General features: G+C 43.6%; 2 protein-coding genes and 1 pseudogene across 4 annotated transcripts; 2 read left to right on the top strand and 1 right to left on the bottom strand.

Moving 5' to 3' along the window:
- Positions 1 to 13,199: 13,199 nt before the first annotated feature.
- On the bottom strand, positions 13,200 to 60,617 carry TTI1 (TELO2 interacting protein 1). Of its 2 annotated transcripts, XM_036245373.1 has the most exons (9): positions 60,587 to 60,610; positions 42,790 to 42,935; positions 40,605 to 40,755; positions 35,700 to 35,906; positions 32,685 to 32,833; positions 28,864 to 29,004; positions 26,694 to 26,898; positions 26,319 to 26,406; positions 13,200 to 14,009 (listed from the first exon to the last, which is right to left on the bottom strand). In XM_036245373.1, the coding sequence occupies exons 2-9, from the start codon at positions 42,904 to 42,906 to the stop codon at positions 13,826 to 13,828; spliced, it is 1,242 nt and encodes a 413-aa protein (XP_036101266.1). In that variant the 5' UTR covers positions 42,907 to 42,935; positions 60,587 to 60,610; the 3' UTR covers positions 13,200 to 13,825. The 2 variants fall into 2 exon arrangements, with proteins under 2 accessions (XP_036101266.1, XP_036101264.1); XM_036245371.1 differs by lacking the exons at positions 13,200 to 14,009; positions 26,319 to 26,406; positions 26,694 to 26,898; positions 28,864 to 29,004 and adding an exon at positions 32,418 to 32,506 and having other exon boundaries at positions 40,605 to 42,935; positions 60,587 to 60,617.
- Positions 44,934 to 45,074, top strand: LOC118619506 (annotated as a pseudogene).
- Positions 60,618 to 60,857: 240 nt separating the features above from the next.
- Positions 60,858 to 113,657, top strand: RPRD1B (regulation of nuclear pre-mRNA domain containing 1B). Of its 2 annotated transcripts, none has more exons than XM_036245140.1 (7): positions 60,858 to 61,274; positions 67,360 to 67,489; positions 76,796 to 76,929; positions 84,451 to 84,563; positions 85,001 to 85,127; positions 91,285 to 91,460; positions 111,163 to 113,657. In XM_036245140.1, exons 1-7 carry the CDS (start codon positions 61,124 to 61,126, stop codon positions 111,310 to 111,312), a joined length of 981 nt encoding a protein of 326 aa, XP_036101033.1. In that variant the 5' UTR covers positions 60,858 to 61,123; the 3' UTR covers positions 111,313 to 113,657. The 2 variants fall into 2 exon arrangements, with proteins under 2 accessions (XP_036101033.1, XP_036101034.1); XM_036245141.1 differs by lacking the exon at positions 111,163 to 113,657 and adding an exon at positions 103,857 to 103,946 and having other exon boundaries at positions 60,978 to 61,274.
- Positions 113,658 to 130,472: the final 16,815 nt, after the last annotated feature.

Genomic DNA, 130,472 nt, shown 5'->3' with positions numbered 1-130,472 from the left:
GAGTAGTGTTTTGTGGTGTGGGTACATCACACTTGATCTGTTCCTCTACTGATGAACATTTGAGTTGTTTCTAGCCTGAGGCCATTGTACGCAGCTGTGCCACGAACATCCATACACACGTCTTTGTGTGGACATGTTTTTCCTCCTCTTGGATACATATCTAAGAGTGGGGTTACTGGGCAGTATGGTAAGTGGCCGTTTAACTTTATGAGAAACTTCCAAGCTGTTTTACAAAGGGGTTGTACCATTTTGCATCCCCATCGGCAGTGAATGCAAACCCTTAGGAGTTCTAGTTGAGGAGCAGGTTGTTTAAAAGCATGAACTCAGTGCCACCTGACTGGAGGTGACCGTAAAAACACTTTAGAATGCACGCCGAGCTGTGAAACGCCAGGAGTGGTAATGAGGGCTCTGTGAGGGCACAGACTCTACGTGTCCATTTGCTCCTGCACCCCCAGCGCCGAGCACAGGTCTTGGCTCATGGCACACACTCAATAAATGAATCGATGAATAAAGATTTGTCTCCGACAAACAGTAACAGCTTCTGAGGGGTGAGTCCAAGTCTGGACCTACTGCATTTTAGTTAACCAAAGAAGTGTTTTGAGTTCTGTTTTCTTCTTTCCTAAATTTCACAAGACCCCTGTTTGAAACTAGTTGGCATTTCTATCCCATTACTGTGAGGTCAACTACCCCTTTCAGCCAGCCTTCTCGTTATAGCCCGAGATGGCCACTACCTCCCAGCCCGGGGTCAGCATTTCAGCCAGCAGGGAGGAGGGGAGGGGAGAAGGGCACACGCTCTCTTTAAGGATGCGTGCTTGAAGCTGATCATTTGTGCTTGTCTGTCATGGGCCAGAACTTAGCCACATGGTCACGTGTAACTGCAAGAGAGACAGGAAAATGTGGCTTTTATTCTAACCATCCGTGTGACTAGATAAATACCACGGTTTGTTTTTTTACTTAGAGGAAGGGGAGGAGAGATATTGGATCACTTCTAGTAGGCCCTACTGTTGGTCTTGGCCTTAAGCTCTAGGCGCTTTGAGCTCAGTATACTATATTATTTGGAAAACATGTTTATTCTCAGCTCCAGGGAGAACCTTTCAATTCACTAATACCAAAAGGCCATTGTCTCCCTCAGCACCACCCAGCTCAGCCACCCCACCAAGTTCCCCTCAAGGTTGTCTGCTCCAGCTCCAGGGGTGAGGAGCAGCTGAAGGAGGGTGCATCTGAAGAAGGGGGAGTTGGTCAAGGGCCCTGCAGACCCCCACACTGCTGACCTCCCTGGGACCGCGGGGCTGCCTCTGGGTGCTCTACCTAGGATAGCTCCAGCGGGCCCGATGGCTAAGCTGGTGCAAAACCTGGGTCCGTTCAGCTGCCCCTCCCGCCACCCATCAGGCTTGGTCTCCAGGGAACTCAGCAGCCTACAGTGGATGGGGCATGTCCCAGAGCTGTGTGTCCCCTACGGTAGCCACTAGCCGCGTGTATCTATTTAGATTTAAGTTAAAGTGAAATTCACTTCCCCATTCATACTAGTCACATTTCAAGTGCTCGGTAGACACCTGTGGCTGGTGGGTACCATGTTGGATAGTGCAGACACAGAACATTTCCACCATTTGAGAAAGTTCTTTTGGATAGCACTGGCCCAGAGGAAAGAGATCTCAGGCAGAGTACCAAGAAAGAGGCGGGTCATGGGGCTGGTTTACACCGTGCCAGGCGGAGCCCAGCTGGGCCACCATGGTGCACGGGTTCTGCACTCTGCAGGGCAAACAAATGCAAGTGGGAAGGGGTTCAGGCAAGGGTAACCAGGGTGCAAAGGAAGCTGGAAACACATCTGTGTCTTGTTTTCATTCTTTTTATTTTTTATTTTTTTTTCTTTTCTTTTTTTTTATCCTCACTTGAGGACATTTTTTCCATTTTTTGTACAGATAGAGTGGGAGGGAGAGAGAGGAAGAGAGAGAGAGGGAAACATCGATGTGAAAGAGACACATCGAGTGGCTGCCACCTGCTCGACCAACCAGGGCCGGGGACAAACTGCAACCGAGGTACGTGCCCTTAGCGGGAACCGAACCTGGGTCTCTCCGGACCGCAGGCGGACGCTCCAACCGCTGAGCCAAACCGGCCAGGGCTGTTTTCATTCTTTTTAAAAAATATATGTATTTTTTATATTTTTCCTCTTTTTTTAAGAGAGAGATAGAAACATTGATGTGAGAGAAAACCATCGATCAGCTGCTTCCTGCACACCCCCTACTGGGGACTGAGCCCGAAACTGGGGAATTGAACCAGGACCTTTCAGTCCATGGGATGGTGCTCAATCCACACCAGCCGGGCTCTCTGTGTCTTGTTTAAAGGATGTTTGAGCATGGGTTCCTCCAGAAGCCGACATCGGGACAAAGATTCACGGGCAAACAGTTTGCTTGGGAGGTGAGCCCAGGAAGAACCGGCAGGGAAGTGGGGAAGTGACACAGGGAAGGCGTCATGGTCAGGCCGGTGAGCACTGTGAACGAGCGAGCGGCTCCAGCCTGTCGAGGAGCCCTGGGCCAGCCCTGGGCCAGCGCAGAGCAGCAGCTCAGCCACCCTGCCGAGGCCTGGGGGAGCTGGGGTTTCATACACCAACACTCATCAGTCATTGGTTGAGGGCTGCTCCCAGGGTGTGAATTTTGCCAGGGATTCCGGACTGTCAAGTAGGAAGACAGAAGGCCTTCTGTGCTTGGAGAAAGTCCTCAGGCAAAGAGATGCAAATATGAGGCAGCTGGAAGTCCTGGGAGCACATGAGGTGGTAAGACCTGAGGGCTATGGGCTGACACTCAGCACTGTCTTCTACAAAAGAGTAAGCCAACATCTCTAACCCCCAGCCTCTCCTCCCCTCCCCTCCCCTCCCCTCCCCTCCCCTCCCCTCCCCTCCCCTCCCCTCCCCTCCCCTCTTCTCTCCCTCCCCTCCCCTCCCCTCCCCTCCCCTCCCCTCTCCTCCCCCTCCCCTCTCCTCCCCCTCCCCTCCCCTCCCCCTCCCCTCCCCTCCCCTCTCCCTCCCCTCCCCTCCCCTCTCCTCCCTCCTCTCTCCTCCCCCTCCCCTCTCCCTCCCCTCCTCTCCCCCTCCCCTCCCTCCTCTCCCCTCCCCTCCTCCCCTCTTCTCTCCCTCCCCCTCCCCTCCTCTCCCTCCCCTCCCCTCCCCTCCCCCTCATCTCCCCTCTCCTCCCCTCCCCTCTCCCTCCCCCTCTCCTCTCCTCTCCCTCCCCTCACCCTCCCCCTCTCCTCTCCTCCCTTCCCCTCCTCTCCCTTCCCTCTCCTGCCCTCCCCTCTCCCTCCCCTCCCCCTCTCCCTCCCCTCCCCTCTTCCTCCCCCCTCCTCTCCTCTCCCTCTCCCTCCCCTCACCCTCCCCCTCTCCTCTCCTCCCTTCCCCTCCTCTCCCTTCCCTCTCCTGCCCTCCCCTCTCCCTCCCCTCCCCTCTCCCTCCCCTCCCCTCTTCCTCCCCCCTCCTCTCCTCTCCTCTCCCTCCCCTCTCCCTCTCCCTCTCTCTCACACACACACATGCTCCTTACATACCTCTTATGCTGGCTTCTCCCTTTCCCTCAGACTCACGCTGCTTCCTCCTCCCACATGATCTTTGCACATACTGTTCTGTGTGTCGGAAACACTCTTTTAGTCTTTCCCACCTCTTTTCTAAATCTAGTTAAGTTCTATTTATTCTTTAGATCTTGGCTCAAATGTCCCTTCTTCTATGTACTCTTCTCTGGGGGACACCATAGCCCCACCCAAGAGCATGATCAAGCCCCCCTGTTTCATGAGGTCCCAGCTCTCTGTCCTACAAGTGTGTCATTATATGTTTGTGAGGTTAGTTAATCAAGAGTTCTCCCCATGAGACTAAGGAGGGACCTTGCTTGTCTTATTCACAGTGACACATAGTAGGTCTTCAAGAAATGCATGTTTAGGTGAATGAATAAACAAATGAATGAATTCCAGTCAGATTGACTAAGACTCCCAGTAGCCAAAGAGAGAATTTACCAGCTAAAGACCCCAGGAGGAGGAGGCTAATTAGCAATTCATTAGGATCCATTTTCACGTCTGTAGTCAATGCTAATCACTTGTTTGTTTAAAACACGAAGTTCTGCACTCATTAAATCCATTAGTAAATGAAAATGTTTCTCGGGGAAGTCTGGCCTCCCACACTGGAGTGTAAATTCAAGGGCTTCACCCCCTCTTTTGTATAGACTTGCCAGAGTCAGCAAAGCCCATGCTCACAAGCTGAAAGTAGCCTGGGCTAGGACCCCAGCCCTCCCTCAAAGCAGGACCTTCGGAACCTGCCTCTTCAGCTCTCTGAGCTCAGTTTCTGTCCCTGTGAAATGGGCACAATATTCAACTTCATGGCTAGTTGTGAAGATAAGAGGGGGCTGTGTACCAGGAGTGTCCGAGCACACCTTGGTATTCTTTCCCAAAGCCCCCGTGGCTCTAACTTGAGAATGTTGCTACCCCGCAGCCCCCCAGTAATCTGACCACTGTCTTGAACTCTACTGGTCTTGTTAACAAGCAGATTCTGCTCTCCTTATAAGCAGCCCATGTTTAGACGATGCTCACAGGCCACACTGTGCTCACCCTGGCCTTGATTAACTCATTGAACCCAAACAGCAAGACCAACGAGGTAGCCATTATTATCTGCGTTTGCAATGTGAACACTGAGGCTTCGAGAGCAGAGGCGCCTGTCCAGGGCCTTTTCTCCTCCCCATGCTGAGCAGCCTCCTCCAGGAGGCCGTCTGACCCTTGAGACAGAAATGGTTGCTCTCCCGGTCTGTGCTCCATCCGGTGGGTCGTACTCATCCTCATGTTCCCAGGGACATGCAAACGTCACCTTTCCCCAGGTGCCAACTTCACACCAGCCTTCGTGCTCAGTGCTTTGTTTTCACGCATTCAACCAGTGAGTCCTCCCAGAAATTCTACGGGGTGAGCTACTGTTATCGTCCCTGTCTTACAGATGAGGAAACCGACGTGTCAAGACCACACAGCTGGTAAGTGTGGTAAAGGACAAAGGCAGCCTGCCTTCAGAGCCCATGTACTTCACCTCTGGAGGACTGTTCTTCCTGACAACAGGCCTCAGGAAAGGTGGAGGGGAGGGCCTGGCAGTGGTAAAGGGGACCTCTGCCCTCCATCCAACCAGAGCCCTGCAGAAAAGCCCCAGAGAGCAACTTCCCCAGGGCAGTGAACCAGCCCGTCCCTCGGGCATCTGTGGAGTGCCGAGAGTAGAGCCCCAGCCCACCTTTGGGGCGTTGAACAGACCAGCCTCTCTCCCCAAAGCCTCACCCTTTTCTACAGTCTCCTTGCCGACTGTGCCCACCTCTCACTGTTGCGGGAGGCTCAGCACGCACTGTTCCTTCTGCCTGGAGGGACCCTTCCCTCTGTGTGCAATGAGCAAATCCTGCAAAGCCAGCTTGGATGACCTCTTCTCCATGAAACCTGTTTCCTTTCTGTTCAACCTCCTCATCTTCATAGTGACGACCAACTCCTACCGAGCATTGCCCAGGAGCCAGGCCCGAAGTCTAGCACTTTATCAGTCTAATCTCACCCTACTCTCGGGGAGAAAATACTTCTGTTCCCATTTCACCAAGTCTCAGAGCATGAAGAGACTCGCCCAAGGCAGCAGGGTCAGGATTCAAAGCAGGCTGCCGTCTCCAGAGGCTGTACTCTTGACTGCTGCTCCCGACCTCCTCCCTACACAGACGTTACTGTGGCCTTCTCAGGACGACTTGTCTTGTTTAGCTCTCCTCTAAGCCCAGCTCCTGGGCCAGGCACATAGAAAGCCTGGGAAAATGCCAGCTGAACTGAGGTTTCCGACCTGCATATTTTGGATCCTGTTGTCCGAGCCCTGAGGTAACTGGTCATGCGACTCATCATGTGAGGTTAGCTGCCCCTTTACCTGATGCCTTTGAGCCCATAATGGATGGCTAGCCCAGTCATCTGAATGAGAGGAAGGTGCCAGCGGCAGCCCTGTCCAAGGTGCTGAAGATGCAGGTATAGATGTGACCCCTCCATGGGGGAAAAGCTGTAAGTCCCAGATGCTGTGGTGGAGGCTGGGACAGAGGGCACTTAGTGAGATCCTTGAATTCTGCCTGGGCAGTCAGGAGAGCCTCAGGCTCAGCCTGCTTCTCTTGGGGTTCTAGGGGTCTCAGATGAGCTGCTCATGAATGGGAGATCATCTTCCTGCATGCACACAGGGGCCACGAGGTGGTCGCTGGCAGAACACACAACCCAGCCCCTGCAGGGCATGCTCTTTGCTTATTTGGATTAAGTAATGCTCCCCTCCCCCAGCCCTGGTTCTCTCTGAGAAATGCAAAGCACAGATGAGGGGACCAGATGATGTTAGGACCCTAACATCAAAATGTGTTTACCATAGAATTTTAGACTCACAAATGCCTTATATTTAATAATAAACAATTTTGTGGGTAAGTTACACATGTATATGGCTAAAAACAATGTATACAGGGTATAATGTGAAAAGATTTCTCATCGCTGGTTCTGTTACCCTTCCTAGAGGCTGTCACTTGGTTGTTCTTTAAGAGAAATTCCACACATAAAGTACCCCTGTTCCCCATAAATAGTAGCATTGTTCTGCTTGCCTTTTAAAAAAGTAATATATATACACAGAGAACTGGCTCTTTCTTTTTAAAGGCTACATGGCACACTACACATTAGTAAGGCACTTAATTAGCCAAGCCTGTTTGGATGGGCCTTTAGGTTGTTTTCAATCTTTTATTAATGCAAACAATGATTTAATGAACATTTTGTGCATCATCTTTGCACATGCACAAGGAAATCCCTAAAAGCAGGACTGCTGAGTCAGAGGGTATGTGCATTTTGAATTCTGGTAGCCATTGCTCTTTTACTCATTTTGTTATAAGGATGTAACATACAGGGTGGGCAAACGTAGGCCTATGGTTGTGAGTACGCAAAACACAGAGTTTATTCTTGTATTATTATTAATTATTGTATTGTTTTCCATTTTGAACCTGCTTTTGCCCAACCCTGTAGTTCATTTAACCCGTCCATCCCTCCTCCCTTCTCCAGCTTTCTTTTTTTTTTTTTTTTTTTTATTTTTTTATCCTCACCCGAGGATATTTTTCCATTTTTTTTGTACAGATAGAGTGGGAGGGAGAGAGAGGAAGGGAGAGAGAGAGAGAAGCATCGACGTGAAAGGGACACATCGAGTGGTTGCCACCCACACGACCGACCAGGGCCGGGGACAAACTGCAACCGAGGTACGTGCCCTTAGCGGGAACCGAACCCGGGTCTCTTCGGACCGCAGGCCGACGCTCTAACCGCTGAGCCAAACTGGCCAGGGCTCCAGCTTTCTTTTTAATTCCTTATTTCCTTTTAGGAAACAATTAACAGGAGCATTCATGACTTCTGATGTCCACTCCTCAGTACAGAATTTCTGTGTTGTGGAGGGGGTTTCTGTGGAGGGTTTCAGTCTCATCTGGATGCATGTTCAAGTCCTACGATGAGGCTATTTCCTATCTTTTGCTTCCAGTCTCTTGAGATATTAATGCAAAGCATTAGGCATAATGACTGGCACATACTGAGCAGTCAATCTTTGTGAGTTTCTGTAAAAAAAAAAAACACGTTGCGCCCTGGCCAGTTTGGCTCAGCAGTTAGAGCGTCGGCCTGCGGTCCAGAGAGACCCGGGTTCGGTTCCCGCTAAGGGCATGTACCTCAGTTGCAGTTTGTCCCCGGCTCTGGTTGGGTCGTGCGGGGGGCAGCCACTCGATGTGTCCCTTTCACATCGATGTTTCTCTCTCTCCCACTCTATCTGAACAAAAAAATGGAAAAAATGTCCTCGGGTGAGGATTAAAACAAACAAACAAACAACAAAAAAACCACGTTGCAGTGAATTGCCTATGTGTGTAATCTTTGTGCACGTGTGAGTATTAAATTCTTAGAGGCAGCCCGGCCAGTGTGGCTCAGTGATTGAGCATCAACCCATGCACCAGGAGGTCACCGGTTTGATTCCTGGTCAGGGCACATGCCCAGGTTGTGGGCCCGATCCCCAGTGGGGGACACGCAGGAGGCTGCCAATCGATGTTCTCTCTCATTGATGTTTTTGTCTCTCTCTCTCTCCTCTCCCTTCCTCTCTCAAAAATAAAAATAAAATAAAATAAAAAATTAATAAATTCTTAGAGGTAGACTTGCTGGTCGAAAGGTGCATGCAGATACTGCCAAATTGACCCCTAAATAACTTGTACAATTTACACACTCATTCCCCACGTACTTGCCAATGCTTTATAATACAATCACAGATGTTTTGTGACTATTTGTTCAAACCCTGACCTAGCAGACAGGGAAACTGAGGGCCCAGGAGAGGGAGCACGTGCTCAAGGTCAACTGTGAGCTGTGGCAGAGCTCGATTCCCGTTCCTGACCTGTCTGGCCTCTTCCAGGGAAACGGGCGGTATCCTGAGTCAAATGTGTGAGCACTGGGTGGGGTCCATAAGGTGACAAAGAATGTGAAGATGGGGTGAAGGGAACATGGGGTGCAGTGAGGTCTGTCTACTCCACACCTCTGCCTTGGGGAATGAAACGTGTTTTATCTCATGAGAAAAAACTTCTGACTCTTCTGCACTACTTCCCCCCGCACCCCCAGCCCCTCCAACATCCCTTCCCTTGGAGACGGCCTCAGAGATTCTGAGAGGTGCTTTCCTTCCGTCTGAGCCCGCCTGCGTGGGAGGAAGCTGAGGACGTGAGGGTACTGATTGAAAGAGCAGGTCTTGAGACCTAGGAGCTGTTGTGCAATAAGAATGGCAAATTACATAAGGAGGGAAGCCAGGATGGGGTGGTGGAGGCAGCAGGGAAGCCAGGCTGGGGAGGTGGAGGCAGCCACCCGTCAGTGCCTTTAACCCTTTCCGGCTGCGAGAGCAGGCAGCCCAGAGGCTGGGAGATGGCTGCAGTGAGAGACATTTTCATAAATGGTTGGAGCTGAGGGCTTTGAAGGGAGGACGGCTCCGCTCCCTCCTTGCCCTTTGCAGACAGGCTTTGTACTCTGGGTAAAACTGTCGGAAAAGGTAGAACAGCTCCTAATCTAGGAGATGATTCCTGTGGGAAATCAGGCTGCTTTTCAAGCGTAATTTGAAAAGCTGCTGCCTCCAAACTTCAGGGGTGGCGGGGCGCGGGGGGGTGCAGAGAGAAGAATGTCATTTATAAAGCAATCAACGCTTCGACAGAGTCAGCCATCACTCAGAATTATTTTCTGAAATTTGGCCTCTATTCCTCACTCTGGAGGAAAGGCAGTGCGGGCACTCTGCTTCCAATCAAGCCCGACACAGGCTGGGGCAAGTCGCACAAAGGGAGAGGGACCCCGCGCTGTTCATCACGGCTGGAGCTGCGGAAAATTATTTCTAGGGCTCCTCAACTCTGCGGAACGAGCCGGAGGAAGCCTCATCAGAGGTTCCATTCATCTCACTTCTTACTTTTAAACTTTAAAGAACATATTTATGTGCCTCAAGTTGCCCATGAACCACGGCATGTCAAACAGTTTGGGGTTGATGGAAGAGGTACATTTTCTCGTCCTGGGACTTTCAGGAACACATTTTCATCGCCAGTCTCTCTCCCTTCCGACTTCTGTGTACTGACTGTCGCAAGATGAATATTCCTAAAACGCTGCTTTCAATGCGTTACTCATCTGTTCAAGAACCTTCCAAGGCCACTCCTTGATCTCTTAAGGCCGGGATCAGATTGGCAGTCAGGCCCTCCGTAAACGTGGCCTCTGCCCTCTGCACACACCCTCCCAGACTGCCGGGCCACCACACCTGTCTCCCCCCACTAATTTGGATGCCTGTCACTGCCCACCCCCACCCCCCCAACTCTGTTCCTAGTGACCAAATGCCGCGCTACCTTTCTGGGGAAAACCACTCCACCCCAGCTTGCTCTCCGTACGGCTTGAGTGAGCTGACCTGCCCTCCTGCCTCCAGGCCTGCCCATGAGAATACTCTAGATCAGGGGTCCCCCAAAACTAAGGCCAAAAATGCCCCCCAACTATTTTGTAAGGCCCTAGGGCTAAGAATAATTTTTTTTTAAAGGTTGTAAAAAAAAAAAAAAATCCAAGAACATGCTAGGCAGATTCTATGGCCTGCAAAGCCTAAAATGTTCACCAGCTGGCTGTTTCCTGAGAAAGTTTGCCTACTGACCTGCACTACGCTGGATCCAGGGAGGCGCAGGGAACCAGCCCCCCGTGGACAGCCAGCCTGGGACCCGAGCCGGAGCTGTCTGACAGGCTGCCCACTCCCTAGGTTTGTTAACGGAAAAAACAGAAGCCTGGAACCATGGGTGGCCACCTCTGACACTGTACAGAGACAGGCTACTGGAGATGGCAGCCAACTCAGGGGAAAGCAGAAGCAGAGGACGAGACAGTGTGGGATCTGCAGCCAGCTGGGCCTTTTGGCTAGGAGGCCAAGACATTTCTTTTTTGCTCATGCCAGTCTGAGTTGGGTCTCTTGTCAGTTGCAACTGAAGCAGTTATGACGAGCAGAGATATTGGCAGGTCTGCCCGGGTGCCTCTGGGCATGTTATTTTTCGTGTCTGGAATGCCCTATATCTTCTCTGCCTGCCAAAGTCTGCTTGTCCTACCACGAGCTTACCGCCTCCTCTGCTGTGGTCCCCCCTGGAGTTCCCAGGTAGTGATACCCATCGACTTCCTGGGCCATACGGGTCTGGAGTATACACTGCATCCCTGACAAAGCCACGAGCAGAGGGATCAGAGCGAGGTGGGAATACCTGATGTCTGAGCCCCAGCACTCTGCCAGACGCTCTATAAACACTGCTGCCTTGCTTCCTCCGAGGCAGCCACTCCAAGACGCAGAGGCAGCAACTCCATTTTGGAGATGGGAAAATGATTAAAGGGAGTTGCCCAGGGTCACACAGTTACTAAGCGGCAGAGTCAGAAGTCAGCGCCAGGTCTGAGGAACTCCAGGCCACCCACCTTCTTCCTGCCATGTGCTGCCTCCTGAGGGCCACGTCTAACCCTTTACAAGGCGCCTGTATCCAGCTCTCCACTTTCCCGAGTCCTCCGGGAGCCTCCCCTGCCTGCGGGTCAGCGCTCGAACATCTCAACCCCGAGTTCCACTTTACAGTATCTACTAATCCCTCACCTATGAACCCTTAGCTCCCGCCAAACCAAGACTCGAAAGCCCTGCGAGAAAGGAGAAGCCCTCACTGTACCAGCGGGTTTTAACGGGTAAACGGTCACTTCGCGATGCCTCCATGAACGAGGACTGCACTGAATCAGCTGGACAGGCTCAAAATGAAAGTTGCCTGAATATAATAACCAAAGAGGCACTCTAATTAGTTTTTTTTTTAATCAAGTGCAACAGTCTGCCTGCAGGAATCCAAATGTAACTGAGGATGTCTTAACTCTCCGAGGAAGGGATGGGTTTCTGGAACACCGTGGCACATCCTCCCACGCAGATTCTCCTGGGGAGCTTCGCCGGAGCCCCTTTCACTGAGGCACAGGCCGCGTGTGCGTGTCCTCTGCTCCCGGTGCACCAGCGCGGCCCACGCCCCGCGCCCTGGGAAGGCCGGATGCTTTCATCTCACTGGAGCTGGTAACGCTCTGCAATCACACCACCTCTGACCTGTCTGCAAATCTGTCAGGATCCAGAGACTGAATTAGCCTATCACTCTGTTCCCGGTAGAATTAGGAACAATGCTGTGAATCCACTTACAATATCCTCAATTAGAGGGCATTCCACCCTCTTCCCAAAGGAAAATCATCCCAGAATTTTACAACTGAAGAGTGATTGTCTCTCTTTCCGAGGTTCTTCGCTGGGGTCTCTGTGAAGTCTCTGCATAGATTTTGTGAGGTGGGCTAAGCTGACCCAGCAGGTGAGGAGATGGTGCGGGATTGCAGTCTTGGGGGGTGTAGTGCCCTCCTGGGAGGGACACAGGACGAGGAGGAATATTTCCGGGGAGTGAGTCTTCAGATTTCATCAGATTCCTGGAGGGGCCCAGAATCCCAAAAGACTAAGAGTTCTCCCTGTGGCTCAATTCCTCTGTACAGGCGGGAGAAGTGAGGTCCAAAGAGAGGGAGGGTACCCAGAGCAGAAGCCAGGCTGCTGCCACCTAGGCCCAGGCTGGACATCCCATTGCCTCTGTAGGGAAGACCCTAAAAGGAAATTAGGGGGCCTCTCTGGAACTGGCTGAGGACCCTTGCTCCACTATTTCCCATGCCAACCACCTGCTGGGGCTTCTGGAGCTCGGGGATTACACAAGTTACAGGAGAAGTTAGCTAGATGGTGCCTCACCATGCACTTGGCCAGGAAGCACTCGTCATTCCTGGGACCCTCCAGCACTTACGTGTGTGCGCACACCTAAAATTTACATAATCTATGTGTTTTAAATCACCCAGCTAGAAAGTCAAGTATTCCCCTGCCCTTTTACACCATCTCCCTCCAGGCTGTGGCATGGTCGACGAAGGGAAGGCTCTTACACAAGCACTCCGGCTACCAGCGAGCCGGCGTGGGGCTAGCGCAGCACGACTTCGCAGTCCCTAAGAACCGAGCACTGCTGACGTCACAAGAGCTCAGGCATTAAATGCCACCTGACAAAGTAACACACTGCTGCAGGAGTGGTGCCCAACAGCAAAAACAAAAAGCCCGCACCTGATCAAGCCCCCATCTGCCTCCCCATCTACAGGAAACGCAGGTGTCGGGAGCAGCCAGGGCAGTGACCCCGTCCTGGGAGGCAGTCGGTAAGTCCAGACCGTGGGGAATGCTGGAGGGCAGAGGGCCTCGTTTCCTCCCCATAAAACTCACAGGGAGAAGAGGGGGTGGGGACCCAGGAATGCAGAGCGATGCACCGAGGGACGGACTGGGAACAGCAGTGCACACACCTCACGTTGGCCCTGATCCCACACGGGATAATGACACACCGAACAAGCTAAAGGGCCACTGCTAACTTTCGTATGTGACAGTGCTATTGTGATCGCATGTTTGAAAACAGGTTTGGAGACAACATCTGGGTTTTGCTGGAAAATAATCCAGGGGTGGGTGGGGTGGGGGATAAACAGGCAGGGGAGCGATGAAGCGAGGCTGCCAAGTGCTGGCAACCGGAGCAGCTGTGTTATGGGTACCTGGGGCTTAAGTACCACCACAACCCGAAGTTAGAATAATTAACCTCCTACTCAGAAGAAATCCAAAAAATTGTCATGAGCGTTTGCTTTTGGGGAGAAAACTCAGATGTCTGGGGAACAGGAGACAACTTTTCACTGTTTCTTTTTCATGCTGCGTGGATCTTTACACCATGGCTCTGGATTATCCATTCCAGAACACACACTCATTTTTTAAAACTCACCCAATTTAAATAAAAAACTTCAGTGAGCTGTTGATCACACTTTTTATCCAAGAAGTGTCTTATTTCATTTTCTTCCAAAGAACAGGGTAGTCCCATCTCAGTATTCGAGGCGTGGGAGGTGTCGTCTGCTCTGGGCTGTGTCCTGAAGACCCCTGGAAGAGCGACGCTTCCCTGTGGTCCCGACACCCAGAGGACACACGATGCCACGAGCAGCACAGGCTTCTGCACCCCGTGTCCTTAAGCTCTGAGGTGTGGGGGTGGGGGGCCTGTGAGATAGTAAGCTAAGGAGTTAAGCCCTTAGGAGCCGCCAGACAATGTCATCTGAAAACACCAGGTATGAAATATAAATAACAGTCAGCTACTTTCCTTCAATCCAATTTCTAAGCAGTTGTGTGATCGATCAATTTATAAATCGATCGGCTGTCTAATCCACCTTCACGGTCTTCTCTCTGCTGCCACCGCCTCCCGCCAGGGCGGGGTCAGCGCCCGTCCGCAGGCAGGGGAGGGGCTCACTGCAGCTCCCGCAGCAGGAGCAGCACGTTGGCCATGTACGGGTTCTGCGGCCCCGCGGCCCCCCGCAGCCGCACGGGGTGCAGGGTAGGGTGGGGGGGTTCGAAGTGCTCGGGGCAGTAAAGTTCGTTCAGGAGGAACCAGGTGGAGTCCGGGTCTACCTTCATCAAGTGGGAGAACACCCTGTGGAGAGAGGGACAGCAGTGAGGGGACGGTGGGGGGCACGGGGTGGGGGGACCTGCTGGTGTTCTACCTAGGAGGCAACTTACTGGGCTATTTGAGAAAAAACTGATAAAACATCAAATCGTTTGACTAGCAGAACAAACCACTTAGTTCATAAGACAGGGCCATTCGGATGGTCCCAGAGCCCAACAGAAACAGTGGTGAAGAGTTTCATATCCCTTGACGTACAGAAGAAAGTTATTAGTCTGAGCAGAACAATATTGACATCAAACAAGATCTTGGCAAAGAAACTGGTCAAGGTCTGGCGTGTAAAGCAGGAGTTTTCAGAAGGAAGACAACTGACAGGCCCACCCTTCACGACAGGCTCACAGGACCAGCCCTGGGGCAGGGCTCCCAGTCCTTCTTGGGGAGCCTGGGCAAGCCCTCAACTTCTGAGTCTGCGGGCCCTCACTGGCCATGCACAGCCATGGACTCTGGGTGGGTTGGATATGCCTGGCTGAGCCCTGTCCCATGAGCCTTGGCAGAGGCAGAGCACTGGTGTCCCACACATGACACAGATGGCGCTGAAGGGCCCGGGCCACCTGTCACCACAGGCCTACCATGGGTGGGGTTATTTTGGCCTGAACTGTGGGGTCACCACCCTTGCCTCCTCCCTGCTCATACCCCATTTATGAGTATCAGTCATCCAAATGTACACCTCGTACACTCAGCTGACTCAGGGATCCAGTCTGGCTTTTCAACCCCAGGAAGGACGAGGCCCTTCCCTAGCTGGGCAGCTCTCTCTTGGCCACCCTGCCCATCTCAGCTCATGTATCCCCAGCTCTGAGAGGTCAGTCTTCCTGGACCACTGTGCCTAGGTGGTTGCCCCTTACTTATTTATTGTTTTTCAGGACACCCTTCTCAACTACTTGTCTGTTGGCCACCTCCCCTCCTCACAGTGGGGGTAGGGACCGTGTCTGTTTGGCTCACTGCTGCATCCGAGGCACCTGGTACGCTCTCCATCAGTCCTGCCTGGACAGGCCTCACAGTGAGTAAGGACTTCCTGGGCTGCACACTGGTGATGGAGATGCATCCCTCTCTGGAACAGGTATATTCTCTTTAAATCTTTTTTTTTTTTTTTTAATCCTCACCCGAGGACATTTTTCCATTTTTTGTTCAGATAGAGTGGGAGGGAGGGAGGGAGGGAGGGAGGGAGGGAGGGAGGGAGGGAGGGAGGGGGAGAGAGAGAGAGAGAGAGAGAGAAACATCGATGTGAAAGGGACACATCGAGTGGCTGCCACCCGCACGACCAACCAGGGCCGGGGACAAACTGCAATCGAGGTACGTGCCCTTAGCAGGAACTGAACCCGGGTCTCTCTGGACCGCAGGCTGACGCTCTAACCGCTGAGCCAAACCGGCCAGGGCGGGAACAGGTATATTCTCTACAAGGATCTAAAGGAGAGGTCAACTGCTCACCACCCAAGAAGGACCAGGGAACGTTACTAACAGGATTCCCATGACCGCAGACACCTCTAAAGTTAAGTGGCTGTGGAAGGTTATTCAACTTGTCTTGGTCTCCGTCTCCTCCTTTCTGAAACTGCAGATGTACTTCCCTCAGGCTTTTACACAGGTTTAAACGAGAAAACCCAGATCCAGCCCCACACACTGCCTCACACGTGTGATCCTATCTACCGACTAACAGAGTGGGCAGGGGCTATCTGATGGACCCCATTTTCTTAACAACCATTCCTAGGAGCCTCTCCTGGACAGCTGGGCATCATATAGGGACTTAGATGCCTGCTAAACAGAGCTAAATCCTGGTTTTTAATTACGTAAATCTGATGCGGGGGGGGGGGGGGCAGGGGGGGTACTTTGAAAATTCTTCTGGCCTGTTTTGTGCCTAAGCAATTTAAGTTTTCTTTACTTAGGATAATCTTGTGTTTGTAACCTTGGCGGTAGATGCTGGAGAAGTGATTAGAATATTCCAATTCATCGTTTCCACTTCACTGCAGAAAGGAGATGGGGCCTGTGTGGGAGTCAATTTTTGTTTAAAAACAAATATCTTTGATAATTAGAGTAGCAAGGGAAATTATGAAAAACACACCAAAAATGGGAAGCAGATTTCTATTTACACGTGACACAGTCGACAGTTCTCCTTGGTGCCAAAGACGGTTAGAATGCAAATTGTTTCATTTGATTTTTTTCCCTTCCAAGAACTGGAACGATTTCTCAAACTACAGCATGGCACACTCTCAGCTTCAAGGAATATTTTGATCTGGGCACCACCCAGCAAAATGGTGCCACGGCTCAGTTCAGTCATAGCTCTGCTCTGACTTACACGGCATGAAAACGCTACAATGTTCATTTTCTGAGTCCTTTTTAACATGTTAAATGCGAGTATGTATTCGTTGACAGAAAAGAAAAAGCCACTCTCTTTGCCCTGTGAGATCTCTAAATAAAATGTTAACAGAGAAGCAAAGCAAAAATGTGTACAAAGTTCACCTTTTAGTAAGCAAGAGCCAAACTCTTCAAAGAATTATTTTGGGTTTCATTTCTTAGCTCTTAAAGGCATAGAGCCCGCAGGACAGACAGCAGTGAAGTTCCTTCTCCCACCCCTGTGGCTGAGAGCAAATTATTTTGCCACCAAACCTGTTTCCTCCTCTTTCTTAAAAGGGAGCCGATCACACCCGCCCCACCCTTCTCACAGGTTTGTTCCGAGGCTCTGAGGAGATGAGGACAGGAAAACACTCCGAAGTGTATAATGAAAACACTGTTCCTTCCAGAGAAGGTGTGTGTGTGTCTCGGGAATAATTACCACTACCAACCCCAGCACATGGCCATGCCATGGAAAATTCCCAGACACTCTGAAAAGGGCAAAACATCTGTCTTTTGTTTTCACTCATAATTTCCTTCACACTGACTCGGTGGGGGTCCATAATCTTGCCCAGTATTTTTAGGAAGAAACGAACGCAATATTCGTTGCCCTTTGCATGCCTGAGGTCGGGAGTAAATACCGTGCCATACACCCAGGCGTAGCTGCGCTCTTGCTTGGCAAACGGTATGCAACCCGCTGAACTCTGAATGACAAATTCTGAACCTGGGAGGTGAGCCTGAGACCCAGGAGATCTTGTCTGACTGCCCAGTGGCCCAGCTTTGCTCCAAACTCTGGTACCACTTGGCACTGGGCCCAGTGCCTGCCCACCCTAGGTCTCCTGGAGAGTGGAGAGCAGAAAGGGGAAGCCCTTCTGCATAATCGAAAGCCAGAAGACAAAGACAGAACCTCTGTTTTGAACTGACTGCAGTAACTGCCCGGAAAATGTTCCTAATACATCTTGAGACACGGCAGAGATGGCTGTTGAACATGCCAAATGGCCAGCTCCATCTTTTTTCAAACCCAAAGAGAAACACTTAAAAAATATATATATGTACACGATTTAACTTCTGAACAAAAATCTCTTTCTCCTTCCCCCAGGCCCAAACCAGTGGCTCCAGGGAGCATAGTTATCAAGAGATTATCTGGTCCCCAGAGTTTGGGGAGGCACTCAGCTGTGCCTCGTGCCTCCCAGTGTCCTGAGGCGAGTGATTATCTCTCAATAACCTGTAGGGCCGTGTAGCTTAAATGATAACTTGACTTTAAAAAATTTAGAACTCGCTGTTAGGCAGTTTCTAAGCAACCTCTGTTTCCATGGCAAAGAAGCCTGGTGTTTATACTGATTTTTCACTTAAAATGCGGTTTTATTGAATTTCACTTCATGCAGGCAGCCATTTCCCTGCATTTCAGCCCTCTCTACAATTGACGGGTATCCGTAAGTACCTAATAAACTCCAGACGCCAAACCAACAGAAGAGGCTCATTCCTTTACGATCGATATCAGGGTGCTCAGGGTGACAACGCTGGGGTGAGGTGGCCTGGGAGGTAGGAAATGTGCTACCAGAATCTGGTTGGCTGAGTTTGGGTCCCGTCTCTTCATGTTTTCCAAATGTTTCTTAGCACTGGGTCTAGACCAGGCACTGTGCCAGGTGTGTGGGATACAAGGATGGATGGATGGACAAAAAGACTCCGGCTTTAGGGCTTCCAGACTAATCACAGATGCAGTGTGGAGGGGGCCATGCTAGAAGTTACATGTGGGGTGGAGCCGGGAAGGAGGGAAGTTTCTTTCTTCTCTGGAAAGAGGGAGAAGCATCAGATGAGTTCTAAGGCCCATTCCAGCTCCAACCATCTACAGAGGTTCACAAGCATGGGTACTGGATCACAGGCCCTTCCCTCTACATGTGGCAAAACCAAAATGAAACCCCTCTGTGGCAGATGCAAATATCATAGTGTGTCCTCGCCGTCTCAGTCTAGACTACATCTGTTCACAGGGAGCTCTAGAAAACCACTGGCCAATCAAGGCCCAGGACAGCTAAGTAAACTGTAACTGAAATTCAGAGCTTCCAGCTCTCCTGGGTGACAGGCTATTCTTTCTCTGTCAATTACTTGCTTGAGGGATCTGCTGCTTCTTGTCTCTTTCTGGATATATAAAACGCTCCCACGAGCTGTCTGGGTAAATGCCAGCGGTAAAGAACTTGTGGCTTTGTGGTCTGTTTATTTATTTATTTATTTGGGGCTTGTAAAGCAGTTCTTCAGGGATGTCTCCTTAGAAACATGGCACAGCCTGTCTCTCCGTGGGTATGACTAAATGCAATCAGAAAATCAACTCACTTGTTGGAAAGCAAGCAGAGTCACAATTTATTTTGGCTTCGCTGTTGTTTCGTCTCCGGCAGAACGACCTCCACGCTCTTCTTTTCTCTGGCCATCTCTTCTTCTGTGACTCCATACATGCTGATGCTACAAATGAGGCTGTGTTTCCTTCTGAACAAATGGATGCTCAGGGTGTCGACGTGCCCTAGCCAGCAAGCAGTAAGCCGATGTTTCTATACGCGGTAATTTACACTAATGGGTCTTGGTTCATTGGTTAACCAGTATTTCAAGCCTGTCCTTTCTTGCTGTTCAATTTAGCTATCTTCCCCTGGACGGAGGCCGTTTTTTGTTTCTAAATGCTGAAAATGGAGGATTATGACTTGAAGCAACGATTTACTCTCTAAATAAATACCACCAATTACCTTTGCAGCTATATGTTCTCGTTAGACTTAACTATATCCTGTTCAAGACCATTCATCTATCGATCTAACTCCAACTCACATATTCATACAGAGACTGATGTTAAAAATATTTAAGTGCAATGGGGACAGGATTTAAAACCATAAACACCAGTAGAAGCTTATGATGCTAATCGTGCCCCTAAAGTACCACAAGACAAAGTATCATAAATGCAGTGGAATGACTCCATCGCTTTGTGCATATTTAAAAAGATACGGCACTGAGAGGACCAATCTGTTACAGGCAATTCAAAAATAAAACAGAAACTAGAAGGGTTGTAAATCCCACTGGGGCAGGATTTAAAAGCAGTCCCTTCCATCTGGCCAGCTCGCCTGCCTCCAGGCATCCCGCAGGCCTAGATTCCACAAGGACGACGACGCTGCTGGGCATAGATTTTTCCAAGTGGCCCTGTGCCAGGCATGGAGGCAGCTGGCTTGGGCCTTGGCCCCACTGGCTGCTCTCTCTGGCCCCATGTAGGGTTTTCTGCTCCCCCCGAGAAGACTTGTGCCCTTGAAGATAAAGATATCTTTGTAGCAGTCTACCTATTTTGTCCCCCTCCCCTGAACTGTTTTCCTGGAACCCACGCTCTGGCACTAAGCCAGCAGCCTCCGCTGATGGATATTGTAAGAAACAGCTCTAGGAAATGTACTGTATTTACTGCAAGAGTGTTAGAGATATTAGTCACAACAATACCCAGTGTTCTTCTAAGATGACCCATGGAGAAATTTTCTTAGGGTTCAGTACCAAGGAAAGCTATGCTTCTTTCTGAAAAACCTTTAAAAAAAAAATTCCAGTAATGACCAGAATTGTAGAACAGATGCATTTCCCTCTTCTCTCTGTCTGTTAGGAAGCCTTGAGCCCACTGAAGGCTCATCTCTAGAAAGGGTACACAGCTCTAAGCCTGTATTTTATATATTAACCTTGACCCTGGTTTTACCTTGCTTTCCTCTTATTTTTCCTTTTAAGATATATGCTCACTTCCTATTTTCTTTAAAAAATATATTTTTATTGATTTTAGAGAGAGAGAGAGGAAGGGAGAGAGAGAGACAGAAACACTGATTGGCTGCCTACTGCATGCCCCCTACTGGGGATTGAGACTGCAACCCAGACCAGGAATCAAATTGGTGACCTCTCGGTGCATGGGATGACGCTCAACCAACTGAGCCACACTGGCTGGGCCACTTCCTATTTTTCTTGTTGCACATATTTAATTTTTAAGATGCCCTAGGTCTTTTTGGGAATAAGGAGGAAGTTTAAGTAATGATTACTACTACTTACTGACTTTTTACTCTGTGCTGATATTTTGTGTTAAAGAATAATCTATATGGCTTTACTGAATCCTTATAATAACTGTATTTGGTGGAAACTAATAGATATGCTTATTCTAGTCTTGTCAATGAGGAAACTGAGACCATGAGAAGTAAATTAACTTGCCCAAGGTTACACTGCCACATGAGACCAACTCGAACTTGATATTCATCTTTGAAATCCTTCAACTCTCAACACAGCCCCTGGCTCACCCCCAAACAATCTTTTAAATAAATACATGTGTAACAGACAATTGAGGCCATTTTCCTGGCTACTGTACTAGGTACTGAGATCATCCCATCCACTCCAGCCTCTCAAGTGTTCAAGACAGACCACAGACCCTGCAGAGTGATGACATGGCTACCTGTGGTCTGCCCAGGATCGTGCTATCTGAAATCCACCTTGTGCAGGTGGTCCAGCTACCAAGAGCACCGAGAACATCCTGGTTCCCGACCCAGCACGGTCCGTACGTGCATACGCACATCCCAGGCCTGCCTTTCCCACTGGGTGGTAAAATGGTTGGCCCTGGCAGACTATCAATCACACGACAACACTGAGGAAGACGGGAAAGGATGAGCAGCATTCGATTTAAGTAGCACAGAGGTCCCTGCCTTCAGATCTGAAGCCCAGCAACCCGCTTTGTTTGTAATCTGCATGGCAGATGTCTCTTATCTTTGACACCAGGAAATCACGCCTATATGTGCACAGTGAACAGCTTCAGATCTGAGTGTATTTTTAGAACAATGAGCTTGGGAAAGAAAAGCAGCAATGCCTGTCAAAAGATGGATAATGGGAAAGCTAACTACTTGGGTCTGGATTTGTCAACTATTCATCAAATGTCGAAAGGAAAAATATTAGGAGTGCCCTCATTTCCATGTTGGGTGCAATCCAAGGGGGAAGCAGCTTGCAGCCCAAGCTCAAACACACTGCCCACACCATTTAAGGGGATGAGCTACTAATTTCAAGCTCAGCTGAACTAACGGATCACCTCTGTGGCTCCTGATCCGTTCAAATATAATAGGCCCAGGTGTGGGTAGAGAGAGGGGATGGGGCTCTGACAGGGATGAAATGAACGAGCCTGTGCCAGTCTGTTCATCCAGGGTTTGAAGGCACCGGCTGGTTCTTTGATGGGCCAGGATCCTACTGCTAGAAAGAAAGTGGGGAAGTCAGTCAGTAAATGAACCTTCAAACCTGGCCCAGACTTCTCAAACAAATGGGCAGTAGGGGGAGGTGGCACAATTAACATGAAAAAGATCATTCTGAGGCAGAAAAACAGTCTCGATTTCAGTCAAGAGGAAGCAACAAAAAATACCAGGCCCAAGTGTATATGTATGTGTATAACCTATAAATAATAAACCACATATTTGGTAAATTTTTTTTTTTTTTTTTTTTTTTTTTTAATCCTCACCCGAGGACATTTTTCCATTTTTTTTTGTTCAGGTAGAGTAGGAGAGAGAGAGAGGAACAGAGAGAGAGAGAGAGAGAGAGAGAGAAACATCGATGTGAAAGGGACACATCAAGTGGCTGCCACCCACAGGACTGACCAGAGCCAGGGACAAACTGCAACCGAGGTACATGCCCTTAGTGGGAACCGAACCCGGGTCTCTCAGGACCGCAGGCCAACGCTCTAACCGCTGAGCCAAACCGGCCAGGGCGGTAAATTTTTATTTATATATATACACACACACACACACACACACATCCCACACAGGTGTGTATTCACACACAAATCTATGTCTGAAACACAAGCGCCACGAGGGCAGAGGCCCCCTCTTTGGATCTCTGCCATTTTCAGTGCCTAGAACAGTGCCTGACACATAGGAGCAACTCAGCTCACCAGGAGAGTGCGTGAACGCTGAGTGGACTCCCTCACATATTAATGCAATTCATCTGCACAGTGACTCTAGCAGGAAGTGTTATCACCACAAGTTTATAGAGGAAGGAAATGAGGGGAAAGACAACTAAGTCATTTGCTTAAGGTCACAGAGCCAGTAAGATCTGCACCTCCAAGCCTGGTGCTCTTTGCCCTCATATACAATGGTGAGGCAGAAGGCACTGGGAGGGCACCCCAACTCCTCTCCCCCAAAGACTGCAGCATCCAGTACCTGCACAACCAGAGGTGACCAGCTGGTTACTACCTGCCAGCACCTGCATCCCCACCTGGATTCTAGGATTGGCAGGTGGAGGTGGGACTGGGGTGCAGAGCAAGTGGCCTAAAAGCACTGTTCCTTCATCATGAGTCTTGCAGGGCACGGACTTCATCTTTTAAAAATAAGTATTACCAGTCGAAAGGGGGTGGGGTGGGCGGGAAGAGATAAACCAAAGAACTTATATGCATATATGCATAACCAATGGACACAGACAATAAAACTGTGAAAGGGGGGTGGGCAGGAGCAGGGAGGAGGGTGTTAATGGGGGGAAAAGGAGAAACATCTAACAAAAATTAATAAACAAGAAAATACATAATAAAAATACACAATAATACATAATAATAATAAAAGTAGGCATTGCCCTGTTTATTCCTTATAGCCCCAGGGTGGAAGATTCATTGGATGATTTAAGACCTCCCTGTGAAAAGACAGGGAGCCTCAGAGGCTGCTCAGATAGGCTCAGGGAATATGGTTTTAACAGGTGAATTGAACCAGGCTGACAGCATGTACTGGCTTGAAGGAACAACACAGAAATTTGGGGTATGTGCTCGCATCTCAAATTCCTTTCGTGTTTGGGAAGGAAAAGCTCCATGGCCAGAAAGGCACAGAACTGTGGAGGACCACTGCATGCTGGGAGATATCTCAGAGGCTTCTGGGGCCACTTGGGAATTTAAATCGGTTGAGATGGGGGAACGGCTCATATGACCTGTTATTCTGGAATCCAATGTTTACCCTCAGGGACACTGCCTTATTTACAGCTTGTGGTATGCTGACCCCTCCTCCCGACCCTGAGTATGATTTTCTCATTTGTTATCCATTGAAGTTATTTAACTAGATGCACTTTTGGGGAGCTGATATTTTTCTTGCATAGCCAGTTAACAGTGACACCTGGTGGTAACAGACAGCAAGGTTATACCGTGCCCTCTACCCCACCCCTCCCCAAGTTGCAAGATTTATGCCCCTCTTTACAAGGCACATTCGCTAGATAAAAGCATTAAACTGGAATGGCATCTCCGTTCTTAGCATTTACAGCCTTGGTTATATCTACCACCCCCTGATCAATTTCCATTTCTAGAGTTTACAGCCTGACGTAAAAGCCTGCCACAAAGGCTATATTTAATATGACAAATTAAAAAAGCAAACACAGGCTTGGTCATTCTTTGGAGCCAGGAAAAGCAAACAGAAGGAAGGAGAAAGCCAAGTGCAATGCACACAAAGAGGAATGTTTATGGAGCTGCCATGTTTGCCTCCATTCCAACTCCAGAGAGGCTGCCCCTCAGAGGTCCCAACAACCCACATGCAGACGTAGAAGCTAGGGCTCACCCCCTCCTTTCAGATCAGCCTCTGGCCCTCACAGGTTTCCTCACCAGCCCTGCCAGACAAAGGGGCCACTTCCAAAGCAAGCAGGTCATGTGCACAGTGTTGGACACTCACCACCTCTGAGAGAGCTGGGGTCTCTGGACAGCTCTGGCTGTAGTGTTCTTCTGAGTATTGAGCTGAGGCTAGTTTTTGCAACCCCTCTGGCTACAGGGCTCCCCCTTGGGCCCTGGCAATGAGCACAACAGCCTTCTCTTCTCCCATGAGTGGGTGGGGGAGTCACTGACTGCTGTGCGGGGAATACTGAGGGGCAGGTGTGGAAGCAGGGGGCCAGCAAGGAGGCTTCTGCAGCCATTCAGGTTACAGAGATGAGGGTGGTCTGGCCTGACCTGGAGGCTGGGAGGTGATGAGAAGCCGGCAGTTTGAGATTTTGTAAGTTCAGTAGACAGGCTTCACTTCTGGAATGGATGTGAGGTGTGAAGGAAAGAGAAGAATTAACGACAAACAACTGGATGGATGGGGCAGCCATTTGCTGACCTTTCCATCAGTCCCGGTAGGTAGGGCTGTTTCAGTGCTAATCGGCCCGCCCATCTCCCTCTCTCCACTCGGTAATGACGCTCACAAAGCGACCAGGTTTCCCATTGTCTCCGGCTTCCTCTCCCATTTAGAGAGCTTATTAATTTTTGAATCAGGCTGCCAAATCAACTCCAGATCAAGGCCAACACCGATGTTTTCTCCCCTGACTACAAAATAAGTGTGCAGATGATGCGTTTGTGAAGCAATCAACCCTGCAATTCCTCCCCGCCCAGCCCGGCCAGAGGGAGGTCATCTGACTCAACCCCGACTGGAATGAATGCCAAGGAGCAAACAAAGGCGCCGCAGTCAAGTTGTCTGGCTGCATTTTTCTCCTCCCAGGCACCTGAACACCAACTCCAGATTCAGCGAGGCCCAATTCTGGGTTTAACTGGCTTTTGTGGCAAGTGAAATAAAATGGAAAGATAATGAATTGTGAGTACTAGCTTGCTTGATGGGTCTCAACTCAAAGAACGAGTATGGATGGGTATAGAAGAAGGAGAATGGGACAGGGACTGTAATGTCAGATCTTCGTAACTCTTGGTTGTAACAGGCACACAAAAGAATTTACTTCAAGATTAACTCATGTTCTTGAATAGTACTTGAAATCATAGCACAGTTAGCTTCCGGGACACTGCCCAGGGGAGGCCATTTTCACCCTAAGTTGGTTCTCTAAGGAACAGAATGCCTGGGGATGAGAAGCTGGTTAGGATGCACCCCTGTGCTGGAGAAACCATGACTGATTCCGGCTCTAAAGGGATGTGATGGGAAAGAGACAGAAAGAAAAAACGAACTGGGGAAATCAAGAGCAATTGCAAAGGACAATAAATCAATTAAAAATATATTTCCATCCCTCCCAGACAGTGCCAGGTTTCTAAGGGAGCAAGTACGCTTTCCTCATTTCGCAGTCTTCAGCCCCTCAGGGAATGAGATTACTCCCACCCCACCAAGGAAGCCCGGCACATGTTTCCAGAAGCCTCAGAAGTGGGACGGACTGTTTCTCTGCTCCAGCACATGGAGCTGCAGGGACACACAGGCCAGCTTTTGCTCCAGCAGCTGACATCCAGGGGATGGTAGTTCAGGGTGCAGCTGGACAAAGGGGGCCAGAGTGCACTGTGGATCTCAAGTCTGGGGAACACTGCTATGCTCAGAGTTTCAGCTTTTGAGAAAAATCCTGTAGGACTCAGGGAACCAGATACAGCTTCTTCCACTAGAGACAGCACAGCTATTCTCAAGTAAGCAAAACTCATGGAAAGGAGAGTCACAAAATTTCAGAGTCAGAAAAGGACCTTTAAGCCATTAACCCAGTGGTTCTGAAGATGTCTTAGTTCACAGACTCCTATTATAATTGGACGAAGGTAAGAACACCGTCCAGAGAAAGGCACATATGTGTCCACTTGCGCACACCAATTTTGCATATAATTTGTGAGGATTCGTGGCACCTGACGCCCATTAAGATGCTCCCTGGAGTCAAGGTATGTAAGATCAGTAACCCAATGCTTTCATTTTGTAGATAGGGAGATGAGACCCAGACAGGTGCCAGGGTCACCTGGTCACCAGACCACCCTCCAGCGGGGGAGTGCTCTGTCCCCTCCAGCACACCATCTTTCTGCTTTCTGCCCCTTGGGCATTGTTGCTGACGTTGCAGCAGAGGTAAAGGTTATTTGCAAAGAGGAATGCATCTAGTAAAAATACCATCTCTAGAGGTGGTGCAGTTAAAGAAATCACCTTGTCTAGCAAGGGAAGAGGAAAGTGCAGAGATGCCTCAACTCTGCCTGCCATTAGCAAATCATATATAATTTAGGACAAACGTAAAGAGATGTGGATGATCAAGCAGACATACCTCCTGGCAGCCTCTTGTAATTTCACGGGCTGTTTGGCGCTGAGGTAAATCAAGCAGGCATCAGCCACTTTATTCAGGTCACCCTCACCTGCAGAGAGGAAAAACAAGCACTGGCCCTCAGACTTCATTTGGGACAAGCAGTAACCAACTGCTGTCTGGTGAAACTGGAAGAGCCAGGCAAGAGGCCCGTGGGCTCTGTACATCATCCCACAAGTCAAAATGCACATCAGCGTAAGTGGATAAATGAGGCCAAACTGAGACTGAAGGCTGCACACCTGAGGGGAAATGAGGGGAGCATGGCCAAGTGGACAGTGCAATGGTGGGTGTGAGACAGAATGCAGTGTGTGTGTCCAGGTGAGACTGGCTGGTACCTACCTAGGTCCAGTCTCTCGCAGAGGGGGCCCAGGCCCTGCAAGACGGCCAGCTGCAACTTGAAGGCCAGCGTGTGGGAGTAAACTGGTCCAGCCCTGGCACTGACGGGAGCCTGGGTGACTAAGGAGCCAGCCAGCTTTGGCAGGACATCTTTGCAGAACCGGCTTCGGAGGAAATCGCCACACTTGACTCCCAGGGTACGCAAAACCTGCAGAAACAGCCCCCCATCCCCACCCCAAGCTGGTGACTGAACATCGCCAAGGCAGCAAGAGAGCTAAAGAGTGCTTGGTAATTCAATTTCATCTAGGTCTTCCCTTAAAAAAGAAAAAAAGAGAATTACTGCTGTTAATTCCTTGCCCATGGTTTGTGATTCTGACAGTTATGAATTTGGAGGACTCTGCTCTCAAGATGTGGCTGCTTCTATTTACAAGTACAGATTACACAGAGAATAATTCAGAGAAATCTTGGGTTGACCGAATATGATTAATTCCTTGATTTTCCCCTTATTTGTTAAAAAAAAAAAGACCTTTAAAGCAGCTCACACAGATCATCTCTTGAATCTTCCTAACATTCCTGAAGATAAGACTTGTGTTTTTAACTCTAGCTGGCTGAACAAACACAGACACTGAGGCCGGGCTGCTGCCGCATGCGGATCGGGAGGGCAGCGGCTGGCGAGTCCTTGGCTGAGTCAGGGCAGGGTCCCCAGTGGTCGGAGCCGAGGCGGAGTTCCTTCTGTTCCACTGCACAATCTCTTATGTACATCACCCTCATTCCATCTCTCACAACAGGCAGTTTCTTTGCATGTCTCGTTTTAAACTTTCTCTAGCAGAACATATTGAAATGTTTTGCCCCGTTGCACAAGACTGAGTATACAGGATAACGGGAATTTCTTTAAAAATTGGTAAGCAAGGCATAACCAGCACAGAGAGCGCTTGCCGACTTCGCAGAGAGTGAGGTGCTTGCGTCGGGTCCCTCAGCTGGACTGCACAAGGCCTTCCGGACCTCGGGGGCCATCAGCATGGCTGGCGGTGGAAGGAAGCCTCAGTTACAGCACACACATCTGTATAGTTTTCATTTTTCTAACTTGCTGTCATTTCAGATAACCTATTAATTTTCATAAAGGAAAGCAGCACATCTGAATAAGATTTAGCAAGACCTCCTTGTGACTTCCCCCTCTCCTTTCTTTCTCTCTTGCTCTCTCTCCACCCACCCCCGCCCCCTACACACATCATTTTGTGTGTTGTTTTTGAAAAAAATACCAACAATTTTATATGTTTTCAATGTAAGCTTGTGTTTTGATCAGGTATATGCTGAAGATCTTACAGAAAACCATATTACCTTCACCAAGTATCTTAGCTGCATTCCTGGCTCATTTTTATATCCCTCTGCATCTTTTTTCCTTGCCTCATCTTGTTCACCTACTTCTAATTTATACCAGCTTGCCACGGTAAATGTATCTCTGTAGGTTGCCTTAAGTGCTTTTTAGAACAAGGAAGAATATAAATAAATCAGCAAAAATGTGTGAGCTAATACAAGCCAAACTAAGTCAGGGAGAATTATACCTTATATATATGTAGGGCTTTTAATTTTTCAAAGCATTTCACCCAACAGTTCCATTTTATCCTTGACAACAACACTATGAGGAAGATGGGACAGGTCTTCCTAAGCCCAACCTGGAATGGGTGGTCCTGGGCTTTGCCCAAAGTCACATGGCTGGCAGAGGATATCCATTACTAGAATCCAGGTCCCTTTACCTTGACTCTTGTGCAGTGCAAAGAACATGAGCATGAACTCCCAGATTTGGGTTCTGTCACTAGCTGTGTGATCTTGAGAAAATTCCTTAGCTTCCCTGAGCTTGTTTCCTTCTCTGTCAAAAACGAAATAATGGTATCCACCTTGCGTGGCTCCTGTAAGGAGATGAGCTCATATATGGGGAAGTGTCACACACACTACCTGGCACCCAGTGGGTGCTCAATAAATATGATGGTCTTTTCATCTACTAGTTCACCTGCTTCCAATTCAGAAGGAAACTGGCTTTTATTTTCTTCTTTGTGCTTTTCTGATTTTTCTATACTTTCTTCAACGTATATTATACTGCAATCAGATAAAAAGCGAACCAATCCCAAAAGACACTGGTGAGCTCTGCGCCAGCAGTGGGCCACCATGGCAGTACCTTGAAGGCTCTGAGCACTGCCAGGGGGTCGTCGTTTGTGAGTCGCTGCACGAGCGGGGGCCAGGCCCGGTGAGCCAAGGGAAGGAGCTGGTCCCTGTGAGACTGCAGAACTACCACACACAGATCCAGCACATCCAAGACCTGAAAGGAAGAGGGCATGGCTTCAGAAGAGAGGACAGGCTTGAAACCAGATTCTTGGTCATTCATTCATTTCATTCATTTTAAGAGAATGAAATTTAGAAACTCATTAACTGGATAAGTATTTACTGAGTCCTAACAACTGGCCAAGTACTGGCCAGGTACTGGGTGTGGACACAGGGGCAATATACACATGCTTCCTTGCCTTTGTGGGACTTATGGTCAGCAGCAGAAAGACCTTAATTAGGTAACACCCAAATAAAGGGGTGATTACCAGTTGCAACTAGTGGGAGGAAGCAATCTTCCAAAGGGTACATAAAAGATGAGTAGGGTTCATCATGAGCACAGAGGGGAAGAACTGGGAATAGTGACAAGGAAGACCGGAGGTGGGGGAGCTTGCGGTGCTTAAAAACTGCAGCAGGTAGTGCGGAGCATGACAGGAGTGGTAAGACGGGGCTGACCACACAGGTACCATGTTAAGAATTACCATGTTAAGGGCAGTGGGGAGCCATCAAAATGTTTTAAGCAGGAAAGTGGCATGATATAATTCATGTTTTTAAAAGGTCATTCTGGCTGCCGGATGGAGAAAGGACTTCAAGCGGGACAGAAGTGAGGAGGCCCTTTTGGAGGCCACGGCACATGTCCACATGAGAGGAAAGTGAGGTGGCCACATGACAGAGGCTGCAAAGTGAAAGGATCTGTTATCTGTTTAGGAGATGAAATGTTTAAATCGCTGGAAGACTCGACATTGGGGAGATGAAGAGAGATGTCAAAAAGAGCTACCTGGGCCCTGGCATGAGTGGCTGTTTGTTGAGCATCGTCCTGTGCACTGAAAGGTCACCAGTTTGATTCCTGGTCAGGGCACAGGCCCAGGTTGCGGGTTTGGTCCCTGGTTCAGTCCCTAGTCAGGGTGCATATGTGAGGCAGCAGATCAATGTTTTTCTCTCTTTCCCTCTCAATAAAAAAAATCAATAAAAACATATTAAAAAAAAATAAAGATCTGTTTGGGTTCAGGCTTAGCAACAAAATAGATGCAGGCACTGCTTAATGAGACAGGAGCAATGGAGGGGTACAGTCAAGAGGTTAGGTGTGCCCTGGCTGGTTTGGCTCAGCAGTTAGAGAGTTGGCCCACAGACTAGAAAGTCCTGGGTTCAGTTCCCGCTAAGGCATGTACTTCGGTTGCAGTTTGTCCCCGGCCCCGGTTGGGGTCGTGTGGGTGGCAACCACTCCATGTGTCTCTCTCACATGGGTGTTTCTCTCTCTCTTCCTACCTTTCTCCCTCCTGCTCTATCTGAAGATAAATGCAAGAATGTCCTCAGGTGAGGATTTTTAAAAAAAGAGGTTAGGTGAGATCAAGCTCTGTTACTCCTAAAGGGAGAGGTCCAGTAGGCGGTTGAGATACAGGCCAATCTCAGAAGGAAGTTTGGGGTAGCCTAGATATAAATTGCATTTTTCACCTTCCTGATCTCTCCTCTCTCCAAGCTCACTGAAAACAGGTCTGCTTCGGTAGCATGGGCAGTGGTCAGCAATGCAGGTTTCTCTCCCACACAGCTGGGCAGGCTTCCCTCCCACACAGCTGGGCAGCTTCCCTCCCACACAGCTGGGCAGGTTTCCCTCCCACACAGCTGGGCAGCTTCCCTCCCACACAGCTGGGCCACCTTCACAGAGCCGGTGAGGGCACGTGTCTGCGTCAGGAAGACAGAGTGGAGTTGGTCAACATTAAGCAGGAAACCTTTATTAAGTGCCTACTATGTGCTGATCACGCTAAGACTAGAAAAGAAACAAAGAACAAAGGAAGCCCTGCCCTTGAGGGGTGAACAGTTAGGCAGGGGAACGGGATAACCTCAGTACACAGTGGAGAGCAGTGACACAGTGGCAAGGGTGTTGGCATCACTGACCGGCTTTGAATTGGAGTTCTGTGATTAACTGGGCAGGTTACGTCATGTCTCACTGATTCAAAGACACGCACTTCCCTCCTCTGCCTGGAATGTTCTCTCTGCCTTTGCCCTTTGCATGGTTGGCTCCTTCTCAAACTTTTAAGTTTAAATATTACCACCTCAGAGAGGCCTTCCGGACAATCTGGTTTAAATCAGAATGTAAGCTCTGTCTTATTCAACAGAGTTTGGTAGAGTAGGTTTTCAATACATGTTTACTACACAGGTGAATTATTGTTTTCTATCACAGAATCTGCTTGTTCCCTTCACGGCATTTCCTCAGCCTGCAAGTGTATGTTTGTGTATTGCCTCTTTCCCCAAAACAGATGGAAAGTTCCATGAAGACAGGGACTACATCTGCTTCTTTCCTTCTGTACACCCTCTACTTAACCTGTAGCAGTCTTTTTTCTTTTTAAAATTTTTTTCTTTATTGATTTAGAGAGAGAGAAACATCGGTGAGAGATAACTTCGATTGGCCGCCTCCTGCATGCCCACCACTGGGGATTTGGCCTACAACCTGGGCATGTGCCCTGACTAGGAATCGAATCAGTGACCTCTTGGTGCATGAGTCGACACTCAACCACTGTGCCACACCAGCTGGGCTACCTGTACCAGTCTTCATTAGGTACTGAGTACATAAATGAACAAATGAATGAGTGTTTTTGCGATACCAGATGCTAACTGTTTTGTATTTCTAATTAATAACCCAGTGAGGTAGGTACCATCATCTCCACTTTACAGATTAAGAATCTGAGGCTCAAACAGGTGAATTAATTACTGAAGGTCACATGGCTAGTAAGAGGCACAGCCAGGATTAGAACTCAGGTCTGTAGGTCTGACTCCAATGTATATACAACTGCTACAAAGTCTCCATGAAGGGGAAGACACTTCTCTAATGTATCAACCAGACAAAGCCTTGCATGGAGCAGGCACTGGAAAAGTGCTTCCTAAATGGAACAACGGGCGCATATTAACAAGTGTCTCTGGGAACACTAATTCCACACAACACAGAGGCTGAGGTTTGAGGGGGTCTGTGGAGCAGGGTTTCCCAGCCCCCACCCTTGAGCAGGGCAATTGCTCTCAACACTAAGAGTAATCCATCGAGGCAGTTCTTTCTCCCTCCTGCTGTGGGTGGGGAGCAGCAGGCCAGGCTGTGTTGTTTCTTTTGGATATTAAGATCTTCCCCCAAATGATTCTGAAAGCCCTGTCCCCAATGCCTATCCCACTGGACCCCACTGTGCTATTGGAATCATAACTGCACAGTTTAAGTCCTTGCTGATGGGACTGCTGCTTGGGAAACTGCCAGCAAAGGAAGATGTAAGATTAAGAACGGTGTTGGTGTTTTTCCTCGGATGAAAATAGACACAGAACAGAGATAAGACTAGCGTCAGGCTTGGAAGAATGACCATTACTTTAAAGTACTAAAACCTACATCTTGCATTAAGTCAGCTCAGAAAATGATAGCCTTTCCAAAGCACATACCTTTCTTTCCCTTGGAAATTCAATGACTCTCCAAAACTTTGTGGATTTTAATTCCACAAAGGGGATTTGGCTCCTTTTGGCAGTTGAACCTATACAAAAAGACCTAAGAATGTCATCCCACAGATAAATTCCTCTTGATGGCTTCTCCTGGCCAGCACGCACGGACCAGGAGATAAGGGCAGCTACTTGCTTATCCTTGCAGTCTCTGCCACCAGACCGAACCCGAGTCCCTCTGCTCTGAATGCAGGGAGAGGGCCGCACACTGACCTTCAAGCGGATTGTCAGACGTTTATCTGACAACAAGTGGATGCAGCGCTCCATCACATCTGAGGCTATCTGGATCTGCAGTGGCAGTGGGGGCTCCACATGGGGGCCAGCGTCATTCTCGTCCACTTTGGGAGGGTCTGACTGCTCCTCTGGAAAAAGAGCATACACGGGGACAGTATTTCATGAGAGACGCTTGACTTCAACTTGATCTTCCAACCTCAGATCCGGAATAGGACTTATGAAGAAAAATGTCTAGAAACTAATCCTAAGGACACTGTGTTAAATTTGGCTCACGATATGAGTCAAGATATTCACCAAAGCACTGTAACAGCTAAAAACTGGGGGGAAACCCTCCATGTCCACTCGGGGGGAATGGTTTTGTAAACTTGGTACAGCCATACAATAACATGTTATGAGGGCCCTAAACTTTGTGTTTACCATGGGCTTTAATGACAAGGGGGAATGCTTATGAAATAATATTGTGTTAAAAAGAGAAAAGGAGGATACAAAACTGCACACAGTGTGAGCACTGTTATAGAAATTTTTTTATAAAGACAGAAGTACAACAAAATATTAACAGAGATGGGTGTTGAGCTACTACATGATTTTTATTTCTTCCCTATACCTTTGGTCTTTTCTAAATTTCCATGAACAAATATTTACAATAAAAACATAAGAGAGCAAGGCTGTAATATGAAGCCTCGAGGATGCACAGTGCCCTGGGTGGCCTTTGGCCCTTTCTGCTTTCCCCTTGGTTCATCCTCTGACTGACAGGGGTACATGGTCCATGTCTGTCTTTGCCACCAGCCTTTAAGATCTTTTGATGGCCAAGATTAAGCCTTACTTATCTTTGTATGAGAGATAACACTGGGGCAGCTTGGTGCAATACACAGGGATGGGGTTTGGCTAGAGGAGCTCGATTCAAGTCTTGCCTGCACAGCCTCTAATCAATCCTCTCATCCCACGTTACCTCATCTGAAAAAAGAAATGAAGCATGCACACCTTCTTTGCTTGTGGAGACTTAAATGAATGAAGTCTCCAGCTATTCTTATTCTTTCACTGCCTAGAGTGCTTTGTTGCATGAAAGAGGTATACGTTTGTAAATTAAAACAATAAGACTTGAGAGTTTCATGAAACCCAGGTCAAAATCCCTACCCTGAAAATTTCCCTCTATTTCCTTATAGCCTTCAGCTTCCCCCTGTACCCCCATTGCCAGCTGTGCTCATTTCCGTTAAGCTGAGCATTGCTCCCTTAACTTTTTCCCATTTCAGTTTCCTCTGTTGGAAAACAGAATCTTACAGTAGAGGCCACACCTGTCTCTAACAGATGCTGAAGAGATAAACAAAAATGCATTTAAACAGTGCTTGGATTTCTTGGAGAAAGGGACCTCAGATAAACAAGGTGCTTTTATTGTGGTTAAAACAAACAAACAAAAATGCATGTCAAGCCAACATCAAGCCAAACATTCTTTATAATGCCAAGTGTGTGGTGTGTGCCTGATAAATGACAATTATAAGAATGATAAGGCTGTGCTTTTCTTCCCAGAGGATTTGTTGTGTGAAATTCACCTATTGCAGAATGTTACTTGAGGGACACGGATTTTTGTTACTGAAAGAAAGGTTTGATTCATTCAGTCTGCTCCTAGTGAACATCAACTAGAACCAGAAGATCCTAATCATGAAAGAATGGATTCACTGACACTGCTAGAATTTCAAACAAGAATGGCAAATCCAGATTGCGAGGGATCAAACTGCCTCCCCTTCTTCAGGTCTGAGTGAGGGGTGCAGTTCAAGAAAAGGATTGGGATGGCTCAAGAAACAAAACAGAAGAAAAAGCCTGATAGATTTCTGATCAGAAAACTCTGTCCTTGGGAAAACCAATGACTCACCTCAGCACAAATCATTATGTGGGCCCTGGGATGCTGCCTTGCTCTTTAGAAGGAATTTGTCGTAGTTAGTTGCATTGAGCTATTATTTCCTGTTATCCTGGAAGTCCTGGCTTCAGTTCATCAGAGTCTCAGAGTAGAAATCACCAAAAAGAGAAAAGAAATCTGCTCGATTCCAACCTAACAAACTAATTTGGGACTCAGTTCAATTTAGGCTAGTTCTGAGACCACCAAGCTCATTATAACTTGGCATTTTATATTTGCAGAGGAGATTCTAATAATTTATTAATCCTTTTGTGACCTGAAGCTCCAGATTGAACTTGTGAATAAAACAACAGGCCAGGGCTTCAGCTAGCCTAAACTCCCTTCTCCTTTATCATATAAATTGGTAAGAAAAACACTGAGCCCTTCTCCCACCAATAAATAAATGAACACAGCATATGAATAGACAATGGCTATAAGTAAAAACATTGTCAGGAAAGAAGCCTAGAGAAAGATGTTCAACCTTTCCATTGATCAGAAAAATGCAAAGTAAAATAACAAGCACCATTTTCATTTAGCAAGAGGTAAAACTGGTGATAGCCAATGTTGGTAAGGTTGTGGCAAAAGAAGTATTCATCCTGCACTGCTGAAGGGAAGGTATAAATGGATACAGCCTTTCTGGAAGGCAATTTGGCAAGCATAAACTAATGTTCATATCCTTGACCCAGAAACCCCCCTTCTGGGATTTATAAAGAAGTATGCAAAAAGAAGGAAAAGGTCACGTGCACAGAATCATCCTCTGCAGCTCTGTTTATTAGAGAGAAAAGCTAGAAGCAACCTAAACTTCCCACAGGGGAATGGATACTTAGCAGCAGCTATTAAAACATTAATTATTAAAACTCTATAGCAACATGGAGAATTCCTTATTATATAACTAACTGCAAAAAGGGCATAATGCATTTAAACTGAGGTCACAACAAAAAAGAATGGGAAAAGATTACACAAAAAGTGAGACCGCCTATGTTAGCATGGTGGGGTTAAGAGAGACTTTTCCTATTTCCAAACTTTCCATGATCATGTTTCATTGTTTTTACAATAATCTGCTTCAGAAAGAAAAAAACAACTAAGCCAAAATAAATTATAGTTACCTTCCTCATCAAAATCTGAGACATTTCCATGTGCTATCTCCTTTTCCTTGAGGTAGTTCAGCAAAAACTGTTCAATGTCTTCAGGTGTGGTAGTATTCTCAAGTCTGTTCTGAAGAGCTGCTGATCTTTGGCTCAAATGACTTCCCTCCTCCCCTACATTTTGCTCTTGGAGTTGCCCAAGATCACCTGGGTCCGAGAACCACTGGGCTGTAAATAAAGTGTGAGAATGATCACCTTGGTCATTGACAATAGGCATTAATACTTTGTAAGTAGAATAAGCTCTTTGCCATGGTCTGCATGGCCCCTACCTTTTTCTCTAACCTCATCTTTTAACCGCTCCCATTTGCCATACCATCTTCCAGTTCCTCCAATGTGCCAGGTGTTTTCCTGTCTTAGAACTTTTGAACATGCTGCTCTCGCTGTCTGGAATACTTACTGCCATGTCACATCTGGCTAATTCCAACTCACTCTTCATGTCTCAATATTAATATAACCTGTCCACTAACACCCACCCTTGGCTCCCTAATCTAATGTAGGTCCTTTATATAGCACCATGTTCTTTGTTTTCATATCAACTCATTGTGATTTGTAATTATATTTAGTTTGTGTGTACTGTTTAGTATCTGAATCTCCCATTAGACTCTAAGCCCCATTGAGCACCACTGGAAATCTGATATGTCGAGCACAGAATGGGTACTCAAAAATATATGCCGAATGAATAAATATACTAGATTGGATAACACATACAAGTGACAAAATTCTGAGTACAGGATACGCTACTCATTAGCAGAAGACAGGTTCTACAGAGCCTTGAGAATGTACAGTCTCCTATCTGTATTTCTGATATAAAATGCTCCGAAGGCTGCCATTTTCTCTCCACAGCTTTTCCTTCTTCAGTGATGCTTCAGTACTTCTGATGTGTCACCTCAGAATAAGCCTTAAATGCCACTGAACCAGTGGTTTTCATACTGTGCCTTGAGGAGCCCTAGGGCTCTGCACAAATGTCTTAGGGTCACGACAGGGAAGCCAAGAGATAGCAGGCTAAACAGGGTGGGCCCAGGGTTTCTAGCCCTTCTTTAACCACAGCACCTCTAATTTCAACAATTTTTGTACACTGGGGTCCTCTGGGGCTTCCTTTCAAAAAGACTCTTAATACTTAAAGAGTGAAAGAACAACAAGAAAAGCCCACAGCCTGAATTTTTGCTCTCCTTGTATAGACAGCAGGGAGAAAGTCTCTGATAACCTTTAGCACTTGCTAATCTCCTTTCCATCAAGGAACATCTGCACAGAGCCAGAGCAGCACCAAGTGAGGTGCCAGGTCAGGCAGCCAGGAGGAGCGAAGAGCAAATGCTGGAGATGAGAGCCTTCGATCTGGAGGGTCCCACATGTAGGGGTCAATTACGACATTTTCTCAATGCCCCATCCGCAGGTATAAATCAGGTCCATGATGTACACTAAGGGACTGCATTCCCAATGAGTTAAAAGTAGACAGGCTACAAAGATAATTTTCTAGATTTAAGGCTAGTGCCAGACATTAAAAAATCTTTGCTCACAAATGGCTTTTCAACATATGAAATGAAGCTCAACCTCACTCTTAATATAAATTAAACTATAATAAGGTGCTATTTTTCTCCTATTAGATTAGCAAAGATCCAAAAGCTGGGTAATATAAAGTGTGGGTGAGGGCGTCGCAAAATTGGCACTCTTACATTGCGGATGGGAGTTTAAATGGGTATTAACTCTTTGGAGAGCAATTTGATATTCTATCCAAAATTTAAATGTAATACTCTCGAAGTCAGCATTTGTCTTGAGAATTTTTCCCTACTGATGTACTTAGACATGTTCAAAATGACCTACAAAGATATTCATTTTTTGGGGTGGTGCAAAAGACTGGAAACAACCAAAATGTACACCAAACAAGGACTGCTTAAATGAATTATGGTGCAGCCACACAACAGATGATGCAAGCATCAAATCAATGTGGCACGATGCTTTCTTTCAAAGCTACTTTGTTTTGTTGTTATGAATAAATAATCAGCCAACCAGTAGTTGGTGTGTAGAAGTAATTTAACTGCAGATGGCTCTTGCCCTCACTGTGGTACATAATGCTTTTTAGTCACTGCTTTTGAAGCACTAGGTTTATGGTAACTCAATTTCCTAATATGTCCTTATTTCATCTAAGACCAACTGTTCCTTGTGACCACACTTCCACTCCCATCTTTAAAATGTGAACATCAGTTAGACAACTGGATGAAAACAAATGCCAGCATCCAGTGCTACTTTGATTTGTACGTGACAGACCACCTCCACCTCAGTGCTGCTTACCATTCTGAATGTAAGTGTATTCCGGGTTATCTCAAAGCTTTCAGAAAAGCTAGCCCCAGCTGTGCTGCTTTTCCTAGAATACTCTCAAGTCAATCTTACCCATCCTGATTTTCCTCTCTGCAATGGAGACCCCCTCCTCCTCCATTTCAATGAAATACTAGTGCGACACAGGATTCCTCCCTGAGAGATGACCAAAGATATCGGCAATCCAAGGCAATTCCATTTTCAAGGCCCAAACTGAGATAGCTCCTGAGAGGATATATTTGATAGGCCTTTTCTTAATATATTTTTTAAATCTCAAATTAACATGTGGTTGAGTTCCCAAAAGTACTAAAGGTAGAAGTCTGGAGTGTATTTGGACCATAGAAGTCAGCCATAGTCTAAAATGTATAAGCAATCAGCCAATCTTAGTAGTATTTCCTGGAGAGCAGGGACCAGTTTCTTCTCGGTCACTGCTGATGCCCCAGCGGCTTGTTCATTACATAGGCCTTCTGAGTGGTTGCGAAAATAAAATCTGAATTCCTTCCCTTGATCTACAAGACCCCACAGGATTTGTCCTTGCCCATCTTTCCAGTCTAATTTCCAGTCTCTCGACCATGACCTCTCTTCCATTCTCAAAAGACCCCAAGCCCTTGCATCCCTCCAGGCCTTTGCACCTGCTGTTCCTTTTGCCTGAAAATCCTTAAAAACCATAAAAATGATGCTAACAGCTCCATGTGTACCGGTGGGCCCTTCCCAATTTTCAGGTCTCAGCTCTAGTGTCACTTCCTCAGAGAAGCCTTCCTTGACCATTTACTTTTTTTTTAAATCCTCACCCAAGGACATTTTTTCATTTTTTGTTCAGATAGAGTGGGAGGGAGAGAGAGGAAGAGAGAGAAAAAAAAACACATCGACATGAAAAGGACACATGGAGTGGCTGCCACCCACACAACCAACTAGGGCCGAGGACAAACTGCAACCGAGGTCCACGCCCTCAGAGGGAACCGAACCCTGGTCTCTCTGGACCGCAGGCCAACACTCTAACCACTGAGCCAACCCGGCCAGGGCTTGACCACTTACTTTTATTCAAAGAGCATATATCTACTTAAAATAGCCTGTCCTTGTTATTCTCTTGTATCAAGCTGTCTAGTTTCTTCACAGTGCTTATAAGATTTTCAAATTAGCTTAATAATTTGTTTACTTGTTTATCACTTCTCTTGAAGCAACAGGAAAGCTCCATGAGTTTATTTGTCTTCTTCACTGCTGTATCCTGATTACTTAGCACGGTGCCTGACATATGGCAGGCACTTCTTTTTGAATGAATGAACAAACATTGGAAATGGTATTAGCTACAGGACAAAGGACTGTCCCTGTTCCAATCACCTTCCTGGAGAAACTTTCTTACATGGTCTTGGCTTTCTCAGCTAAGATGAGGTCAGTGGCCTTTCCACCTATTCTGGAGGCTATTAGCAGTACTGAGGTAAGTACTGGAGTTATGCTCTTTGGATAAAAGGGACTCAGGTACACAGCTCATTATTTTGTTCATTCAAAGACCATCAGTTGAGGGATTCTTTTATTCATACAGTATAAAAACTTTACCATTTTAATGGTGGCTAAAACCTCTGACAGACACCCAATAGGATCAAAGGTAAGGAGAGAATCTCAAACCACCTCATATAATTAAAATATTAAAAGAAGGTTTCTAGACTTGCTCTGTCCAATATGGCAGTCACTAGCTACATATGGCTATTTAAATGAAAATGAACAGGTCAGCCCCACTGGTGTGGCTCAGTGGATTGAGTATCATCCCATGGACTGAGAGGTCCTGGTTGGATTCCAGGTCAGATCACATGCCTGGGTTGCAGGCTCGATCCCCAGTAGGGGGTGTGCAGGAGGCAGCTGATCAATGTTTCTTTCTCATCAATGTTTCTATCTCTCCCTAAAAAAAAAAAAAAAAAAATCAATAAAAACATATTAAAAAAAAGAAAGAAATAAAATGAACAGTTCAGTTCCTCAGTTGCACTAGCCACATGTAGCTGGTGGTTACTGTATTGGACTGAACAGATACAGAACATTTCTATTGTTACAGCAAGTCCTATCGGACAGTACTGTACTAGATTATCTACGGGCTGAATAATTCATGTTATGCCTGTTCTCCATTAGCAATAGATACTGCTCATTCTTAAGTAATCGTCAGGAGCAGCTTGTTATATTGAAAAGAAAAATATCATAAATCCCGACTTTTCTCCTTATTAATTGTGTGACCCTGTCTAAATTGGATCTCACTGAGCCTTAGCTCTTATCTGTAAAACAAAAATAATATTTACATTTAGTCAGCAGAGTTTATGTCCCTAGCACAGAGCAGGAGCTCAATAGATGGTAGAGATTATTAAAAGTACACACACACACACACACACACACACACAATGGAACCAACCCTATCATAATATATGGGACTGGACAAATTAAAATAATATTCAAATTCAAACAATATTCAAATAATGTCCTCTAGAGCATAACCACAAAGAAAAAAATAAGGTTAGGCATATAAGGATACTAGTCCTTCCCCCCAAACAACATTAAAAAGGGTTCTCAATGTACCTAATGCAGCCAGCAGGGTGTGCAGAACACTGACAAAGGAAGTAGCACTCTTATCATAAAACTGGTCCAGGGCAGCCAAGACATCTTGAACCACATCTGCCACCAAAGGAAGCAGGCTAGCATCAGAGTTCCTCAGCATGACTTCCAAAACCTTTGGGGTATGGGGGTGCAGAGACAGATGACGCAGATTTAATGAGATCCCATTCACCAAATAGTCTGAATTTTGATTGATCAGGTGCTGTAGGGAGTCATAGCCACAAGCATGGCAAATGTCCATCATGGTGCTGGTAGCTGCCTGGCTAATGAACAGGGTTTGGTCTCCAGCCTTTTCCAGAACTGGATAGAGGGCTGACATCAAGAGCAAACGGAATTCTGTTCCTAGTGCATATGCAAAGTGGCCAATCCCTTCCAACTGGATGCATATTTGCCAGATGTTGCTGTTCATGGAGCAAATAGTGGGACTTGGCTTTGAGAAGGCTGTAAAAGGTGTAAGTTGGCAGGTGTGTGCACCAGATGTGATGGCCTGGAGGCCTGACTGCTTCATTGTTAGCTCCTCTCCTATTTCTTCAACTTCAATACAAGTGACCAAATACCAGTTTTCTTGGCTCGTGTATTCTTCAAGTAGAGATGTCACAATCTCTCTCAGTTCCTCTGAACTTGTTTTAATATGTTTTTCATGAAGGTTTTCCACTTCCAGTCCAGCGGCCCCGGCAACCAGTTCATTAAGGATCATGGCAGCTTGCTTTCGGTAAACCACGGACTCGTGGTACAGGTCCATAAAATGATCCACAAGCAAATAGAGGTTCCCATAAAAACCAAGAAGCTGACAGACCTGCCGCAAGAGCAGGAAAACCCTCTCATCAGTAAAGAATCGGAAATATCTCCTCTGGATTTGTCTCCAAGGCCGTGCGGCTGAGGTCTTTGGAGAAGCACTCAGATGATCAGTGGTCCAACGCCGCTCTTCAACAATTTTGATGTCAGTCACATCTAATTCTAGAACTTGGATAAGTGCTTTGGAAAGGCGCTCAAGGTGGGCCACAGAGTTGAGAACAAAGTTCACTTTGGGGCCCAAGAGTTTCAGATAACCGAGTAACAAGGAAAGTGTAGAGAATTTGCCCTGATCGTCTTGGGAGTTCATCAGGCGGGGAAGAGAGGTGGCAAGGGAATGTAGGTTTTCTGACAATATGTCAGCAAAGGCTCTGCTGCCCACCACTACATTCTGATCTGAAAAATGTCTCAGAACTTTATTGCACTGGGCTTGAACTTCAGGACTCTCATCATTTAGTAGACCCACCAAAGCCTTCAGAAGGGGACCAGCTGATTCGACCAGTGACTGACTGCACTTTGAAAGAAGGGCCTCAACAAGTTCTATCAGTCCCAGCCTCACCTTCCAGTGTGGGTGAACTGAAACACACTCAATTATCTTTTTAATAAGGATAGTCAACTTGTCACCAGTATTTTTTACCCAATTGGCTTCCCTGTGAACCATTAGCTTTGCTATTCTGTGCTCCACTGTGGGTGTTGCTTGGACCTCTGAGATTCTTCTGAGCTGTTCATCAGCCATGACAAAGCCCACTGTTTTGTAAAAGATCTTTAGAGAAGATACGACAATACTGTGCCCTTGTTTAAAGTCTCCTGTAATAATTTTGGTCAGTGCAGTTGAGATTCCAGGTAAAAATGAAGCAAACAAGTCCCCCAGCTGCTTTTGCTCAAGCTCATCCAAAGACTTTGGATGGTCATCACAATCACACTGGAAAAGTAGAACCTGTAAACATCTTAAGGCAGCGATTTTAATTTGCTTTGACTTCTCCTCTTCTGCTAGGCCTAACAATAAAGATACAGCAAATCCTAAACGAGGCAGAATGGAGGGCTCATAAAAAGTCAGAATGATGTCCCCATAAGCCGAGTGCATTAATGTGCTGAGGCCTTGGATCACAGCCAATTTCAATTCCTCTGACACAGAGGCGGGTTTTTGGGAGTTGGGGGAATATAGACAACTGCAGAGCTCAGAAAAGAGTTCCTGGAGAAGTTCCTGTTCCTTCACACATGTTGAGGAGAGGACAAATGTGAGGCACTCCACCACGCTTTGAATCAAGCGCTCCCTTTTGGGACCTGAAATCTTCAGGGTGAAGCGCAAAGGGAAGAGGATGTACTGCTGAAGTTCCTGGAGGGCAGAGTCACTCACAGTATGTAACTGTGCCTGCAGCTGCTCCACATTCTCCACTGTCTGGATCTTTGTGAGCTGAACACAGATGGGACGTAAAACACCAAAGGCCTCCTCAGGAGTATCAAAAACTGCCATGGTGCACTTCCTCTCACTGGGGAAACATCCTGCAGGCCGGAGGAAGGAAACTTTTCAGTAAACAAATCAAGCTAAAAGCAAATACAAAGTGAACTTGCATTCATTCATTCAACAGACATTTAGGGAGGGCCTATTCACCAGTCACTGCACAAGGCACTAGGGGAGCAATGGAACTAAAGAGATGGTCCCTATTCATAGGGAGCCTCCAGTCTAGTGAGGGAAGCAAATGGACAGTTACAACACGTTCTATTTAGAACCAGGATAGGCCTAAGTGAGTGTGGAAGACCCATGTGTCATAATCCTGGGGAAGCCAGGATAGGTTTCAAAGGAAGATGCTTGAGCAGAGTTGAGGGAGGAATGAACAGGAATCTGTAGGCTAGTGTAAGGAGTTTGGGTTTTAACCTGTCGTCATAATGAAAAGCCTCTGAGAGCTTGTGTTGTTGTTGTTGTTGTTGTTGTTAACTTATGGCATAACATACATACAGTAAAATGCACTAGTCTTAATGTACAGCTCAGTGAATTTTTATGCACGTAGAGATCCATGTAATCACTACCCCAAACAAGATACAGAATACTTCCAGCACCCTGGAAAGCTCCCTGGTGCCCTTCTGCAATCAATTCCTATTTCCCTTGCCCAGAGTAGCCACTATTCTGACTTCTATCACTATGGATTGGTTTTGCTTGTTCTTGTCACAGAGGTTTTAAGTAGCGGGAGATATGATCAACTTCATGCACTGAAAAGATCCCCCAGCAGCTAGTAATATGGGACAAGAATCAAAACTAGGTGAGACTGAAAGCAAAAACAAAGGGAAAAAGAGTGGCCAGAAAAATGGAAAAACCAGGAGTGCACATTATCACAGAAATCATGGGAGAAAGAGATTCAAGCCTGATGGAAAGACAGACGGCAGGCAATGAAAGGAGGTTTAAGGGTAAACAAAGGAGCTGAGCAACTTAATACGCGAGCGTCTCTTTTCTCTGTAAGAAATTCAAAGTCATGGGCTGACAGTGAACAAGGAGAGTAAACAGAGGGCTTGAGGAAAGGAATAAAAGGCTCAACCATTCCCTTTGGGGAAGCAAAGCATGCTGGGAAGACATGAAAGTGTGGCCCACGGGTACTGAGGACTGAGGTGACGCTGGAGACCATAAATGTGTGTAACTGCAAAATGCTGACATTGGATGGAGACTCAGAGGCCATGTAGTCTGGTAGTATCTCCCCCCCCCCTATTTTTTTTTTTGCTCTACTTACTGGAGGGTTCTGAACAGATGATGACAATAAAGTGTCTTTGCTGCCTCTCCCCATCCCCAATCCAATGAACTCTACTGAGCCCCAGTGACTAGGATTGGCAGGCAAGTGATGTTTGGTGGGTGTGGGCAAGACCTGCTCATCCCAGAGAGCTGGTGACTGAACTGTCCCCCTGAGCCAGGAGAGGGCTCCAAGGCCACAATCAGGCTTTATTTTAATACCATGAGAGAGCCTGGTCCACAGAGCTCCATGGACCCCTTTAAGGAAGGGCAATGCTGGTCTCCGTGACACCGCCCCCCCCCCCCAAGGCCAGGGGAGGGAAGAAGCTTAAATCTTCCCTATCCTAGTCTAGGAAAAAGCTGGGTGTGGATGCCAGAAAGCCTGGCCAGGGACTGCTGACATCTCATCGACCCCGGCTCACACACTGATGAGTGCTGTCTCTACCTGAATTATGGTTTGCTGAAACGGTAGAAAAGGAAGATAACCACTTAATGGGACCTAGAAGTCAGAGGTAGAAAAAGCAAATAAGTGCACCCTTGAGGTGGTGAAGCTTAGCTTCACAGAACCACTAAAGGAGACAGATAAAATTTTGAAAAATAGTAAGGCCAAAAAGGAAGTTCAATTCTAAGACAAAAGATATCTCTTAGAGTTTTCAAAACACGATTTTCCATCAATTGTACCAAAAAAAGTGCAATTGATGGAGAAAACAAAAAAGATGGCTAATTGCTGAGACCCAACTAGTGGCCTAGAAGACCAAGTACAGCTATCTTAAAACTCTGAGGAGATCGCTTCTCGGCCTTTTGGCTAAAATCAAGTGTAATATCTGTTCTTATCAGTTTAATATCTGATACATTTTTTTTTTTTTATCCTCACCCGAGGATATTTTTCCATTTTTTGTACAGATAGAGTGGGAGGGAGAGAGAGGAAGGGAGAGAGAGAGAGAAACATAGACGTGAAGGGACACATCGAGTGGCTGCCACCTGCACGACCAACCAGGGCCGGGGACAAACTGCAACCGAAGTACGTGCCCTTAGCGGGAACCGAACCCGGGTCTCTCCGGACCATAGGCCGACGCTCTAACCGCTGAGCCAAACTGGCCAGGGCTCTGATACATTTTTTATTGGATTCTATGATCATCATGTATCATCACTGTATCTTTTTTTGTTACCTGAAATAAAAATGTGGTAATCTTCCTGAAAACAAACAAACAAACAAAACAAAAACAAAAACAAAAAACACTCTGAGCAGAAATACAAAGAAAAGAAAATTGTGGGACTTGGAGGACAGATCTAGGAGAACCAACATGTAAATAGCTGGGAATTCTGGAAGGGGAAAATGGAACAGATGGAGGAGCTAAAACAAATATTTGAAACATTTCCCTGTGCTACAAAGAAAAAGATTTATCTGGAGACTGAAAAGACTGAAGAATATACACCTAGTCACATTCTGGTAACATTCCTGTACACTAAAAAATAAAGAGGAAAATCATATATGCTTTCAGGAAGAAACAACACATAAGTTACACTGGCTTTGAATTTCTCATTCACAACAATGGATACTAGAAGACAGTAGAGTAACATCTACTAACTGCAAATGAAGAACTGTGTAGCCCACTCCCAAACAGGCAAGATACTCACTAGTGAGGGTGAAAGAACAACATGCAAAGATTGAGAGAGGGTATATACCTGACCAGAGGAAGATACCTGAAAAAGAACTTCATTCAAACAAATGAAACAGAGACCTAAAATGGGAAGATGAATGAAAAAGGGAACACTGCTCAGGAACTTTTTTCTCTCTTAGCAAAGGAAACTTTCATCAAATAAAATGTTTAAGTGGAAGCTCAGCATATAAATCAGAAGGTCTAATTAAAGTGGGGGTGAAGGCAATGGCCTGGGGCTCTGCATCTCTCTTATTCATCTCAGGAATTTCAAGAAGATAACCCTGAGTGCCCTGAACTATATGTTCTAGATGATATGATAAAAACTGTAATAGAGCTAACGAAGTGGGAACACACAGTATGTCCAAAACTAAACGTATTTGCTCTTCTTCTTGTATTCTCTTTACAACTAATGGTCCTCACTGGAGCTAGAAACCTTAGTTCTCTGCTTTCTTAATTCCACCATTTCCTTGAGTTTCATCAGTTCTACCCCTTCAACATCCTTCTAATCTGTTGATGATGATCATCTATTTAATGTTGGACCAACCAGAGCAGTTTCCTCTCTGGTTCCCTGCCTTGTGTGCCTGCCCTTCTTGAACCTACATTTCATGCTGATATGTAAGTAATCATTCTAAACAAAAATCTGATCACCGTTCCCCATGCTTAAAATTTTTCAACTGCTCTCCACAGCTGGCTGAAAGAAAAAACACCTTTTTACCATGGCACACAGGCCCCTTCACCATCAGGCCCCTGCCTATCTCACCAACCTCATCTCTATTGCTTCACCCCTTGAACGTAAAATTATAACCATACAAAATTATAAAACTTGCAACTTCCCAAACAGGTGATGTTATGTCACATTCGCCTCCTTTGTTCTACACTGTACATACTGCTACTATAGTATTAAGCATGCTGTATTATTCTGTGTATGTCTGTCTTACCTACTTTAGACTGGGAAAACCCATACCTACAACCTCTTAGAAAGGCATCTGGCACCTGACAAGCACTCAAGAACAACTACACATATTCTGTGTTCAAGTAGGATATAGTAGGATGCAGCAGGACAATATTTCTGCTGACAACTAGAAAAAAAGGCAGGTAAATTACAAAAATAATTTGTTAAAATAGTCATGGAAGCAACATGATGAACTAATACTCTAGTGAGGGTAAATGTTCAGAATGAGTCAACAATCAAGAGCTACTTTTTTTTCCCTCTTGGTGCAGCTACTGATCCTGGACATGAGCTCAGGATTATGGTATGGCCCAGGTCGAGGGCTATCACTACCTAAAGAGAAATTAAAATGCTTTTAATATGGTCATATGGGGTTGAGGGGGGACAAAACCGCAGTCTTCAGGGATCTCAAAATACATGTCTTCTGGGATAAGGCTGAGGGAGAAATGACTAAGCAATGTTCAAAAAAATAAAAGAAATCAACCCACAAATTCAAGCAGCTCAGCAAACCCCAAGTTGATAATACAATGAGAAAGAAATACACATGGCTACCTCACAGTCAAAATGCTTAAAACCAAAAATAATGAGAAAAGTCCTAAAAGTAATGGAGCAATAAGATTGACAGACAACTTCTGAACAGAAATAAAATCCAGAAGACAATAGAATGACATCTTTAAAGCGCTGAAATAACTACCAACCTTGAATTTTACATCCTATAAAACATCGTTCAAAACTGAAGATAAAATAAAGATGTTTTAGATAAACAAAAACTGAGTGAATTTATTGCTATCTGGTCTACACTAAAGGTAAAAATAAAAGGAGAAAATGAACCTAAATAGAAACAAGGAAATGTAGGAGGGAATAAACAACAATACAATAGATCAATATAAAAGAGTATTAACTATACAAAACAATAAGTATCATGTCTTTTGTAGTTTAAGTATATATATACAAAATCAAAATGCAAAACAATAAGGCACAAAAGGAGCATGGAGGTTATATAAGAAATTAAGTGTAGTAAGAGTCTAGCAGTATCAGGAAATAGTAAAATAATCTGTATTAGACTATAACATGTCAGGAATACATGATGAAATCTATAGGGTGAGCTCAAAAAAAAACTGTAAAAGTATACTTAACAAGTTTAGAAACAGTAAAAAATAGATAATAAATATTGATTTATCCCCACCAAAAGGGGTAAAAAAAATGAGGGGGAAAAAAAAAGAAGAAAAACCAGTGGGTCAAATAGAAACAAATAATAAGACGGTAGGCAGGAGCCCAAATGAAACAGCAATATTCATTCAGTTTCTCAACAGAGGCACTATTGACATTTGAGAATGGATAATTATTTGTTGGTGGAGGGTTGTCCTGTCCATTTTAGCAGCATCTTTGGCCTCTGTCCCCCAGATGGCTGTAGCATTCCCCCAGGTGCAACAACCAAAAATGTTTCCAGATACTGCCAAATGTCCCATAGAGGGCAAAAAATCCCCCTGGATGAGAACCACTGGTGTAGTCAACATAATCCCAAGTAAAACCTCAACAGGATTTTTGTACAAAGTAACAAGATGATTCTCAAATTTATATGGGAATGCAAAGCACCTAGAATAGAAAAAACAATCTTGAAAAAGAATTAAACTGGTAAACTGTGGTAGTGTAAGTTCTGACACCGTCTGATTTCAAGATTTACCGTAAAGGTAAAATAATTAAAGGTGGTGCAGTGTTAGTGGCATAAAGAAGACAAACAGATTAGTGGAATAGAAAAGGGTCCAGAAATAGCTTCCACATATAAAATAGAGAGTCCATATATAGACTCACATACCTGATGAAGGTGATATTGAAATGAGCTGGGGGGGAAGAATGGTCTTTTCAATTAAAGGTGCTTTGTCACTTGGCTGTCCATATGAAAACTTATATATGTTTTGGTATGATTCCATATCATACCAAATTTAAATGTGAAATGTAAAACAATAAAACTTTCCAAGAATAAATTAGACTACATTAAAGTTAAGAACTTGTGTTCATTAAAAGACACCAATAAGAGCCCTGGCCAGTTTCACTCAGCGGTAGAGCATCAGCCCGCGGACCAATGAGTCCCAGGTTCGATTCCAGCCAAGGGCATGGACCTTGGTTGCGGTTCATCCCCAGCCCGGGTTGGGGTTGTGCAGGAGGCAACCAGTCGATGTGTCCCTCTCACGTCGATGTTTCTCTCTCTCTCCCTTTCTCTCCCATTCTCTCTACAATAATGATGATGATGATAATAATAACAATAATAATAATAATAATAATAAAAGACACCAATAAGAGAGGGAAAAGAACCATACGGTGAGGCAGATTTCCTATGTATCTGACAAAACACTCATATTCATAATATAAAACGTTTTAAAAATAAATCATTAAGAAAAAAGGCAATCCAATGCTTTCTTCCCCTTCTCCTAAAAACCTCCCCCACACTACCCCCAACAGACAGACATGCACACACAAAACAAACCAAAGAAAAGAAAGAGACTGAACAGACATGTCACAAAAGAGGATATCCAAATGGCCAATGAACATATGAAAAGATATTCAACATCATTAGTCAGGAAATTGTGATTTAAAACCACAATAACATACCATTAAATCCTGCCAGAAGGGCTAAGCTGAAAAAAAGGGATAAAAAGAAAATACTAGGCATTGGCAAGGATATGAAACAACCAGATCTCTCATTCAGTGCTGGTAGGAGTGCATCTATTATTCTAAAGGTGAACACATGTATGTTCTATGATCTAGTGATTCCATTCTTTTATATATAACCACCAGTAATACAAGCATAAATGTATTAAAAGATGTGTTCTGGAATACACTACCCACAACTGCCTCCAAACAGAAACTACCCAAATGCTCATCTATGATGGATAAATTGTGGATGTAGTGGGTAAAGGGATAAATTGTGGTATATTCTCTCAATGTGAATACTATAAAGATAAAGATTTACCACAATCGAAAATCTTCAAAAGAATGGGTTACAGGCTCGGAAACATATAAACTAGCTTTCTGTGAGGAAGACAGTATAACAAATTGCTACTTTGACATGACTATAAAAGGCAATCATATACCTTTATGGAATGGCCATGAAATCACACTTGTGTGACAATATGTCAATTATAGAAGGAATTGTTTAGAGATTTAGAGCCGTAGGAGTCCTAGATTCTATTCCTATAAAATACTACTCTGATTATTCAAAGTGGTGCTGCAAAGTTTGATGTTGATATAACTGACAGCAACAGGGGCATTCTGGCCCAGAAAGTGCTACTGGGATGAGGCATTCAGAACAAGACGATTCTGTGGGTGAGCAGAGAAACCAAGCCAGAGTTCAACTGCGGCAGATAGTGACTGAATAAACAAAGCCTGAACAACCAGTTCTTGACTGCTTGGCCATCTAAACCTTTCCTAGTTCAATTTCTCCCACTGTGGTCGTGGAAAGCTGTCACTGGGGAGCTGAGGGAAGAGATCTGCAATCGTAGAGCATAAGTGAATCCATTCCCCCTGGCAGCCTTATCCCCTCCTCCCTATCTCTTCCAGCCTCTCACAGGGATCTGTGATGCAAGATTCCTGGGCCGTGGTGCTGATGGTGAAGACAACTGGGACAATCTGTACAGACTGCTATCTTCACAGGCACTTAAAGGATAAGATGTAGATCACAAGGTACTTATTATATCATACAATCAAGAAGTGAAAAAGGGAGCAAAAAAAGAAGTGCAAAGGAATTTGGACAAAGACTGAAGACCAACAGGTAAGCATTCATGGAAGGAGGAGAATCTGTGTTGGGGTTGGGACACTAAACATTCAGGGCTATATAGGAAGACTGCTCAAGATAAAACAACTGTCACAAGGAAAGGTCAGAAGAAAGAAAAGTCATAGCACCTAATAAGCCAAAGAGACAAGACAGAGATGCCATCATGGCAAGTGAGCCACACCTCACCCAGGCATGATATCTGATCACTTGCTCAGGGCCTTTGCACTTGTTCCAACATATATCCTCATGACTCACACACTCTCACTTCACTCAGGGCTTTGCTCAAATGTGAATTCTGAGTAAAGCCTTCTCTGGTCACCCTTATTTAAAATTGCAACCTATCCTCACTCCTCCCCATCCTAACACTCCCTGTCTCCTTTTCCTGCCTTTAAAATTTCTTCCACAGCACTTAACACCATCTGTCAAACCAGATGATCTACCAATTTATTTATTGTCTCTCTCCTCTCACTAGAATACAGGCTCTATGAAAGCAGTGATATTTGACAGGTTTGTTTATTGCTTCTGGCACAGAGCAGGTATTCAGTAAATGCTTGTTGAATCAAAAGCCATAGTCCAAGGTCTGATTCTCTCATTGGTAGAACTTTAATATCAACTATGTCTGAACTGGATTCTGGGTAAAAAAAGCCACACTCCTTTTCTCTTGGGTTATTCCCATAGGTAGTTGATCTGATCCATTATGGGAAGATCTTACTAGATGCATTCATAGGGGCAATCATAGCTCTAGATTTTGGCTGTACCCAGGCCACTTTTAGGCTGTTTCCAGGACAGGGACAGAATGAATATAAGAACATAAATCTGATGATCTGGGTTATAGTCCTGACTCTTTTAGTACCTGGCTGTGTAATTTCCTTGAATTTCAGTTTCTTCATCCTAAAATAAACTTGGTAAATACAATGATCTCCCAAATTTCTAGCTTTGATTAACCAGCAGATGGATAGGAAGACTGAGTTTAGATCCCAGAGACAAGAGTTCAGACATAAGAATTCCCAATTTAAGTTCTTGACTAGAAGGAAGAGAATTAATACTTGTTGAAAATACCTACCATATGCCAGGAAATGTACATCAAATTTTATGTATTTTTTTATTTTTATTTTTTAAATAAATAATATTTTATTCTCTATGCAAAATCTCCTTAACGTTGATATTTTATTTTATTTATTTATGTTTTTGGTATGTGCCCCTAGCAGGAACTGAACCTGGGACTCTCTGGTCCGCAGGCCGAAGCTCCAACCGCTAAGCTAAACTGGCCAGGGCTATGTATTTTTTATATACATAATTTTTTTGTATGTAAATTCCTCATCCACAAGCTGAGTAACACAAGACTCAAAGAGGTTAAGTGATGCACAGGCACACAGTAAGCAGTGTCAGACCCGGAATCCAACTCAAGCCTGTGTGACTCCCAAGCCTGTATGAGCTCCTCCACGATACCAGAAGTTTCCAATCCAACTGTTCATTAGAAACTGGGTCTTACACCAGTTCTACTCAATCCGAATCTATATTGGGGTTGGGGACGGGGGCTAATGAGCATGCTTGGGAATCTATTTTGAAAGTTCACAAAATCAATCTGACAAACCAGGTGTGCAAACCCTGCACTGTGTACATTCTACACATACTGTGTGTCTTCCAAAGAAAAGGAGTCAGGTGATGAAAGAGGTACTTGTTCAATAATCCATCTGGCAGTAGTGCTCATTGTACATTTGAGGACTACTGCCTTAGGTTAAAATGATTGGCTTATTTGTATGCCTCTTCAACAGGATGGTATACTATTTTAGTGCTGCAGCTTTACTGTGGTTCTCCTAGCATCTGGTGCAATGTCTGCCAAGCAGTTCCGACTCACTGTTTAATAAATGAATGAAAGAATAGACAAACATTAAACGAAGTCGTGTAGCTTCCTACTTATCCTTTCTTCTACCTAGAAGTGTTTCCTTAGCATATATACATGCCATGTACTGTGTGCTAAGCTCCTAAAGAGGGAGCAGAGACCCAAGGTTAACTAGGGGGAGTGCACTGCAGAACATTAAATAGCCAAAATAGAAGGTGAAGGAGGAGGAATCAGAGACTTCCCATAAATCCTTCCAGAAATTACTCCAGGCTCACTTAGTACTTTGTTTACAGCTGTCCTCTACAGAACACTTGTGAAACAGTGCCCTGTATTAATTAGACTAATACAATGTGTGAGGCAAAAATGGATAAGACTGTCAGTTCAGGTGATCACAAGCATACGTGGTAACTTCAAGCTTTCTCTCTCGACAACTGACAGAAGAACTAGATGGAAAATCAGCAAGGATACCAGAAGAACTCAACAACACCATCAACATTTATGGAATACTTCAACCCAAAACAGCAGAATACATATTCTTTTCAAGTGCCCACAGAACATATAATAAGATAGACCATATACTGGGCCATAAAACAAATCTCAACAAATTTAAAAGTTAAAATTACACTGAGTATGTTTTCCAATCATAATGGAATTACATGAGAAACCACAAACAGAGAGATAACAGGAAAATCTCCAAATACCTAAAAACAAAGCAATATACTTCTAAATAATCTATGAATCAAAAAGGAAATCTCAAGGAAATAAAAAACAAACAAGCCCTGGCCAGTTTGGCTCAGCGGTTAGAGCGGCAGCCCACGGACCAGAGAGTCCGGGTTTGGTTCCTGCTAGGGGCACGTACCTTGGTTGCAGTTTGTCCCGGCCCTGGTTGGGGTCATGTGGGTGGCAGTCACTCGATTTGTCTCTCTCACATCGATGTTTCTCTCTCTCTCTCTCTCTCTCTCTCTCTCTCTCTCTCTCTCTCGCTCCCCCTCGCTCCCTCCCTCCTTCTCTATCTGAAGATGAATGCGAAAATGTCCTCCAGTGAGGATTAAAAAACAAACAAACAAACAAACATGGAAATTAATGAACATGAAACTATAATATATCAAAATTTGTGGGGTACAATTACAGCCATGCTGAAAGGGAAATGTATAGTACTAAATACATATATTATAAAAAAAGAAGGATCTCAAATCAATAATCTAAACTTCCACCTCAAGAACCTGGAAGCAAATGAGCAAGCTAAAACCAAAGCCAGCAGAAGGAAGAAAGTAATAAAAATCAAAGCAGAAATCAATGAAATTGAAAACAGAAAACAATAGATAAAGATCAATGAAACATGCCCAGCCAGTGTGGCTCGGTGGTTGAGTGTCGACCCATGCACCAAGAGGTCACTGGGTCAATTCCCGGTCTGGGCACATGCCCAGGTTGTGGGCCTGATCCCCAGTGATGGGCATGCAGGAGGTGGCCAATCTATGTTCTCTCTCATTGATGTTTCCATCAGTCTCTCTCCCTCTCACTTCCTCTCTCTCTAAAATCAATAAAGGGAAAAAAAATAAAGAACTAACACTAGACCCCATCAAGATGGCAGTATAGGTAAACACAGTACTCAAATCCTCCTACAACCACATCAAAATTATAACTAAACTACAGAATAACCACCATTCAGAACTGCTCGAAATCTAGCTGAATGGAAGTCCTACAACTAGGGAATTAAAGAAGCCACATAGATGCCAGGCCAGTGTGGCTCAGTTGGTTGAGCATCATCCCATGTACCAGATCACCAGTTCGATTCCCAGGTTGCAGCTTGACCGAGAGAGAGAGAGAGAGAGAGAGAGAGAGAGAGAGAGAGAGAGAGAAGGAGGCAGCCAATCAATGTTCCTCTTTCATCAATGTTTCTCTATCTCTTTCCCTCTTCCTTCCTCTCTCTGAACCCAATAAAAATATATTTAAAAAAGAAGAAACAACATTGAGATTGGTAGGAGGGGTGGAGATGCAGAATGTGCTGGCCCCACACCCACATATCGCAGATGAAAATCTGGAGAAATATCTCAGCTTTGGAGGTCGCCCTTGAGGAGTAAGGAGTCCCAGCCACATTAGGCCTCTCAGTCAGGGTTCCAGTGCCAGGAAGAGAAGTCCCCATAACTTCTGGCTGTAAAAACCAGGGGGATTGTGGCTCAGTGACACAGAGGGCTGCTGGAGTCCTGGTAGTTCCTCTAAAAGAGCCAAGCATGGACTTACATGGACTCATTACCTCTGAGCTCCAGCGCTGGAGCAGCGCCTTGAAAGGAATCAGGGACATACAGGGAGAAACTGAATTGTCTGGAATCAGGACAAGAACTAGGGGGAACAACATCCCAAAAAGAAGTGCTGGCAGAAGCTACTGTTCCTTCCTTCCTTCCTTCCTTCCTTCCTTCCTTCCTTCCTTCCTTCCTTCCTTCCTTCCTTCCTTCCTCCCTCCCTCCCTCCCTCCCTCCCTCCCTCCCTCCCTTCCTTCATTCTCACCCGAGGATATTTTTCTATTTATCTTCAGGTAGAGAGAGAAAGAGAAAGGGAGAGAGAGAGAAACATCAACGTGAGAGGGACACACTGACTGGCTGCCACCCACATGACCCCGACCAGGGCCGGGGACGAACTGCAACCTAGGTGCGTGCCCTTGGCTGGAATCGAACCCAGAACTCATTGGTCTGTGGGCCAACGCTGTACTGCTGAGCCAAACCGGCCAGGGTGCAATTGTTCCTTTTCTGAGACCCCCCCCCAACACACACACACACACACACACACACACACACACACACACACGACAGGGCAGGGCATATCTGAGTCTCCAGCAACCTGGCTAACATTGTTAATTCTGCCCTCGTGGCTCCATGAGACCCCGCTCTACCCAGAGTTTCCAGAGGCTTTTCCATACAAAGGGCCTCTTTTGCCCCAGCATCTGGACTCTGTATACCCCATACCTCTTGCTAAGTGGCCCCAGGCCTGGCACTAGTGGCAACTAGCCCTGGTTCACAGCTTAACCTCTCCTGGGCATCTCTAAGCTCAGCCCAAGTAGCAGCAATCTGCAGATTGCTCTGCAGGTCATGCCAGACCAGGCACAGGTGGTGGCTGACCTTGCACCTCCTGGGAGGCCCCAGAGGCAGTGTACTCAGTGGACAGCTTCAGACCACACTGGATTACAACCCTACCACCTCCACAAATGACACATTCAAGCGGCTGGCTTGGAGAGCACCAAAGTCCCACTGAAGCAAGTCCTGCTCCTCAGCTTTAGTTGAAGCTGGTCCTCACAGTTGATTGGTCTGGGGATCAATCCCTTCCAGTGATGCCAACAGCAATCAACTACAATAGGACACACTACACATAGCCCACACAGGAACACACCTGGAGTGCCCAGCTTGGGTAACTGAGGAGGCTGCGTCAACTGGGCCACACAGGACACCTACTACACAAGGCCACTCTACCAAGTCCAGGAGATACAACAGCTCTACCTAATGTACAGAAACAAACACAGGGAAGCAGCCAAAGTGTAGAGACAAAGAAACATGTCCCAAGTGAAAGAACAGGAGAAATCTCCAGAAAAAGAACTAAATGAAATGGAGGCAAGCAAACTACCAGATAGAGTTCAAAACAATAGTTATAAAGATGTTCAAGGAATTTAGTGAGAACTTCAACAGCACAAAAAAGGACAAAGAAACCATTAAAAAGAACCAGTCAGAAATGAAGGATACACTAACTGAAAGGAAGGATAATTTACAGGGAATCAACATAAGAGTAGATAAAGCCAAGAATCAAATCAGCAATTTGGAATATAAGGAAGCAAAAACAAACAAACAAACAAACACCCAATCAGAGTAGCAAGAAGAAAAAAAAGAATTCAAAGAAGATAGTGTAAGGAGCCTCTGGGACAACTTCAAGCATATCACGGGGGTGCTGGAAGAAGAGAGAGAGCAAGAAATTGAAAACCTATTTGAAAAGATAATGAGAGAAAACTTCCCCAACCTGGTGAAGGAAATAAACATATAAGTCCAGGAAGCACAGAGAGTCCCAGACGACATAAACCCAAATCGGCTCACACCAAGACACATTATAATCAAAATGTAAAAGGTTAAAGACAAAGATAGAATCTTAAAAGCAGCAAGAGAAAAGCAGTTAGTTACCTACAAGGGAGTGCCCATAAGACAATCAGCTGATTTCTCAACAGAAACTTTGCAGGCTGGAAGGGATTGGCAAGAAATAGTCAAAGTAATGAAAAACAAGGACCTACAACCAAGATTACTCTATCCAGCAAAGCTATCATTTAGAATCTAAGAACATATAAAGAGTTTCCCAGACAGGAAAAAGCTAAAGGAGTTCATCACCACCAAGCCAGTATTACAAGAAATGTTAAAGGGTCTTCTGTAAGGAGAAAAAAAGGTAAAAAAACCCAACAAAATGGAAATAAATACATATCTATCAACAAATGAATCTTAAAATCACAAAATAAACAAAGAAGCAGAACAGAAACAAACTCATAGATACAGAGAACATTTTGATGGCTACCAAATGGGAGGAGGAGTAGGGGGAATGGATGAAAAAGGTGAAGGGATTAAGAATTATAAATTGGTTGTTATGAAATAGTCATAGGGATGCAACGTACATCATAGGGAATATAATTAGTAATATTCTAATAACTATATTTGGTGTCAGATGAGTATGCGATTTATCAGGATGATCACTTAGTTATATAACGTCTAATCACTGGGGTGTATACCTGGAACTAATATAAAGTTGTATGTCAACTGTAATGGAAAATTTTTTTTGATGATTTAAAAAATAAAATATTCAAAACCAAAAAAATAAAAATAAAAAATAAAGAAGAATGAACACCAATTCTACACAATCTTCTAGAAACAAAAAAAAGGGGAAATACTTTCCAATCTATTTTATGGAGCTAGTATCACCCTGGTACCACTAAAATCCAACAAAGACAAAATGCAAAAACAAAAAACAAAGCTGCAGGCCAATTTCCCTCATAAATATAGATGCAAGAATCCTAAACAAAATATTAGGAAATATAATATGATCAGAAGTATGTAAAAAAGAATTATACACCATGACAAAGTAGGATTTGGTCTAGGGATGAAAGGCTGGGTCAATATTTGAAAATCAATCAGTGTAATTAATATTAACAGGCTAAAGAAGAAAAATCACATGATTATACTATCCTCATCTTTTAGACCTCTAAATGTTGAAATGTCCTAGGACTGGGTCACACTGGGCCCCTTTTCTTTCTACACCTATTCTCTTCCATGACTCCCACATTTACACCTCTATCCCAGATCTCTCCCTTGAACTCCAGACCCAGAAATCCAGTTGCCTACAAGACATCTCAACTTGAAAAGGCATTTTCAACTGGACATGCACAGATCTAAACTCCTGCTCTTACACCCCAAACCAGCTCTTTCCTCCATTTGGTAAATGAAAAATATATTCTTATGACTGCTTAGGCTAAAACCCTTGGGGCCATACAGACTCTTTTCTTTTACACCTCATATCTAATCTGTCAGCAAATTCTGTTATCTCTTCTAAAATACCCCCAGAATCTGACACTTTTCACCACCTCCACCCTGGTATGAGTTATCCTTTCACTTGGGTTATTACAACAACTGCCAAATTGGTCTCCCTGCTTCTACCCTTGTACCTTTACTGTCTATTTTCTACTTAACAACCACAATGCTCCTCTTTTACTCAAAACCATCCAACGGACTCTCATTTCACTCAGACTAATATCCAACATCCTTCATATTGCCTGATGTCCCCTAGCAATGTGGTCCCTGACTACTTTTCTGAGCTCATTTCCAGACTTTCGGTTCATATCACTTCAGCTTTACTGTCCTCCTTGCTGTTCCTTAAAAATGTCCAAAGTGGTCTAACCTCAGGACTTTGTATTTGGTTTTCCCTCTGTCTGGAATAACATTCTACCACAGAGCATATGACTTGTTCTCTCATTTTTTCAGGTCTCTGATCAAATGTCACTGTATCAGTGAAGCCTTCTCTGACCAGCATATGTAACAGCCTCCTATCCACCCAAACATGCATTCCTCTGATCAAATATCACTGTATCAGTGAGGCCTTCTCTGACCAGCATATGTAACAGCCTCCTATCCACCCACACATGCATTCCTTATTCCCCTTACCCTCCTTAATTTTTATTTAAGGCACTCATCACTCTCTGACTCATTTTATACTAGCATGTTTGTATATCTACCTTCCCCTATCAGTTAAGCTTCCAAGGACATGGATTTTGTCTGCCTAGAATAGTGTTTCAGACATAGACACTCAAAATTACTTCCTGAATGAATGAACCACTGGCTCAGGAGTGAAGAGTTCGGGATCAGACATCAGATAACCTTGATTTGACTCCTGGCTTTGTCATTTCCTATGTCCAAGTGACATAGGACAGATTATTCACCCATGTTCTGGGTTTTCTTATTTATCCAATAGTGATAATTATCCCCACCCCATAGGACTGTTGTACTGATTAAATAAAAGAATGTATGTAATGTGCTTAATATGCTGGCCGGTTTGGTTCAGCAGTTAGAGTGTTGGCCTGCACACCCAAAGGTTGAAAGTTCGATTCCTGGTCAAGGGCATGTACCTGGGTTGCAGGTTCTATCCCAAACCCTGCCCAGGATCATGCGGGAGGCAGCTGATCAATGTGTCTCTCTCCCATCGATGTTTCTCTCTTTACACTCTTTCTCTCTCTCTCTCCCATCCTTCCACTCTATCTAAAAATCAATGGAAAAATATCCTTGGGTGAGAATTAACAAAAAATAAAAATAAATAAATTTTAAAAAATTAAAAACAAACAAACAAACCCAAAGTGGTTTGGTATAAAAGTGCTCAGTATATGACACTGTTACTTAATACACAAAGATGGATATACCAGATTTGGACTCAAAGATCCTAGGTTATAATTATAATTTGATGTTGATGGTGTGCTTTTAGGCCATTCATCTCTTTTATAGTCATTCACTTAATCAGCTATGAATTAGGTGCCAGAGTTAAAAAAAAAAAAAAAAAGACAGATAAGATGCAGTCCCTTCCCTCTAATTTAGTTATGTGGTCTTGGGTAGGTCACCTAATCTCTCTCAGCCTGTTTCCTCATTTGCCAAACCGGAATGATGTAATACCTACCTCACAGCTTTGTGCTAAGGATTAAATGATTTACTATGTGAAAACACTGTCTGGCTCATAGCAACTGCTCACTATACTGGCCATGATTATGATTCTAGTCTGGAGAAGCATCTAAGCAAATAACTACAATACAGCACGTTAAAAGCAAAAACAGGCATCAACTAGGCTATCTCCTAGTTGGAGTCCACCCACAACTGGTAAGTTTCATGATAATCAGAAAATTCTAAACTTCCATGTCTACAATAACCTAACCTCCTATCACCACCCCCATAGCAGATTGGATAACTGGAATTAAATTTTTTAAAAAAAATATGTTTTTATTGCTATCAGAGAGGAAAGAAGAGGGGGAGAGAGAAACGTGGATTGGCTGACTCCTGCACACCACCCCCTCCCGGGAATCGAACTGGCAACCTGGGCATGTGCTCTCACCAGCGACTGAACCGGTGATCTCTCAGTACACAGGTCTACGCTCAACCAAGTTGAGCCACGCGGGCCAGGGCTGAATTTTAAACTTTTTAAAACAGTAAAGGGGTTCAGAGTCTGAAACAGTGTTTCTTCTGCCTCCACCATCCCCCAAAGTTAATATTACTTAAATTTGAGGCACAGTAAAATGGACCCCCAGAGGGCAGCATGTACTTTCCCGAATAAAGCAACCAATTAAGAGCCAAGAGCAGAATAGCTTGTTTCATGGAGCTGTCAGACTAGATGTCAGAACTGGACATTAAAGGGGGGACCTGGAACCGAATGGGAGCCCACAGGTGAGAAGGAGGGGCGTCACCTTTGGGGAAAGAACAGCAAGAGCCAAGGTTCGGAGGCGTCAAAAGTGCATGTGGCTGGCTTGGCAGAGCAAAAAGCTTTTGGAGGAGGGCAGCCAGGGAGCGGTGTATATGGAGGCAGAGTGCGGCCTAGGTCCTGTCAGGTGAGAAAGGCCCTCCCATACCCAGGTCCTGACCTCTCGGCCTCAGAGTGCCCTCAGGATCCCCTCTAAGGTCTCCCAGCTGCTGATATCCCTGTTGCCCCCGCCACTCTTCCCTTACCTCGTCTTCCAGCCTTCCCTCACTCTCCCGCCTCCTCCGCCCCGCCGGAAGTGACGCGCTAACTAGCGCGCCGCAAAGCGCCAGAAAGGTTCTGGGGGAGCTGGGGAAAGGGTTCCGGTGAGACACACTGCGCCGGCGTGTGGGCGCGAGCGGTCAAAGCGCCTTCCGGAGGCCGCCAAAGTGCGTTCTTGTCCCCGTCTGTCGCTTTCGAAGTGCCCTGAACGAGGGTCATAGAGGCCGTCGCCGCCACTGGAGGGGCCTTTCTAGAGCTCTGAGACCTGGTGTCCAGCCACTCCGGCCCTTGCCCTTTGACCCTGCTCTCGCGGCCGGGTGAGAGGTCGGTGGCCATCTTGTGGCGGCGGCGCGGGCGGCTGTTACTGCGGAGACCCATCCCCCTCCCCCCTTGCCCGCCTGGCTGTCTGTCAGTCAGTAAAGAGTCCCGCAGGCGGTCCGGTGAGGCCCCGGCCTCGTGCCGTCGCTCTTCCCGCCGCACTGGGCGGCCCAGGCCGCTCCCTGCCGGGCCTCACCGCCACCACCATGTCCTCCTTCTCGGAATCGGCGCTGGAGAAGAAGCTCTCGGAGCTGAGCAACTCTCAGCAGAGCGTGCAGACCCTGTCCCTGTGGCTCATCCACCACCGCAAGCACGCGGGACCCATCGTCTCAGTGTGGCACCGCGAGCTCCGCAAAGGTAAACACCCTGTCCCCACCCCCTGGAGCCCTCCCCGGGTAGCCCTCTTCCCCCACCCACTGCTGAGGCTCCTCCGGCTTCATCACTGAGCCTTGCTTTCCAGGCCCGAGCCTCAGCTTGCGCTTTTGAGGTTGGAGACGGCGTTATCCCCATTTCTCGGAAAAGGGAATTGAGGTCCGGGAAGGTTTACGGTACTTGTCTGAGGATCCATCGCTCAGGGCCCCATTGCCAGACTCCCGGTTCAGCCAGCCGTTTTCCCATCGGGCTCCTCCTGACACTTGTAACTATTATTATCTGGGCAGCATTCAGCGCCTTGTGGAGGTTGCTGGCCTAGCCTGCTGTGTGCCAGGCGCTTTACTGGGCATTTGGAGTAAGAGCCTGCAGACTCTGGAGTGTGACTCTTGCTCGAGTCCTGGCTCAGCCACTTACTAGCTGAGCGATAATTGGGCAAGTTTTTTCATCTCAGTATGCCTCTGTTTTCTCATTTGTAAAATGAGGACTAGTATAGCTACCACTTATAGAACCCTGATTCTGTGCCAGTCACTCTGCGGAGACCGGTACCTGATAGATCCTCGCACTCAGTCCTCAGAACAGCCCAGTGAAGTGGATACAGTTACTCCCTGTATAGAGAGGTTAAGGGGCCACACCACCTAGGCTCCTCTTCTCATGCAACTTTCGTTGGTTCTAGACCCTGCTCAATCTAACAGACATCCCTTGAGCTCAGGCTACTATGCTGTAGGCACTAGGTTGGGTGCTTGAAAGCATGTTGGCTCCAGAGGCCAGCTATCTGGAACTGCAGCCTGACTTTGACATTTACTGACCCCAGCAACTTAACCTCTTTGCCCCCCTGTTTCCTTACCTATAAAATGGAGATGATGATATTTATCACGCCTTTATTATATGCCAGGCCCAGTACTGGTATCTTTACATACACTGTCATTTTTTAAATTCTCAGAGACCTATGAAGTAGAAACTTTGCAGATGAGGAAAATCTGAGGCTCAGACAGCTTACTGTTGTGCGGAGTAAAGAGAGTAATCCAAATGAACGTCAAGCATGGTGTCTGGCACAGTGTAGGAATTCAGTAAATAATGGTGAGATGGGATTACTGGGTGCTCAATGTGAGGCCTGGTCTTCGCATTCAAGTCGCGTACAGTCTGGTTGGGAAAGATGGTGACCTGCACAGCTATCTGATACCCTGATGGGTTCCATAGCAGAAAACTGAGTACTTGAAGCTTAGAGCTGTTTTGGACAGCCGGTAATGTGTGGTAGGCCCTTTATAGCATAGGAAGCAACTTTACTTGTGGTCTCTACTATCTGTGAGGTGGGGATTCTACTGGTTTACATATGAGGAAACTGATGCGGCTAAGTGGTATTTTTAAGGCCTTACAACTGGTAAGGTTCAGACTACATCAGGCTAGTAGACACCAAAATTCAGGATTCTTTCAGGAGACCCAGTTCTAGCCCTCTGGCTGAGACCCCCTCTAACCCCCCCTCAATATATTATGTACAATACTGAGATAGGGGCAGTTGGGGAATAGAACTTAGAGCTCCCAGAACCTTCTCCATGTACCCCACTGTGCCATTCAAATGTTCCCAACATCTGAGATGTAAAAAAAATGTGAATCGCCTCTATAGGATCCTGTCTGGTAGGATCTGAGATAGGTCAGTGTCTAACTCAAATGTCACTTCTTTTGTGAAGCCTTCTTGATTTTCTACCTCACCCTACTTGAGTTATTGAAAAATCAAAACAAAAACAATTTAGAGAGTGCATTCACTTATGAAGTTCCTATAACCCTAATCTCATATGATGAAAAGTTATGTTGTAAGTAGGCCAGCATTATTATCCCATTTTATAGAAGAGAAGATAAAGGTACAAAGAGATTAAGTGCTTTGCTCAGGGGCACACAGCTGGGACATGGGTCCAGAGCTCTTTGACACCAAAACTTGTACTTTCAAGTACCCAGTGCCTCAATGCACTTAATAAGTAAAGGTGATAGTAACCTTCCAACCAAACCTGTAGTGGTTTTGTTTATTAGAATTAATCACTGTCTCCCATCCCATACCAATTTAGCATTTACAGTTGGCCCTCTGTATACATAGGTTCTACATCCAACCATGGATTGAAAATATTCCAGAGAAAAAGTTAAGTTGTTGCCAACATGTACTATGTAGTTAGGCCTAGGATGGTGGCATCTGTACTGAACATGTACATACTATTTTTTTCTTGTTACTATTCCCTAAACAATATAGTATAACAACTATTTACATAGTGTTTACATTTTATTAAGTATTATAAGTAATTTAGAGATGATTGAAAATATACAGGAGGATTTGCTTAGGATATGCATATACTATATATCATTTTATGTAAGGGACTTGAGCATCTGTGGATGTTGGTATTCGTGTAGAGGTTGGGAGGGTGGGGAGGTCTTGGAACCCCATCCCCACCCCAGCTGTGGTAATGCCAGTGGACTACTGTATTTCATTATTACTAGTTATGTGTTTTCACTAGGTTGTGTTTTGAGGGAGAAACTAGGCCTCTTGTTTCTTTGTAACAGTATTAGCATGGTACCTGTTACACAATTTAAAAGTAGGTTAGGTTTTAAATTATAGTCTCTGACATTTTGAATAAATGACACTAATATAACTTTCTGTGATGATAGAAATGTTTTATATCTGCTGTCCAACAAGGTAGCCATTTGACACAGGTGGCTGTTGAGCACTTGAAATATGTGACTAAGGAATGAAAGTTTTAAATAAGTACAATAAAAAATTTAGTTCTTGAGTTTTGCTGGCCACAATTCATGTGTTCACTATGTGGCTAGTGGCTACCATATTGGACAGTGCAGAGCCAGAGGATGCTTTTCCAAGCATCAGGATTGGCTTCCTAATGTCCAGGCTTTCTTCATGATTGAAAGTGCCCCCACACTAAAGTGGAAAAGATATTTGTGCCCTAATGTTCAAATTGACCAGTCCCTTAGGTTCTAGCCCAGCCTGAGTCTTTATTTTATTTATTTATTTATTTATTTATTATCCTCACCCGAGGACACTTTTCCATTTTTTGTTCAGGTAGAGTGGGAGGGAGAGAGAGGAACAGAGAGAGAGAGAAACATCGATGCGAAAGGAACACATCGAGTGGCCGCCACCCGCACGACCGACCAGGGCCGGGGACAAACTGCAACCAAGGTACGTGCCCTTAGCGGGAACCGAACCCGGGTCTCTCCAGACTGCAGGCCGACGCTCTAACCGCTGAGCCAAACCGGCCAGGGCCAGCCTGAGTCTTTAAAAGTAGACCTTTCTTTCTTTTCTTTTCTTTTTTATCCTCACCCGAGGACATTTTTCCATTTTTTATTCAGATAGAGCGGGAGGGAGAGAGAGGAAGAGAGAAACATCGACGTGAAAGGGGTACATCGAGTGGCTACCACCCGCACTACCCAACCAGGGCCGGGGACAAACTGCAGCCAAGGTTTGCAGCCCTTAGCGGGAACGAACCCTGGTCTCTGGACTGCAGGCTGACGCTCTAACTGCTGAGCCAAACTGGCCAGAGCAAAAGTAGACCTTTCTATCTGAGATCTTTTTTCCTAAGATGTTCACAGACTGTCTCTGAGTTGCCTTCAAAAATATTTACCAGACTTACAAAAATTACTTTTTCTTGCTTAAATACTACTTCTATTGCTGATGTATTAGTCCATTTTCTAGGACTAATTCTCAATTTATCTCCTTGAACTCTGTTCTAGGAAGAACTCCCCTTCTTTATGGAGCAGTTTTGTGTTACATGCTCTTGGATGAATATTTTTTACTAATGTTTTTGTATCTTGGCCTGAATGAAAATAAATAAGCTTTTTTTCCAAACTTACTTTTCTAGATGTCAAAACCAGCCAAACAGTGAAAAATTATGGTCAGCTAAGTTATTTAAACTTTGCTCAATAACTATTTTAATCAATTTGGAATGGGCATAGATAGAGTGTGAAAAGATCTCTTTTTGTCATATTGGAAAGACATTTGAACAAGTGAGCTGTCACCTGGGGCTGGAGTAGAAGGTGTGTGTGTGTCATTTGCATTATGACTGTGTGTTCAAGTACTCTAGGGCTCTGTCATATCACTTTTACACACATGATGCTTATGTGGACTGTTCAGGATGCAGGATGTGAAGGGATAAAGTTTTATCCTAAATAAGTCTCCATTGCTAAATTTAAGGATGATGAAAATTAATTGGCATTGTAGATAGTGAAAATCTTGGCTCTTTGGCCTCTTAGCTATCATAATTGTAATACTGAAAGACATAGCAAGTCATTCTTGATTGTCCTGTGACATTTTATAATATGATTTCTGGGTTTTTTAACATAAGTATATGGAATTTGTAAAGCTTCACTTTATGAAGTCAGATTTGCTTCGCTGAAGTTTTACTTTTGAACCTGGTAACTTTCATGGCATTATAGACTTGGTAGTTTTACTTGCTGCAACATCCCAGAACAAGGTTTGCTTTTTTTTTTTTTTTTACAAAAAGCCTTTTGCCATAATCATACCTTTATAGCAACATAGCTCCAGGTTTTCAATGTTTCTCACCAGTTGGCCATCAAAATTAGGTTATTACCAGGTTATTACAGTCCACTATATCCATATTTAATTTTTTTGAGCACTTGAAGTCATCGGTTTAAACCATAATATGCTTTTAAAATCTTGTTTTTAACTTGGATTTTTCTTCTGTAGCTACATTTAAAAATGTCAGATCTTATGCCTGCTGTGTCAGAATTTATATATGCTGTGTGCATTTCAAAAGGAACAAGTAGTTTCTGAGAGAAATGGAGTAAGGACTAGGTGGGTGTAAAGGTTGACATAGGGCTTGCTTGAGTTTTTTAGGTACTTTGACATTGGAGAAAATAATGTTTTGAACCATCTGATTGTGTTCTTATTTATTTCTTTTAAAAGAAAACTGGGAGCCCTGGCCAGTTTGGCTCAGCGGTTAGAGCGTCGGGCTGCGGTCCGGAGAGACCCGGGTTTGGTTCCCGCTAAGGGCGCGTACTTCGGTTGCAAGTTTCTCCCCGGCCCTGGTTGGTCGTGCAGGTGGCAGCCACTCGATGTGTCTCTTCACGTCGATATTTCTCTCTCTCTCTCCCTTTCTCTCTCTCCGTCCCACTCTATCTGTACAAAAAATGGAAAAATATCCTCGGGTGAGGATAAAAAAAGAAAAGAAAACTGGGATCAAAAGTTGTAATGATGTAACTTTATAGTTGAGAAGTTATGTACATAGAAGTCAGGAAATTCAGTAATGTTTCCCTAAGCAACTGTAACTCAGGCATATTGCATGAGGTTTTTATGGTTTAATATATGATAGCATATAGAATAATAGGAAATACTACATTGAGTATGTATAAAAGAGAAGAATTATAGTTTTTGTTGGAGACATAATTTTACATAATCCAGATTTTAGACATGTAAATTTTTCATTAATAATGTAGCATCAGTGTATATTTGTATTTGAGATAAATACCCATTGGTGCATCTAGAGATTCCTCTGGATTGTGGAGTTGATGTAATTGACTGATGATGGTTATTAGAGTGTTCAAAGAGAAATTCTCTGGTCCGCAAGCCGACGCTCTAACCGCTGAGCCAAACCAGCCAGGGCTTCAAAGAGAAATTCTGTTAGCATAAATTACAGGAACCTAACTCAGTCTTGCATTATGCAGTGTTTGATTAAAGTGAGTTAGAAAAGTTCATTTTTACAATAGAATAAAGGAAAACCTTGGTTTTAACATGTCTTCTGGAGAACATTGACTGCTTATCTCTTAGGAATTTTCTTCAGATTATCTTCATTTTTACTGCTCATTAATTGCCCTGGTTAAAATAACACAGAAGTGAAGATGGCCCGTTCTCGTTTTGTTTTTTTACAAAAAATTGTATTCTCAAACCTCTTTTATTAGAGGTATCAAGGAGTTCTTTAGGTTGTTTTTCAAACATGTGGCATCCTTGACCTCAAATAGATAATGCTTGTCTTAATATTGGTTTAGAAGTAGCTTAGGGCAAAAGAATTGTGAATTGAGAATTTCCTTGGTGTAAATTAAATTATCCTTTCTTTTTTTCCAGCCAAATCAAATAGAAAGCTTACTTTTCTGTACTTAGCAAATGATGTCATCCAAAACAGTAAAAGGAAAGGACCTGAATTCACTAGAGAATTTGAATCTGTCCTTGTGGATGCTTTTTCTCATGTTGCCAGGTATGTTGTCTCTTTTTTTGTTTTGTTTTTAAATACATTGCCTTTCTTCCTTTTTGTTCTTTCATTTTCCAAGATAACTTTTGTAAATTGATAACTTGTACTTTACAGAAATGTACTTTATAGAGTGGTGCAAAGGCTAAATTATGGTTTTACGTTTTGCTCATTTTGATGCATTAAGGCAGTTCTCAACCTTCTAATGCCGCGACCCTTTAATATAGTTCCTCATGTTGTGGTGACCCCCAACCATAAAATTATTTTTGTTGCTACTTCATAACTATATTTTGCTACTATTATGTCTTAGGCGACCCCTGTGAAAGGGTCGTTCAACCCCCAAAGGGGTCACAACCCACAGGTTGAGAACCGCTGCATTAAGGGATTCAGTCTATCATTTGAAACACAGCCTTTTCCCTAGATGTAGTCCATTTATTTAATTCATTTCTTTAAAAAAAATTTTTTTTTCTTTATTGCTTTTAGAGAGAGAGGAAGGGAAAGGGAGAAAGAAATAGAGACATCAATGAGAGAGAACATTGATTGACCGCCTCCTGCCTGCCCCTCACTGGGGATTTGGCCCACAACCTGAGCATGTGCCCTTACCGGGAATCAAACCCGCAATCTTGGTGCATGGGGGGGTCAGTGCTCAACCACTGAGCCACACTGGCTAGGCTAAATTCATTTCTTGGATATGGTATATTTTTCTTGGTTGGCTGAATTATTTCATTAGCTTATAGTCAGAAAACAAAAAGCCAAATAGTACAAAGGAACCTTCCAGTAATAAAACCTTATTAGCAAGAAATTAGTTGCTTATGCCTGTATTTTTACTTCCTTCTGGATGTCTAGATGTCTGGTTTATTAGAAATAGTGGTCACTACTGTAACTGCAAAGATAATTACTAGTGTGGAAAGGAGCTATTTGCTCTGGCTATATCATACAAAGTCTCTGCCACGGTCATGTTCTGTAACAGAGGACTGGAGCATAGAGCTCACATATAACTAGTATCCCAGAAAACATCCATTGGATTCAATTTTTATGAATTATTCTTACTCATTTAAAAACAAATTGCTTTTCTGTAGACATGAGTTAGTTGCCTAGGAAGAGCAGAGAAAAACTATTTTTCACAAGAATATTACTTAATCCTATATATAAAAAAAAAAAAATCTTGCCCTGGCCGGTTTGGCTCAGCGGTTAGAGCGTCGGCCTGCGGTCCTGAGAGACCCGGGTTCGGTTCCCGCTAAGGGCACGTACTTCAGTTGCAGTTTGTCCCCGGCCCTGGTTGGTCGTGCGGGTGGCAGCCACTCGATGTGTCCCTTCACATCGATGTTTCTGTCTCTCTCTCCCTTCCTCTCTCTCCCTCCCACTCTATCTGAACAAAAAATGGAAAAATATCCTCGGGTGAGGATAAAAAAAAAAAAAAAAAATCTTTGCAAAAGGAAATTGGGAAGGGCACAAAGGAGACTAGTATGGTTCAATAAAAATTGTTCTAGTGTCTCAAGGGTCAATGAAAAGTCATAAATGTGAAAATAAGTCTGGTATTCCATGAAATATTTAAAACATTTAAAGGAATAAAATGAGAAGTCCAAAAGAAAGAAATGACATCCAGCTTTCTAGGGATGGAAAAAAGACTTTTGTTTGTCCACTGCATAGCTGGCTCGCTCTTTTGGTGAACATGGACACTGAAGAAAATGTGTTATGAACTTGAGTAAATACATCTCCTTATAACAGATAGTAAGCTTAGAACAAACTACTACAGTAGCTATTTGAAACTGGAAACAGACATTTTCTTATTTTAAGGAGATTTTGTTTTGTTTCTTAGACATTGGCTATAGCTCTGCCTCTAACACTGAGTGACTTTACATGTGATACTTAGCCTTTTGAGCCCAAGTTTCCTAATTAGAGTTGTGACTCAAAACAGTATGCTCACCCTGGCCAGGTAGTTCAGTTGGTCAGAGCCTTGCCCCCATATGCCAAGGTTGTGGATTCAGTCCCAGTCAGAGCACATATAAGAATCAACCAATGAATGCATAAATAAGTGAAATGACAAATTGATCCTTCCCTCTCTCTCTCTTTCTCTCCCCCCACTCTCTCCCTCCCTCTACCTCCCTTCCTGTCTCTCTAAAATCAATAGGGAGAAAAATGCCCTGGCTGGGTAGTTCATTTGGTTAGAAGTTCGTCCCAATACACCAAGGTTGCGGGTTCAATTCCCAGTTGGGGCCCATACAAGAAAAAATAGAACAGTGTGTTTGAAAGTACATAGTACAGGCCCTGGCCGGTTTGGCTTAGCGGTTGGAGCATTGGCCTGCGGACCAGAGAGTCTTGGGCTCAGTTCCCACTCGGGGCACGTACCAAAAAAAAAAAGTACATAGTACAGGACTGGACTAAGTTCTTTGTTCCTTTGCAGGAATAAAGTATACTAAATTATAAAATCTGTGAAGCAAAGGACCATTTCTTTTTTTTTATCCCAAGCACCTAGAGAAGTGTTCGGCACAGAGCTGCTGGGTTGTGTAGCTATAGGGAATGCCATTTATGTAGCCTTGCTGTGAATGGTGGTGTCCTAGAGCTGGGCAACATTGTGGTCTGTCCTGGCACAGAGAGGAATTCAGCAAATATTTGATAAATTAGTTAATTAATTTAGGGTATGGGAAATTGACTAAAATAGTTTTCTGTAGGGTTAATAAATATAGCATTTTTATTTAAAAATTGAACAGTAATCGTTAGCTACCCCAAATCCAGCAAAGGGTAAGTAGAAAAGGGTGGGAGGTGGGGGGGTGGACAGTACCAGGATTGAAAATCCCTTGCTACTTGCTAACATCTTAAGGCCTATCTAGGAGGAATTGTGGCATTATGGGGAAAATAAACTTACTTTTCAATTTAAAACAAAACAAACACAAAAACCTCTGATTTATTTATTTATTTTATTTATTATTATTTTCCTTTTTTGCATTTTTCTAGTTCTTTTACCCGCCTTTTTGGGTGTTCTATTTGGGATCCCCATGTTCCAAGCCCCTCCCCCTACCATTATTAGAAAGCTCCACTTCAATCCTGGTGTACTCTATCAACAGTTAGAAGTGCTCTCTGTATTTCCTACCTTCTCCCTCAACCATCCCCTTGCTCCAGAAATCCCCAAACCAAACTTTTTAAGTCAGAGAAAGCTGACAAGCTCATGGGGTAGATTTAATTCAAATAGAGATTTAATTAACCAGACTTAGAACTTTTTCCCCACAAATGCCTTCTTGTTTTCTTCTCAGTTTGGAGATGGTTGTGCACCTTATTTTTCATTCAGTGTGTATTTTGAGTGCCTTCTGTGTGCCAAGAACTGATCCAGACAACTGGGAGCAGCCATGAATAAGGCAGGCAAGGACAAACAAATGAACAAGATACTTTCAGAGAGTGATGATGTGGACATAATAGGATAGAATGGCATTCTAGAGTGGGGTCTTTCCTAGTGTGGTGAAGGAAGTCCTCTTTCAGGAAATGACATTTAAGGTAATCACATGAGGTAGGGACTTCAGGTAAAAATAATCTTGGCATGTTCAAAGGATCAGAATGTGGTTAGAACACAGTGAGCAAAGGGAAACGTGGCATCCAGGTGATATCAGAGAGGTAAGCAAGTGCCAGTAAGTGTTGGGAGAGAGGATTTTCTGATAGGTTGTCGCTGAGGGGTTTTAAACAGGGGAATGATATATTCCATCACATTGTTAAAAGATCCCTCTGGCTTGGTTTGGAGAATGGATTGTAAGGGCCAAGGGAGGGGCAGGAACATTAGTTTAAATGGAATTGCTCTAGTACAGTCTAGAAGTGACATCAGCTAGGACTCAGAAGCAGTGAGAAGATAATATTAGCTTCTGTTTATTGACTGTTTACTTGTGGATCTATTTGCTACCCTACCCCCAACCCCCACCCACCCAAATTGAAACTGATGGGGTTTATGGGAATTGAGTAGGATTTGGTAAGGAGGGAAAAGAGAAATCAAAGATTAGTTTTAGGCTTTTGATGTAAGTGGATGGCCAGCGGTACTCTTTACTGAGATGAGGTTTGAGGAGGAGATATGTTAGAGGAAATCAAGAGGGTTTTTTTTGGCCATGTTAAGTTTGAGTTGGCTAGTAGATATTCCAAAGGGCAGTGCCAAATAGGCAGATGGATAAAATATAGGCATACTTTGTTTTATTGTCTTCGCATTATTGTGCTTCACAGATGTTTGTTTTTCACAAATTGAAGGCAAGACCCTCCATGAGCAAAAATAATACAACTTGCTTTATTGAGATAGTCACTTTATTGTGGTGGTCTGGAACCAAACCCACAATATTTATTTCCGAGATATGCCTATCATCTGAATCTCAGTAGGAAATTAATTTCTGGAGACAGATTGGAGTTAGCACCATGTATACTTTTATTTACCGTTATGTCATAAGTCCTGAAGACTGCTCCTAGGTTTGATGACTTGCTAGGAGGACTCACAGAACTCAGTATATAGTTGTGCTCATGGCTATAAGTCATTAGAGTGAAAGGATACAAAATAAAATCGGTAAAGGGAAACGGTGTATGGGATGAAGTCCAGAGGAGACTAGGCATAAGCTTCCAAGAGTCCTTTCACAGTGGAGCAGCAATTTTCAACTGGTGTGCCACAAGAATTTTTCAAACATGTGATACCTGACTATTTAGTCAGGGATGCTGACTTCTTTTTTCCTTTGCTTGTCAAATAAAAAATAACACAGCCCTGGCTGGTTTGGCTCAGAGGTTAGAGCATCGGCTTGCAGTCCAGAGAGACCCGGGTTCGGTTTCCGCTAAGGACAAGTACTTCAGTTGCAGTTTGTCCCTGGCCCTGGTTGGTTGTGCGGGTGGCGACCACTCGATGTGTACCTTTCACGTCGATGTTTCTCTCTCTCTTCCTCCTGCTCTGTCTGAACAAAAAAAATGAAAGAATGTCCTCGGATGAGGATAAAAATAAAAAATAACACGCCAACACAGTAGCTACCAGTGTGAATAAATCAAAATTATCCCCCTCCCCCTTTTTTTTTAAGAGGAAGGGATGCGGAATTGGTTGCCTCACATATGTGCCCCGACCAGGGATCAAACCTGAAACCTAGGTATGTACTCTGACTGGGAATTGAACATGCAACCTTTTGGTAAATGGGAAAACGCTCCAACCAACTGAGCCACCCAGCCAGAGCTATACCTATTGTTTTGTCAGATATGAAAAAATGTACAATATATTTTTTTGCAGAATTTTGGTAGGTTATGTGTGCTATGAGATGAAAAAGGTTTGCAAATCACTGCAGTGGAATCACACAAGATATATATTTAATTCCTCCAGCATTGAATTATGGCAACATGTGTGAAATGTATACCTGGGAAACTCATTAGAGACTCAGTGCCCGGGTTTTTTATTGGTGTTGGCCAAAGGCATCCTCTGCCAAAATTTCAGAAGGAAAGCAGGTGTTCAGCATAAACCATGTTGTTTGCACAAACAATTTAGGCACAGTAAACCACCCTTATTAGTTAGGAAATGGCAGGAACACTCCTGAAACCCAAGTTGCAAGGGCCAACCTTGTAAGCAGGCCTTTCTAAGGGTAGCAGTCTCAGGCTTGCTATAACTCTTTTCTGCACAGTTACAGAGGAACATTTCTGCTCCAATTATAGATGAGGCGATATTGGAAGTGCTGGAGATGCTTAGAAAGAATTTTTACCCTTAGTAGGCTATACCATAGGCCTACGGTACATGGGATAAGACAGAAATTATAATAGTTGTACCAAGGAAGTGCCATTAAAACTACAAAGGAAGAAAAGGCCCCCAAGCTGGCTTGACACTTCAAATAGCAATCATGTGTGTATATACACACTTTTGACTTTTTAGATCAGTTTTACAGTGATTGAATTTATAATTAATAAGAATTAAAATACATACTAAGTTATGTTCAACATAATAAGTTATGTATGTAATTATCACCTTCCAGTTTATTCACTGATTAATGGCAATGATTTTTTGGTGTTTTTCACTTAAAGATTTCTCAATTTAGGAACAGAGTTAGTGCAAAGATAACCTCTTTTATCATAAAACTACTTTATGTAGGTGCTAAAGTTACTTCCGTTTTTTGGAGCTACATATGGCAGAACCTCATCAGTAAAAAGACTTCTTGACTTCTGTACCTGTAACTTTGAAACTTGTCCGGAAAAACCTTTATTTACTATAGTTCTCAAAGAATTAGGCTATCCTGGTTAATTACATTCACCAATTAAATTAGAGCCCCCTTTTGGATTTAGTCTTTAGTGGTGAAAGCCTATTGAAAATGTCTTCAGGTTATAACAGGTTTGACATCAGTTTCCATTGTATAATAATGTGGCTGAAGCTGTACTTAAATCAGTCTTAAAAGTCTTAATTGAGTCCCAGATATCCCCAGGGATGATAGGTGAGTGGGTGCTGTGCCTCTCCCTTTCCTTTTAACTAAATCCTAGATAAGAATTGGTTGTCCTGATTAAGTGATTTCTCTTTTAAGTGAAAGGAGAATTTTCGGAGAACAGATTTTATGTTAAAAGTACTAACCAATTAATTAAGTTCTAATTAGTTTTGATTTGGTTATGCTCATTGTAATGACTTTATTTTTCTAAACCATACATTTGATCATATCAGGGATTTCTCTTTGCCTTCAAGATAAAGGCCACATGCTTTATTCAGAAACCTCTATAATCTGATTCCACTCTATGCCTCCAAATTCTTCTGCTATTTCTACGCACTTCCCATATATTTAAGCCACCTGAATCACTCACAACTTGTCCCTCTTCACCTTGTTTTACTTTTGGGGTTCAAGTCAAAGGAGGGGAGATAGCATGAGCAAAGGCACATGCACAAGAGAGCAGGTTCTAAGTAGAAAATATATATGGTACAGTGTTGCTGGACGGTGAAGCTGCAGGCAGGGTATAAGAAGGTGAGAGGCTACTGGGTCAAGCCCTAGAGGTCAGGACCTAAGCCTGATTAGTTGTATTCCACGCACAGTATTTCATAAACCTCACTGAATGAGCAGGTGAGTGCTTAGTTGATGTCTGGCATGAAGGACCTCGATGTAGTAAGATGATTGCTTTAAGTTAACTAATTGTATGGCTTACTGAAACTTATCTAAAAAATTTTTTAAAGATTACAATTAGACAAATATTGTGCATGTTCTAGGGTAGATAACTGTGTGGGGAAAAGACAGATCCCTCCCTGCCTTTCCATTCAAATGGAAAGAGTGTAAACAACAAGTAAATTATATAGCATATCAGAAGATAAGTAATATGGAAAAGAATTAAGTAGGGGTAGGAAGTGTCATTTTAAATAGGGGCGTTAGGGGTAGGACTCACTGTAAAGGTACTGTGTGAGTAAATACACACCAGAGGAGGAGAGCAGATGAGCCATGGCACCACCGCGGGGAATGTGGTTCTAGGCAAAGTGAACTTTAAGTGTAAAGACCCTGAGGCAGGAGGGCCAGGATAGCTGTTGGAGGAAGGGAGAAGTTAAGGCCAGAGAAATAATGGGCTTTGTAAGCTTTACAAGGACTTTCTCTTTTGTTCTGAGGGAGAACAGGAAGAACCATTGGAAGTTTGGGGCAAGAGTGACATGGTCTGCCTTAACATACCAGCTAGAATTTTTATATATATTATTATATTTTTTTATCCTCACCCGAGGACATTTTTGCATTTATCTTCAGATAGAGCAGGAGGGAGAGAGGAAGAGAGAGAGAAACATCGATGTGAGAGAGACATATCGAGTGGTTCCCACCCACCCAATCCCAACCAGGGCCGGGGACAAACTGCAACCAAGGCATGTGCCCTTAGCGGGACCCAAACCCGGGACTCTCCGGTCCGCAGGCTGATGCTCTAACTGCTGAGCCAAACTGGCCATGGCTAGAATTATATTTTTTAAGCTTAATAATAGATTGTAGGACAATGGTGGAAACAGGGAGACCAGTAATGAGGCTATATTGTAATAGGCAAGAGTTGATGATGGTTTGGACCAAGTTGATATGGAAGGAAGAGATGAGAAGTAATTTGTTTCTAGATATATTTTTAAAATTGAGTGTTTTATCACAAATATCAGATAATTAGTTCATACCTTTAAGTTTTATAAACTACTAGTGGAATTTTTTTCTCACCCTCGCCTCTGACTAAAAGAAAAAGGTTTAACAACAACAGATTAATTTGTACCCTGATTTAGTAATTTAACCCACTATTCAGTGAAATTTGACACTAAGTCATAACCACTGTAGTCTGATCAGATTAGGCTGGAAGCTTACCTCACTTTGAGTGTTAACACAAGCCTGAGAAAAGTGCTGTCAGGGCTGAGGGTTGATGAAATTCTCATCTCAGTTGATTTGGGATAATTTCTTCTTGAAGCTCCTATTAAATTAAAGATACTGACTTAGTTACGAAGATGTCAGGGTATCCCTTCTTGTTTGAAGTCATTCAGTGGAAGATCATTGACATCCAGACAGCTCTCCAGACCATAAAAATTCAGTTACAGGTGGATGGTGAGGGAATTTGTTTTTCTTTCAGAAAGTCTTCCCCCACTCTTCCACTTGCTGTCTCACATTTTAGGTAAGCCACTGATTCACACTTGAGTGCTAGTTATAGTCACCTCATTGAAAAACTGTCTGTTTCAAGAGTGTAATATGTCAGGAAAAAACTGTCTCAATTACAGTACTAAAGACTATTTTATGCTCAGTGTGTTCTAAGATTACCTATTCGATACCTGTGTGAACATGGAATACAGACCTAGCCCAGAATTAAGATAATTATGAAGCGGTTAATTTCAAGTTAAGGTCAGTCTAGGCATATATGTGTATATGATTGTATTTATACATGTAGAGGTGTTGGTGTGTTAGCATTGATGAACATAAACATTTATGTTCTTTTAATCTTTTTTTCTATCCTTAAACATTTTGGTGTCCTTTAGTTTCCAGCAGAATGTCTGGCACTAGATTTCAATCTGTGTCTTAAAAAGCAAGCTGTCACAATTAATAGTATCACATTTTGATAATTCTGTCTATAAAAATCAGCCATTGGCTTTTTGTCCTATTTGTCCATCTTTCAAAGGGGGTAAAAGACACAGATTACTTTTATTGTATAATCTCTCTCATTCCCCCACAGGAAGAATGTTATTTTCTGGTCAAGGTTTGGGTATCCACTTATCACAATAATTCCTTACTCTTCCTTCTGTTATTAAATGTGTAAACCATTTAGTCAGTTGTTGATTTTTTTTTTTTAAAGTACATCTGTCCTAATTAAAAAAAAAAAAAAAAATCTTAAGCTTATATATATCTTTTCATCTTTTCTGGGCAGAGAGGCAGATGAAGGCTGTAAAAAACCTTTAGAAAGATTGCTGAACATCTGGCAAGAAAGAAGTGTGTATGGCGGCGAGTTCATACAGCAGCTGAAGCTGTCTATGGAGGACTCCAAGAGCCCTCCCCCCAAAGGTAGAAACATCACCACATGTTTACAGCTCTTGGTCTTTGCCTACTTTCGAATCAAATATGAAAAGCTGCAGTGGGGGTTGCTGTGAACCACCAGCGATTATATGATTCTTCAAAGAGATGATCATAAACGATGGTGAGAATTTATGTAGTGCTCGCAGCGTGTAAGCCTGGTTCTAGTATTCATGCTATTCATCATGTCACACCCTAACTTTGCTCTGTGTCCTCCTTGGCTCTCCTGCCTTTCAGAGACTTCTGTGCACAAGGGAAAGGAACAACAAAGTTTTTTAGAGTTGTGGAGAACTAGGAAGTACCCTGGACTAAGATTTTGTCTTAGCTCTGCCACTAATTACTTTAGGATCATGGATAAGTCCCTTAGCCCTTTCAGAACTTGATTTCATTAATTATTGATGTGGTTTTTGGACCATACTTTTGATGATTGTCAGCTTGTTGTCTAAAATTGATTTTGGTCTCTACTGAACTCAGAATATCCTTGGGGAGTGTGTACATGAATGTGAGTGAGTTTTACCAAGTCCTTAAGAGCGTATGTTATTTTCTTTAAAGATAAGTAAGAACAAACATTATTTAGTTCTTTGGCTTCTAGTTAGTTGTAGTTTAATTCTAGTTGATATGACATGTTTCTAAGCTATGGTCTGATCTGCATGCACATTTATTGCCTGGAGCATCAAATCTAAGTACTCATATATTATTTAGAATCCTTTAGAATCTGAACTAGTTTACTTTTCCAGATTCTTCTCCCATTTCCTTACATATACCATATTCTTTTGGCCACACCAAACAATTTTCCCTCTTAATGCTCTGTTGGTGCCTCTTCCTTTGCATTTGTTATTACCTCTGCCTGAAATGACCTCCTCCCCTTTCACTGTGTGGTGAACTCATTCTTCAAGAATGCTGCTCTCATCCTGACATCTTCCCTAGCTTGTCTGGTACATGTAGCCATCCCCCCATGCTCCTCTGGCACTTCGTCTGTTCCTCTGCTGTAGAATACAACCATAGTGATACATTCATTTGGCAACCCTACCTTCTGTGATCTCTTCCATGTCTGAGTTTATGTGCATTTTAAGGTAGGATAGCCTTCCTGTGAAACTAGAGGTTAGAGGCTCTCTAAGAATGATATAAGAGCTTTCAGACTGAAGGTCATTGTTGTTTTACGTGGAGTTAAAAAAAAAAAAAACAATTTCAGGGTCACTGCACAGTAGCTTCTGAAAAGCAAGATATTTCCTATCTTGGAATCTGGTGATGTTTGTATTGTGTCCTTCAGTGGTATTCTGCACAGTGTCAAGGAATTATTCAGCATTCTTTACTCTGCCTTAGAGTTCATTGGTAAATAGTGCTGATTTTTTAAAATACCTTTGGGCAAGTAGGAGAGCTCTGAAATACAGTGTTTGAAGCTAAGTGTTGAATTTTCATTCAACAAGCAGTTCCAGACATATGCTTTGAGTAAACAGCTACGCTATAGGAAAGAGAGAGGAGTGAGAAATAGTTCTGCACTTAGGGAGCAGTCAGATAAACTGGGGAATTTGTGGCGACGGTAGGTTTGAAAATAGCTCCATTGGGTTTCTCAGTTTTTTGAGCATCTAGATATTAACAAGAGAGGCAGTATTCCTTTGTGTGGAGGATAATGCTGATATAAAGATAATTTCTAGTCTATTCTATAAAGACAAAAAACATACTCAGAAGGTTCCAACATGTGTATTAGTCCCAGTTAACCACTCTGTCTTCTTTGGACCTGAGTTATCAGAATATTTTACCATAGTCCTTTCAAAATACAGATGATTCTTACAACTACTCTGAATTTGGTATTTTCACATTTCAGATGAGGGTACTGAAGGCTCACAAGGGTATAGTAATTTTGTTCAAATAGATATGTGATAATATAAAATTCAAATCCAGATCTATATGACTTCAAAGCCTGCGTTTTTTTTTTTTTTTGGTATGTGCCCCTAGTGGGAACCGAACCCAGGACTCTCTGGTCCGCAGGCCGACGCTCTAACCGCTGAGCCAAACCAGCCAGGGCAAGCCTGTGTTCTTTATACCATGCTTCCAGAGTATGAATCCCAACTTTATCATTTCTAAGCTTTGTGAATCTTGAGCACAACATTTGACCTATCTGGATTTCAGGTTCTTCACTGTACATTATGGCTATTAATGGTAATACCTTATAAGGTTGTTGTGAGTATTACTTGAGATAATGTAGGTAAGATGTTTTTAATCAAGTGATGATATGACTTATTTGTCTGCCCCTTCCTGTTCTAATATCTAATATTCTGAGTTTCTAAATATGAACTGTAGCAAAAGTAGGAGGAGACTTATTAGTATTTTTAGTTTCTCAGATTTTGTGCAAGACTAATAAACATAGTGGTTAAGAGCACAAACTCTTGGCCCAGCTTCCCTGGTTCAAATGTAGACCTGGTCACTCAGTTGCTGATGATATGGGTCAAGTGCTTTCAGAACTGTGCCTCAAATGTCAGCCCTTTGTTGCAGATCCTTTTCTTTCCATAAGTGAAGTTTAATGTGCTTTTAAAATTGTTTTTTCTTTATTTTGCAGGGAGGGAACAAAGAATGAGGAAGCTGTTGCAAATAATATTTCCTGATTCTTTTCTCATTATAAAAGAAGTATAAAATCTGTGGGTTTTTCTTTTTCCCTCCAGAAAATTTCAAGTGCATTCTTTAGAAGATCCAGCTTTACAGATACATTTTGTAATGTGATTTGGGAACCTTCAGGCTAACTTTTTGCCTTAAAATTTGTTTCATAGTCTGCCATAATGTCTGGAATTCTACTGAAATTCAGGTCTCCAAGAGGCATGCCATAAACACTTAGGTAACCAGTATCACTTGAAAGTTAGCTGAGTACAAGTTCCTCTGGAGACACTGGAATGGGTTGGAGGGTAGGCGAGGGGTGTACAATATGAAGGCAGAAGGATTTTGGTCACTTGTATTTGCCCTGCCTGTAAGTGTTTGAGTGAAAAAGGTGTGTAAATACTGTGGTCAGAAGCCAAGTTGATAGCTGGCAGGGTGTCTTATCTTAAATTTAGATACAGAAAGGGGACTGATAGATTTCCTAGGTTATTTTTAATGGCCGTCTGACTAGATTGAGAATACTGGGCATTATAACTGCTAACTTTGTCCAGATGAGTCAGGGTAGTTACCAGAACAGGCTGTCACGTTTGTGTAAAGCAGTGGTTCTCAACCTTCCTAATGCTGCGACCCTTGAATACAGTTCTTCATGTTGTGGTGACCCCCAACCATAAAATTATTTTCGTTGCTACTTCATAACTGTAATTTTGCTACTGTTATGTCTTAGGTGACCCCTGTGAAAGGGTCGTTCGACTCCCAAAGGGGTCGCGACCTATAGGTTGAGAACCGCTGGAAAGGGACGTGATGATAGTCATTTCTGGCACAGCACTAGTGTTTTCCAAGCTCTGTGCTTCCTCTGCTTTCAAGGGGTTTCACACTCGGGTCTGTTGACACTTTCCTAGGCATTATAGGGATGTAAAGGAGTAAGACAATGTTTCTATCAGAGGTAAGGCGTGCCGGTGGCCATGCAAAGCAGCAACTGGCAAGTGCTGTGGGAGTTGGAGGGAGATGACACCTGAGAGAGAAAGAGTACTCAAGAAGATATTACCATTACCATGAGTAGGCTCTGCAGTTAGGCAGTCAGCCATTCCAGGTTTATGAAGAGAGGCATGAGGAGGTGAGAGCTCAGCTCTGGGAAAGTTAGTTTAATAAGAATGTAGTCCGAGTTGGGAAAGGAGTTAGTTACTAGAGGCAGGGAGACCTGTTGGACAGTGGTCTGGACAAGGTATGGTTAAGGGGCACATTGCTGGTAAGAGGGTATGGGAAGGAGCAGAAAGAGGAGATTCGTAAGATACCCTCAGAGCTGTAGTATCTGCTCAGAAGTTGGCACTTTGTGAGGTTCTGGTGGTTCCAAGGTGTTGTACTTGGAAGAGGAGGCCAGTGAAAGTGTTCATAATGGAATAAGCAGCTCAGGAAAAGAAGAGCCCTATAGGGGAAATGACAAATAAATCATTTCCAGTAGGTCCTCCAAGTGGAGATAGGTGAGAACAGGAGAAGTAGGATAATGGTTACCTACTTGTTATTGGACCCTCTTCCGTCGGAGTGGCAAAGGACAGAAGTGGCCCTAAATTATTTTCATCATTTTGATTATAGTCTGTGTCAGTCTGCGAGTGCGTGGCAGCATGAAGTGGTAAAAGGAACTCCAGATTAGGAGGCAGATGACTTTTATTGTAGGACCCAGACTAACGAGCTCTCTGACTTCGGACAAACCATGCGTGGCTTATGGGCCTTGATATTCTCAGGAAAAATAAGATGGGAAAAGCAAAGACGAGTGTTTATCTAAGGTCTGCCAGTGCCCAAATTTAGTGATTCTCAGTGTCCTGAGGTATTTAGTGATGTGTGGTTTTACATAAAAATGTTTATACGTACTTTAAAACTGAAGGATTTGCCCTGGCTGGTTTGGCTCAGCGGTTAGAGCACCGGCCCACGGACCAGAGTATCCTGGGTTCAGTTCCCGCTAAGGGCACCTACCTCGGTTGCAGTTTGTCCCCAGCCCCGGTTGGGGTCGTGTGGGTGGCAACCAGTCCATGTGTGTCTCTCCCATTGATGTTTCTCTCCCTTTCTCTCTCTCTCTCTCTCTCTCTATCTGAAGATAAATGCAAAAGTGTCCTTGGGTGAGGATTTAAAAAAAACACCTGAAGGGTTCAAATTTTAAAATTATTCTACCTTCTTTAGTACATTTAACAATTATTTATTGAGCACTCTTCTGGGTGTTTGAAAGTGAACAAAATAATACTTTTTTTCTTTGCTCTTGTGCTTAAATTCTAAGTATAGTGGCTAAATGTCTTTGTGGGTCATACCACACACTACACATTAATTAGGCAGCTACTGTGAGCAAATTACTGCTAGATATTTCATATGCAAATTATATCCTAACAGATTTTCTGTTTTAAAAATGCAGCAGTCCTTGTGTTGCATAGTAGTGCTGACCTGAGATAGTGACCGTGTAAGCTGAAACCATGCAAAGTGATTTTAATAATAGAGAAATGTATGATTGTTCTGCTTCATTCAAGATTTTTTTATTAAATAATTAAAATCTCACTGTTGATTATAATTGTATATGGAAACAAGAAAGATAGTAAAACTATTATTTAGCATGCTATAACAAAAAATTAGAAACATTGAGAATTAAAGTGTTTATTTCTTTGTAACAAACAACAAAAGTGATTTGAACAGAGCTTGCTTGCGTGTGTAATTTATGATGCAGAGCAAGCATTTTTTTGTCTTAATGAATTATCATACTCCTTTCTCAGTTTGGATCAGCTTCCAACATTTTGTTCTTTGTATTTTCAGTGTCATGAAAATATCTGAGAGTTCCTTTAATATGAAATTTTTGCCAGCATCACTTTCCCTGGGACGTTGTCACTTTCATCACAATCACTTTCTTCATTTATGTTGATAAGTGGCCTTCATTAAGTTCCTCTGGCTTTAAATCTAGGGTCTCTAGAAGCCTGTGGCAGTGCCAGCGTTCCCACAACCAGCCGTTTCCGCTACAACTCCATCGACGGTTCCTTCAGATTGCACTTCCAGCATTAGTTTTAGTTTTAATTTCTTTGCTGCTCTTTCATCTTTGTCAGTTCCCTATTCCGATTATTCATTTTTATAAAATGTCATGTGAATTTTATCACTAGGGAACAACACAACACTCTACTATCTGTGTGTGAACTGAGTACCAGACGTGCAGTGACCAGTCACTGACCTTGAAGAAGTGATATGGTCACTGATCGTGATGCACTTCTGTTATTTACATAGTGATTTGTTGACTGAAGTTAGTAGTGAAGCTTGTTCTTTAGGCAATTAGTCATAGTTAATATGCCATAGTAACTGAAATTTGGACCGTGTTGTTGAGGAACTTGTGTTGTTTAACTAAACCATGGTAACAAATCTGTGCATACTTAAATTGTGCAAAGTGAGGACTGCCTGCATTGCAAATGTTGCTTCTTTTTTTAGTAGAACAGACAAAAACATTAAGGAAAAATAAAATTCATGATATTGGCTTGGCTTTCATATCAAACATACCTTGGCCAGTTAATGTGTAAGGTAGAAAATAGGAACTACATCCTTGATTCTAGAAGAAAATGTTCAATTAAGCAAGAAGAGTACATTCTGTTTGTAACTCACCGAGTTCTGAGGCAGGTGCATGGTGGCCCCTCATTTGACAGATGAGAGGGTAATTTGTGGTGCTAAGTAATTTGACTGCAGTGGAAAGAGTACAGATTTTGTAGTCAGACCTTTACATGAATTATTTAACCTCTCTGAGTCTTCCCTTTCTCACCTGTAAAATGGAAATATTACATCTTAGAAAGATTAAATGTAAAGAAACTATTGCAATGCCTGGCCCATGTTAGGTGTCTGATAGTTTCTTTACTTTCCAAACCTAAATTTATCATTTAGATTTATGTCCCACAGTTGTTTGGCATTTATTTTGTATTGTTCAATTTGACGCAAAATTAATGAACTTGGAATGAACACATCTATCATAACAAGTTAAAAGCACACAGTACAGATTAAAAATGTAACCTGTTAGCTTCAAAGTGGTTAATTTTAAAATGGAAACTTAAGTAATTTCTCCCAGTGATATCAATCATATTTCTCATTAATGGTTATTTTTAATTGTAAGGTAAGATTGTTTTGTTTTAAAGGGATAGTTTAAAGGATATTTGTGTTTAGAGTTTTTGACACAATTTTATTGATAGGTTTCTCTCTACTATTTATTTTCTGAGCTTATCCTAGAAAGCATAACAAATCATATTTTATTTGCAATATATTCTTTATTTTTTTAATTTATTTGTTTATTTTTTAATCCTCACCCAAGGATATTTTCTCAAATATCTTCGGATAGAGTGGGATGGGGTGAGAGAGAGAGAAACGTCGATGTTAGAGGGACACATCGATTGGTGGCCTCCCACACAACCCTGGCCAGGGCTGGGGATGAACCGCACCCGAGGTGTGTGCCCTTGGCTGGAATCGAACTAGAGTGCCCTGACCCTCTAACCGCTGAGGCAAACCAGCCAGGGCTGCAATATATTCTTTATAAATCCTTGTACAAATTAGCTTACTTTGTTAAATTGTTTGATGGGTTTCTTACCATTTTACTTTTGCTGTTGACTTTATTTTTTAAGATAATGAGGTTTTTAATGAAATGTATTATTTGGTAAGTTTTACATGATTTTAGATGTTTGTTTTCAATAGTATTTTTCCAGTGAATCAATCTGAGATGACAGACTTAAGGCCATTTTGACTCTTTTCAGTAATGTAGAACTACCACCAATTTAAAATAACTTTCATAAAGATTAATGTTAAGCTATCTCTAGAAATGACCCCTCCTGCACTTTTTTACATATGACCCATTGTGCGTAATAACATTTGACTCTTACCTTTGCAGGCTTTGGTGACTCAGGTTTGTCACTTTTTTCTTTCCTGTAGCAACAGAGGAGAAGAAATCTCTGAAGCGAACTTTTCAGCAGATCCAAGAGGAGGAGGATGACGACTACCCTGGAAGCTACTCTCCCCAAGATCCTTCTGCAGGACCCCTTTTGGTATGTCTTGGCCCCCAGAGGATAGGGTAGAGTAGCTTGGTGAAGTGACCTCTAGTTGGAGATTATGACCACAAGGTGGCGTGGGTGACCAATACTATGAAATCACCAGAAGGTAGCTCTCAGGGCACTGGGTGCAAGATCCACTCAGTGAAGCTTGCCAGACAGCAGGCTTGACTTTGTCTTTGCATGCCAGGACTTTGGCATGGATGTTTGTTTATAGTGTACTTGGACTTGGTGCTTTTTCACACCTAGAAATTGAAAATATTCTTTAAAAGTAGATTTTTGTGAAAGGATGTAGAATTTTATTCATGTTCTGCCATGGACTTTTAAATGTGGAATGATCATTTTTAGAATTTGCCTCCATCTCATTTAACTCCAACTAATATTTTTTAACCCCATGTGTTAACCAGTAGTATTGTTTATGTTTCATTGTATAGACTGAAGAACTAATCAAAGCATTGCAGGACCTGGAAAATGCCGCATCAGGGGATGCTACTGTCCGACAAAAAATTGCTTCTTTGCCCCAGGAAGTGCAAGATGTTTCTTTATTGGAAAAAATAACAGGTGAGAAGGTGGTGTTTGGGTGAAAGATGAGGGAAGAAGGACATTAATTCATCAAACCCTGCAGCATATTTATGTCTGTAGGTATAGACTCTCCATTTGGTATTGGGTGCTCTGCCATTGTGGGATTTGGAAACATAACTCACATACTAAACAGTGCAGCTGCAGGAATAGTCCAAGCTTGAATAGAGATTCTATGCATTATTGCAGAAATACTGGGGTGCCGCAACTTTTGGCCCTCTAAGTAAGGTCTCTTGGAAACAGTGCAGACTGGGGGCTTGGGGGAAGGCATTAGCTCATGACCCTCTTATTTAAAAAAAAATTATAATTCAGTGCTGTGTGACTTGTATGCTGCACGCTGACATACCCCATAGATCGTAGTGTCTTCAATGCCAAGAACTCCAGGTGTGTACTGTTAGTTGTGTCAGTTTGCTCTGTTGATGATCACCTCCAATTAAACAGGGAGGGGCAGTTGACAATATTCTTGCTCTGTGCATGGGAAATTGAAAGGAAGGAATGAAGCATGAACTAATATTTATAGAGCATGCTCTGTGCCAGATAATTCTACTCTTCATTTTAGTTGATCTTTTGAGATCACTAAATATAAATCCCCATATTACATAGGAGGAAATGGAAGCTTTGACATGTTAGGGGTCTTGCTCAAGGTCACATGAGTAGTGGCTCTTGGGTTTTCAACCTAGGCTGCAAAACCTGTATTCTTTCCATTATAAAGGCTCAGACCTATCATTTACTCTCTTCCGAAGGCCACCGGTTTTCCCTTCCAGTGCCTTGACTTAGGTGCTTCACTAATTTCCTCTGTATCAGTTTAAAGGAAATCAAGGTTGATTATGAAATATTTTCTTCATTCAACAAATATTTGAGGCACACTGTGTAGCAGATGCTCTTGGTGTTCTATCCACATCTCCTCGTGGCTTAAGTGCCAAAAAGAAAAAGAAAACAGGTGAAATGGTGGAGATAACTGAAATAGATCAGGGAAGGCCTTTCTGGTGAAGTGATCTTCGATCAGAGGCACCCCAAATTGGGAAGCAAGCCATGAGGTTATCTGAGGTGAAGATACGCTACTAGGCAGAGGAAACAGTACATGGAAAGACCTTCAGGCAGGTGTGTACTTAACTGGAGAACCACACGGAGGCCTTCTAAGTCATACAAGAGTCATTTCAACTCACTCCCTCTACTTCCGCAGCTCTAACAATGAAACCCTCCTGGATTTAACAGTCTAATGATCCTTCCACCTTTTCCCAACCTTTACTCCCCTATGTCCTCATTTTCCTCTTTACTTAGTTTAGAGTCTTTATAATTTTAAGAGCACAGTTCAGAAGGATTAAGTACCTTTACATTGTGTGCAGCCAATTACCAGAACTCTCTTTATCTTGCAAAACTGAAACTCTATACCCATTAAATAACAACTCATTTTTTTCCTCACCTCCAGCTTCTGGCAACCACCATTCATTCTTTTTTTCTTTTTTTTTTTTTTTGATGGTCAAATGATATTTAATTGAAACATTTTCCTTTCCATCATTTATTCTTAAATCCAGTGTTTCATCTCTTTCTGTCCTGGATCTACACAGTTGAATGTGGCTAAGGAAAACAAACAACACACATCAGCTGACTTTTCTTCCTCTTTCTTTGGATAACATGCTGTTTTCTAAACTAGCCCCTCTGCTTGTTTGTTAGACCTGTTCCTTCTCATCTATTCAAGGACAGTGTTCCAACAGATCTCCCCTTTTCTCTTGCATTTTCCAATTTTTTTCCTCTACTGGATCATTCTCCACAGCATAAAAACGTGTTTTTTTTTCCCCCATATGGGAAAAAAATTTTCTTGACCCATATTTTCCCCTAGCTACCACCTTATTTCTCTGTTCTTTACAGCAAAATATCTTGGATTGCCTGTGCTCATCTGTCTCCATTTCTCCTCCTCTCGTTCTCTTTTGATTCTACTTTACTGAAACTGCTCTTATCAGTGTTGGCTGGTGACCTCTCTATTGCTAAATTCAAAGGTGAATATTTTGCCCAATCTTAACTTGAGGTCATCTTAACTTGACTTCAGTAACATTTGGCCCAGTTGATCATTTCTTTTTCCTGAAAATACTTTCTCACTTAGTGTGGTAGACAGAATAATGATCCCCTCAAATTGTTCACATCCTAGACCCTAAAACCTGTGAACATATCATCATGCATGGCAAGAGGGACTTTACAGGTGTGACTAAGTTAAGGATCTTGAGATGGGGACATTGTCATGTGGGCCCAGTATAATCACAGGGTCCTTATAGAGGGAGGTAGGATGACAGGAGTCAGAGGAGGAGATAGGATTATGGCAGTAGAAGTCTGGGTGATACACTTTGAAGATGGAAAAGGGGGCCACAATAATAAATGTCAGGATAGTAATATGTTTGTGTTATTCCAAGCCACTAAGTTTGTGGTAATTTGTTACAGCAGCAGTAGCAGACTAGGAGCCTGTATTCTAGTTTTCCTCTTCCCTCTCTGGCTATGTCTTTACCATTTCCTTTGCTGGTTTTACTTCTTGATCTCTTAAAATGTTGAGTACTTAGCCCTCTTCTCCTTTTGGGTTCACTGACAGTTAAGTTCATCCAGTTTGATTAGTTTAAATAACAGGGTTTTCTTTTATTTTGGTTGGGTTTTTTGTTGTTCTTGTTGTGGAGTTTTTTAGGCTAGTGATTCCTAATTTGTATCTGTAGTGTTAACCTCTCTCTTGACCTTGAGACCCAGACATCCAACCTCCTCTTCAGTATTACTAGTTGGCTATGTCGATATATATTTCAAACTTAACCTGCCCAAACCAAACCTCTGGTCTTTCCTTCAAAACTTGTTTCTATCGCCCTGGCCGGTTTGGCTCAGCGGTTAGAGCGTTGACCTGCAGTCCAGAGAGACCGGGGTTCGGTTCCCGCTAAGGGCGCATACCTCGGTTGCAGTTTGTCCCCGGCCCTGGTTGGTTGTGCGGGTGGCAGCTACTCGATGTGTCCCTTTCACATCGAGGTTTCTCTCTCTCTCTCTCTCTCTCTCTCTCTCTCTCTCTCTCTCTCTCTCTGTTCCTCTCTCTCCCTCTCACTCTATCTGAACAAAAAGTGGAAAAATGTCCTCGGGTGAGGATAAAAAACAACAACCTGTTTCTTTCATGATCTTCCCTGTCTTAGTAAGTGGCACCCTCATTATTTCTGTTGATTGGGACCAAAACCAGTATCTGACACCTTGTCACCACCTCCACTATTACCACCATCTTCATTTGGATTAGTAGTCACTTCCTACATGGTCTCCTGCTTTCTCCTTATCCCCCAACCCCAGCCATCATTCTGTTCTGAACACAGTAATCTGAGTGATTGTTAAAATGGAAGTTGGATCATGTCTCCCTCTGCTCCCCCAGTCCCCTAAAGTAAAAACCAGTCTCAGCCCTGGCCAGTTTGGCTCAGCGGTTGAGCATTGGCCTGTGGACCAAAGAGTCCCGGGTTCGGTTCCCACTAGGGGCACGTACCACAGAAAAAAAAAATAATAATAATTAAAATAATTTAAAAAAAACAACAGTCTCAGTGGCGTTCACGGTTTGGCCCCTGTTACCACGTAGACTTACACTACTTTTCCCTTGCTGGTGCTTTGGTCATGTGGGTTTCTTGCCCGTCATTCTCCCCTTCTAGGGCCTTTATTGCTGTTTCTTCTGCTTGGAATGATCTTCCCCAAATAGTCACGTGTTCTTCCCAGACAATTCTCTAATTCCCTTCACTTATCATCTCAGTGAAGCCGACCCTGACCACCTTATTAATATTACAGTTCTTCCAATGCCTTATTCTTCTCCTCTGCCTCATTTTTCTCCAGAGATCTTATCTTCAGCTGATAAATAGGTAAAATGTAGTGTATAGTTTCTCTTTCTACCTAAGAATGTAAACTTGGGGGCAGAGAGGTTTTTGCCCTTTGTATTCCCTGCTGTCTCAGAGCCTAGAACAGTGCTGGGCACACAATAGGAGCCCAAATATTTGCTGAGGTAATTGGAAGGTTTTGAGCAGAGGATTGACAGGTATAAAAGTGTGATTGGAGTGGACTTAGTGACCATGGGAAGAGAGAAGGTGGGTACGAGGAGTATAGCCAGCTCCCTGAGGAGTGCTGTGAAGGGAGCAAGGAAATGGGGCAGTAATTGGAGACTGACGTGTGGTCCGAAGGTAGAGCAGTGTGTTTGTGTGCTGATGGTGCTTTAGGAGAGGAGGAGAGAAATCAGTGAGACATGGGGAAATGGGACATTTGCAGAAACTGAATCTTGGAGTGAGCAAGAGGGAATGAGATGATTGTGCACGAGGGGAGGGGGGGCTGGCTGAAAGGCACACAACCGTGCATCTGTGTAACAGGGAGGGCAGAGCACCTGAGGACCGCCACAGGTAAGTTCTCTGAAGTGAGCATCTTGCTGCTACATTTTGACTGCATTTTTTTCTGTAGCTTATTTTTCTGGGTTATAATTATTTGTGTGAATGAATTATCTCCCTTGTATAAGTTCTTAGAGAGTGAGAATTGGTATTTTAAAAATCTTAAATATTTGTATTTTTCTTGTTATTTTTTGCCATGAGTACTTAAACATTTTAATGAATTAACCATTAAAAGAAAAAAATATATAATTAAAGCTAAAACCAGCCTAACCACCCCAGAAGCTTATTCTCAGACTACACCATTGATGTCGAAGAATAAGTTTCACTGTCCTCTTTACCCTCTATGACTGAGGTGGCCTCTTTCCCTTGTGTTGTCTGCCTCGCTCCTCTCCTTCACCAAAAACATCTTTTTTGTTTTTCTATCACTGGAGGGGTTAGAAGTATCTGATCTTTGGTATTAGACCTAATTCGGAATCCCTCAGCTGTTCATCTTCCAATATTCATATTCAGAAGGCAACTAAAACCCAAACAGTTTGCCAGAGAAACTATGTTGGGAATCCTTAATTCCCAGTTACCTATGAAAATGCTGAGGTCTCTCACCTCTGACAACTTGTAATAGTGACAGCATATCTGTATCACTGTCTAACTCACTTTTAGTCTCAGAACTACTGGAGTCCCTGGTGCTCTTTGTTTTAAAATACCCATCTACTCTTTTGATCCTTAAAGACCTTTTTAAAATGAGATAAACATATTTAAAAGTCTAATCTCACCACCACCCATGTGTAATTAATTATATTTGTTCTTTTAAATATAAATCATCCTTTTGTCTCTTCCTCTCATTTCCTAATGTTGAACCTTTTTCATCACTTCTAAGAATACCCTTTCTTATACTTTGATACTTCAGAATAGTATTTTCCAAACAATGAGTTGGACTTGAAATCATTGAAATCAATCTGGTAGGGAATGACCAGCATTTTTTTTTCCAGTCGAATAAAAGAGAGAACATTTTACACATAGTAAGGATAAGTATTGTTTTATGAAACTTTTGTTTCTTTTATTTTTATATGTTTACATAAAGTATATTTTTTACGGTAGGTCATGTTCAGAAGCATTTGAAAGCCTCTGTTTTATCAGAACTGATATTTGGCTGGATGGAAGAAGAGAGCTCATACCCAGTTTCAAGACTTGCATAGTTTAAGAGGTAGAGTCCGATAGGTCCATTTTAGAGACCTGATTTTGAGTCCCAACTCCTTAGCTAACCTGATATCGAACCTCTTGTGTAGTGTTTGTTTTTTTCTTACAGTTTCCACATCCAAAAATGAGTGCTAGCTTTTGTATTTCATATAGTGCTTTACAGTGCTTGTATTTTGTATTTCAGAGGATTGTTCAAAGAATACTTAACAAAATAGTATAAATGAAAGTCCTTTTGAAATTCTCTGAGGCATAGAAAAATTATTTCATGTATGACATTAAATATTTCTTTGTTTGTTTTATTTGTAGAGCTTTTGTAGGAATAGGCACTTAGAAATGTTTGTCAGATTCCCCTCCTTGTACAATTGTCTCACTTCGAGTAATTTAGAAATGCCCTGTTTTATTGATAGGAGGGGTGCCTTTGGGTTTCTCTGTCAGCCAGTCCAGTTTTTGTCCACAGGTTCTGGCTTATTCTTGGACTCTGTACTTTTGGAGAGAAACTGTTCACCTCCCCCAGAAATGTTTGCAATGGTGCCTATGTGATTTGTATATTGTCTCTATTTTTTGGTCTTATTTGTACTTAGACAAAGAGGCAGCTGAACGTCTTTCAAAAACAGTAGATGAAGCATGTCTGTTACTAGCAGAATATAACGGGCGCCTGGCGGCAGAACTGGAAGACCGACGCCAGCTGGCTCGGATGTTGGTGGAGTACACCCAGAACCAGAAAGATGTTTTGTCAGAAAAGGAGAAAAAACTAGAAGTGAGTACATTGCAAGGCAGACCTAGATTTCCCAAGTTTTCTTTCCTATAACTCACGTTAGGAGGTTTTTATTATGCCTTCATCAGCACTTTTATTTTTGTCCTTTTGTCTTGTAAAAATGCATGACATGAGAACATCATTTTGATATTGCAATTATTTGAACCTAATTGAAAATTGAAGTTGCTTTTATATATCTAAGAAAGAACAAACTGAAACACACGATGAACTCTTTAATCACAGCATTTAGGATGTTAACGTTTAGTTTGAACTCACACTTATAAACAAATTGTAAATTGAGGTACAAAAAGAACAGGAGTCAGCAAAATCAAAGACTGTTTATTTGGTGGTATTTGGGAAATGTGTAAAATTTTTCTTTCTTTTGGATTATATTGGGATTTATTTCTGACTTGTATCATGCTAAAGCCAATAAGTAGTCTGCCTCTAAGCCCTGTCTGCAGTCAGTTCTGTAATTTTAGTCATGTTTTGAAGCCCGGTTTTCAAACGTGAGAAAGAACTTATTTTTACCCTGAGTTGACATTAATGTGAATGCCTTTTGGTGGGGCTTAAGAACTAGGTTCCTCACCATGAATTTGTTTGGCTTCTTAATAAAGTACATGTTGATATAACATTGGTGCTTAGTCCCTTGGGATAACACAGCCACCAGTGTGGACATTTGGGAACTTTTGCTTGCCCCAGGCTACTAGGCTTCCTTTTCAGAAGTGTCTGGCTCTCTTTTTTTTTAAAAGAGGCATGGAGAAGAGTTGCAACCAGTGATTTGGGACAGGAGGACAGTTTTGAGTTGGAGAACCAATCACATATTACAAGAAATACTAGAGTAGATAAGGGAAAGAGGGCATAGTCCCCCTGCCCCACCCTACTCTCAGGAAACACTATTTTCTGGTACCAAGGGAGGGAAAATTGAGCTAGTTCTTTGGCTGAGATTGTGTTTGCTTTGAACACAGTCATCTGACTTGAGGGAGGAAACGAATGATGGGCATTTTTTGTCGTATCCTTACCTGTAGTGATTATGGGAGTGATGATGGGTAGTGGTATTGGGAACTTCATATTTCTAGCCAGCTTGAAAGTGGAAGATGGGAAACAGCTGTAAAAATAGTATGGCTTGGATTTAGAAATCGACACTGACCAAAAATCCTAAAGGGAACTTCACAGGCAGTACCAGACGGTCATTTATCTGAAATGCTCGTCTTTCACTGAGAAAGCATTTTCAGCACTGTGCCCCGGGACTAATAAGAGAGTGTAATTAATGATTCTGGTTGTAAGTCACCATGCCATCTGTTGAACTGCCCCTTGGCGACACATTAAGGGCTTTCTCTGATCTGTCAGACATTGATTATCATGAGCAGCTGTTGTTGGGTGGCAAGCAACCATAGAGGACAGTCTTTGAGAAAGATATTGGGTTGGTAGAGTGGATTAACTCTTTGTTCATTTCCCTTTCTCACAATTGCACCTTTCTCTCTATATTGGGGGATCATTCATTCTGGTGTCCATAGAACCAATGGTTTCCTAGATGCCATGAGAGGTCATTAAGGCAGAGTGATGATTAGAGATTTGGGTCTATTCTGTAGCTTTCCAGCCCAAATTTCTCTACTTATATGGGTATTAGAATTCTATTGCTTGAGAATCAGAGCAGGGACTCACCACTGGAAAGTACAGATTGTGAACTAAAGATTTTTTTCCCAAACCATGCCTCTCAGCCATTTGAGCAAAATCATTTTTTGTAACAATGGAGCTAAATTTGCTGCATTTAAAATAGCAAATGACTAGGTACAACGTTAAAATGTTGAGAGAGGTTTTAGTTCTTTCTTTATGCTTGCTAAAAATGTGAATAGTCTGTTCTCTAGAATCTAAGATTTTTCTCTCATATCCTATAATAGACGGATCCTATTTCATTATCTCCTCCTGGTGCTGGTAAAACTTGTAATATGTGCTGCTTGAAAAATGCATTACTACTATGAATTCTTCCTCAAGTCTCTTATTGTTGAGAACAGTACATAAAGCATATCTATCTTTTTAATATTAATTTTTTTTTAGACTGCCCATCCTTGTTGTAAAACTGTCATATCACAATGCTAATGAAATCTGCTTTTATGTTTTAATCTTTTCATTGCCTTTAGTGTATAAATACCTGGAATTCTTAGAACTTTGGAAATGTAATTATTTGTTTGAGAGTCTGTCTTCTTCCCAAAGTTCTAATTTCTTAACTTATTTTTTTTTCTTTTTTCCTTTAAGTTTATAAATACTTGTTTTGTGAATGGAATTCAGCACTTGATATAATCTTTTTCTGTGTAGAAGAGGGTTTCTTTCAAGTTGCTTGAAAAGTGGTCTATGAGCAGATATTTCTTAATTGAGAAATTTACAGAACATTAAAAGTAACGATTTTTATAGTCCAAAACATTGCACATTACACCAAAAGAAAATCCCATACCCATTAACCAGTTACACCCTGTGCCCCCCTCTTCCTAGCCCCAGGCAACCACCAGTTTCCTTTCTGTCTATATGGATTTACCTATGCTGGATACTTCATACAGTGTGTTTGATTTCTTTCACTTACCGTAATGTTTTTGAGATTCATCTACATTTTAGTATTTATCAATACTTCATTTTTTTTTATGGCTAAATTGTTCATGGTTTGGATATTCAACAGTTTGTCCATTCATCTGTTTTATATTTGGGTTGTTTCCACCTTTTGGTCATTATGAATAATGCTACTATAAACACTTGTGTGTAAGTTTTTATTTCTCTTGGGTATATGTATGCCCAGGAATAGAGTTGTAGTCACATGGTATTCTGTTTTCAACTATTTGAGGAACCACCAAACTGTTTCCCACAGCAGATGCACTATTTTACATTCCCACTAGCAATCATATGGGAGTTCCAGTTTCTCCACATCCTCATCAATGTCTGTTACTGTTATTTTTTAAAATCCTAGCCATCCTAGCACACATGAAGTGGTAACTCATTGTGATTTTGATTCATTTTCCTAGTGCGTAATGACTGGTTAATGTGCTTTTGGCAGTTTGTATATGTTTTTTGAGAAATGTCTATTCAAGTCCTTTGCCCATTTTTGAATTGGGTTGTTTATTTTATTGTTGAATTGCAAGAGTTCTTTATACACTCATCAGCTATATGATTTGCAAATATTTTCTCCCATTTTGTCTCTTAATCGCTTTCTTATTAATGCCCTTTAAAGGACATAAGTTTTTAATTTTGATGATTTCTATTATCTTTTGTTGTTGCTGCTTGTGTTTTGGTGTCACGTTTTAAGAATCCATTGCCAAATCCCAGAACATGAAGATTTACTCATATATTTTCTTCTGGTAGTTTTATAATTTTAGCTTTTTTACATTTAGGTCACTGGTACATTTTGAGTTAATTTTTGTATATGGTGTGAAGTAGGGAACAACTTTATTATTTGCATGTAGATATCCAGTTGTCCCAGCACCGTATGTTGAAGAAAGTGTTCTTTCCCTCGTTGAAAGAATGCTTAGCACTTTTGTCAAAACTCAGTTGGCCAGAGGTATCTGGGTTTATTGAATTCTCCATTCTATTTCAAAACTCAACTGGCCAGAGATATATGTGTTTATTTCTGGACTCTCCATTCTGTTCCACTAATCTATATGTCTATCCTATTGCTAGTGTCACACTATTTTAATCACTATAACTTCATATTAGGATTAGAACATATGAGTCCTCAGACATTGTTCTTCTCTCCCAATGTTATTTTGGCTATCAAGGGCCTCTTGCAATTCCACATGAATTTGCTTTCTGCTCTTTCATTTCTGAAAAAATGGCTGTTGGAATTTTAATAGGGATTGCATTGAAACTGTAGATTGCTTTGGAGACTCTCACCAGCTTCACAATCTTAAGTCTTCCAATCCACTAACATGAGATTTCTTTTAGATCTTCTTTAATTTCTGCTACAGCATTTTTAAAAGGCATGCTAGGGTACCACTTACTGATGCATTTGATATTACAAAAGTCCTGTATAGGTACCATAGGTATCGGAGACCACTGTGGAAGGCACTAGTGCATGTTGCCTTCCAGTAGACTCTGTTTACCCCACCTCTAGAAGGTAATGAGTACATATGTGTGTGTGCTCAACAAACTTACTAGGGCACAGTATTGAGAGCCAAATTCACTCTGCAAAGTAAAGTGGCACATAGAGGCCTGGATATCTAGGTGAAGACTTACAGGACTATTGAACTGGATGGAACTAGAGATCATGTAGTCTGACCTCTGAATTGATGAAGAAAAACTCAAGACCCAGAGAAGGGAGTTAGCTACAGACCAGGAATAGACTCTAAGGCTGCCATCAGGTTTGTGTTCTTGTTTTGTTTCTTCTAAATTGATTTCATAAGGTCAGCAGCCAGAAGACATCCTACACAAAAGAGTAGCCAAAGTTGAATCATTTCAACAATTCTCAAGAACCTTGTTTTAGAGAAATGACATTTTATGTAGGGGGATTAAAGTGGTTGTATCATTGCATTTTAGAGTAGCCTTCAACATCTAAAGCTTGAGAATACCCACTCTGCTACCAAGGCTCTAAATCTAAATACCCAGTCCCCTCTGTGACTTTACATGTTCTTGCTCTGAGGTGTGTGTGTGGAGGGGGTGGTTGGCTCATTGAACTTGAAACTGATGCTATTTGCTCCAGTTTGGCACCTCCCCCTTGGCTGTAATGAATACTCAGGAGTAGAGCCTTCTACTTCAGACAACACAGCTGGGAAAGAGGAAATGGCCCAAATGCCTTGTGATTCTTCATATTTCTGTTTGTAATTTGGTTATAACAACTTGAGAAATTCTTTGGCTATAGCTGCGGGAGCACTAAACCAAACTGATGGCCATCTGTTGTTTTTGGCAGCATCTCTCACCTTCCTGCAGGGTACAGATGGTTAGAAGCCTTTATTTCAATAATGGGATAGGCAATAGGTGGAGACAGAGAGTCAACTTTGGAGTAAATTTTCCCCATTTCCCATGATTATCAAAGCCAGTATCTCATTGTCCACTAGGAGCAGATGGGACCTGGTGATCTAATCCTCATTTTAGATGAGAAAACAAAGCTGAGGGCTTATATGAGCAATTTAAGGTCACAGAGGAAATCATGAGGACCAGAACCCTAGTCTCCTGACTCCTGACTCTAGGAAGGAACCGAGAGGCTTTGCCTCTGGCTGCCTCTCGCAGCTCTGCATAGCCTAGCCCCACCAGTTCTTTGTCCCCACTGCCCTTCCTTCGCATACAGTTCTCTCCTCCCAGCACTAGCAGTGCTGTCAGCACCATGGGCTGTTAGACAGTGTTGTAAAGGTCAGTCTGCTTATACTGGTCAAGTGATAATGGGGTCTTATATTCATCCTTCCCCATGTAGCAGGCCATGGTCTCTTCACTGCTTTTTCATCCCTGCTTTGATGTGGGAGCCTCCCCCTCCCCAGGTTTTCCTCCAGTAGATAGAGACTTTTCTTGAGTTACATGTTTCTGTGAGTAATGTGAGGTTTAGAGGCTGTATGTTGGGTCCTTGGATTCCTTTCATTCATGTCAGTTGCTGCTGACCATTATCACTTAGGCCAGATTTGCAGCTAGAATATCAGGGTGTCTCTGTGTGTGTGTAGGTACATGTGTGTATTCTTTCTTTTTTTTTTTTTTAATCCTCACCCGAGGACATTTTTCCATTTTTTTTTGTTCAGGTAGAGTGGGAGGGAGAGAGAGGAACAGAGAGAGAGAGAGAGAGAGAGAGAGAGAAACATTGACGTGAAAGGAACACATCGAGTGGCTGCCACCCACACAACCGACCAGGGCCGGGGACAAACTGCAACCGAGGTACGCGCCCTTAGCGGGAACCGAACCCGGGCCTCTCAGGACCGCAGGCCGACGCTCTTAACCGCTGAACCAAACCAGCCAGGGCTGTGTATTCTTTCTGTATCACAATGTTTATCTCTCTTCACTCCAGGGGGAAAAAAATGCCACATTATAATGTACTTTGCAATCTGGGTACCCTAAGAGCATGAGACTTCCACTGAAAAAGTGACATGATTCCAAAGCTCTCCCACCTAGAATTTCACACTTTTAGCCATAGCATTGTTTTCATATGTATAGGCCAACTTTTGGTGATTCCTCCTACTTTCTAGAACAGCTCCACTGAGTTTTAGCTGGTGTATGCTAGTTTTTATATTTATAAAGTACACATCTACACATTAAGTCAGAACATCATCTTGGCCCCTCGTCACTAGGCTTATCTGCAGGACAGTCATTCTTAGTCAACTAATACTGTCAGTTCTTTCTTTTTCTTTTATTCTGATTATAAAAGAAACATCACAGGAAATTTGGGGGGGAGGGGGCATCATATCTCACTATCCAGAGATAACTACTTTTAATTTTGGTATAGTTCCTTTATTATTTTTTTCCTGTTTTAAAATTAAAATGATCATAATGTGTGAGTAGTTTTCTGTCATGCCTTTTTGTTTTTTACTTGATCATTTTCCCTCATGAACACACACTTTATAAACATTTTAAGTGACTGCTTGAATATCTGTGGTTGGATATTCAGTGATTATTTTTATTGAGCATTTGTGGGTTTTTTCCCCCATTGGGTTAGCTTTCAATATTGGGAATTTTTCTTTTTTTTTTCTCTCTCTGTCAATTTCAGTATAGATTCTAGGTGTATGTGCGGCTATCTGCCTGTTTTATAGTATGCTGAAGGTCATACACATTTCTTGGTCTTTGCCAGCAGTATGCATTCCTGCCTTAGAAGGTTTTTGTTTTTTTCCCAAAGCTTGAAACAGCTGTAGGGAAATCACAGATACTTATTATAACATTGCCTTCAGTGAGCATAACTTTGAGAGCAGAGTTCAGGTTACAGAAATTTGAGCTCATGTCTGAGTGTCTATTTGACCCAATGGGTACATGTTATTTTGAGCAAAGATCTAATTTTATCTTTGAGTATCCCTACTGCAGGCATACTTTGTTTTTATTGTGCTTCACTTTGTTGCACTTCACAGATGTGATTTTTACAAACAAAGCAAGACCCTCCACCAGCAAAAAGATCACAACTGACTTTATTGTACAAGGTATGCCTGTACTGTTGAGGTGGGCCTTCTACTCCCACTTCAAGGTATGATCTTTGAAGAAAGTCAAATTGGATTGCGGTGTACTTTGCAATCTTGAAATTACATCTCTGACTTTTGCTTTCTTCTGTATAAAATGTGAGGCTTGAAATAAAGTCAGAAAGAGTCTTTTCCCATGATTCGCTCAAAAATGTTCATGGTTATAATCAGGAGTCAAAACAAAACCTTTGCAAATGAAGTCCATGAGCTCCTAAGGTGTGGCATGCTTCATGTGAAGAAGTAATGGTGTCAGCCAGCTGTCATTAGGTTTTTGCAAACCTCCTTATTTTTTATCTTCCATATTTAGATCCTGCAAACATCTTTAGGAAAAAGTGTGGATAGTTTTCTTGCCCATTAGATACTTGGAGAATTTTAAGCAGAATAACTGTAAATTACAACTCAACAAAAATTTACCAGCAGCTTTCTAAGCATTCTTGGAATTTGGGTAATGATTTTGTTTGTTGTTGTTGTATTTTCTTTATCTTTAATGTTGTAAGTATTACAGATGTTCCCTTTTTTTCCTCCTTCCCCCCACCCACCTTCCCTACACTGTTGTCTGTGTTTGTTGGTTATGTATATATGCGTATAAATTCTTTCATTTATCTCTTCCCACCCCATTTCCTTCTGAGGTTTATCGGTCTGTTCCCTACTTCCATGTCTATGGATCTATTTTGATAGTCAGCTTATTTTGTTCATTATATTCCATAAATAAGTGAGATCATGTGGTACTTGTCTTTTGGATAGTGATTTTGAATGGACATATCCCACTTTTTCTGTCCAGTATGATGAACTTAGTGCTTTTTCAAGTCCTGTTTTGCCCACAGTGTTTTTATTCTGGGGCATAGACTTACTAGGAGTTATTCCCATAAAGCTGTTGTTTACCCTAATTATGATTCAGTGATGAGGATCTATAATGTAATTTCCAGACTCTCTGCTTTCTCTGTTGAGGCCCGTGGTCCTCGAAGTCTTTTGTCTTTGTTGTGATTTTCTATTTATAAAGTAACAATTTTACCCTCAGTTGGAACAAACAGGTTCCAACACGTGTTTGACCTGAAATTGTTAGTATCTGCTTTTCCTTATCGCACAGGGCCTTTAAGGCCAATTTATTTTCCTTTCTGCAGAAGTCTCTAGTAGACTGACTGAAGGTGTCCTCAGCAGGCATCATGCTTTGCCTCTATTATATACATATATTTTAAAATCTCATTCATATGGGCACACCCCATACCACTGCCGCCATCCCTTTTTTTTTATCCTCACCCAAGGACATTTTTCCATTTTTTGTTCAGATAGAGTGGAAGGGGGAGAGAGAGAAACATCGACGTGAAAGGGACACATCGAGTGGCTGCCACCGCACGACCAACCAGGGCCGGGGACAGACTGCATCTGAGGTACGTGCCCTTAGTGGGAACCGAACCCGGGTCTCTCTGGACCACAGGCCGATGCTCTAACCACTGAGCAAAACCGGCTAGGGCCGCTATCCCTTTTTAACTATAATGGTGTCCTGTTTTCTTTTGCTACCTCTACTATTGAACCATTGCAGCTTGGCATGCACATCTATATTCCACCGAAGGGGCTGTCTTCAGAATCCCTCACCTGCAGTCTAACCTCAAAAACCAAAAGATACTTCCCAGGCTGTCTCATCTTGCTTTCTCCTCTTGGCCTTCTCTACTGTTTTTCCTTCTCCATTTTCTCATACCCACTCTCTACTGGTTCTAGTCTCTCTCCTTTTGTTTGCCCTGTTAATGTTGATATTCCTTTAGTCTTTTTCTCATTCTGGACCGTTTCCTTGAATGACATACTTAAAGTATGCTGATGGCTTAACTGTAGATCTCTAGCCCAGACCCTTCCTTTTAGTTCAGACTGATAGAGCTTATTTCTGCAGACACCTCAAACTTAACATGGCCAAAACAGACCTTCTCTTCCTTGTAACTTTCCCTTTCCTTCTCTTTGCCTGTCTTGGAGAATGACATCACCATTCATCAAAACCAGACACTAGGCCCCATCCAGTGTTTCTCCCCCTATTTTTCTCACCTCCCAAATCAGTCATTTCAGCCTCCTTTTGTCCCAGGCCCTCCCTCAGCTCCTCTGCTGCTCCTCTGCCATATGACCTTCCATCATGCATCTTCCATGTTGGAGTGATCGCCAAGCCATTACGATTTTTAATTCCTCAATTTTCTTGAATCTGTCCCCCTCGTCTTCGTCCCTGTCACCATTTCTACCACCTTAGTCCAAACTGTCAATGTCTCTCATCTGATCCCCTGCATAGCCTTTTTACGGCTCCGTCTGCATTTGTTCTTATGTCCTGTAATCCATTCTTCACGTGGCAGCCCTGTCATTTTTTCAAAGTGCAGCTCTGAGCATGTCATTTCCCTGCTTAAACACCTAAATGGATTCTCATTGCTCCTAGAATGTAGGCCCACATCCTTGATGATCCCCCTTGCCACACATGTCCCATGACTTGGCCCTTCCTGACCTCATCGGGAGTGTTTCATTGTATTTTGTTTGTGCTGGCCTTTTTTGTCTGGCTTTACGTATGCTAATCCAGCGGTTCTCAACCTACGGGTCTCAACCCCCAAAGGGGTCGAACGACCCTTTCACAGGGGTGTCCTGAGACCATCGAAAAACACATATTTTCCATGGTCTTATGAACCGAGACACTGCTCCTCTATCCGTCTCCAGGCGGGTCCGCCCACATGCAGCAGATACGCCCACATACAACATGAGGAACTGTATTAAAGGGTCGTGGCATTAGGAAGGTTGAGAACAACTGTGCTAATCCCTTTGCCCAGAACACTGCCCTTTTACTTCTACCAGTTACCCTTACCTAGTTGATTCCTGTTCATCTTTTATATCCCAGGTCAAATAGTATTTCCCTGACACCCCATTCCCACCTCTACCCCATAAAGCCACATCACCCCCTGCCCCACTCCATATACTGTCAAAGCTCTCTGTCTTTTTCTTTAGAGCACCATGTAGTTAGTCATTCTGTTTATGGGTTATTTGGTTATTTCTCTGACCAGATCATACAATCCCGTCTGTATTGTCTTTTATCACCAGTCCTACCCCAGGCACAGTGTCATGATCTCAGGTGGCAGCTAGGTTCATCTCTAGGCTAGGTCAGAGTACAGTTGACCCTTGAACAACACAGATTTAAACTGCGCAGGTCCATTTATACTCTGATTTTTTTAAATAACTATACAGTTGGCCCTTCATGCCAGAGTTTTGCATTTGCAAATTCAGCCAACTGCAGGATCAGAAACAGTATTTTTGATCCACAGTTGGGAATCCATGGGTGTGGAGGACTGACTTAATGCATTGTTCTGTACCACTTCATATAAGGCAGTTTGGGGGGAGTAAAAGGTTATATGCAGGTTTTCGACTGCTCAGGGAGTTGGCGTTCCTAACCCCATGTTGTTTAAGAGTCACCTGTTTACCTTTGCTGGGGACTCTTTCCAGGTTGAAAATGTTCCCACGAGATCTAGGCTTTGCTCCATAGATGAATTCCTTCCCCTCTCTTGGTCTTTAGATTGATAGGATTTAGATTAATAGATTGGTAGATTGATGGTGCCACTTAGTTATAAAATTGTGACACCCCCCCCCATCTTGGAGGTCAAAGGTCCTTTCATTTTTCTTTTTTTTTTTCTTTTTTTTTTTTTTTTTATCCTCACCCGAGGACATTTTTCGATATTTTGTTCAGATAGAGTGAGAGGGAGAGAGAGAGAGAAACATCGACGTGAAAGCGACACATCGAGTGGTTGCCACCCACACGACCCAACCAGGGCCGGGGACAAACTGCAACCAAGGTACGTGCCCTTAGCGGGAACCGAACCCGGGTCTCTCCGGACCGCAGGCCAACGCTCTAACCGCTGAGCCAAACCGGCCAGGGCAAAGGTCCTTTCATTTTTCCATGCCAGCTTCTAGTAAATGTGCTAAAATTTCAGGACATACTCAAGTGGTTTGATAGAGGAAGGATGTTTTATCCCATTAATACTCTTTTTCTTTATTTCTAACATATAAATCAGGAAGATTAAATAGTGCTCATAAAATAATAAATATAGGAGAGGTGCTCTTTCCCTCTTCAGATCTACTAATTCAAATTGAACAGCTTAGCAAGTGCCTGGTCTCATTCATATCTCACAACCACCCCCTGGTGTGGACATTATTTCCATTCCTGTCTTATATATAAGGACACTAAGCCCAGTGAGGTGAAGTCGTCACACTGCAGGCAAGTGATAGTGTAGGATTTGAACCTGGATTTTCTGACTCGGGTTTTTTTTCTGATCTACCACAGCAACCCCCCTCCTTTTTGTTTGCTAGTGGAAAGGAATTAACGTATTTTTATTGCTTGTAGAGAGAGCTGTATTCAAATGTAGTGCAATAACCTACAGACTGCTGCCCCAGTCAGACCTTCTAGTACCCAAAATTGAATTCAACATTGCTTGAAATCCTGTTGTGTGAAAACTGTCCCTTTCCTTTCTACCCTTTGCTTCTCACCTGCCCTCCAGAAATGCTTGACTACCAGTGTTTGGCTCAAAAGGATAAACACTTGATAGGCCTGCACCTTTAATGTTTGTCAGCACAACATCAATAACCTGGTTTTCCATTGAGTGGTCCTTAAGGAAGCCAGTTTGTGGGGCTTTGTTACTTGCATGAAACATATTTTTGACAGTTAACTTTAAAAAAGAGAGAACTAATTATAACTAGTAAATAGTTCTCATTGTGCTTTAGTATTTGGTCTTACATAATGAGGGTCCCATTACATAAGTAATGTAAACATTTTTTAAGATCCCAGGTGCTTTTTTTAATAAGGCTCTCTTCAAACATTTAATGGACTTGTGTTTCAATTGTAAATATTTATCTTTATAATTACATCTGCCCAGTCCTAAAATTGATTTTATTTGTTTTAGTTTTATTACTTTAGTTTTGTGTAAACACTAACTCTTTATTCTTTCTCCTTTGCTTTTACAAATCCCTGTCAGAAGGGGTTTGTGGTGGCATAGAAGCTTCCTGTAAACCCTTTGTGTAAAGGGTCCTCTGGGGAGAAAGAAGTGCCCTGGAAACACTTTGTGGTATGATTTCAAGCCTAAGAAGCCCATTCCGTTTGATTCCCCCAGTGTGTGATTGGATGGCTTTGAGAACATTTCTCTCGCTGTAGCCATTTTGTCCTTTTCCCTTCTGGAAGATACTTTGTACCTTTATTACTGGTTTTGGTAATGGAGCTAAGAGGCCCTGAGCACTGGAATTGGAGCCACAACTTCCTCTTTCCTTGTATCTTCCCCAGCATCTTACTCAGCAGCTCCAGCCTTGCTGTGACACCCCAGAATGTATCATTTTGAAATGTCGCAGCTGCCACTAATCATATGGGAGCATGGAGCTGGCTGGGAGAAAGGTGCAGGTCAGTGATGTTTTTTGTTCCTGCATAGATCCTTGAAGAAAAATTAGAAGTGGCATTTTTATTTTCAGTCCAAAGATTTGTATGTTGTATTTTCCCTTTAAAAAACATGACAGAGAGAAAAGGAATGAAGAAAGAAAAAAAATCAAGTTGTGGTTTAGGTAGGAGCTGTGATTTCTAATAGCAGGTCCTTATGAGCCTTAGTGGCTGGAGATAAGCCTCCTGGCAGGATGGGGGTGCTGGCTGAGTGGTTATTTTAAATAATATTAGGGTGAGGACCAGCTTCCCCTTTTTGCTCGGCTCTCCCAACCTTTATGTGATGAAGCAGTTCTTTGACTTAAATTCAGTGTGGTAGGTCATCTTTAAAACAGGCCTTTCATAAACTGCTTCATGCATAATGACCTTGTATGACTCTTAATTGGGAGTAGCTGAGCAGTGGGTAATTTTTATATACCATATGTCCTGTAACACAACAGGGCAAGATAAAGGAAAACATGAGTCTTGATACTGAAAATCATGTTTCATCGAGTCAAGCCCCTGCCTGTGATGTTATTTCTAACACATTTTTTCTTATGTAAATACTTCCTAGCAAGGAAAATATAGGCTTTACAATGTTTACATTTTGTTCAGTATTTCTTACGAGTTGCTAGAGGAAAGAAATGCTTATAATTTTGTTTGTTTTGAAAATGAAATTCCTGCAGAAAGGTCATTGCAGTGTCAGCCCTTGTCATTTTTAACCCTCTTATCTCAGAGCTGATCTGCAGCATGTCAGGTCTGGCTTACTGCTCTAACCAAAAAAGGCAAAGAATGTGTAAGCCTTGTTTCTTTCAGCCAATTGTCTTGGTGCTCCATAATGGGCTGCGTTCACACCGTGTCAGCTGGATCCACTAGAAGCAGGGGGATGTTGGAGACACTTTCTCCTGGAACTTTGGAGAGTCTTTAAGCTGAGATTCCAAAGCTTTGCCAGGAGCATAAATCCTAGGCATTATCTCAAAACTACACATTGGGCCTTTACCCTGTTCACTTTAAACGTTTCTTGGCAGTCAGATAAACCCAGGCAGTTTATCACAGATGTTCCCTTCCACCTCCTCCTCAAAGATCGTGAAACAAGGGTAGCAGCAGAAGTCTGACAGAACTCTTACCTGTTTCACGGCTCCCCTCAGCCTCTCAAGGGTGAGGTAGAAGTTGTTACAGTAGGTGCATGTAGCCAGATGGAGAATTCAGCCCAACCCCTCTGCCACCACCCCAGTATAAATTATGCATGAGCAGGAAAGAAAAAGCAACAAGACTACCTGAGTTTACCAGTTTACCGTGTTTTCTCTTGCTTTAAGATCGGTAGTGGGGGGAAGGCAAGTGTCTGAATACATAAGGAGACACGTGAGCTGTGGCTGAGACGAAGCAACTGGTAGGAGAGAAGAATGATGAGTGGAGCGCTGCAGCGCTGCCATCCTGCTGATGTGAATTGTGCGGGTCTTGCTCTCTCGACTCCTGCATCAGGCAGGTAGCATGAGTGTTATATTAAAGGCACAGTGCTCTATCACACACAAGTGGAAGGTATTTTACACAAGGCACAGTGTATTTTATACTTGCCACATCATTTCTATACCTGAGTGGTGCTTGTGTGCTAAAGAGATTGTGGGATGCAGCTCACTTAAGTGAGTCAGAAGAATTTGAATGGGTCTCATCACACTGAAGTTGGTTTTACTGTTATGAGAAGAAGACTGGATTTCTTCTGAGAGCAGGAGTTGCTGAGGGCACAGTTTGGAACCTTGTAGCAGCAGAGCTTGTAGATCACACTTCTGTCAGAAGGCAGGCTGATGGGTTGAGAAAAAAATAATAACTGGAAAGGCAGCTATTAAGAGAGTGCTGTGACCCAACCAAGAGAGCCTAAGAAGAGGAAGAATTGGGAGGCAGGTGAAGTTGGAGTTGTATTTGAGTGATAGATTCGTTTGGATTCGCTCTTTTTTTGTTGTTAACCCTCACGCAAGGATATTTTTCTGTTGCTTTTTTAGAGTGGAAGGGAGGGAGAGAGAGAGAGAGAATCATCCACGTGAGAGAGACACATCGATTGTTGCCTCCTACACGACCCCAGCTGGGGCAGGGATAGAACCCGCAACCCAGTTACGTTGACTAGAATTGAAGCTCACCCTTTGGTCTGAGGGCTGACGCTCTAACTGCTGAGTCAAACCAGCCAGGATCACTCTTAATTTTTTTGTTAGTCTATGACAATATTAATGGATGACTTTATTTGGGAAAAGGCTACATCTATTTTTAAAAGTGGGAGGAGTGGGGGAGATCACGGTCAGTTACTACAAAATCTATTTAAGGACGATAAAATTACTGTAGCTTCTATTTGACCTAGTTAGAGCTTGTTGTGAATTCTAACCTATTCATCTCTCCTCAAGGCATTAAGCTGGGTCATTCATCTGTCCCAGGTAAACAGGTACATGTTTTCATAGTTTGAAAGGCAATCTTTACCTGTAGTTGGATATTCAGAGCATATACCTATCAATCCTTGCTGATTGCATTTAAACCTTTTGGCCCATAGGTCTTTTAGGTTTTTTTTTTTAAGGGTATTTTTTTTAGAGCAATTTTAGTTTCATAACACAATTAAGAGGAACATACAGAGATTCCCCATGTACCCCCTACCCACACACATATATAGTCCTCCCCACTGTCAGCATCCCCCACCAGAGTGGTGCATTTGTCACCATCAGTGAATTTACACTGACACATCATAATGTCCTAAAGTCCATAATGTGCATTAGGGTTCACATTGGTCGTGTACATTCTACAGATTTGGACATACCCAGCATCACAGTATGTTCACTACCCTAAAAATTCTCTCTGCCCGTCTGTTCATCCCTCCCCCCTCCAACTCCTCTCTCCATAGTTTTGCCTATTCCAGAATGTCATGTAGTTGGACTCTCAGCCTTTTGAGATTGGCTTCTTCCACTTAGTTTTATGTTTTTAATGTTCTTTCATGGCTTGATAGCTCATTCCTTTTTAGTGTTGAATAATATTCTGTTGTTTGTATATACCAAGGTTTGTTTATTCATTCTCCTACTGGAAGACTTCTTGGTTGCTTTCAAGTTTTGACTGTTATGGGTAATGCTGCTATAAACACTCATGCACGTTTTTTGTGGACATTAAGTTTTCAGTTCCTTAGCATTAAGTACCAGTGAGCATTAATTGCTGGATCCTATGGTAAGAGTATGTTTAGTTTTGTAAGAGACTGCCATCTTCCAAAGTAGCTGTACCATTTTGCATTCCCACCAGCGATGGATGAGAGTTCCCGTTGCTCTACATCCTTGTCAGCATTTGGTGGTGTCAGTATTCTGGACTTTGACTGTTCTGATAGGTGTGTGGTGATATCTCATTGTTGTTTTAATTTGCATTTCCCTGATGTCTTTTGCAAACATTTTCTCTCAGTCTGTGGTTTGTCTTTTCATTCTCTTGACAGTGTCTTACACAGAGCAGATTTTTTTTTCATTTTAATGAAATCCAACTTACTAGTTCTTTCATGGATCATGCCTGTGGTTTTGTATCTAAAAAGTCATCACCAAATTAAAGATCATCTAGATTTTCTTCTGTGTTATCTTCTAGGAGTTTTATAGTTTTGTGCTTTACATTTTTATCTGTGATTCATTTTGAGTTAATTTTTATAAAGGATGTAAGACCTATGTCTAGATTTGTTTTGTGTGTGTGTGTGTGTTTTACATGTGGGTATCCACTTGTTCCAGCACCATTTGTTGAAAATACTATCTTTTCTCCACTGTATTGCCTTTGTTTCTTTGTCAAAGATCAGTTGATTATATGGGTCTATTTCTGGGCTCTCCATTCTGTTTCATTGATCTATTTTTGTGTTCTTTTGCCTGTACTACATTGTCTTGATTACTGTAGCTTTATAGTAAGTCTTGGAGTCAGGTAGGTCTGACTTTATTCTTTTCAATATTGTTTTGGTTATTCTGAGTCTTTTCCCTCTCCATAAACACTGTAGAATCAGTTTGTCCATCTCCACAAAAGAACTTGCTGTGATTTTGATTGGAATTGCACTGGATCTATAGATAAAGTTGGGAAGAACTCATGTCATAACAGTATTGAGTCTTCCTAGCCATGAACATAGAATATCTCTTTAATTTTTTCCTTTTTTTGTTTATTCATCAGAGTTCCATAGTTTCCTCATACAATCTTGTACATACTTTGTTAGATTTATACCTAAGTATTTTATTGTTTTGGGTGCTAATATAAATTCTTATTTGTTTTAATTTCACATTTCACTTGTTCATTGCTGGTATATAGCAGAACAATTGACGTTTGTATGTTATCCTTGTATCTTGAAACTATATTTTTTCATCCTTTTCAAAGACAGTCTCAGTCTTTTCTAGATTCCTAGGCTCATGCATCTGCTCTTAAAATAGGAATCCCTTTGGAAAGAGTAACCAGTAGCGTGAGGAGTTGTGGGCGGCAGGATCCATTAGCTTTCAGGGTTGCCTGAAGAGAGGATGTTAATGTGGAACATATTTCTTTTTATTAAAGTGAAGGTGTTTTTTTTTTTATAATAACAGCCTAAGCATGATGAGGTAACCCCCACCCCAAACAGGAGCAAATGGGGTTTTTGTTTGTTTTAAAGATTGCCTGGGAGAAAGTTTTTTGAACTTAAGGTGGTACCTAATCAGATCAACTGTTTTGTCTTCCCTTTCTTTTAACCTCGGATGTTAGTCTGAGGCTCACCCAAGAGTGAGGAGCCTTGGGTTCTTGTCCCATCTCAGTGATCTCCATACTGTTCTTGAAGGAGCACTTCACTGATGTGCTCTGTAGCTGCCGAGATGTGTGGCTTCCATTTGTCAGCTTTGGTCAGAGGATTTGGGCAAGAAGTAAGGGTAACTTTTTTTTTTAAATTCTCACCCAAGGATATCTTTCCATTTATCTTTAGACAGAGTGGGAGGGACGGGGAGAGAGAGACATCGATGTCGCACAACTCCGACTAGGGCCGGGGATGAACCGCAACCCAGATACGTGCCCTGGGCCGGAAGCAAATCCGTGACTCTTTGGTCCGCGGGCCGACGCTCTGACCACTGAGCCAAACCAGCCAGGGCACGGGTAACTATTTAGTAACTGTTTTACCTTTTTTGTAGCTAGAATTCAAGAGAAGTTAATGAAATTAATCCAAGAAGTTAATGAAATGAATCCATGTCCAGTAATAGAAAGTTGGTCTCTATTAATTTCCCTTGAAGTACATAAAGCCAAGGAAGAAAAATGTTTGTAAAGGAAAGAACAGGGAACCTTGACATTTTTAGATCCTCACATTTGAAACTAGTCTTCATTTTCAAGAATTAAAGCTGATTAATGTGTACTTGTTAAAAGTATTATATTTTATGTTACTAATTCTTCCGACAACTGTGTGAGACACCTGCTGTTTAGAGCCGTGCTGGGCATGGGGGGTGCTGGGTGAACGCAGACGGGTCTGTTCTAGTCTCCTGAAGCCGACAGGTTTGATGGGGGAGTCATTACTAATAGCACATGTCATGGTTTTAGTTGTATTAATTCTACAAAGGAAGGAACTGGAGTGCCGAGAGAGCTGACTTTCTTTCCCTGCCTCTTCACATGATGGCCTGTGTGAGCAGCCGTTATCTCAGGGGAGGGCTGGCCGCCCACGGGAGCGTGGGGCACAGCCTTCCTGCCCCATCCCCGCTTCCCCTCTCCCACTCCTTGCTTGGACTTTGTCTTTACAACTTGAACTGAGTGTTCATTTAGCTCATTTCCTGTCTTAGCGCTTTTCCCAGAAGTGCTTATGCCCTCAAACCCTCTGCCTCTCCGAGTATGCGTAAGGTGTTGGCATGAAGGAATCTAGAACTTGAAGAAAGATCTGGTAGGTAGTCCAGTCTTTCATTTCACGTAAGGAAGGTGAGGACAAAGGAAGAGAAGAAACATCCACGGTCACACAGCAAGTTATAGTCAGAGCCAGAACTAAAGCCAGGGCTTTGAGTCTTAGCCCAGTGTTTTCTGTTATGTTCCCGCAGGAGCGGCATTAGTCAGCAAGGACCCAGTCTCAGGAATATCCTTGTCTGTGCAGAAACACTAAGGAGGTGGCACAGCTAGAGGGAAAAAGACAAGCCCCAAGGAGTCCGTAAACCATGGACCTCACATAACCTAGTGGTTATTCCATACAGATTTACCAAGAGGACCTTTAGCTGGGAGCCAAGGAAAGGAAGTAGTATACTCACTTCCCACCATCAGGGAAGTCATATTTTAAGGACCATAGAAGTCTAACAGGTATGGAGAGAGCACCGTAGAGCAGCCTGTCAGGGGCCCAGGTGCACACCCCATGCACAGGAGGGTTTCGGAGCAGGTGGAGATGGGACCAGGGTCCTGGATGAGGAGGAAAGCTTTCCCTGCAGAGGTGGGCTCGGCAGGTAGGCAGAGGAGTGGAGGCAGGACTTTGCTGGGACCCGGAGAAGAAAGATCTAGAATTTTTATTGTTGAAAGTATTACAGATGTCCCCTTTTTTCCCATTGACCCCCTCCTGCCAGGCGGGAGCTAATTTTAGAAGACCTTGAACTCTGAGCAGTTGTGGAGATAGGCGGTGCCATGCTTGCCTTTCTCGGGGGTGACTGATGGACACTGAGCTTTTGGAAGAGAAGTCTGGCATGTTTAGGGGAGACTGCTAGAAGCCTCGGGGATGGATTGAGGAAGTCCTGGACACAGGTAGTGTCATTGCGTATTTTGAGCTTGTGTCCTTGTCTGCAAAAATGATAAATCTGGTTAAATCTAAGTTTAACACAGAAAGTATGGTTTATAGTGATTTTTTTCAGCCATGTCTAGGGGTAGCCTTCAAAATAATTGTAAACCCTAAGCATCTGCGTTTTATTTTATAAGGCATTTTGAAATAGCTGAGAACCGAATAAAAGACACTGCAAATACAAAATGTCACTTCTTTTCGCTTCCATATCTCGTGCTAAGTGAAATACCATTTCATACTATTGCCAGTATTGAAATCAGCTTTCCTTTTTTATATAAAGATTTAACCTTTTGAGGGTTCCAAAACCCTGGCATTGTCCTTTGGCTGAATAGGGGAGGGGCAGTCTGGTGGGGAGAAAGTGGCGCAAGAGGGTGAGAGTATCTATATTAGCTCCTTAAACTTGACCGTCAGCATGTAAAAACTTACAGTGTTGTCTTCTCTTTGTCTCTTTAGGAATATAAACAGAAGCTTGCTCGGGTAACCCAGGTCCGCAAGGAACTGAAGTCCCATATTCAGAGCTTGCCAGACCTCTCATTGCTGCCCAACGTCACAGGGGGCTTGGCCCCCCTACCCTCTGCTGGTGACCTGTTTTCTACTGACTAGGGCAGGTGTCATGCCCCAGAGTCCCATCTCTACCAGCAGAAAGAAGAGGGCAGTTCATGGTTGGAAATAACCTTGTAGCCCCTGGTCTAGCCCTCCTTCCACCTGGCCCCCAGCCTCCATAGAGAGCCACAGACTCTGATTCTCCTCTCCAGCCTCTCTTGTTGAGCACAATTCAGAACAGTGGCGAGTGGAATCCAGTTTAGATTGATATTTGGAAAGAATATAAACTCTCCCACTTTGTGTTTTTATGCCCCTGTTGGTTTTTTATTCTTAGCTTTCTCTTGATACCCAAGAAGTTATGAAAATCATGTGTACTTCTGGAAGCTTTCAGAAGAATCTTGTCCTTGATGATAACATTGTGTCATGAAAACAGCTTCTGTCTGAGCTGGGCTCATTCACGTCAGTACAGGCTTCCACTGAGGGACTCACCTGGAGTCATCGGCTCTCCTGACTCCATCAACCCCGAAGGGAGGCACCGCTGGCAAGTAGCTTTGCCATAAGGAGTTTGCCAAATCTCTGATTCTCCCTTACCATTACGTCTAGCCGTGTGCTGTCAAGGGCCAGGTGAATTTGTTTTGTAAGCAGACTAGGGAATCTAGCAAGAAGATTCAAAGCTGATCTGGGACATAAAATCATAGTTCAGAGACAGAGCGACAGGAATTATAAGGATGAGTTAAGAATGAGTAATTTGCTTCAGGTTTCTACAAACAGCCTTTCCAAGCTGCCCTTATGAAGGGTCCACCCGGTATCATAGAGCAAGAGCACGTTCCTAAAAACAAGCTTTTGACCCCAGTTGGATGTGAAGGTGCTTGTTAGAAATGGCAGTGGTGGGCCCCAAAAGCTAAAGGCGTACTGAGCATGTAGGCTCGGTGTGGGTGTTGCTTTAACCCTTCCCTTTGGGGAGTAGGGCACACACTAACAATTCACTGTGTGGGCGGATGTCCTCAGGATGGTGACTAAACTTGAATATCTCCCTTGCAAATATGACACTGTACATGTTCATCTGTCTGTCAGTTCACGCCATTGCACGTGTCCCTGTGCCCAGAAGTACTTTGCATCACATGTTACTGAACAGCTCATCTCGGGCAGGGGAAGGGGGAAAGTCGGGTATATTAATTTTGGGTTTTAATTCTGTTATCATGTCAGCAGACATTACTAATATATAATGTAGTTAGAGAGGATTTTTACCTTGATTTTAGTAAAGGTTAGGCCTGCTACCTATAAATCATTCTAATTTGGCAGGCTTATTATTGACATTAGAAAGGGCAGAACAATTTGCCCCAATAGTGTAATAGAAATTATAGCCCAGAGGCTGAAATCCCAAAGCTATAAAAGGGGATCCAGTGGAGGGGGCTTCAGGTTCTCCATTATTTTGAGGATACCAAAAAGCCAATTACATGTAATTTTACATGTTAAACATGTTAAAACATAACCTGTGTTTTAAAAAGTGTAGCAGGCTTCCCTTGAAGGAGTCCTCCTACCTGCCAGAATTGAGAACAAGGAAAAGTCATAGCAGGTGTTCAGTTGAACTCTATGTAGAACCTAGTAGCATTTAAGCTATTTTCCGATTTGAATATGGACTGTGTGTTGTTTCTTATTGACACTGCCTGTTGTCCTGTCATTACTAAATTAATGAGTCTATATCTCAAGTTTTCCTCCCAGAGGCCATAGGGCAGTGGGTAACTTTACTAAATTGCAAGATGAATTCCAGTCTTTGCTGTTTCTGCACACAGGCCCCTCCCCGTGCAGTGTGCTGCTTTCGTCCTACTTAGAGCGTGTTTCTGAACAGACCCCTGGGCATTCTGGATGCTTTCACCAAGGAAGCAAGCAGACATTGCTCTGATCAGCTAGATGAAATGTAACAGAATGAATCTTGCCCACTGTGATGTTTTATCTGATTGAGTCTAACCAGCAATTGGTGCATAATTATTACAGCAAGAGCAAGAAATGAAACTAGCAATTATGTAAAATGAATGTGTTGGCCTCTAACACCTGTTACTACTAGTAGACTTCCTGTGAGGAAGTTAGTTTGGGGTTTTGTTTGTTTGTTTGTTTTTAATGAAATGCTTTTGTTTTTTAAATCTAATTCTCCCATATCCTCCCCAAGTGTGCTTTACTTCATTTGTTTAATTTAAGGATCTGGCGGGGTGGGGTGGGTGGTTTTTGTTTTGTGTTTTTTCTTCCTAGGGCACCCATCGACCTCAAAGGACCTTTCCTTTAGGTCATATTCCTCCAAAAGTCTTTGTTCTTCCCCCTTTTTTCTTAAAGAATATTTTTAAAGCTTAAATTTGTATATTAATTTAGGACTTTATTTAGAAGTATAGGCTGTCTTTGGTGGCAGCAGTATATTCTGAAATGTCTCATAGATATATATTTTTGAATAAAGATGGTGTTGAACGACACTGTGCGATGTTTTCTTCCCCACCCTCTGCAGAGCGGTCGGCGCCGTCTTCGTAAGCACTGGGCAGGTAGTGATCACCGGCGGGGAGTGTGCTGTCTGTGCAGAGTCACGTCCCTCGGGACTTCTTGTGGCTCTTCGTGGCCCATAAGTACTCAGCACTCACAGAGTATTTTCCAGGGGCTTAATTAGCTTTAATTAGCCAACCCACATAGTACCCAGGAGAAGTACTGCCACAGTTTTATCCTCATTGTACAGAAGTGGAAAGTGACGGAGAGAAGTTAAATGACTTTCTCTCCAGTACCACAGTCCTGACAGATTAAAACTTGCAAGTTCTTTGATTTTGTTTGCACCGCTAGGCCTCCTGAGAGACATTTGATTTTGGCAAAACAGTGAAAACCACTCTGAGCAGGGAGAAGAAAACCGTGAGATAATTCAAACCCAAGTGGTATGCCTTTAAAAATATTTTTGTGGGTTTCCTTTCTCCTTTTCACTTTTAAATTCAATGAAAGCATGTTGACTAAGTATTACTGGTTAACATTCAAAGTAATAGAAAGATGTTTTGAAATCGTTCCCTTTGAAGTAATTGTTTGGAAAGATATTTTAACCTTTCCACTGGGTGAGGGCGGCATTTTCCAGGAGGACAGTTACCCATTTATCTCCTGATGCAAAAAACTGCAATAGCTGTGGACCTTCAAGACTAAATGCAGCTCAAGTTGAAGTCTAGAATTAGGAGAGTTGAGACTGCATTACCCAGGTTCTGTCTGAAAATATAAAGGTTGAATGTAATATGTGGATCTCAGGAGACCGTCTGTGTCCCCAGGTTTTCATGGCCTGGTTAATGTCTTCACTTCTGCCTATAAAGAATAAGTCCATAATTCCTCTGGTTTAATTAGCACTTCAGGCTACAAACTGTGACTCAGAGGTCCTCAGACTGAAGATGGAACTACCCACGAGTTCATGAATCTGTCAAAATGCTTAACTTTTGAGATGAAAGCCATTAACTGTCTGTGTGACCTTCCTGGGCCAGGAGTTTCTCTCTGGGCCTCAGCTGTCTTATCTTTGAAGTGTGGTGTTGGGCACAGTTATTTCTAGGCTCCCTGCCAACCCTAAAAGCTTATGATTGTTGTGTTGCATGAGAAGAATGCAGGACTGGAAGTCAGAACGGTGGATGGCATGTTCTGGGTCCCCATGTTTGTTAGAGGAAGAATATCGCCACTGGGTATGCAAAGAGCACATCCTTTTTTTTTTTTTAATCCTCACCTGAGGACATTTTTCCATGTTTTGTTCAGATAGAGCAGGAGGGAGAGAGGAAGAGAGAGAGAAAGAAACATCGTTATGAAGGGACACATCGAGTGGCTGCCACCCGCATGACCAACCAGGGCCGGGGACAAACTGCAACCGAGGTACATGCCCTTAGCGGGAACCGAACCCGGGTCTCTCTGTACCGCAGGTGGACGCTCTAACCGCTGAGCCAAACCGGCCAGGGCACAAAGAGCACATCCTTTATGAAAGGGTGAGAACATCGGAGCCTGCCAAGACTAGGAAGATAAGGGTAAAGACAGCAGTTCACTGGCCACAATCTGCACTTGGTTTATTTCAGATATTTAAGGAAAAGCTGTTTTCCAGCCTGGTTTGCTATCTTATGTTTTCCTGGGATCATTCATCCTGCTCAATTCATTCCCATCACCACCTTCATGGGATTTTCCATCTAAAAATTACCCTTCCAGTCCTGGCTGGTGTGGCTCAGTTGGTTGAGCACTGTCCCATGCACAGAAGGGTTGCCAGTTCAATTCCCAGTCAGGGTGCATATGTGCCCAGGTTGCGGGTTCCGTCTCCAGTCAGGGTGGGGATTGGAAGGCAACGATGGATGTTTCTCTTTCACATCGATGTTTCCCTCCCTCTCCCTTCCTCTCTCTTTAAAAATCAATAAAAACATTTTTAAAGTTAAAATTACTCTTCTACTCTGAGGCACAGATTCAATTAAGGATACATTCTCCTGTATAGCAGATTGGGATTCATATAGCTTTATGCGGTGTTGAAATTTTTAGACTCTGAAATAGTTTGCATTAAAAATTCATTTCTAGCACTGGTTTGATAAATATTAAAATTAGCAGTATAAATCAGAATTTTTCTAGTTTTCTTTAATGAATAAGAGGCAACTGTGACAAGTGATAGCCCACATCTGATCTCTCACTGTAATGACCTTGGGCAAGTCCCTCAAGCCTCCCAGGACCTGCGAAGCTTAAGGAAGTGAATTAAGTTGACTGAACAACCTCTCAAGTCCTGTTCAGATCTGCAGTTCTATGACTGGGCTTTCAGAATAATTTTTCCTACCGGAAAGCTCATTAACAGATAGTTTTTGAATATGTTTTTATTGATTTCAGAGAGAAGACGAGAGAGGGAGAGAGAGACATCCATGAGAGAGAAACATTAATCGGCTGCCTCCTGCACGCCCCCTGCTGGGGAATCAAGCCTGCAACCCAGGCATATGCCCTGACCAGGAATCAAGCCAGTGACCTGGTGCATGGGGTGACACTCAACCAACTGAGCTGCACCAGCCGGGCACTCCACAGATTCTTTAATGCCAGTTATCTAAGTTTTTAGTTACAAAAATGGCCAACTAGTTACAAATATACTATAAATGAGATGTTTGTAAAAAGGGCAAATTAGGGGTTCAGTGGTAGCTGTTACTACTTTCAACAATGACTGTAGGTATCTAAATTCACGGGTAACAAGAGGTTGGAAGAGAGGTGTTTTGGAAGTTGGCAATAGATACCACATACCTATACCATATGCTATCTTTACAATGGAGATGGTCCAAAACCCTTAAATTCTTGTTGCCCACATTAGGGTGTGAAAGAGGAGTTAGAGTGGAAGGAATAGGATTTTCGGTGGGGATTCTTTGAAGAGATCCCCTTGTGTGATTTGAGTCTCCTAAGGGAGAGCAGTGGATGCCACTCACCTCATCTTCAAGGCTAGAGAAGGGGCCTCAGTGGAGCTTAATATGTGCCCCCTGTAGGGTGGTGATCCGGTGGACTAGACAGACCCCTGCCCGGAAAAATCTAATGGAGCAGATGCTGGTGGCTGGCTCGGTGTTTTGATGATGTACCAAGGGGGGGCTGTGTGGATGGAGCCTCATTCGTAGAGTTGGTCGAGCAGAAGGTGCGTGCCTGCCTCCCGAGGACCAGAGGTGAGCGGCGTGCAGGAGACCGGCATGGGTCGTCTCGGAGTCCGACCAAGAGGCAGGGGTCTGACTCCTCAAGGAGGTGAACTGACCCGCAGTGCTGAGGAACAAGCAGAAGGTAAAGAGCCAGGGGTAGGTACCACCCTGGAGAGATGCCTGGGAGAGGACGAGCCCTCAGGATGCCGGAGGAGCCTACATGAGTAGTGAAACTCGCGCCAAGCCAGTGCCAGTCACCACGACACGTCAAGTAAAGATTTCCTCTTGCTTTGCCTGCCCTCCCTCCCTCCCTCTGCCCTAACCCTTACGCAACGCCGGCCCCCCACCCTGGCCCCCACCGCAGCGGGCGGGAAGCCTCAACTTCAAACGGTAAGCCATTTTGCACCTTAAGGGACGTTGTTGTTATTATTATTATTATTACTCTTGTTGTTGTTAACTAAGATTACCTAGAGAAGTTGTGGAGACCCGAGTTTTCTTCTAGAGTCAGCAGATGTACTAGCCCCACCAACTGGATTTCAAGGGGCAGTTGGAGACAAAAATAAAGTTGCCCGGTGCATCGAGGCCCACAAGCCTGCTTGCTTACTGCAGTGGTTGCATATTTTCGGACCTTTAATTCTCCCTTCACTGTTCTATTTTTGTGAACTTGAAAAGTACATTTCCACAACTTAGGTTGGGTTGTTAATTAGTGAAGGCATGAATTCTCCTGTGTGTACTGGGAACACATGGGGTTTTTTACTGTGGTAAAATGCACATGAAATAAATTTACCATTTTCTCCATTTGAAAAGTGTCCAATTCAGTGGCATTTACTCCATTGGTCACCACAGTCCAGCCCCGGAACAACCCCACACCTATTCAGCAGTGACTCATTCCCGCCCTGCTCCCCCGCTGCCCGTGCAACACCAGTCTGCCTTTGTCGGTGTGAAATTGCCTGAGCTGAATGTTTACTATAAATGAAATGGAACCCTCTGCAGCTGTAAGAAAGGGAGACCTCTTACCCTTTGAGAGGACATGGAGCGACCTGGAGAGTATTATGCTGAGCAAAATAAGCCAATCAGAGAAAGACAAGTACCACATGATCTCACTTATTTGTGGAATATAATGAACAAAATAAGTTGTCAACCCAAAGAGATCCAGAGTCATGGAAGGAGGGAACAGACTGACAAACCTCAGAGGGATGGGGGTGGAGTGGATGGGAAGAGATACACCAAAGAACTTATATGCATATATGCACAACCAATGCACATGGATACTAGGCTGGGGAAGGCAGGAGGTGGGAGAGGTAAGGAGAAGGTCAGTGGGGAAAAGGGGACACCTGTAATACTTTCAACAGTTATATATATAACACACACACTGTATAAATAAATGAAATCTACAGCCCTGGCCAGATGCCCAGTTAGAGAATAGGCCCACGGACCGAAGGTTTGTGTGTTCAATTCCAGGTCAAGGGCACATACCTGGATCGCACGTTTGATCCCTAACTCTGGTCAGGGTCATGCAGGAGGCAATCAATCAATGTGTTTCTCTCACATCGATGGTTCTCAGTCTCCCTCCCTCCCTCCCTTCTACTCTTATCTAAAAATCAATGGAAAAATATCCTTGGGTGAGGATTAACAAATAAATAAATGAAATCTACAATATGTGACCTTTTGAGTCTGGCTTCTTTCACTCGGGGTAGTATATTCAAGGTTCATCATGTAGTATTTGTCAGAATTGTATTCCTTTTTATGGTTGAATAATAGTTCATTGTATGGATATGCCACATTTATTTATCAACATTATGGCTGTTTGAATTGTCCCTACCTTTTGGGTATTGTCAGTTCTGCTGCTGTGAACATTCTTATACACGTTTTTGTTTCAACACCTGTTTTCAACTCTTACAGATATATGCCTAGGAGTACAATTGCTGGAACGTCTGGTAACGATGTTTTTTAGCTCGTTAAGGAATCACCAAGTGATTTTCTACAGTGGCTGCACCATTTTCATTTCCACCAGCAATGTATGAAGGTTGCAATTTCTCCACCTCCTTGCTGTATTAGTCAGAGCTCTTCAGAGAAACAGAACCAACAGGATGTGCATTTAGAGAGACAGGTTTATTTTAAGGAATTAGCTTACACAGTTGTAGAGGCTTAGTAAGTCCAAAGTCTGCAGGGGAGACCCAGCAGCTAGAGACGCAGGAAAGAGTTGCAGTTCGAGTGAAAGGCAGTGTGCTGGCAGCAATTCCTCCTTGCTCAAGGGGAGTGGCAGTCTGTCTTACTGAGATATTTGACTGAGTGGATGAGCAACACCCACAATAATGTCATCCGAAAAAACACCTTCACAGGAACATCCAGAGAGAGTAATGTGTGACCAAGTATCTGGGCACCAAATTGACACATAAAATTAACTATCACATTTGACAACACATTTTCATTTTTAAAATTACACCTGTATTTGTGTCCCAGGGCTCTGTATTCAAGTACCACAAACTGGGTGGCTTAAAACAACAGATTTCTTGTCTCCATTCTGGAGGTTTGAAATCCGAAATCAAGGCGTTTGCAGAACCATACTCCCTCCAGAGCCTCCAGGGCACGATCCTTCCATGCCCGGGCATCCCCTGGCTTGTGACATTGTAACTCAAACCTGCCTCCTTCTTCACCTGTAACTCTTCACCTGGTCATCTTCCTGCTGTGTTTTTGTCCAGATGTCCCTCCTTTCTATAGGAGCACCAGTCATATTGGATTAAAGTCCACCTTAATAACTTCATCTTAACTTAATTAAATCTGCAAAGACCTGATTTCCAAATAAGGTCACATTTACAGATACTGGCGGTGAGGGCTTTAACATATTTTTTTGGCTAGGGAACACAATTCAGTCCACAACAATGACCATCCTAGTGGGTATGAAGTGATATCTCCTTGTGGTTTGGATTGCATTTCCCTGTGACTAAGGACATCGAGCATCATCTGTGCTTGTTACCCATTTGTATATCTTCTTTGAAGAAATGTCTATTCAAGTTCTTTGCCCATTTCATTCTTTTTTTTTTTTTTTAAATCCTCACCCGAGGATGTTTTTCTGTTTATCTTCAGATAGAGTGGGAGGGAGGAAAAGAGAGAGAAATATCGATGTGAGAGGGACACATCGACTGGTTGCCTCCCTCACGACCCCGACCAGGGCTGGGGATGCAGCCAGGGTACGTGCCCTTGACTGGAATCGAACCCATGACTCTTTGGTCCACGGGCCTATGCTCTAACCACTTAGCAAACCAGCCAGGGCCCTTTGCTCATTTTTTAATTGGCCTGTTGTTGAGTTGTAAGAGTTCTATATATATCCCAGAGAATAAACCCTTATCACATACATGATTTGCAAATATTTTCTCTCCTCCTAGGGGTATCTTTTTACTCTCTTGATAGTGTCCTTTAAAGTATATACCTTTTACTTACTTATTTATTTATTTATTTATTTATTTATTTATTTATTCATTCATTTTAGAGTGGAAGGAAGGGAGGGAGGGAGGGAGAGAGAGACATTGACGTGAGAGAGACACATTGATTGGTGCCTCCTGCACAACCCGACCGGGGCCAGGGATTGAACCTAGAACCCAGGTACGTGCCCTTGACTGGAAACAAACCCGAGACCCTTTGGTCCACAGGCCTATGCTCTAACCACTGAGCCAAACCTGTCAGGGCAATGTATGTAAGTTGCATGTTGATGAATTCAAAATCAATTTTTCAATTAATTAATTAATTTTCAATTAATTAATTTTCAATTGATTAATTATTCTTCTGTTGCTGGGCTTTTGGTCTTACATCTGAGTGAACACTGCCAAATCCAATGTCATGAAAACTTACTCCTATGTTTTCTTCTAGGATTTGATACTTTTAACTCTTATGTTTAGGTGTTTGATCTATTTTGAGTTAACTTTTATATATAGTATGAAATTAGAGATCAGCTTTATTCTTGCATGTGGATATTTAGTTGTCTCATAACTATTTGTTGAAGAGATTGTTCTTTCCCTTTGAATGATCTTGGCACCTTTGTCGAAAATTTGAACACCTTAAAAAGTGACTTTAAAAACGAACTTAAGTACAGGCGTACCTGGGAGAAGCTGTGGATGCGCTTGCAGATCAGCACAATAAAGTGAACATGGCAATGAAGTGAGTCACACATTTTTTGGTTTCTCGTGCATATAAAAGTTATATTTACACTATACTTAGTCTATTAAGTGTATAATAGCATTATGTCTAAAAAACAATGTATAGCCCTGGCCAGTTTGGCTCAGCAGTTGGAGCATTGGCCCATGGACCAGAGAGTCCCGGGTTCGGTTCCTGCTAAGGGCACGTACCTCAGTTGCAGTTTGTACCTGGCCCTGGTTGGGGTCATGCGGGTGGCAACCAGTTGATGTGTCTCTCTCACATCAGTGTTTCTCTCTCTCTCTCCCTCCCGGTCTCCCTCCTGCACTATCTGAAGATAAATGCAAAAATGACCTCGGGTGAGGATAAAAAACAAAACAAAAAACAATGTACACATGTTTTTTTTTTTTTAAATATTCTGTCGTTTAAAAAATGCTAAGCATCATCTGAGCCTATTGGAAAAATGGTGCCAATAGTCTTGCTCAACCCAGGCTGGCCAAATAACCAGTTCGTAAAAATCGCAATATCTGTGAAGCACAATAAAGTGTAATGCAATAAACCAAGGTATGTCTGTAATTAGTCAATTTTCGATCCATCAGGTTAGCCTTGAAGATCATTTCCTAGCTCAACATTTTATAACAATCTTGACAGAGCCAGCTTTCTGGTATAATTGTAAAGCAAAAATATTCATGAACTAATTCCAAACACAATTTTCTTAAAGGTCTCAAACAATCTTTAATGAATCACCATCTATTAGTTAAATGATATTTTAAAGTATAAAACAATAACAAAACAACAACAACAACAAAACTAGTGTAGAGTTCTGCCCATAGAGGTTTAAGTGCTAAGGGAATTGCCCTCCACCATAAACTAGAAAAGCAGACAAAATGTATAAAACAAATGCTTTCAGACACTGGACATCTGAAAGTACAGAACTGTGAGCCCCTGAGAGGAGGTAAACAAACAGAGAAGAGGGGATTACCTTATCTTCCTCATCGTGGGTGCTTCCAATCTGCAGCACAGAGAGGGGAAGCAGAGGCCCATTGTATCACTGAATTGAAGACACAGACATCAGGGTTCAGGAAGGCCGATGTGGCTAGAATTTGCAGGGAAAAATAACAGAGAAGAGGTAGCTGCAGAGAGACAGCTCTGAAAATCTTGATCCTTACGTGAATTCTGACCATGACGTATGTGGGTTGAAACTCCATGAGACCAGGGAAAGAACAAACAGAAAGCAGTAGTCCAAATAGGACCGAGAACAGTAGTTTCTGCTAGCTAGAGTGGAGAGACCTTGTAATACACAAAGCATTAGGTAAAATCCTCAAAAAATCCATTCCTTTGTAGTGAGGCTAAATTAGCACTAGAGTAAAGGCTACTCTCAGCCTCCATTAAAAACTTAGTAAACAGCCTCAGTCTGATCTGCAAGTAACCTAACCCCTTGGCAGAACAAAGTTCAACACTGTTTGTAGAAACAGCAAAACCCAGGATTCAGCAATATAAAATTTACTATGTTTGACATTCAACAAAAATCACCAGGCATGAAAATAAAAGAATGACCGGAGCCAGGAGAAAAATAAATCAATAGGTCCTAAATGCCACAGATTATAAAAGTAGCTGACAAAGACCTTAAACAGTTATTATTCATATTTTAAATTGTCAAGGATATAAAGGAAAACGTGAACATAATAAGGAAAGATATAGGATATATATGTTTAAAATCCAAATCAAATTTTTAGAGATGAAATTAAAATAAACGGAATGGGATTAACAGCATATTGGACACTGCAGAAGAAAAGACCAGTGAAATTGAAGAAATAAACAGAGCAGCCTGTGGGGATAATACCAAGTATCAAAAATATATACCAGGCCCTGGCCAGTTTGACTCAGTGGTTAAAGTGTTGGCCCACGGACTGGAGAGTCCCGGGTTTGGTTCCTGCTAAGGGCACGTACCATCGGTTGCAGTTTGTCCACGGCCCCAGTTGGGGTCATGTGGGTGGCAGCCACTCGATGTGTCTCTCTTACAGCAATGTTTCTCTCTCTCTCTCTTCCTCCCGCTTTATCTGAAGATACATGCAAAAATGTCCTCGGGTGAGGATTAAAATATATATATGTGTGTGTGTATATATATATGTATGTGTGTGTGTGTGTGTGTGTGTACCAGAAGGAGAGAAAAGAGGGAAAGAGAAAATATATTTGAAGAAATAATGGTCACTTCCCAAATATAATGGAAACTATAAAGCAATAGATCCAAGAAGAATAAATGAAAAAACTACACATGCTAAGGCACATCATAGTCAAATTACTGAACCAGTGATAAAGAATAAAAAGGAACATATACATAGGAACAAAGATCAGGATGGCAGCAAACTTCTTGTCAGAAAATATGCAAGCCAGAAAAGAATGGCATGATATCTTTAAAGCATTAAAAGGAGAATTAAAAACACCTGTCAATCTAGAATTTTGTATTTAGCAAAAATTGTCTTTCAAAAATGAAGACAAAATAAACTTTTTCAAAGCAACAAAAGCTGAAAGAATTCACCACCAGTAGACCTGAACAATAAGAAATGTTGAAGGGCCCTGGCTGGTGTGGCTCAGTTGTTAAAGGGCCCTGGCAGGTTCGATTCCCAGTCAGGAATGTACCCAGTTGGGACATATGTGGGAGGCAACCGATCGATGTTTCTCTCTCTTTCTCTCTCTCTCTCCCTCTCTCTCTCTCTCTCTCTCTCTCTCCTCTCTTCTCTTCTCCTCTCTCTTCCTCTCTATAAAAAAGCAATTTTTTTTTTTTAAAAAAAGAAAGAAATGTTAATGGAGGTTGTTCAGACAGAAGAACAATTATGCCGGATGGAAATATGGATCTACACACAGGAATGAAGAGCACTGAAAATGACATCTACATGGGAAATAAGTAATATTATCTTATTATTTAAATGTCCTTAAAAGGTAATTGAATGTTTAACTAGAACTAACATATTTAGGGTTTATAACACAAGAAAGCAAAATGTATGACTACAATAGAATAAAGGTCAGATGAGGGAGAAATGGAACTACATTATAGAGATATCATACTATTTTTGGAGTATTATGGCACTTAAAGGTAGAATGTGATAAGTTAAAGATGTACACTAAAAAGCCTAAGATGACCACTAGAATAATAAAACAAAGAGGTGTCGCTTACAAAGCAGCAGTAAAATCATAAGAATTATTCAACTATCCCCAAAGAAGGCAGAAAAAAAGGACAGATGAGACAAATAGAAAACAAATAGCAAGATATATTAAAACCTGATGATATCAGCAATCATATTAAATGTAAATAGTTTAAATATCTCAATTAAAAGGCAGAGACAGTAAGATTTTTAAAGTGTGTAGTTTCAGGCGTCGAAGTCACCAAGAAAGACACAGCTGACATAGGCACAGCCCTCCCCTCTTGCATTGCAGATGGAGGACCCTGCCTCCTCCGGCTGGGAACAGGTACAGCGGTGGGGTTGGCCAGGTGCCATATGGCACACCCATTTCCAAACAAGGTGATACCCCAGCACAGGCAGTGAGGGCTCCTCATCCTCCTGTAAGGAAACATTTCAGGTCCCAGGTGCACGCTTATGCAACTGGGCAAGGGTCACCAGGCTGTGTACGCCTGCCTTTCCCAACATATTTACTATCTGGCCCTTTATAAGAAGGAGTTTGCCGGATTTGGATTAACGTAATGTGCACTTCAGCCAAGCAGAGACCATGACGACTTCTGCATTATTGGGCTCTGGATTAATGAGGTCTCCAGGTATTTTTCCTAACATGCATTTCTGCTTATTTTTATTTGGGGGGGGATGCTCAATCAGAAGGACTTGGGCCCCCCGTGAGTAGCATTAGGGAGTGAGTCTTCCAACATGTGCACTTTTAAAATATCAGACGCCACCCAGCTGGTGTGGCTCAGTGGCTTGAGCGTCGTGCCACGGACTGAGGTCCCGGTTCCATTCCCAGTCAGGGCACATGCCCGGGTTGCAGGCTCGATCCCCAGTAGGGAGTGTGCAGGGGGCAGCCGATTGAGATATCTCTTTCACATTAATATTTCTATCTCTCCCTTCCTTTCTTTCTAATAAAAAAAATCAATAAAAAAAAAAAAAACATTAAAAATAAAATAAGCCCTGGCCGGTTTGGCTCAGCGGTTAGAGCGTCAGCCTGCGGTCCACAGAGACCCGGGTTCGGTTCCCGCTAAGGGCACGTACCTTGGCTGCAGTTTGTCCCCGGCCCTGGTTGGGTCGTGTGGGTGGCGGCCACTCGATGTGTCCCTTTCACATCGATGTTTCTCTCTCTTCCTCTCTCTCCTTCCCGCTCTATCTGAGTAAAAAATGGAAAAATGTCCTCGAATGAGGATAAAATAAAATAAAATAAAATAAAATAAAATAAAATAAAATAAAATAAAATAAAATATCAGATGGCTAGGCTGAGCAGTTCTCTCCCTGGCCCAGGGACCCACCGAGCAATTGTGTCCTCCCAGAAATGCCTGTGGACTCTGCCAGCCACTTCTCTGAACAGGATCTTTGTGAGACTGCTACCCTGGAGGATCCACTTTGGTTAAATCAGATTAGTGCACTCAGGATGCTCTCGGCTAGAACGAAGAGCCTTGAAGCTGGAACTCAGGTGAAGTCCCAACTCCATCACTGCAGAGAAGTCAGATGGCGCTGACTTCTCAGGAAGACAGCACTTCCCGGCGCCCTGGGGGCCGTCACTCTGTGTCTAACACCGACGACGTGGGGACGCGGCACACGTCACTGGCACCAGCTCCAGACTCACATGATCTGAGTTTGAGTCCCAGCCTCCTCACTTAACTGGCGCTTGGGCTGAGTGACTTCACTTCCCCGTGTCTTGGTTTCATCATCTGTACGCTGGGGATGAGAATAATGGCCTCTCTCTCCGAGGGTCATGGGGATGTAGAGTCCACGTTGCTAAAGAAAGCTGAACTAACTGTGTGTTAGATAAATAGAATATGTGCTGACATGGGGCAATCTCTGCAAGCGCTGGGCGTGTGAACCCAGGATGCGGCGCAGCTGGGCTCGGCCGTTCTTCCCTGGAGGTCCTGGAGGAAGAACCGTGTCCTCTTAAAGTCACAACCAACATGAAGGTGCTGAAGAGGGACGCTGGCTACTTGCAGGAGGGTGGCCAGGCCTCAAAAACAACACCTCCCAGGAAGGAATAGATGGCCTGGTGTCATTCCGTTTGCAGACGAGAGGAGGACAAGTTGGGTGGTGCTCACGAGCTGTAGAGGAAGACGGGCATGGGTTTGACTCAGAGCAGGGGATGGACGTTTTAGTGGCAAGGACTTCTGACTCATTATTAGGAAGATCTGTTGCCCCTCAGGGTTGTTCTATCCTTCTTGTCTGGGGTGCTGTAGGGTGATGAAGGTACCGAGTTGGACAAGACAGAACATCCAAGGCCCCTCCCAGAGCTAATAGTCCTGGACTCGAATGTGTCTGTTGGCATTGAGATATGACTACCGATAAGTGTGGTGGGAACAAAGCCAGTGCTATTTCAGAGTTCCAACGTTTGATGCTTGCCAGGAACCCTCTTAAGAGTATCTGCCCAGATTTCCCAAGCTGCCTCTTGATGAAGTGGCCTAACATTCTAGAAGACCCCCACACATGCCTCCCGTAGCTTATGAAACATGGGTGGTGGTGACAGCTCCTGGCAGGGTCACAGAAATGCAATCTGAGAGCTGTGATTGCTCAAGAACCCACAGGACATCAAGCCCCCTTTTAGAGATCAGCGGTGGTTGGCTTTGAAACTTCAAAAGGGCCACCCAGACCTGGCCCCCAGTTTGCCCGGAATGCAGTGGCATCTGGACTTCATTTCAATGGCCCAGGACTCTGTGAAGTCATTCCCCAGAGCAGCTCTGTTACCTGCCTCGGCCAAAACAAGCACAGAGACTCCTGGGTAGGAGGCAGTGAAAGGTTCTTAGGCTCTGGAATCACATCATGGCCTGTGACACAGGGCTTCAGATACACCATGATTCGAGTCAAGCCCTCCCTCCCCACCGCCATCTACTCGACCAGCCACGGAACAGACTGGTCGTGAACTCCCCGTCCCTGGACGCATTACACAGAATCTGTGGGACCACTTATCCGGGGAACAGGTTACAGAGGGAATTCCCAAATTCAGTAGAATAGATGCCACAAACAAATGCCTTTGTGGCCCCGGAAGGCGATGGAAAGGAGGGAATTGGGGCAGCTGTGGACAAGCGAGTGTGTGGCAACCGCTTTGCACGTCAGCCAGATGTTGGGGTGACAGGAGGCAGGAGCGGTGCTGCCAGATTTTCTGATTTTCCGTTGAGGAGGGGGACGCGTGGATTCGTTGTACAAATCTCTCAGATTTTTAAACGTTGGTAAATAATGGGAATCCCAGGTGGGAATTTTTTAAATACCACTTTGTTTCTGGGAGACCAGTTTGTTCGCGGGGTCAGTGCGTTTGCTTGCTTGTTGTTCGTTGGCTTTGAAGCGCTAGGTTGCCACTTTGGCCAGGCGGGAGGTCCTCTCTGCGGAGGACCTGAGACCGGAGCCTGCAAAGCCGACCATAGTCTGAGGAAGGGTCCTGTTTCCAAGAAGGGTCTGTTCGGCTCAGATCCGAGCTCGCAGGTGCCTTCAGGTTAATCCGGTTAATTAGGTCTGCTGCTTGCAGCCGGCTGCAGAGACAGGAGCGCTGGCCTGAGAGGGGCGGCCCGGGTTCCCGTCCCTGCCCTGTCGCTGACTCCTGTGTGACCTTGGGGAGTCTCCGGCCTTCTCTGGCCTCAGTTTCTTCGTCATTTGGCCCAGATCACCTCAAGTCCCTTCCAGCTCAAATGGTCCAGGGCTCCATGTGGGAGAAACGCAAATGGAGACTTTTCAAAAGCAGGGCTGGTTCTTGATTTGGGGTGAAATGCCTGTTTTGGGGACCGGTCATGCATTTTTAAGGAGTTTCAAAACTAAGAAAATAATTTACCAGAAAGGAGGCTTTGCTAAAAGTTTCCGGAGTCCCTGTGCCAAGGTCTCAGGGCTGGTAGAGGCGATCTGTTAGCACATGCCAGGTGCCGGTGGGGACGCCGGTGGTGATGGAAGGGGCATGACGGACGGAAATGGCAGGTGAGGGGTCACCAGAGGCCTGGCTCCTCGTCTCCGTTCTCACTGGCTCTGCAGCCCGGGAGCTTCTTCCCTATCTCTGGGCCTCGGTTTCCTCTTCCAAAAGCAAGGAGGTTGGCTGGCTGGTTCCTGAGCCCATCTTTGAGTCCTGGAGATCTGTGATTCTAACATTTATGTTTTTAAAGTTGTGGTTTGTGCCCTGGCCGGCTTGGCTCACTGGTTAGAGCGTCGACCTGCGGTCCAGAGAGACCCGGGTTCGGTTCCCGCTAAGGGCACGTATCTCTGTAGCAGTTTGTCCCCAGTCCTGGTTGGGTTGTGCGGGTGGCAGCCACTCGATGTGTCCCTTTCACATCGATTTTCTCTCTCTCTCTCTCTCTTCCTCCTACTCTATCTGAACAAAAAATGGAAAAATGCCCTCGGGTGAGGATTAAAAAAAAAGTTGTAGTTTTGTCATCTGCACAAGGATTTTAATTTTTTTTAATTCAACAGATGTTTCTTACACACCCACCGGTGATAGGCACTATGGATACAGCTGTCAAAACCAAATACAGCCCTGGCCGGTTTGGCTCAGCCTTGAGCGTCAGCCCGTGGACTGAAGAGTCCTGGGCTCGGTTCCCGCTAAGGGCACGTACCTCGGTTGCAGTTTGTCCCCGGCCCCAGTTGGGGTCGTGTGGGTGGCAACCACTCGATGTGTCTCTCTCACATCCATGTTTCTCTCTCTCTTCCTCCCTCTCTCCCTCTCGCTCTATCTGGAGATACATGCAAAAATGTCCTCGGGTGAGGATGAAAAAAACAAAACACAACAGATTCAGTCCTTGCCCGGGTGGCACTTACAGTCCTGAGGGGGACACAGACAGTGCCCAGCCAGATAAAGGAACAGTGTGCCCAGCAAAGTGCTACAACATGAGGACAAGTTTTCAACAGGAGACTGGAACCCAGTCAGGGCTGGATGGGGACAGCTTGTTCAAGGAAGTGACTCTTGAGCCAAGATCCAAAGGGCGATGAGGGGTCACCTAGGACTGAAAGGGACAAGAAAAGCATCCCTGGAAGAGGAGCAGCACGTGCGAAGTCTGTGCCAGGAGGGCCCAAGGCACCGAAAGGAGACAGGGTAGTTGCAAGGTGAGGTGGCCGAAGTTCGGGGGGAGCCGGACCTTGCAGAACCTTACAGTCTGTGGAGAGAACGCGAGTCTTCATGCTGAGACTGGGACGCCCAGAGGGGATTTCAGCAAGGAAAGTCAGGGGCCAGTCTGAAAAGACTCCTCTGATTACTATTAGGAAGATTCAGGTGGCGGTGGAGGGACGGGTGGGGGCGGAGGGGAGCAGAATACATGCAGGGGCACAAGTGAGGAAGTGGTGACATGGTGACCGCACCCAGGTGCAATACACTGGGAGCCTGGCCAGAGCCCTGACAGTTAAGAGAGAGCAAGTGGTCAGACTTGAGAGCTGTTTAGGTTTTGAATCAACAGGGCTTGGCAATCGATGGAACCAGGAGCTGAGGCCAATTCCTGGCATGTGGGAAGGAGCACCTGAAGGTGAGCCAGCCCCAGACCAACGTGTGTGTGTCAAGAGCAGGCCCCTGAGGCAGGCAGCCCCTGAGATGCCCCCACGATCCCTACTCCTGTGGGTCACACCCTGTGCAATTCCCTCCTGAGTGTGGACTGGATTTAGCGTCTTGCAGTGAACAAAGCACGTCAGCAGTGACGGATGAAGAGGTTGGGGTGTAAAAGGACTGTCTTCCATCTTGGGTGCGCCTCTTGCTCGCTCTTCATTGCTTGAGCTGGGGGTGCCAGCTGCCATGACCAGAGGTGGCCTTGTGGTGAGGCCTTGGGAGATGACTGCCACCAAGGCCAACACCGATTGCAACCTTGTAAAAAACCTTGAGTCAGAAGCACCCAGGGAAGCCACTTTCCGATTCCTGCCCCACAGAAGCTGCGGGCCAGTATTTGTTATTTCCAGCTGCTAAGCGTTGGGTAGTTTGTTAGGTGGCAATAGATCATCAATACAGCCCTCTGCCACACAAGCTGGGAAGAAAAGGGTTAACCCAGAGCCCAGGCCTGGGGGCCAGCTAAGGAGAGCAGCAAGGCGAAGGCCTCCAGCTTGAGGGACAGTTCATTCCAGAGTTATCTAGTGGTTAGCCAACATTTGGGTCTGCTGCCAGCTGGACCTCCGCCGACCTGTGGTGCCTGTCAGAGCTGGGGTCCCGCGCGGGGGCATCCTGGAAACTGACAGGTTTATCAGCAGCCTTGCCTCTCTGCATCTGCCCAGAATTCAGCAGTTGCAAGTAGAGCCAGTGAGGCTATGGCCATGTGCCTGGTGGGGTCAGGGCTGCCTCAGTCCCTGGCTTGCAGCATCTTCCTGAGCTGCCCAC

The sequence above is a fragment of the Molossus molossus genome, unplaced genomic scaffold (genome assembly GCF_014108415.1).
Source record: "Molossus molossus isolate mMolMol1 unplaced genomic scaffold, mMolMol1.p scaffold_m16_p_6, whole genome shotgun sequence".
NCBI classification, from domain to species: Eukaryota; Metazoa; Chordata; class Mammalia; order Chiroptera; family Molossidae; genus Molossus; species Molossus molossus.
Note: the sequence above shows the minus strand (reverse complement) of the source record. Positions and strands in the feature narration are given on the sequence as shown.

Bases quoted from the DNA above. Each gene is read 5' to 3' on its own strand.
- TTI1 (XM_036245371.1), bottom strand. From the start codon at position 42,906: ATGGCAGTTTTTGATACTCCTGAGGAGGCCTTTGGTGTTTTACGTCCC. The intron at 35,907-40,604 runs GTACATTGAGAA...CTTTATTTACAG, and splicing joins CACCCTGCTGGCTGCATTAG to CCCAGTGGTTCTCGGACCCA. The intron at 32,834-35,699 runs GTAACTATAATT...CTCTTTTTCCAG, and splicing joins CTCAGATTTTGATGAGGAAG to AGGAGCAGTCAGACCCTCCC.
- RPRD1B (XM_036245140.1), top strand. From the start codon at position 61,124: ATGTCCTCCTTCTCGGAATCGGCGCTGGAGAAGAAGCTCTCGGAGCTG. The intron at 76,930-84,450 runs GTAGAAACATCA...TCTTTCCTGTAG, and splicing joins CAAGAGCCCTCCCCCCAAAG to CAACAGAGGAGAAGAAATCT. The intron at 84,564-85,000 runs GTATGTCTTGGC...TTCATTGTATAG, and splicing joins CTTCTGCAGGACCCCTTTTG to ACTGAAGAACTAATCAAAGC.